This window comes from Vulpes lagopus, chromosome 1, assembly GCF_018345385.1.
Source record: "Vulpes lagopus strain Blue_001 chromosome 1, ASM1834538v1, whole genome shotgun sequence".
NCBI classification, from domain to species: Eukaryota; Metazoa; Chordata; class Mammalia; order Carnivora; family Canidae; genus Vulpes; species Vulpes lagopus.
In genome coordinates this window covers 70510071-70646448 of record NC_054824.1, presented here as the reverse complement: position 1 = coordinate 70646448, position 136378 = coordinate 70510071, and the positions used below count along the sequence as shown (strand labels likewise).

Sequence of the window (136378 nt, the reverse complement as noted above, 5' to 3'; positions counted from 1 at the left end):
CTCAGAACTATCTTGATTGGAGTTATTCTCCTGGTCTGGCCCAAAATCACCTTGAGAGAGGTGTTCCTGAGCAGTGAGAGGAACTGGTAGAGTTGGGTAGGGGATGGGAATGGTGGTAGGGAACTGAACTGATGTCTCCCAGGATCTCACATATTTGTTTCTTTCCCCTTTACTGGATCCTAAGTTTAATTCAAGCTCTGCAAAACCCCACTAGCTGGTCTCTAGCACTAAATGAGACGGCTTGCTGCACCCATAATGTGTGGGAGGACAACATTAGGTAATCACAGTTTTTAAGAAAAAGTGTACTTCTAGTCTCACACATGTAAAGGTTTTTATGAGCTTAGATTTATAGATTTATTTATTTGTTTATTTATTTATTTATTTTTGAGCTTAGTTCTTCTTCTGAGATCTCTCATCAGATCTGTTCTGACAGATTTCAGAAGGGTGAAGTGTTAGGCTATATCCAGGAGGAAGGGGAGCAAATGAGGCCTGCAGAAAAAATAGTGGAGGTAAACTGCAGAATGCAGGCCGTGCTGAAGCAGGAGTGAAAGGGTGAGTGCTTCTAGGTAAGACCAGAAAGGCAGAACTAGACCAAGGAGAGCAGTTAGCCATGATAAGAATTTGAATTTTTATCCAAGACTTTAATCACAGCTCACATTTTAATTGAGTACTGACTATGCCAAGCAGTATGCACAACTCATTTTGTCTTTTTTTTTTTTTAAGAGTTTATTTATTTATGAGAGACACAGAGAGACGCAGAGACACAGGCAGAGGGAGAAGCAGGCTCCATGCAGAGCCTGATGTGGGACTTGATCCCAGGTCTCCAGGATCACGTCCTGGGCTGAAGGCAGCGCTAAACCGCTGAGCCACCAGGGCTGCCCTCATTTTGTCTTCATTATAGTCCTGTGAAGTAGATCTAATCTCCAACAGATGAATGAGGCACAGGCAGGCTAAGGAACTCCCCAAAGTTGCAACACAGCTGGTCAGTGCTGGGGTGGGATTCAAATCCAGCAATCTGGCTACAGGAAATACTACCCTGGAATTCCAGTACAACAGGCTGGTAGGGTCCTCACATCCTTTGAAAAAATTGCAGTGAGAAGGATCATGTTGAGTTGGTGGGGTGTCGAGAAGGGATGGAGAGTGATTGATTGTTTAGAAAGCAGTTCCTACAAATGAGGATGGTGGTTTGGAATGGAGAGGCAGCAATGGAGGTGAAAAGTAGGTAAGTTTGAAAACTGTAGGAGATAGAACACATGGGACTATTCTCCACACACCACAGGAAGAGCAGTTGTGAATAGCTCCGTATTCCTTGGAGTCCAGAGTTTTCCAGCCCTGTAAGTTTGACAGTTTGTTAACTAAAGGAATGCCAGCTGGTTGACTGGCAAGAGTGAAGGAAACCCCGCAAGGCTGCCCCTGGGGGGTTGGGGTGGGGGGTGCTGGATTTCCAGGCATTTGTTGAGCTTCCCAGAGGGTCTTTGGCGCCACCTGGTGAGCATGGTGCCCAAGACCTCGTGGATATTTCAGGTAGTATTGTGCGTACCCTCTCATCTTTCAGTTCTTACTTCCCTGTACTTCAACTTTTGAAACATCAGCCTCACTTTTATGACCAAGAGGTCTTTATCTCTCTCGGCCTCTGAGGCATCCCATGTGGCTTCGCCTGGCTCTCTCACTATTCAGGCAGCCTCTCTTAGTTTGCTTCTCAAAAGTCTCTTCCTCCACCTTCCATGAGATGTTGTCATCCTTCATGTTCCCTTCCTTGGTCCTCTTCTTATTTGCACATTTCTAATCAATTCTACCCATTCTTCTGGAGGCAATTCCCACCCATACAATCTGTCTCTGTCCAGACCTTGCTCCAAAGTTCCAAGTCTGTTTTCAACTGCCAAATAGCAATGTCCCAGGAGCACCTGGCACTCAGCACATGTCCAACAACGATCCCATCCTTTCCCACATAGATGCCTCTGTGAGTTACCTGTTTATGGAACAAGCAATCATACAAAACTCACTAATGTCCTGGACACTTCTAGGGGCCCTTGCCGTCAAGTCCTTCCAAGAACTCTAGGACTTAGATACCCAGCACACTTTTATAGATGAGGACACAGAACTATCCAGAAACAGTTCTACAGTAAACAAGTGGCACAGCCAGGATTATTAATGTACCACCATTCCCTTAGTCACTGGAGCCAGAGCCTGGTGATCAGTCCAGATTTCTACCCCTCACTCTCCCCTTCTCTGTTCACCCATCAAGGCGTGTGGAGCCTTCCTCCATCACTTCTCTCCTATCAGTATGTGCCCCTCAGGCTGGACTATCACAACTCCCTGCTCACCAGTCTTCTGTCCAGTCTCATTTCCACTATCCATCCCCCACGCTAGCTGCCAGAGAGATCTCTTAGGACAGAAATCTGATCATGTTGCTTATTATTACTCTTCAGGTTTAAACTCCTTTGCCAGGTCTCTAACCTGTGTTGCTTCTACACAGTGATATTTCTCATTTGCCCTTCCTTGAACTCTGCACTCAACTCAGAGCAAAAGATAAGCCTTCCCAGATTCTCCCATGCTGCTTAGAATATCCTCTTTCCCCATCAGCAAATCCTGCATAATCTCCAAGAACCACTTGTTACCTCCACTATAAAGACCTTTCTGACTGAACTTCCATCCCCCATGACACATACACACACTTTCAAGGACCTCATTGAGCTTCTAACTATGCCCTAAGCCCTCCCCACCCAACCAATACCCTTTCCAGACTCCAGCGGGGGAATGTCTAACACTGATTTAAATTGGCCTCTCTGTTATGGCTGTTCTGCTCAGCAGCCTTGGAGGAATGTCCCTATGAACAATTAGACAACTTCAATCTTTCAGTTCACGCTTAAGTACTTCCTCCTCAATTTTGCCCCTTCTACTTATATGTCTCTTATAGGTCCTTTGTTAGGCAGGAATTGTATCTTGTTCTTTATAAACTTAACCTTAACCAGTGCCTAGGGAAACAATTTACATGTAAAAATAAGTGATGGTTAAATTACCTCTTGGCATTTGCATCCATCCCAGGCACCTCAGCACACATCCCACGGGGCTAGCAGGCGTGTGGGTGCTGAGGTATGGACTAGTGTAGTATCAAGTCACTGGCTCCAGTGACTAATTATGCAGGATTTGCTGATGGGGAAAGAGGATATTCTAAGCAGCATGGGAGAATGTAGGGTCACCACCCACCCCTGTTTTGTCCAGGGCTGACTAGCTTTAGTTATAAATATGGGGAAATCTCAGGCGAATTGGGACAAATGGTCACCTCATGAATAGGAGACATCATCACTTTGGCCATGCAGGCAGATAGTAAGAGGTAACATACTCTAGGCATTTTTTTATTTTCCAGGCCCTATGCTTATTTTATTGTATAACTCATCTGATTCTCACAAAATTGAATTCTTTCTCATTAAATTTTATTATGCCCTCTTCATAGAAGAGAAAGCAGAGGCTCACAGAGGTATATTAACTGGGCCTGAATCTTTGATTCCAAAGTCTGTGTCTTTGTGCTGTACCATGTGGTCTTGGGGTTCTATCAATCACCTTCTCCCTTCATGCCCCGCCCTATGTGCAGGAGCCCTTCCTCCCTGGGGTACGAGGCAGGCCTGTCACTTGCAGTGAGGCCTCTCATCAACCTAAGGCAGCCAGGATAAGAATAGCTCCTTGTACAAGTGAGAGGAACTAGCAAACATTTATACGTAATATTCCTCATGTGCATCTACCAAACAAGGACATTGCTAACACTTTGTCAGCTAAGCTAATGTTTGATTTGAGGTTGGAATAGAAAAGGCATTTATTCTCCAGGGATATGAATTTTTGCCAGGTGTTGGTGTGAAAGAGTTAACTAAAGTACTCTTCGACCGGTTCCACTGTCAGACCTCAGAGTCAGCTGCTGTTAGGATTTCTGAGACCATGAGAATGCAACAGAGCCCAATCAATGACTACTTTCTCCTTCTCTGCCCCTGCGGTGTGTGTGTTGGAACTGGCTTTCTCCGTGGAGGCAGGTTGTAGAGACACCTCTGAAAGTTCCTTCAGAAATGGTTATTACCTATTGTAAAAATGTCAATGTTACCCAGGGCAATTTATACGTTTAATGCAATCCCTATCAAAATACCATGGACTTTCTTCAGAGAGTTAGAACAAATTATTTTAAGATTTGTGTGGAATCAGAAGAGACCCCGAACAGCCAGGGGAATTTTAAAAAAGAAAACCATAGCTGGGGGCATCACAATGCCAGATTTTAGGTTGTATTACAAAGCTGTGGTCATCAAGACAGTGTGGTACTGGCACAAAAACAGACACATAGATCAATGGAACAGAATAGAGAACCCAGAAGTGGACCCTGAAATGTACGGCCATCTAATATTCGATAAAGGAGGAAAGACTATCCATTGGAAGAAAGACAGTCTCTTCAATAAATGGTGCTGGGAAAATTGGACATCCACATGCAGAAGAATGAAACTGGACCACTCTCTTTCACCATACACAAAGATAAACTCAAAATGGATGAGAGATCTAAATGTGAGACAAGATTCCATCAAAATCCTAGAGGAGAACACAGGCAACACCCTTTTTGAACTTGGCCACAGTAACTTCTTGCAAGATACATCCACGAAGGCAAAAGAAACAAAAGCAAAAATGAACTATTGGGACTTCATCAAGATAAGAAGCTTTTGCACAGCAAAGGATACAGTCAACAAAACTAAAAGACAACCTACAGAATGGGAGAAGATATTTGCAAATGACATATCAGATAAAGGGCTAGTTTCCAAAATCTATAAAGAACTTATTAAACTCAACACCAAAGAAACAAACAATCCAATCATGAAATGGGCAAAAGACATGAAGAGAAATCTCACAGAGGAAGACATGGACATGGCCAACATGCACATGAGAAAATGCTCTGCATCACTTGCCATCAGGGAAATACAAATCAAAACCACAATGAGATACCACCTCACACCAGTGAGAATGGGGAAAATTAACAAGGCAGGAAACAACAAATGTTGGAGAGGATGCGGAGAAAAGGGAACCCTCTTACACTGTTGGTGGGAATGTGAACTGGTGCAGCCACTCTGGAAAACTGTGTGGAGGTTCCTCAAAGAGTTAAAAATAGACCTGCCCTACGACCCAGCAATTGCACTGTTGGGGATTTACCCCAAAGATTCAGATGCAATGAAACGTCGGGACACCTGCACCCCGATGTTTCTATCAGCAATGGCCACAATAGCCAAACTGTGGAAGGAGCCTCGGTGTCCATCGAAAGATGAATGGATAAAGAAGATGTGGTTTATGTATACAATGGAATATTACTCAGCAATTAAAAACGACAAATACCCACCATTTGCTTCAACGTGGATGGAACTGGAGGGTATTATGCTGAGTGAAATAAGTCAATCGGAGAAGGACAAACAGTGTATGTTCTCATTCATTTGGGGAATATGAATAATAGTGAAAGGGAATATAAAGGAAGGGAAAAGAAATGTTGGGAAATATCAGGAAGGGAGACAGAACATAAAGACTCCTAACTCGGGGAAACGAACTAGGGGTGGTGGAAGGGGAGGAGGGCGGGTGTTGGAGGGGAATGGGTGACGGGCACTGAGGTGGACACTTGACGGGATGAGCACTGGGTGTTTTTCTGTATGTTGGTAAATTAAACACCAATAAAAGTTAATTAAAAAAAAAAAAAAAAAAAAAAAGAAATGGTTATTACCTATCCTCCTGCCTCATCTCTGCATCTCACCCAGAGTTGCTGCAAAAGGGAGACGGTTTTCTCTCAAAAAAGATGAAAACAAAAACAACCAGTTTTTAAGGTTTTTTAAGTTTTCACGTGTGCTTTTTTTAACTCTAACTCCAGGGCAACAAAAGCTGAAAAGTTACGGTGATGGGGGCGAAGAAGTCTCCATTCCTATCAGGAACCTCCTGCTCTTTAATGGGACACAGAATGTCACATCCAGTGGTGACAGAAAAGTGTTGTTGTTGCTTGTTTTATCTCTCTCTGCTTATTATTAGGGATTTGTGGGCTTTCATATATTCAACATGTTTAAGTTGATTATAGTCATTTTTTGATGCTCAAATTCCCCCAAATCTGGCAATGGGGAACCTCTTCAAGCTGGCTGCTCTTCTCTTTTGACATGCCCCTAATTAATCTTAGAACACTTCATTGTTTGCTGAAACAAGTTTGCTTTGTATTTTCCCTAACCCAGACCTGCAATCAGTCACTTCTCTAAAAAACTCCATTTTCTTTTATTAGGTATTTAGAAACCATAATCTGTGCACTTGGATGCTCCTTGCTACTGAGGTATCCTGTATCACTTTCAGGTTCTCTCAGCCACTGGAACTAGGAGATACACATATTTATACATCATTAATTAAAATTGACTCCTTTTTTTTTTTTAAAGAGCACGAGCAGGGGGAGGGGCAAAGGGAGAGGAAGAAGTAGACTCCCCTGGTGAGCAGCGAGCCCACTGTGGGGCTCCCATCCCAGGACCCTGGAATCATGACCTGAGCTGAAAGGCAGACACTTAACTGACTGAGCCACCCAGGTGCCCCTAAATTCATTTCTAATTAAAATTTAATATTAGTGTTTTAATTCAGCTACTTTTTTCCCTTTAAAAGTAAAAAGACATTAAAAGTCTCAGTTCCAAAAAAAAAAAAAAAAAAAGTCTCAGTTCCTGGGCAGCCTGGGTGGCTCAGCAGTTTAGTGCCACATTCGGCCCAGGGCGTGATCCTGGAGCCCCGGGATCAAGTCCCACATCGGGCTCCCTGCATGGAGCCTGCTTCTCCCTCTGCCTGTGTCTCTGCCTCTCTCTCTTATTCTCTCATGAATAAATAAATAAAATCTTAAAAAAAAAGTCTCAGTTCCTAAAAAAAAAAATCTTGGTTCCTAATTACATTACACTAGTAATTACTGATTGGTTAATATACATAATATAATTTCAAAATAATAATACAATATTAATTTTTTTAAAGATTTTATTTATTTATTCATGAGAGACACACAGAGAGAGGCAGAGACACAGGCAGAAGGAGAAGCAGGCTCCATGCAGGGAACCTGATGTGGGCCTCGATCCAGATCCCAGGATCATGACCTGAGCCAAAGGCAGATGCTGAACCACTGAGCCACCCAGGCATCCCAATGCAATATTATTATTAACAGTGAAACTACTCAATGACATTCAAGGTTTTTGGTAGTTCTTTTTGTCCTTAGCATATATTCCACTAAGAATATACAGTACTGTCTTCTAATATTAGTTAAACTCTCTTCTTGGTGTAGTTTACTTGTTTCTGTTAGTTTTAAATTTTAGGGTTTTTTAAATGTTTATAAAAATTGTAAAGCAGGGAAGCCCAGATGGCTCAGTGGTTTAGCACCGCCTTCAGCCCTGGTCGTGATTCTGGAGACCTGGGATAGAGTCCCACATCGGGGTCCCTGCATGGGGCCTGCTTCTCCCACTGCCTGTGTCTCTGCCTCTCTCTCTGTGTGTGTCTCTCATGAATAAATAAATAAAATCTTAAAAAAAAAAATTGTAAAGCAGGGCAGCTGGGGTGGCTCAGCGGTTTAGCGCCACCTTTGGCCCAGGGCGTGATCCTAGAGTCCCAGGATCAAGTCCCACATTGGGCTCCCTGCATGGAGCCTGCTTCTCCCTCTGCCTGTGTCTCTGTCTGTCTGTCTGTCTCTCTCTCACACACTCTCTCTGTCTCTCATGAATAAATAAATAAAATATTTTTAAAAATTGTAAAGCCTTTATATGTTTCAAAAGTCAATATTCATTTTTATCCCTGTTTTCTCAAACCCATTCCTTCAATTCTTATTCTCCCAACTTCATTTTTACCAATTTCTGGTTTTATCCTTCTAGTATGGCTTTTTGAAAATATATATCTCCCTTCTTTCTTACCCCAAAGGTAGCACATACTATATATAATTCTTTTGTATGTTGCATACATCCTAGAGATTCCTCCACAGGAGCAAAGAGATCTTCCTTGTTCTGCCAACATCTTCAGAGCAATGGTATGGAAGTACTTCCACTGTGTGGAAATACCATAGCTTTTTCAACTATTCCACTCTTACTAGATATTGTTACCAATCTTTCACTTACAAAAAATGACATATCAGTCTTAAAAGGCAGATAAAGTCTACATGTTTGACATTTCCTTATACGTATTAAAGTATATTTTTATTTTTTAAGGATTTATTTATTTGAGAGAGAGAAAGGTGCACACATGAGAGAGGGGAGGGGCGGAAGGAGAGGGGGAGAGAGAGAGAGAGAGAGAGAGAGAGAGAATCCTCAAGCAGACTCCCCACTGAATTTGGAGACTGATTTGGGGCCTGATCCCATGACTCTGAGATCATGACCAGAGCCAAACCCAAGAGTCAGCTGCCTGACTCAGACACCCGGGTGCCCCTAAAGTATAATTTAGAAGAAAAATATTACTTGTGTCTATTTATTTTTAATTCAGTTTTTAGCATTCTTTGGAATACTTGAATTTCATGGAACAGTTTAAGAAACACCGGGTATATTTCACAGTGAGCATACAGACTAATGGATCGGACAAATGTCAGGTCTTCAGAATAGTGCTTGGCACACTAACAGTGCCTAATAAATGAAGGATGAAAAAAAAAATAAATGAATGAGGGACGATCATGATAATAAAAGCAATAGCGTTAATAACAGCAGCCACATTTTAATTACAGGATAGCTTCCATTAGCTCGTGAGTAGTGATGGTTCAGTAGAAGGAATTTGGGCTCCTGCATCACACAGACCTTCCAGGCCACTTTTTAGATGTCTGACCTTGGGGCAAGTTGTATAATTTCAACCCCAGTTTCCTTCCTCCCCTGTAAAAAATGGGTATAATTATTCTAACTTTGCAAGTTGATTGTAAGAAATACATGTAAGTAATACATGGCGGCGGAATACTGCCTGTAAAAAATGGGTGTAATTATTCTAACTTTGCAAGTTGATTGTAAGAAATACATGTAAGTAATACATGGCGGTGGAATACTGCCTGTAAAAAATGGGTATAATTATTCTAACTTTGCAAGTTGATTGTAAGAAATACATGTAAGTAATACATGGTGGCGGAATACTGCTTTTCTTTTCTTTTTTCTTTCTCTGTACTGAAGTCTGTGATATAGGGCGATGGCAAATGTCACCTCCAAGACCTCTCCTCTTCTGGCATTGAATTTCCCAAAGCCTGGAGCACACTGGACATGACGCCAGGCGTCTCAGACATTATACTAGGGAGATAGAGAGAGGAATGCCTTTGAGAGGCAGGGAGGCAAGGCAGAGAGGGTAGATACTCCTAAACTGTGGAAGGCACAGTGGCCGGTGGGTCCCGCGAGAGCCCCGTTACCCTGCGGCACCCAAAGCAGATAGGGAGGACTCTAGGGAAAAGAAAGGGTGTCCATCTGGTGCATTTGTGCAGTCATGCTCCAAAGCACTTGGGCTCACTCCTCACCAAAACTTCCCCTGCCCCCTGCCTGATGCAGAACGGCAAGCTGCCACTCCAAAAGGACTATCTATGCAAGCTAAGGCCCAGGCATCCTAGAGAGCGCCAGTCTGAACAGATGTAGGAAGACAGGGAGCTTGTCTAATGCCGCAGCGCTGTGTCAGTGCCTTTGAAAAACCATGAAAGAGGGGGCGCCTGGCTGGCTTAGTGGTTGAGCGTCTGCCCTTTGGCTCAGGCCGTGATCCCAGGGTCCCAGCCAGTCCTGCATCGTGCTCCCCGCGGGGAGCCTGCTTCTCCCTCTGCCTGTGTCTCTGCCTCTCTCTCTGCATCTCTCATGAATAAATAAACAGAATCTTAAAAAAAAAAAAAAAAAAAGCTGCAGAACAGTGGGAATAGGCCAAATCTGCAAAAAATAAAATGGAATTCAGTAGAATTCTACAAATGTGTTAATGCCCAGTATGTTCCAGATAAGAGGTTAGGTGTTGGAAAGATGAAACACAGCCTTGCCTTGTGATAAAAGAGCAGCAAAGGAAGACGCACACACGCACACACACAGCTAACTCTGACATATGGCAGAATGTCATAGATCCTAGTGAGAAAATGGGCAAAATATTGTGGCCTGGGATTAGGAAGGTTTCACAGAGGTGGCATTGAATTTGGACTCCGGGGAGGACAGGTAAAATGTTTGGTTGGCAGAGGCAGGCAGGTCCAAGCAGAGAACAGTATGCGCAAAAGCAGGAGGTATAAACATATCTTGAGAGTTTGGTGTGACTTAGCAGTGGCTGTTTTCAGGGGAGCTACTAGGAATAATGTTAAAAAGTAGATTGGGGACAATTTGAGAAGGATCTTCTTCACCCCATAAGAATTTAAAGCTGGAGGAAGAGAAAAAGAAAATAGCCTAAAAGCTTCCAGAAAGAAAAAACAACAGATCACATACAAGTTTCAGGACTCCAAATATCTTTTGGCTTCTCAGTAATAATACTGGAAGCTAAAAGACTTATAGGGAAGCAATTTAGCGCCACCTTCAGCCTGGGGTGTGATCCTGGAGACCCGGAATCGAGTCCCACGTCAGGCTCCCTGCATGGAGCCTGCTTCTCCTGCTGCCTGTGTCTCGGCCCACCCCCCTCCCTCTGTGTCTCTCATGAATAAATAAATAAAATCTTTAAAAAAATAAATTCTGATAGAAATGATTTTAAATCTTGAATTGTATGCCCAACTTGTCTCATTCAAGTGTCAGAGTAGAATAAATCAATTTTCTGACACATAAAACATAAAAATGTGCCTTTTATGCACTCTTTCTCAGAGAGCTAAAAGAGGATGTACCTCTGCAAAATAAAGCATTAGACCACAAAAGGGTAATTACTGGATTTAGGAAACAGAAGCTGCCGCACACAGGACAGGTAAATCCTGCCAAGGATGGTGAAGGGTGATCCCAGGATGACAGCCATGTCACTGAAGGCAGCTGGTTAAGAATGGAGCAGACGGAAGGTGGTGGGACAGTTTTATCTGGCAATAAAATGGGCTGATTGTGTTGTAAGGAAATTTGTCATTCATTAATAATAAGTACAAACAAAGCCAAGCAAAGAGAAAACAGGATAATTATTCACTCCAGGGAAGACAAAAGCTGTTTAGGGAAGGAAGAGCCTGGCTTACTCTGTGGTTTGGCTGCAAATAACTTTTACATGGTCACAGTAATATAAACACTGAACACTGACCTAGCCAGAGCGACCATCTAACTAATTGTACTAAGGGATGACAGCACCAGAAGAGGACATGTGTGTGGTATGAGGATGAAAATCCTCATCTTCCACAGTGTGAGGCAAAGAGAGAAAGCCTAAGGCTGAAAAATCAAGATGTAGCAACACAAACACATTATTTAGAGACAGAAGGTAATACCAACAGAATCGATCGAAAACAGTTGAAAGTTGGGGTGTCTGGGTGGCTCAGTCGGTTAAGCCTCTGCTTTTGGCTCAGGTCATGATCCCAGGGCCTTGGGTTCGAGCCCCATGTCAGGCTCCCCTCTGCTTCTCCCTTTGCTCCTCCCCACCCCACTCATTCTCTCTCTCTCTCTCTCTCTCTCTCTCTCTCTCTCTCTCGTAAGTAAATAAATTTTTTTTTTTGAAAAAAAAACAGTTGAAAGTTATCACTTCTTGGCAGGGAGGATATGGTAGGAGCAGGGGCTGGAGACTAGATGTTTTGGGGAAATCTTGTAGAAATATTTGACTCTTTAAGCTGTGTGTGTGATGATGGCCCAGACACCTCAGTGCAGCCACACTCCCAGGGAGCAGGTGGCCAGTGGCCCTCCCCAGGGACTGTCCAGCAGACCTGGAGGAACAAAAGTGGCTCTAAGTCCAGCACAGGCACATCGAAGCAAGCTAAAGCACTTCATGTGAAGCACAGATGCAGAATAAGTGTCAGATAGCAAGCAGTAGCCGGTCCACGTTTAGTGAGTGGGCAGCATTTCCTTCTCCCACTGGTGCCGACATGGCAGAAATTGGTGTAATTCAGTCTAAAATGGAATACAGCGAACATATCAGTTAACAAGTGAGGGTCCCAGAAAAATTAAAGGTAGCACCACCAAATGCTGCCCTGGAATAAGGAGTTCTGGAGGCTGCTGTCATTATGCAGGTTCCAGAGAAGACTGTGGGAGCAGGAAATAATGAAGACATTCCACTTCCAAGCCCAGCAGATCTTGATCTTCATCCATCAGCTCCCAGGGGAACCTGGGTGGCTCAGCAATTGAGTGTCTGCCTTTGGCTCAGGTCATGATCCCGGGGTACTGGGAATGAGTCCCACATCGGGTTTCCCGCAGGGAGGGTGCTTCTCCCTCTGCCTGTGTCTCTGCCTCTTTCTGTGTGTCTCTCATGTATAAATAAATAAAACCTTTTAATAAAAGAAGGAATTTGCAGGAAATAAACTATAAGTATGACATAACTTTGTTAAAAATTACAATTTTCCGTCTTATCTGAGGAAAATGAAGGCACTCATACGAAAAGATATGTGCACCCCAATATTCATTGCAGCACTGTTGATAGTAGCAAAGATATGGAAATGACCTGAGTGTTCATCAATGGATGAATGGAACGATAAACTGTGGTACATATACAAGGAAATTATGTAGCTGTAAAAAAAGAAGATCAAAATCCTGCCCTTTGCAACAACACGGATGGGTCTCTAGGGCATTATGTGATGTGAAATAAGTCAGAGAAGGACAAATACCATAGGATTTCATTTATGTGTGGGATCTAAAAAATACCTCATAAATACGAGGAACAGACTGGTGGTTGTCAGAGGCAGTAGTGGGGGGGGTGAGTGAGGGAGAAATGAGTAAAAGGAATCAAAGGTAAAAAGGGGGAAAAAAAGGAAAGAATAGTAAGGAGATGACTAATGCATTTAGTTAGGAAGAACAAAACTGCAGGCATGTGAAAAAGAAACAAAGTCCTGGGTAAAGTAACATTATTTTCTCTCCTCCTGGGTGTTTATTCTGCCCTTATGCGGTGCTTCTTTCTTACTGAAACACTCATTCCTCAGATCTCTGCTTGTCAGTCTTCGGAAATAACATTTCTGTCCTGGCGTCACCTCCTAAAGTAGGACTTCAGCCCTCTCCTTCAGTCACTCTATCAGACCCTTTATTCCGTTTAATTTTATTTGTAGAACTCATCACAATTTCCAGGCCTCATATTTCTCATTAAATATCCTTTTCGCTGGTGGTCTGTATGTTTCCTTCACTGAGTATAAGCTTTTGGAGGTAAGAGACTGTGTCTGGCTTTTTCACTCCTGCCGTCAATCCTACACCTAAAGCAACAAGAGTCACTTAGCATCTGATCGGATGGATTGATGCATAAATGAATCAAAGATGCAGTAATTCACTTGACTACAATGGACCTGTTTTATTAAACACAAATTAGAGCTATGAGTATTTTCTCAAGCTTCCTTTGGAACACTGCGTAGACATTCCTAATATTAGGAATTATCCAAAATGAATAACTGCATTCAGCTCTAGTCTTCTGAAAATTCTGAGGATGTCCATGTCTTCTCTGCACCTCCTGGTCCATGCAGTGGGTCATTTATCCACATTAAACCTAGAATATGTTAGAATATTAAGGGCATGGGCTTTGGAGTCAAACAGACTTGGATTCTAGTCCCTGCTTTGACACTTAGAGTTGTGTTGCTTTGGACAAGTTACTGAATTTGTTCAGGCCTCAATTTCCTCTTATTTAAAAATGGAATAATATTAGAATCTACCAGATGGGATTATTGGGGATTAGAAGATACAATGTATGTGCACAGTATGCTACACAGCTGAACAGGGAATTGTGGGGGAGAAAGAAAGAGAGAGAGAGGATCAGCAGAAGGGATCTGGAGGCAGCCCACCCAGAAGACTCATTCAGAGAGAATGGGAGGAACTTGCAATGTTGGAGGCGGGGGGTGGGTTATACAACAAGGAGGAGATTTAATGTTCTCAGTATATGAGAGACATGATACATCATCTGTAGAGAGAACCCTGCAAAGAGGGAGAGTTTGAAAATACAGAATAAGAGTTATCTATTGAATGTCTATTCTGAGAGATGCAGAAAAGGATCAGATCAGGAATATAGAAGGACCACCAGCATTTTCCACAGAGCTAGAACAAACAATTCCAAAATCTGTATGGAACCAAAAAGGATCCCAAATAGCCAAAGCAATTCTGAAAAATAAAAACAAAACTGGAGACATCATGATTCTGAATTTCAAGATATATCACAAAGCCATAGTCATCAAGACAGTATAAATCAATGGAACAAAACACAGACACATAAATCAATGGAACAGGATAAATAACCCAGAAATAGACCCACAACTCTATGGTCAACTAATCTTTGACAAAGCAGGAAAGAACAGCCAATGGAAGAAAGACAGTCTCTTCAACAAATGCTGTTGGGAAAAGTAGACAGCAACACTGAGAAGAAGCAAACTGGACCACATTCTCACACCATACACAAAAATAAATTCAAAATGGTTGAAAGACCTAAATATGTAACAGGAAACCATCAAAATCTTACAGGAAAACACAGGCAGCAACAACCTCTTTGACCTCGGCCATAGCAACTTATTAGACATGTCTCTGGATGCAAGGGAAACAAACTCAAAAATGAACAATTGGAACTTCATCAAGATAAAAAGCTTCTGCACAGCAAAAAATCAACAAAACTAAAAGGCAGCTCACTGAATATGAGAAGATATTTGCAAATGACATATCCGATAAAGGATGACTGTCCAAAATATATTAAGGATTTACCAAACTCAACACCCCAAAAATAAATAATCCAGTTAAGAAATGGGCAGAAGACATGAAGAGACACTTTTCCAAAGAAGGCATCCAGATGTCTAACAGGCACATGAAAAGATGCTCAACATCACACATCAGGGAAATAAAAATCAAAACTATGATGAGATACCGCCTCACACGTGTCAGAATGGCTAAAATTATCAACATGAAGAACAACAGATGTTGGCAAGGATGTGGAGAAAGGGGAACCCTCTTACACTGTTGGTAGGAATACAAACTGGTGAAGTCACTCTGGAAAACAGTGCGGTGGTTCCTCAAAAAATTAAAATAGAACTACCTTAGGATCCAGCAATTGTACTACCAGGTATTTACCCAAAAGATACAAAAATACAAATTCAAGGGGTGTATGCACCCTGATATTTATAGCAGCATTATCAACAATAGCCAAACTATGGAGAGAGCTCAAATGTCCATCAACTGATGAATGGATAAAGAAGATGTGGTACACACACACACACACACACACACACACACACACACCACTGGAATATTACTCGGCCAACAAAAATCTTGCCATTTGCAACAACATGGATGGAGCTAGAGACTATTATGCTAAGTGAAATAAGTCAGTCAGAGAAAGACAAATACCATATGATCGCACTCTAATGTGGAGTTTAAGAAAGAAAACAGATGAATATGTTCATCTGGAAAGGTGGAAAGAAAAAAAGGACAGAGGGAAATAAGCCATATGTGACTTTTTTTTTTTAAGATTTTATTTATTTATTTGTTTGTTTGCCTGAATGAGTGAGTGAGTGAGAGCATGAGCAAGGGAGGAGCAGAGAGAGAAGCAGACTCCCTGCTGAGAAGGAAGCCTGAAGTGGGATTCATCTCAGGATCCTGAGATCATGACCTGAGCTTAATCAACTGAGCCACCTAGGCACCCCCATAAGTGACTCTTTTTTAAAAAAAGATTTTATTTATTTATTCATGAGAGACACACAGAGAGAGGCAGAGACATAGGCAGAGGGAGGAGTCCCTGCAGGGAGCCTGATGCAGGACTTAATCCCAGAACCCCGGGATTGTGACCTGAGCCAAAGCATACCCAAGTGACTCTTAATGACAAAAAACAAACTGAGGGTTGATGGAGGGAGATGGGTAGCAGATGGGCTAGATGGATAATGGGTTTATTTAGGGAGCGCACTTGTTGTGAGGAGCACAGGGTGTTGCATGTAAGTGATGAATCACCGAATTCTACTCCGAAAACCAGTATCACACTATATGTTAACTAACAAAAATTATTTTTTTAAGATTTTATTTATTTATTCATGAGAGACATAGAGAGAGGCAGAGACATAGGCAGAGGGAGAAGCAGGCTTCCTGTGGGGAGCCTGATGCAGGATTCGATCCCAGGACCCCAGGATCATGACCTGGGCCAAAGGCAGATCTCAACCACTGAGCCACCCAGGTTCTCCCTAACTACCAAAATTTAAGTAAAATTTTGAAAAGAAAAAAAATGTGGGAGGACAATTTTTAAAGTGAGACTGTTTACTCTGAAACTAGAAGAAAAATGTGCTTATGAGGGCAGATACTAAATTTAAAAGATTTGGAATTGTCCCCTGAAGTTCCAATGACTTCTGTGTAATACATGCAAAGCAAAAAAGTAGACTTCTGGTCAAAATAAAACACTTTTAATGACCTTATTAAACATTCGAACAGTGATCAGAGAAACATCTTTTCCAAGGATGATCAAATTAACTTTTAAGCAAAAGATCAGAGAGATCAAGGCATGTTGGGGTCAAACATATCTTGAGGTGTCTTCTGAGAACCAACACATTCTTCTTTCTTTTGAGAAATGATCCAACAACCCCTCTCCTCAGAGGGGTTTGTACCTTAGATTTTCTGCCTCTGGCCATGGTACATTGGACTCAGATGGACACCTGCCCCAAGTTTGGGCATTCATTTGTTTTTCCAATAATTTAAAATTGTCCCTGGGAGATAGTGCTGTTGGGTGGGTAGAGCTGAGGTGCTGTGGCTACGGGCGGACATGTTAGATGAAAAGGATAGTCCACAGAGACAGAATAGATATGGCTAATGCGACTAACAGGCAGAGGGACAACACAGGCCATATGGCCCAGAGAGAGAAAGAGAGCAAGAAAGGATATGGGCTATGGGTCAGAGTCTATGGGCTTTTCAGTTCTGAGTTCTGTTGCCTATAAGGCTTGGCTAAAATCCACCCTTGGGTTCAGGGCACCGCTCCTGGGTCTTTATTGTAAATATCCTCTGCTTATATCTGTGATCATTTTAGGAGGGTTTCTGTTACAGGCAAACAAAGCCTTCACTAGGACCACTCTCCCCCCTTCCAACAGGGTCTTCTTCTGGCCGTTGATTCCTTTCAACTTACTCTCTCTTGGGAAATCTACAGTGTCTTCATGATCTCTTAGTTTCTTTCCTCTCTATGACCAAACCTCACAATGCCAAACCCAATTTGCCCCTACTTACTTGTATCTTCCCCAACTCCTATGCCCTAAAAGACCCAGGTTCCCAGAAAGCCTTCCTGGACCACCTCTGAACTCAGGGATCCATTCTTAGCATCAGGCTATGTCAGTGGGTCCCAGTTATCAGATCACAGTCTAAGTTCAGGATGGCTGCATCAGCAACATCTGGGCTTGTTTAAAATTGCAGACTGCTACCACTCTCCTCACCCTCCAAGATTCTAATTCAGTAGATCTGGGTGAAGCCTGTACTTTTAAAAAGGCTCCCAAGTGATTCTCCTGTACATTCCAGTTTGAAAACCACTAAGAAAGATCAGAACTCTGTCTAAACCAGCTCTTCTACTGGTATGACTGACCCCAGGTTAAGGAAGTAATCATCATATCCAAGCCTTGGACCTCTCTTTGTCATGTGTGGGACTCTAGGGGATGTAGAAAAAGGAGATGACATTGTAGATCATGGCTGTATACCAAAGTTCTCTTCATTACAGAGTAAATCCGGACAAGAGTAGAATTCCCATGAACATTTCCTCTCCTGAAAACTCCTTTAGGGGGAAATCTGAATTCAGAAGGTAAATTTCATGAAGTCCTTGTGAGAGGACCCATTCATAACTAACACACCATAGAGACTCAAACAGAATAAGACATAGCTGAACTGGCCTGAGGATAGCTGCCTATCCCCGTATGAAATGTCCTGCTCAAGAGTCATCAACTGGAATACCCTCTTCCAGCATCCCTCACACCCTGGAAGAACTTGCAAAGATCTGGTAGAAATGATACAGTACAAACACCATTTAAAAATTTATTGCCACTAACCAGAGCTTTGGGTAGAACAAGAAAGAGGTGTGTGTGTGTGTGAGTGTGTGAGTGTGTGTGTGTATGTGTTGGGGGTGGGAAGGGGAGCTAGCTGCTGCCCCACCAGTCCTGCAGTGAGTACCAGGTCTAAGAGAGGAGACCTATAGCACAGAGTTTGATCCCATCCAAAGTCAGCACAATAGAGATGTACTTAGTAGACTGAGGCACTGAGTACGCAAAGGCTGTCAGAAACTTGCAAGGAATCCATAGAGCATCTCCCACAATCCTTTCTCGGAAGGCTCATTACCTAAAGTGGTAAAAAGCATATAATCAAGCTCACAATCCTGGGATCCTATCTCTGATTGCCCACCTCCCCAAAACCTCACCCCCTCATCACTTCTACTCTTCTATTCCCTGCCTGCTACTTGTCTATTCACCCTTCCCATTGGCCCCATTGCTCCCCAGAGAATGATCCTGCACCCCATCCTGTTCAGAGACACCCACTCTCCTGCCCCCAGACTCCTGGGGGCCTCTGTACCTGGGGCCGCTGGACAAGCACGTGCCTCTGATGATGAAGATGGTGCCCACAAGGAAGCTCACCAGGCCGAGAGCCAGGCCAAGTGCACAGATCAGAGTCTCGATGGTGTCTGGCACTGGGATAGGCACCTGGGGCTCTTGGAGGAGAAAGGAAAGGTCAGGGGGTTCAGAGAAGGGATTCCAGAGCAAAGGAAACATGGGTCTGTGGAAAGTGACCTGGGGAGGGGCTCCATACCCCAGTGCCTGAGAAGCGGCTCATCCAGACCCCAGTGCTCCACCTTGCAGTCATACATGTCTTCTGCAGAGGGCACGAAGGTCAAGTAGCAGAACTTGCGGAACAGATGGTCAGGCTGGGAATAGAAGCTGGTCTGGGCTACCCCCTCGCTGATTATTTGACCATTGCGCAGCCAGGTGATATTGATCACAGGAGGGAAGATGTTGTCCACAATGCAGATGAGGACGTTGGGCTGGCCCAGCTCCACTCGAAACTTGGGGAGTACAGCCACCCTCGGAGGCACTAGAAAAATGAGGCCTTGAATTCCAAAGGCTCATCCCTGTACCTGGGCTTCATTAAGACTTGGATTAAGTAATGTTTCCTCCTATTTAGCCATTTACAGGCAGGGAATGCTCTGGGATGTAACAGCTGAGGTGGGAGGGGTGCAGAGGGAGAAGAGGCTGAGAGGGGGGCACGTGGAACCCCTGTATCTGACAGGTCCCTGAGAGGGCATCCAGGTGGAAGGGTCAGTCCTCAAGAAGGAAGAGGGTGCTGAAGGGGTCTGGGAAGATCTAGAGCCTCCTGGAAAAGAAAGGGGCTGATTACAACAGTCACAGAGGCTGAGAGATGTGCTGGAGCAGATGGAGGCCTGTGAGGTGGGAAGAAGCTTCTCTGGGCCTCCCTTGCCTAACACAGGGTAGCAGAGGGAACAAGGAGAGGAAAGGTGGGTACCGTTGATGGCTCTGGTGCGGTTGGAGCGTTCCACCAAGACATCCAGGTGGGCTCTGATCACCGCGATGCTGGCCAGCCCATTCTGTGGGTCAAAGTGGGCCAAGTTGCCAAACTCAGGCAAACGCCACACAGCCTCCCTCTTCTTCAGCTCCACGGAGAACAGCTGTTCCCCATCAAATTCATGGGCAAACTGACCCGAGGAACCATAGGACTGGTAGAAGGCTGGTCCATAGGAGCCCATGTGATCAGCTGTATTGAGTGAGTTCAGGGTCAGAGACAGAAAAGAAAATGTATCAATCTCATCTAAAGCAGGTGACACTTTAAATTTCTGAGCCTACATCCCATCCTGGGTTCTCTATGAGGGCAAAGTTGAGCTGTTGAGCTGGTCTTTGGACAGTGAAAGTGTTGCTGGGGGGATAGAAAGGAGAGGACAGAGGGACACGGGCATGTGCCCAACACACTGGCAGGAACAGAGAGACACGAGTGCAGTCCAGCATACCAGGTTGGGAAGAAGAGAGGCTGCCTCAAATCATGCTTGGGATTCAAAGTCAAATGGTAGCCATGATCATCAGCTCTAGTTGTGCTATGAGGTCCTGTGTGTGAGATGAGTGGTATGAGGAAGTGGGATGAGGGAAAATGATTAAGGATGGGAGCATAAGTAGAGCCTTGGGCACAGAGATGCAGTATATGTGGGCAGGAGGGGAGAATAGGTGATGGCTGGCAGAAGTAAGAATTAAGATTTGTGACAGAGATCAAACAGACAGGAAAAAGCAGCCTGGGGTATTGCAGAGAGCACTGGAAAAGGAGTCCAAAGTTCAAGTTAGGTTTATGCCCCAGGTCTTCCACCTCAAGAGATTATGATCAAAGGTGTCTCTTTCCATAACTGAGGCTTAGTTCTCTGGAAATTTGGGTTAGATTTTAATCAGTAAGGGATCCCTAGAAATCTATGCAGTTATACATTTAACAGTCATCGAGGGACTACTATGTGCCCAGCATGATGCCAGGCCCCAGGGAAATACAGATGAACCAGCTGTGGATCCCTCACTCAAGGAGCTCAGGTCTAGAGCAGGATAAACAGTTGACTATCCACATGGTGATAAATATTGCAGTAAAACTGGACCTGAATGGGCACACTCCAAGTCAGGAAGTGACAGAAAAGTCACTGTGCTTGGCGGAAGGAGAATGGAGGTTTGGGTCTCAGAAAGAAGGAGCTGGGGAGGCACCTGAACCTGCAACTGGCATGGCTGCACTGAGCTGCACCTGTATGTTTAGGTCTGCGATGAACATGATAGAGGTGAGAGAGATTGGGGATCTCTCGGTAAAGGAAGTTGCCCATAAGCCAGAGAAGGAGAACAATCTATGTTCTTTCTATACTGTCTCTCGTAGAACCTAAATTTCCTTTCCTCAGCCGATCCCCCTCAGTACTCACCCTCGATGGCCCCAGTTTCATGGGGGCTCAGGAGGCTCATCAAGGTGTAGAGTCCCAGGACCAGCCCCCTACTGAGGACCATTGCCCTGGTGCTTTAACCAAGTAAGTCTCTCAGAGTGGGGCTGCTGCAGAAGGTAAAGAAAAGAGGAAGGAAACACTCTAGGATGGGGAAGACCCCTGCTGTATTCAACCAATCAGAGACACTCCTTGAGTTAAAGTGGCTGTTGTTGGGTGAAGAAGTAAGGAGCCTAGGTGGAAGGTGGAAGAATGCACTGGGCCCTCATCGCACCACGGAGGCCTGGTCCACAGAAGAGTCAAAAGGAAGCTTCTGTTTGGGAGATGGCAGAGCTTTAATCAACCATTACTACAAACTCTAAGAAGAGACCCATCAAAGGAAGAGAAAAGGCCATCAGAGAACTACACAGCTGAGCTCAAACAAAGCCTCTATCTTGCTCTGTGATCTGTGGTGTAGAGAATCCCAGTCTCCCTCTAAGTTTCTGCAGACACATTTGGAGGCAAAAAAATAATAATATAAACTGTACTCAGGAACTTTGAAAAGGAGATGTTGGATACACAGTAGGATTAAAATCCTTTAAACCTTTAAATCGTTTTGGAAAATATTACTTTATTTCATGGTGTGAAAAAAAAAGTGTAATTGTCAGAGATGTTTAGAGTAAGGAGAACTGTAAGAAGCCTCAATGGACTGTTCTAGGGGGCGCAGAGGGTGCTGGATAACCTCCATTTGTCCCTCCAGGTCTCCTGGGCACCCTCCTTCATGCTGCCAGCATGAAGCCCCAGCCCCCCTCCCTCCCCCAGCAACAGCAACTCCTTTCCCTCCTCAGCCAATGGGAGGCGGGAGGCAGGATTTGTTCTAATATGAAAACTATATATAAAGCTAACCATCTCTCCAGATAAGGAAAAGTCTAACCAAATACCTGAAGGCAGTTTCTGAAAGATCAGGAAATAAATGATTTTCCGCTTGGAAGGGAACTAAGATATCATCTGAGTCTATGGTTCCAAACCCAGCTACAGAGGAGAATCACCTGGAGAATTGGTTAAAAATGTAGATTCCTGGGGCGCCTGGGTGGCTCAGATGGTTAAGTATCTAACTCTTGATTTGGGCTCAGGTCATGATCTCAGGGTCGTGAGATGGGGCCCCGAGTCGCACTATAGAGCCTGCTCAGGATTCTCTTTCTCTCTTTCCTTCTGCCCCTCCCCCTTCTCTCTTTCTCTCTCTCTTTCTCAAAAAGTAAAATAAGTTTTAAAAGATACGGATTCCTGGGTTCCAACCTGACCTGAGTTAAAGTAGCCTTTTCAAGGGTAGGGCTGAGAGACCTGCGTTAGTAACACGCTCCCTAGGTGAGGACCACCACACTGGAAAAGAACCATGCCTCCTGCTTTGCAGGCTAGAGAGAACCTCCAGAAGGATCTGAAGAAGATCTTGCAGCTTTCGACCACACACCACATGCCATTTCTACTCACATTCCATTGGCAGGAATTAAACAATGACCCTGCCCCTGGGCAGGGCTGGGAAAAATGTATTTTAGCGGTGCGTTCAGGAAGATGTAGTGGTTGGGGAGCGCACGGCAGGCACTATCTTTGCCCCATCCCTGCTCTATTTATTGTGATTATTAACATATTTGAACCTGTTTCTAATATTGTATTTATTTCAATCTTTCCATTTGTTGTTGTTGGGTTTTTTTTTTCCTTAGGCTTCATCATCTAAAAAAAAAAAAAAAAGTGTTATTTTTACCTTAACTATCTTCCCTCTAGCCAGATAAGAACTTTACCATGCTTTCGAATTATTCATATAGTGCCTCTCTACTTCACCAAGGAGTTTGATCAACTTTACTTCTCATCCTTTTTGGCACCCCCTGACATTTTTTTTCTCTTTTATTGGAATACTTCTTCCAAAAATGTTTTAAGTATGAGCAAATCTTCTGAAGCTTTGTATGCTTGAGAATATTACTGTTACAGCACCACTTTTGAACGTTTAGCTATGCATTAAATTCTAAGTTGAGGGACTCCTGGGTGACTTAGTTGGTTAAGTGTCCGACTCTTGGTTTTCAGCTCAGGTCACGATACCCCTTGTATCTTTTACTCTAGAAGAGTTCTTCAATGTAGTCTTCCCATTACTCTGTTGTTTTTCTATCTCTCCCACTATTTATTCCCAGTAGTGGGGTTTTTGACTTTCATATTTTTTTCATGCCTAGAACTTCTATAGAGCTTTTTCTGTATTCCCTTTTTTCATATTATAATAGTTTTTCTTTTTTAAAAAAGACTTTTTATTTATTTACTCATGAGAGACACACAAAGAGAGGCAGAGACATAGACAGAGGGAGAAGCAGCCTCCCCCCAGAAGCCTTTTTCAGGACTCAATCCCAGAACCCCGGGATCATAATCTGAGCCAAAGCCAGATGCTGAACCACTGAGCCACCCAGGCATCTCAGTTTTTCTTATTTTTTAATGTGTTTTTCATGCTCCTTTTAAGTGGCTATCCTTTATTTTCTAATACTTCTTTAAGGACACATATGGGCTCTCTGTTGCTTTTCTTTTGACATGTGAAACTTTCCAAAAGGGAGGGAGTTATTATTTTGGCCTTCAGGTGCCCATCTATGTCAGTATCATGGTAAAGAGAGGGAAGGACCAGAGCTCTAGGACAGCACAAAACCAGTTGCCACCCTTTTGGTGTCACCTTACTGGTGGCAGTTCAAGTCAGGGCCTCAGGATAAGGAGCCCTGGGAGGGGCTAGTCCTCTCTCCTTGTCCGCCAGCCTTGAGGATGGTCCGAAGGAGTGCTGCAGAGTGAATGACTATGGCATCAGGTGCACCTATTGTCCTGCACCCTCCCCACTCTAGCAGGGATTTCAACCTAGACTTTATCCCCTCCCCACTCTAGCAGGGATTTCAACCTAGACTTTATCCCCAACCCTCTATCACCAGGCATGATCCAGCAATCAGGATCTTGGGCCACTGTTTTTTTGTTTTTTTTTTTGTTTTTTTTTTTTTTTTTGCATTATGAGACAGGCAAAAATTGTTCAAAGGCAACACTGGGAGAAAGCAAGAACAGATTGCCTCTAATGAATCTTCTCACAGCAAGCAAGCTCCCCCAAAACAATTAACAGTGTCACTAGGGATTCCCCAGTTTCCCTCCACTGCTTCTCCAGGGTTGGTTTTTAGAGCTGGGAACTAAGAACATATGCTAATTTATCTCAACAAAAAGCAGATCTCTCCATTATTTTCCTATAATATTTATGTATGAACTATATTCCCCCCTATATAGAAATGCCAAGCAGTTGAGGTTCATTGACTCTGTTATAGAATCCCCCCTCTCCTCCGGATGCTAGCCCAGTATTAAATAAATGCTTTTCAAATAAACAAATAGATGCTAACAAATAAAAATCAATGAAGTGGGAACACCTAGGTGGCAAAGTTGGGTAAGCCTCCCAACTCCTGGTTTCCCCTCAGCTCTGATCTCAGGATCGTGAGATAGAGCCTCCCATTGGGCTCTGTGCTCACCAAGGGCTTTGCTTTGAGACTCTCTCCCTCTCTCTCTGCCTCCCCACGCCTCCCACTGCTCATGCATGTGCACACATGCTTTCACACTCTCTCTCAAATAAAAAAATATTTTTAAAAAAATCAATGAAGTGAATACCAGTGGTTCTAGAGAGAGACATTCCAGCACTGGAAACAAGTACTGAAAATAAATACATGCTCAACAGATTGCTGAGTAAAGTGCTCTTTGAATATGACATAAATTCAGTTCCTCTAAATTGTCTAAAACACTGACTTTGAGATAAACAGTTGTATCCATCATGTTGAGCATAATATGCTCTGGAGCATAACATTAAGTTGAGGTAGATGTTAGGAGATATTATTCACTAAACACATATTTATGGAACACCCACTATGTCCTGGGGACACAGAGAAGAACTAGACACTGCCCCTTAATCATAGGACTCTGCTGTCCAATACGGTCACCACCTGCCATATGTGGCCATTGATCACTTGTAATGTAGCCAGTCCTGAGATATACTATAAATAGAAAACCACTATATTTTGAAGACTTTGTAAAAAATATATGCATTATATGTATTTAAAATTATATATCTGAATATATATAATCTCATTAATAGTTTTTATATTGATTGTTGGTTAATTTGCAATATTTTGGATATGCTGAGTAGTTGATATATTATTAATTTCACTGTTTCTTATTACCTTTTTAAAGTGACTAGAAAACTTGACATTGAATGTGTAACTCTCATTGTATTCCTACTGGACAGTGCTGCTCTGGTTACTCTTGCTTGGCTACCAATTAACTATTCAATGCTTTTCTTAGATTCTTCAATTTAGCTGTAAGCTTTTCAGGGGTGGGAGGTGGGGGGATCCTTTCCTGTGATCACCTAGAGATTCCACCAGAGGGCGATCTTATCTTCCACCGTTTCAATTCTGGATCTTCAATCTATTTTATGTATATGTATTGAACTACTTTTAGTTTATTATGCTTCAGGCACTGTACTAGGCTCTAGAACCACAATTATGGTTCCTGCCATCCCAGATCTTACAATTTATCAAGAAGGCTATAAACAACTAATTATCATGCAAAAAGAAAGAAGAATCAAATCCATTATATTAATGTGCCATATCAATGTTCATATGGTCTTCAACTTTTGGGGATGACCCTTTCTTAGTAATTAATTAAATAGTTCCAACCCAGATAATTTCAGGAATTCAAGTGGTCTAGTTCTCTCTTCAGAATTCCCTGGACAGGGCAGCCCAGGTGGCTCAGCGGTTTAGCGCTGCCTTCAGCCCAGGGCCTGATCCTGGAGACCTGGGATCAAGTCCCATGTTGGGCTCCCTACATGGAGCCTGCTTCTCCCTCTGCCTGTGTCTCTGCCTCTTTCTCTCTCTCTCTGTCTCTCATAAATAAATTTAAAAAAATTTTTTAAAAAGAATTCCCTGGAGAGAGAAGTGATACAAGTGCATGTTTCCACATGCCAGATGCTTAATGTCTCTTTCTCCAACCTCCTGCTCCTAGCACACTGTTTCAGTCATTCTCAGGCTGCTTTCTATCCTAGCAAGTGGCTTTCTGACCATATTTTCAGGCTTTGAACTTCTGTCGTGTTGCTGGAAGCTGCTTGCTTCCCTTAGAACTTTCCCCTCCCATTTCCTGACTCTCTAAATCCCAGACCTCTTATCTCCTGGGAACAAACTGGAAATTTTAAGCTAAAATCACTCTTTGTTCTCGCTTTGGCAGCACATATACTAAAATTACTCTTCCTGTATATCTGTAAATAGCTTGATATATAAAAATCAAAACTCATATGTGAAAAACAGTAACTTTTTAAATATATATATACACATATATATGTATATATATATATGTGTGTGTGTATATATGAATGACTGATCTCATTATACTCTGGAGCAACAAATCCAAATGATGGTAGGAAAACCCCCAAACTGGACTTTTAAAGGTATAGATGCAGCTCTTCCTATTTAAATGAGATTGTTTTTGAAAAGATTCATCTCTCCCCTGGGAAAGGCTAAGTCTTTCAGGGTTTTTCCTCTTTCCCCTTCTCCTTCCCTCTTATTTGAATGATATCCTGGGACAGAAGGTAAATTTATATAACATTATGACTATGGGAAGCTGTGTCTTTTTTCTCTTCTCTGATGGTTCTCTACTTCCAGCAGCATCTTAATCATTGGCCTCTGCCCTCTCTCCTTCAATTACCAAAGTTTCTGTGGCTGGTCGAATTGGAGATCAGTTCTCCTTGGCAAAGGCAACAGGGCTCAGCCACTTCCCCCACTGTTGGCCCCAGTGCAAGCCTGGCTCTTGCTGCATATCCCTTACATCTTGATGCACCTGCTACCCGATCCTGGGCTTGCATAACTGGGACTGCTGGCCCTTGAATCCAGGCCAGGTCTACCCGCTCCATGATTACCTTGAAAATCAATTTACTGAAAATCAACTCTCTAAAAATCAAGTCATGGGTGAGGGTGGGGCCGGCTGGCTCAGTTGGTAGAGCTTCTAACTCTTGATCTCCGAGTTGTAAGTTTGAGCCCCATGTTGGGTGTAGAGATTACTTAAAAATAAAATCTTTAAAAAACTTTTTAAATTAAAAATAAAAATCAACTCACCAAATGGCCAACTAAGCTGAAATTAATTCACCAAATCACAATCTTCCTACTTTACCGATTTACCAAAAACTTGATTCTTTAACTTTATGAAGTTTTTGTCACTTTATACATTGAGTTGAATGGTTTTATGCATTCAATTTTTTAAATTTTAGTTTATTAGCTTTCCTTTTTGATTCATATTAGCTTTTAAAGTAATGTTCAGTTTGCCAAATGTTACAAATACAGGAAGATGATAATGGCTGTAGAGTTTTTTAATTGCCCCAAGTGTCCTCGTGAAAACAGATCAATTGGGATAGCAAAGTAAAGTACCCAGAGACAATGTCTTTAACAAACTAGGGACAAGGCAGTCCCTGGAACTCTAGAATATGAATGGGTAGGTCCAAACAACCACACAGGATCCTATAGGTTCTAGCTCCGTGTGGAGGTAGCAAAAGGATGAAAAAGGAGAGTTTTGATGTTTATAAGATCTCAGAAACACAGAACCAGCCAATGAATATTCACCTCCAAAAGAAAATAGTCCCAGCCTAAAATGCACACTCAGTAAGAAACTCTAAAAACCAAGCCAAGCCTGAAATTCCAAAGCCAAAAATTTCAGAAACTTCTTTTTCTGTTACTAATGTCTGACTTTTAAGACTAGGACTTTGCTGTGTCTATCAATATTCTGTTTGGAATTCTCTTTATCTCTATGATAAAAATCCAAATGTTCCCCAATACAATGAGTATCTCTGAATGAATAAAATCACATCCAAAGATGTGTGAAAAAGAAAGTAGTAAGACCTTTAGTAAATAATATTTTTATAATAAAATATTATCCCTATATGTTTCACAGAGACATGTGACTTCCACCTGCCTCTACTAATTTAGAGTATTTCTCTCATAATGAAAAAGCACATTAATATGTTTTCCTAAATCAAAGGTCAATTTTCTCCTTGAGATCAGTTATATCTCTAGAACACGAAAGCAGCTTCCAGCACTATGTATTTAAAATAGTAATCTTTTGGGATCCCTGGGTGGCGCAGCGGTTTAGCGCCTGCCTTTGGCCCAGGGCGCGATCCTGGAGACCTGGGATCGAATCCCACATCGGGCTCCCGGTGCATGGAGCCTGCTTCTCCTCTGCCTGTATCTCTGCCTCTCTCTCTCTCTCTCTCTCTCTCTCTCTCTCTCTCTCTCTGTGACTATCATAAAAAAAAAAAATAAAAAAAATTAAAAAAAAATAGTAATCTTTTAAAGTTTTAGCTCCTACCTTTAAATCTTTGATTCATTTTTTAAAATATTTTATTTATTTATTTATTTGAGAGAAGAGAGTGTGAGCACGATGGGGGAAGGGGCGGAGAGAGAGGGAGAAGCAGACGCCCTGCAGGGTCTCGATCCCAGGACCCTGGGATCATGACCTGAGCTGAAGGAAGATGCCTAACCAAATGAGCCATCCAGGCATGCCTCTTTGATCATTTTGACATAATTTTGTACGTGATAAGGGTCCAACATCATTCTTTTGCATGTGGATATACAGTTTTCCCAGCACCTTTTGTTGAAGTCTGTACTTTCTACCATTGAATGATCTTGCTGCTCTTGTTGAAAATCATTGACTATACAGGCAGGAGTTTATTGGGGGGGGGGGTCTCTTTTTTAATTCCATTGGTCTATGTGTCTGTCTTTTATTTTTATTTTTATTTATTTATGATAGTCACAGAGAGAGAGAGAGGCAGAGACACAGGCAGAGGGAGAAGCAGGCTCCATGCACCGGGAGCCCGACGTGGGATTCGATCCTAGGTCTCCAGGATCGCGCCCTGGGCCAAAGGCAGGCGCCAAACCGCTGCGCCACCCAGGGTTCCCTATGTGTCTGTCTTTATGCCAGTTCCACACTGTTTCGATTCCTGTAACTTTGTGGTAAGTTTGTGGTAAATGAGGAAGTATGACACCTCCAACTCTTCTCCTCTTTTTCAAGATTGTTTTTGGCATTTTGGGGCCCCTTTTGAATTTTAGATGGATAATTGTATTTCTGCAAAAATATCATTAGGATTTTGATAAGGATTGTACTGAGTCTGTAGATTGCTCTGGATAATATTGACATTTTTAAAAAGATTATATTTATTTATTCATGAGAGACACACACACACAGAGAGAGAGAGAGAGAGAGGCAGAGACACAGGCAGAGGGAGAAGCAGGCTCCATGCAGGGAGCCCAATATGGGACTCAATCCTGGGTCTCCAGGATCAGGCCCTGGGCCAAAGGCGGCGCCAAACCGCTGAGCCACCCAGGCTGCCCTAATATTGACATTTTAATAACATTAAGTCTTCCAGTCCATGAACATGGAATGTCTTTCCATTTATTTACATCTTCGTTATCTTCTTTCAGCAATGGTTTTTACCTTTCCCCCTCCTCATAGGATAGAACAATCATACATAGGATTACTTCATTCCTACATCTTCTCAATTGTTTTTTCCTCATATTTGCCCTTTTCCTTTCCTACTTGGCAAGATTTGGCTTTACTCAAGGATCTTTTTGTGATCTTTGTCCAGTTTCATTCTAGTGATAACTACCTTGCTATGATGAATGCCTACATGGACAGTTGTTCATTTGCCTTCTCTTTCTGTACTCATTCAATGTAGATGACATATTCCTTCCTGTAAACCTAGACTACCTCACCAATTTGCTGATCTTTCTCGTATCCTCACACAACATGTACTTCATCATCCTTTTGGATGGCATTTGTTCAAACATTATACTTCTGTCTCAGCTCTTTGGAAAAAGGGGAAGAAGACATAATCTTCCTGTGAATGTGGGAAGGTGCATTGAAATGCATTTTATAGTTCTTGCTCTGAAGTCACAAAGATTGAACTTCATTCTGGAGGCTGGCACTTCAAGATGGCTGCAAAAGTCTCATCAGTGTTTTTTAGTCGTCAGTGCATATAGTATTCACCTCCTTGTTTAGGTTAATTCTTAAGAATTTTAGTCTTTTTGATGCTATTATAAATAGAATTGGTTTCTTTTTTGGATTTTTCATCATTAGTGTATATAAACACAATTGATTTTTTATTGAAGTATAGTTGACATACAGTATTATATTCATTTCAGTTGTACAACATAGTGATTCAACATTTATATACATTATTAAATGATCAGCATTAAGTCTGTCACCACACACAGTTATTACAATATTGACTATATTCCCTATGCTGTAGTTTGCCTCCCCATGACTTTTAACTAGAAGTTTGTACCTCTTAGTTCTCTTCCATTTATTTCACCCATCCCCTCACCCCCTTCTCTTCTGGCAACCACCAGTTTGTTCTCTGTATTTATGAATCTGTTTCTATTTTGCTCATTCGTTTTGTTTTTAGACTCCACATATAAATGAAATCATATGCTATTTGTCTTTCTCTGTCTAAATTATTTCCCTTAGCATAATACCCTCTAGGTCCATCCACATAGCTCCAAATGGTAAGACTTCATTCTTTTTTATAGCTGAGTAATATTCCATTTTATGTATATGCCACATTTTCTTTATCTATTCATCTATTAATGAACTTAGGTTGCTTCCATATCTTGGCCATTGTAAATAATGTTGCAATAAACATAGGGATGCATATATCCTTTCAAATTAGTGTTTTCATTTTCTGGGGTGAATACCCAGAAGTGGAATTGCTAGATCACACAGCATTTGTTTTTATTTTTCTGGGAAACCTCCTTACTATTTTCCATAGTGGATGCACCAATTCACATTCCCACCAACAGTGCACAGGGTTCCCTTTTCTTCACAGCTTCACCAACACCTGTTTTTCTTATTTTTTTGAGACTAGCTATTCTGACAGGTGTGAGGTGATATCTCATTGTGGTTTTGATTTGCATTAGAAACACAACTGTGGATTTGTGTGGATTCTGTACCTTATTACTTTGCTGAATTTCTTTTTTAATTATTTTTTGTGTGTGGAACCTTTAAGGTGTGGTACTTATTAGATCATGCATCTTTGAACAGAGATAATTTTACTCTTTCCAATTAGGATGGCTTCCCTCCACTCCCAGTTTGTTTAATTGCTCTGGCTAGAATTTCTAGTGCTATTTTGAATAGTGGCTAAAGCAAGCATCCTTATCTTGTTCCGGAAATTAGAGGAAAAACTTTCTTTCACCATTGATTATGCTGTTATCTGTCAGATTTTCATGTATGGCCTTTATTATGTTGGGGTTGTTTTCCTTCTACTCTTAGTTTTTTTGAGTGTCTCACCATAAAAGAGTGTCAAAATTTTATCAAATGCTTTTTTGCATCAGTTGAAGTGGATCATTTCAGTCCACTTAAGTGTCACATATGACATTATATTAGTCATAATGTTAGTGTCATATATGACATTAATTAGTCATATTAATTTTCATATGTTGAACCATGGTTGCATACCAAGAATAAATCCTATTTAGTATGTATTCTTTTAATATGCTGCTGGATTCAGTTTTCTCATATTTCGATGGGGACTTTTGTATCGATATTTATAAAGGATATTAGTCTGTAGTTTTCTTTTCTGGCAGTGTCTTTGTCTGCCTCTGGTATCAGGACAAAAATAGCATCATAGAATAAGTTAGAATGTGTTCTCTCCTTTTCAGTTCTTTGAATTTGAGAATTGGTATTAGTTCCTTAACATTTAGTAGAATTCACCAGTAAAGCCATCAGCTCCAGGGCTTTTCCTTGTCCACAGGTTTTTTATTACTGATTTAACCTTACTACAGTTCTACTCAGACTTTCTATTTCTTATTGATTCAATCTAGGTAAGTTTTGTGTTTCTAGGTGTTTGTCGATTCCATCCAGGTTATCCAATTAGTTGGTTATCCAATTGTTCCTGTTACCATCTTTTAATCCTTTTTGCTTCTGTGGATGCAGTAGAAATGTCCCCGGTTCATTTCTAACTAGCAATTTGAATCTTCTTTCTTTTTTTTCAGTCAATCTATATAATGGTTTCTCAATCATGTCACTCTCTTTGAAGAAGCAACTTTTGGGTTTATTTCCAGTATATTTTTCTCTTCTCTATCTCTGCTTTAATCTTTATTATTTCCTTCCATCTGCCAGTTTGGGGTTGCTTGTTCTTCTTTTGCTAGTTCCTAAAATTGTGAAGTAGGTGATTGGTTTGAGGTCTCTCTTCCTTTTTAATGTGTTTACAGAGATTAATTTGTCCCTTAGCACACACTTTACTGCCAGTATGCAGCATTGTGTGTTGTGCCTTAGCTTTTGTTCATCTAAGTATATTCTAATTTCCCTTGTGATTTCTTCTTTGATCTATTGTTTATTTCCACAAATTTGTGAATGTTTCAGTTTGCCTTCTGTTGTCTCTAAATGTTATTTTAAATTAATGCATCAATTTTTAAGAATATTCTGCTGGTATTTAGGTTAAATGCACTATCTGGAGGTTGTGGTAATTTTCATTGATCAGTCAAGGTACATTCCACACCTTTTGAGGCCAAGTCTATCTATGGCAATGCTTGAAAGGTGAAAAGACATGTTAACTTTCAAGCTAAGATTTTCTTACACCAGGGCTTATGAAAGCTTTGTGAAGTTTATTCCTACATTTCCAGCACGCAACACTACAAACCTGAGGTATATTTAAGATGTAATACTGGCAAGAGAAGAGAGAGAACCTAACTGTGGAAAAGAGAAAGAAATGAGGGAAGGCTTCCTGGAGGAGTGACATATGAGCCAAGACTGTCCAATAGCAGGAAAGGAGTCAGAGAGAACAGCACACTCTCCATTTCCCCAATGTTTTCTGTCTCCGCAATGCCTCCACCTGAGGCCTTCCCCACTAGTGAGTTTCTGCCCCTCCCTGGACCCCACAAGAAATATCACCTCCACGGAAGCCTTCATGTTCCCCTCCTCCTCCAGCTGCCAGCAGAATTGATTGCTTTCTCCACCCTCTCTAAAGATCACTGAATCACCCCTTAGCATTGAGTCACGTTTTATATACTTATGTATATCTATGCGTGTTTACTTTTTTTCTTTTCCCTGTGAAGGGCCTATTGTTTAATGTTCAGAAATCATTTGGTTGAATCCTCTCCTCTCATAGGTGAGAACACAGAAAGGTTCTGTGCCTAACTCACTATTACAAAAGATAGTTTTTAAAAATCCAGCCCTGAGGTGAACTGTTTTGAGGAGAATAGCTAGAACCATGCATATTAAATATATTGTCAAAGGTTCAAAATAAGGGCACCTGGATGACTCAACCGGTTGAGGTCTGCTTTTGGCTCAGATTAGGATCTAACCACCCCCTTCAAGAGCTCCCACCTCAGAGGGGTCTCTGCTTCTCCCTCTTCCTCTGGCCCTCTGCTCTGTTTTCTCTGTCTCTCAAATGAATAAACTCTTCTTTTTTTTTTTAAAGTTCAAAATAGCCAAGTCAAAACCAATGAATCACTATTTTGTAAAAACTTATTGTACACATACCAAAAATAGTCTGCAAACCGGGAGCTGTCAAACCAGAGCACAGAATGAGACTCAGGGGTATACTGTTATAAAATAGCTTATGCCGTGAGAAAGCGGTGACTGTTTTTCACAGATTGGCTACAATATAATTTTCAGTGGTTTCTTCATATCAACCATGGGAAACAGTCAAATGTTGCTTATTTCCAAGAGCAAGCAAGAAATGATCTTGGCCAAGATAGCCTTGCAAATGCAAAATAGGCTAAATTAAGCTTTGTTTGCATGATCAAACTGGCTAGTTTGCTTATAATTTTCAAAGCTGGTCTCCTTCGGTTTTGATTGTAACAGACCCAATCTCTCAGTCAATGCAAGACACCCAGCCAAAGTTCCACGAATACAAAGCAGCGCTATCTGGGCGGCACTAGGACCCCAGGGGCGCCCCGCCGGCGGGTGGTGGCGCCCGTTCGACGTTCGCCGAGAGCCGGGAGCCAGGGGCGGGCGAGGCGGTAGGAGAGGCCGACGGAGGCGGCCGTCCCGATCCGCCCCCGGGGCCGCGAGGAGGTGCTCAGGTGTGCGGGGAATGGGGTCCGGCAACCCCGGCTCGGTCGCCGCTCCCCGCGGCGCACGTTCCCGTTGCGGCGACGCTGAGGGCCGCGGCCGTCTCCCGGGGCGCGGCGCGCGGTGGACAGGCACGTCGTAACCGCGAGAGGAGAGCGCGCGCTCCCGCGGGGACAGCGCAGAACACGCGGGGCACTGAGCTGGGGCGGGGGGGCCTAGGACCTGTCGGAGCGAGTCCCCGGGCGGACGCGAACGGAGGGGCGGGGCGAGGGCGGGGCGAGGGCGGGGCTCGTCGGCGCGGCCGCGTGGGGCGGGGCTTCGGCGGGGCTTGAGGGGCGGGGCGAGCGAGGGCAAGACCGGAAGGGGCGGGACCGAGGGGCCGCGCGGTCTGGGCTGGCCTCTGGAGGCTGGCAGGTGCTGACGGGCCCATGGCGACAGCGTTGTGGGAAGAAACGCCGGTGGGGAAGGCGGATCTGAGATATTCGAGGGACCCCAGGTTACCCTAAAGCATCTGGAGCCGACGAGAAGGCGCTGGTTTCCGAGGGGGGAATCCTGGGAGACGAGAGCAAAGGAGTGAATCGCAGGAACCCGGACAGCTGTGTTGTTTAACCCAGAACAGCCTGCCAAGGAAACCAGAAGGTGAAGGGCAGGTACTAGGAGAAGCGCCCCGAGAAGTGTTCCAGAAGCTGAGGTTGAGAGGGTGACCTAAGCCAACGGTGGCAATGACTTAACAAGATGAAGGAAAGGCAGGTTGAACTGTGTGTTTGGAAATCAGGGAGACGGGGAGGCTGGCTGGCTGCAGGATGGGGAGCAGGAGAGTACCAAGGGGGGCTGAGAAGTAAGGGCGGTGAGGAGGAGTGTGAAGCCTAAGCCCCTGGGGGCTGGGATGGCATTTTACCTTGATTTCCCTTCGCTGGTCCAGAGTAGTGTTTGAGCTAAATGGCATTTTCTTGAAGGTGATTAGCTTCCGGATAGCAGAGTGCTGGATGCCAGCCTGAGGAGTGTGGATTTATCTTCTAGGCCAATGAGTCCCAAGTCCTGCTCACCGGAATCTCCTAGAAACCTTGCCTGAAGCACAGATTCCCCAAATCACTGCCCAGAGATTCAGATTCAGTGGGTGGCGATTGCTGGAAATCTGTTTTCTTTTTTTTTTTTTTTTTTTGAAATCTGTTTTCTTAATGAGTTCCCAACTGATTCCCATGTAGCCAGGTAACACCTGGCAGATCCTGAAGATTTCTTTTTTTCAGTTTTATTGAGGTGTAATTGACAAATAGGAATTATAAATATATTAATTATATATGTTTAAGGTGTTCAACTTGATGTTTTGATATATGTCTACATCGTGAAATGATTACACAATCGAGCTAATTAACATACCCATCATCTCAGACAGTAGCCAGTGTCTGTCTCTGTGTGTGTGTGTGTGTGTGTGTGTGTGTTGACAACACTCGAGGTCTACCCTGAACACATTTCAAGTATGCAGTACAGTATTGTTAACCATATCACCACGCTCTACGGTAAGATCTCCAGAACTAAATCATCTCGGATAATTGAAAATTTCTACCTTTTGACCAATTGCTCCCCATTTCCACCTCCCTCTAACCCCGAGTTACCACCATTCTGCTCTCTGCTTCTAGGAGTTTAACTATCTTAGATTCCACATGTGAGTAAGATCATGCAGTATTTGGCTTTCTGTGTCTGCCTTCTTTTACTTAGCATAATGTTAGCTATATAGCTAACATATGTATTATGTATAATAACATAATATTTTAATATACAATATATATTCATATGTATATACAATGGATGTATACTTAGAAGTGGGATTGCTGGATCATATGGTAGTTCTATTTTTAATTTTTTGAGAACTCTCCACAGTGTTTTCCATAATGGTTGTACCAATTTACATTCCCTCTACCAGTGTACAAGGATTGCCTCTTCTCCACATCCTTAGCAACACTTACCTTTTGTATTTTGATAATAGCCATTCTAACACATGTGAGATGCTGTCTCGCTTCGTATGTCGAGCTTTTCCCATTTTTCTTCTAAATTTTATGGTTTCAAGTCTTACATTTAAGTCTTTAATCCATTTTGAGTTGATTTTTGTATATGGTACGAGACAAGGGTCTAGTTTCATTCTTCTGCATACAGATATCCAATTTTCCGAAAAATATTGAAGAGACTCTCCCTTCCCCATTGGGTATTTTTGAAACTCTTGTTGAAGACTAATTCACCATCAATGCACTGATTTATTTCTGGGCCCTCTATTCTGTTCCATTCACCTAATATGTCTGTTTTTATACCAGTAGCATACTGTTTTGATAACTGTGGTGCATTTTGAAGTTAGGTGGGGCCTCTCTCCCATGGGGCTAAGAGGTCCCTATTCTCCTTAGCCAGGGATGGAGGCCAAGATCAGCCTTTGAGGATCATTGTCAGGGCTGCCACAAGCTGGCAGCCTTGTTTTCCTGCCTCAGACATCTGTAGTTGCTGGGAGCCCCTGCTTGATCTATATCAAGCATGCTAGCCCCACAGCCAGACAAGGGTCTGAACTGGCAGCATGGAGCCTCTGGCTCTCCTTACATAGTGCCAGGCTCTCATGAGCTGATCCTGGCCTGTGTTGCCCCAAAAGTAACTTGGCCCCTGCCTAATCTATAGGCAACACCTAACACACCTAAACAGGTAGTCATCTACCTCAAAGATGCCTGTGAAGGAGTGGGGCCTCTCACCTCCTGCTTTCCTACTAAACAACTTCTTTGGTCCCAGGGGATTCACTGGGAGAGGAGAGGGTTCCAAAAGTGGGGGACTTCTGTTGTAAAAGAGGCTTCTGAGGCCACCTCGCTCAGGGAGGGTCACCATTTTTCCCTGTGTGGATTAGCTTGGGTATTACCAGACCACTCCATCCACCCACTCAGAGTTGTGTCTCCTGCAGAGAGTCCCATACAGCATTGTGAGGCACGGGATGGTGAGGAAGAGTCATGAGTGGGTGCTGGAGAAGGAGCACCACAGACATCAGGACAAAGAATCAGACCTGACACTCACTACATCAGCCCCAAGTGCAAGTCCCGTTTGTAAGCAGTTTATTGTATCCAATTGGACAGTTTGGGCTCCCCACACTTGCCATGTGAAGTTTTCTGTGTTGAAGTACTTTCATCAGCTGACAAAATAACGTTTTAGAAAAGTTTTAAAGTTCTAACAGTTTTTCTTCACTAATAAAAATTCTGAAAGCGGGATGCCTGGGTGGCTCAGTGGTTGAGCATCTGCCTTCCGCTGGGGTCGTGATCCCGGGGTCCTGGGATTGAGTTCCACATCAGGCTCCCTGCATGGAGCCTGTTTATTCCTCTGCCTGTGTCTCTGCCTCTCTTTCTGTGTCTCTCATGAATAAATACATAATTTTTTTTAAATTCTGAAAGCATCTTTTTTTTTTGTCCTAAAATCCATAATCCACTTTCTGTGGGGAAAAAAAAAAATAGGAAGATTGTTTTGGCTATTTGGATGTTCTGTGCCTCATGTAATTAAGATTATTTTTTTTATTATCTGTAAAGAATACCATTGGGATTTTTATTTGAATTGCACTGAATCTGTAAATCACCTTGGGTGGTCTGGACATTTTAACAGTATTCTCCCAATCCATGAACATTGAAGTCTTTTCATTTATCTGCATCTGCTTTGGTTTCCTTCATCAATGTTTTACAATTTTCAGTGGCCAAGTTTTTCATCTCTTTGATTAAGTTTATTACTAAGTATTTTAGTCTTTTTGTTGCTATGTGATTAAGATTGTTTCCTTAATTTTCTTTTCAGATAATTCATTGTTAGTGTACAGAAACATCACTGATTTTCATATGTTGATTTTGTTTCCTACAACTTTACTGGATTCATTTATTAGTTCTAATAGTTTTGTTGTTGTTGAGTCTTTTGAATTTTCTAAATATATGATCATGTCATCTGAAAACAGAGATAAATTTATATCTTCCTTTCTGTTTTGAATGCCTTTCATTTCTTTTTCTTGTCTAATTGCCCTGGCTAGGATTTCCAGTACTATGTTGAGTAGAAGTGGAGAGAGTGGGTATCCTTGCCTTATATCAGATCTTAGAAGAAAAGCTTTCAAGTTTTCATCATTGATTATGATGTTAGCTGTGGGGGCTTTTAATATATGGTCTTTATTGTGTTGAGGTAAGTTCCTCTACATCTATTGTGCTTATAGTGTTTATCCCAAATGGATGTTGTCAAATGCTTTTTCTGTGTCTGTTCATCTGTCATGAGATGATTATGTTTATCTTTCATTCTGTTAATATGGTGTATCACATTGATTTGCCATTATTGAACCATCTTTAATCCCACAGATAAATCCCACTTGGTCATGGTGTATAATCCTTTTAATGTGCTGTTGAATTGGTTTGCTAATATTCTATTGAGTATTTTAACATCTGTGTTCATCAGGGATATTGGTCTGTGGTTTTCTTTTCTCATGTTGTCTTTGTCTAGCTTTGGTATTAGGGTGGTGGTGGGCTCATAAATGGTTTGAAAGTGTTCCTTCCTTTTTTTGGAAGAGTTTTAGGATGATTGATACTAATTTTCTTTGAACGTTTGATAGAATTCACCCATGAAGCCATCTGGTCCTGGGCTTTTCTTCTTTGGGAGGTTTTTAATTACTCCTTCAATTTTCTTATTTGTTATTGGTCTGTTCAGGCTTTCCATTTCTTCTCAATTCCTCTTGTTATATGTTTCTTTTTTTTTTCCAATTGTTATATGTTTCTAAGAGCTTCTCCATTTCTTCCAGGTTATCTAATTTGTTAGCATATCATTGTTCATAAAGTTCCCTATGGTTGGGACACCTGGGTGGCTCAGCAGTTGAGCATCTATGCCTTTGGCTCAGGTCGTGAACCCATGGTTGCGGGATCAAGTCCCACATCGGGCTCCCCACATGGAGCCTGCTTCTCCCTCTGCCTCTGTCTCTGCCTCTCTCTCTGTCTCTCATAATTAATTAATTAATTAATTAATTGGTTAATAAAATTCCCTATGGTCTTGTTTATTTCCGTGGCATCCATTTAATGTCTGCTCTTTTGTTTCTGATTTATTTCAGTCTTCTCTCTTTTTTGTCTTATTAAGGGTTTATCAATTTTTTTATTCTATCCTCTATTTTATTTATTTTTGCTGTATTATTTCTTTCTATCTTCTAACTTGCAGTTTGGTTTGTTCTTTTTCTAGTTCCTTAAGGTGTAAAGTTTGATTGTTTATTTGAGACCTTCTTTTTTTTTTTGCTAAAAACTTCCCTCTTAGTATTACTTTTGCTGCATCCCATAAGTTTTAGTGTGTTGTGTTCTCTTTTTTCTTTTTCTTTTTTTTTTTTTTTTTCCACTGAAAGTTTTATGCCTTTTGGATAGAAATGGGAATTTATTTGCCAGGAAGGATGATCCCATCACACTTCTACTGCAACCAGCACATGGCATCTCTTTGCTGATTCTGTGTTTGGCCCCAATGCAGCCTGTCCTGTGCTTCTTGTCTGCAGTGCTGAAACCTGGCCTACACAGAAGTCCAGGCCATAGATACCAATGCATGGGTCATATTTAATCCCCAGATCAGTGTGCTCCTGGATCCCCAAACCAAAGTTTCCAGTATCAGAGAGGTTATTTTTCCTTAACTCATACTCTAGCACATTTAGACCTTTCTCCAAGATTTCTTCTGCCTTGGACCTAAGGACTGTGCAGTGGACAGCAATCTTTTCATTTCTCCCAATACCAGGGAATCGCACTATGTATCTAGATTTGGAGAACACAGAGTTGACCTGTGAGCTACTCCAGCACCTTGGCTGCCTGGGTCAGTCTCTCTCCACTCTCCCCCACACAGATGTTGAGTCAGAACTTGTAGATGTGAAGTTCCCACATGGGGTTCTCCTTTCTACCTTAATCCTGTGCCATGGTGGAGAACAGCATATATTGTGTTTTCATTTGCCTTTTCTGAAGATACTTTTAAAAATCCCTTTTGACCACTGGTTGTTGAAGAGTGTGGTCTTTAGTTTCCATGTATTTGCGAATTTTCCCATTTTCTCATTGCTTTTGGGTTTGTTTCATTCCATCATGATTGCAAAAGATACTTGGTATGATTTTGATCTTCTTTTTTTTTTTAATTTTTATTTATTTATGATAGTCACAGAGAGAGAGAGAGAGGCAGAGACACAGGCAGAGGGAGAAGCAGGCTCCATGCACCGGGAGCCTGATGTGGGATTCGATCCCGGGTCTCCAGGATCGCGCCCTGGGCCAAAGGCAAGCGCCAACCACTGCGCCACCCAGGGATCCCCTGATTTTGATCTTCTTAACTTTGTTAAAACTTGTTTTTTGACCCAACATGTGTTTAATCCTGGAGAATGTTCTGTGTATGCTTGAGAAGAATATGTATTCTTATGCTGTTGGATAGAAAGTACTATGTGTGTCTTTTAAGTCCATTTATTCTATAGTGTTTAACTCCACTGTTTTTTGATTTTCTGTCTGGAAATTCCACTTGAAAGTGTGTTGAAGTCTCCTACTATTATTGTATTGCCATCAAGTTCTCCTTTCAGACCTGCCAATATTTGCTCTTTATACTTAGGTGCCCTGATGTTGGATGCATTTATATTCACAATTGTTATATCTTCCTATTGAATTGACCCATTTATCTTAATGTAATGACCTTCTTTGTTTCTAAAGACAGGTGTTTTTTTTTTATTATTATTTATTTATGATAGTCACAGAGAGAGAGAGAGAGGCAGAGACACAGGCAGAGGGAGAAGCAGGCTCCATGCACTGGGAGCCTGATGTGGGATTCGATCCCGGGTCTCCAGGATCGCGCCCTGGGCCAAAGGCAGGCGCCAAACCGCTGCGCCACCCAGGGATCCCTAAAGACAGGTTTTAATTAAGGTCTATTTTGTGTGATATAATCATAGCTACCCTTACTTTCTTTTGGTTACTATTTGCTTGAGTATCTTTTTTTTTCATTCCTTCATTTCAGCTTCTGTGTATCTTTAAACCTAAAGGAAGTTTCTTGTAAACTGCATGTAGTCGGATCTTGGGTTTTTTTAATCCACTTAGTCACTCTTTGTCTTTTGATTGGGGGGTTAAACCATTTACATTTACAGTAATTATTGATTGAGAAGGATTAAGTGTTACCATTTTGTTCATTGCTTTCTGTTTGTCCCAATTTTAGTATATGTGCTGCTGAAACAAGCACACTTTGTTTGTCTTATAGTTCTTTGTCCCTCTTTTTCTCTACCTTCCTTTGTGTTTATCTTTTTTTGTATTGATAGGCTTTAGTTATTTCCTTTTTCTTTTGTGTAGCTTCTATACGTATTTTCTTTGTAGTTATAATGGGGCTTATATAAAATATTTTCTAGTTATAACACTCTGTTTTAAGCTGATAACAACTTAATATCACTGCATACAAGAACTCTACACTTTTACCTCTCCTGCCCCCACATTATATGTTATTGATATCACAGTTTATATGTATTTATATTGTGTATCCATTAATATGATTTTAATTATAGTTATTTTAATGCTTTTGTGTTTTAACTTTTACACCAGAATTAAAAATGATTTTCTTGGGCAGCCCTGGTGGCACAGCAGTTTAGCACCACCTGCAACCCAGGATGTGATCCTGGAGACCCGGGATCAAGTCCCACGTCAGGCTTCCTGCATGGAGCCTGCTTCTCCCTCTGCCTGTGTCTCTGCCTCTCTCTCTCTCTCTCTCTCTCTCTGTGTCTCTCATGAATAAATAAATAAAATCTTAAAAAAATATATTTTCTCATCACTGTTACAGTGATATAGCATTCCATATTTGTCTATATTTTCACCTTTACCAATATGTTTCATACTTTCTTAAGTTATCATTTTTCTATAGCATTCTTTCATTTCACTTCCCTCTAACATTTTTTATAAGGCAAGTCTTAGTGGTGATGGACTTCCTCAGCATTTGTTTGTCTGAGAAAGTCTTTATCTTCCCTTCTTTTTCGAAGGACAGTTATGCTGGATAAAGCATTCTTAGTTGGCAGGGTTTTTTTCTTTCAGCACTTTAAATATATCATCATCCCACTCTTTTTGGCCTGCCATGTTTCTGCTGAAAAATCTACTGGTAGTTTTATTGGTGTTTCTCAGTATGTGAAAGTTGCCTTTTTCCTGCTGCTTTCAAAATTCTCTTTGTCTTTGACTTTGATAATTTAATGTGCCTCAGTGTGCGTTTCTTTGGGTTCATCTTCTTTAATATTCTTTAGGCATCTTGGATCTGGATGCCTATTTCCTTCCCCAGTTTTAGGAAGTTTCCAATATTATTTCTTTGAATAAGCATTCTGCCCCTTTGTCTATCTTCCTCCTCTAAGACTCCCATAATGTGTATATTGGGCCATTTGATGATGTCTCGAATCCCTTAAGCTATCTTTATTCATTCTTTTTTCTTTTGGCTTCTCTGGATGATTTCCAGTGACTTGTTTTCTTTTTTCTTTTTTTTTTTTTTCTCTGACTTGTTTTCAGTTTCACTGATCCTTTCTTCTACTTGCTCTAGTCTGCTGTTGAACACCTCTGTTGAATTTTTCAGTTCAGTTATTGGGTTTTCAACTCTATGATTTCTGTTTGATACTTTTAAATTTTTCTCTTTGTTGAAATTTTCACTTTCTTCATGCTTTGCTCTCCTAACCTCAGTGAGCATCTTAATGACCATTATTCTGAATTCTCTGTGGAGTGAATCACATATCTCCATTTCATTAGGATTGATTTCAAGATATTTATATTGTTCATTTGTTTGGAATATATTTCCTTGTTTCTTCATTTTCTTTGACTCTGTTGATGCCTGTGCTTTAGAAAAAATAGCCACCTCTCCTAGTCTTCATAGACTGGCTTCATACAAGAGATGACCCTTGCCAGTCATCCCAACCAAAGATTAGGAGGGTCTTTCAAATCTTTTTTTTAAAAGATTTTATTTATTTATTCATGAGAGACACAGAGAGAGAGAGAGGCAGGACACAGGCAGAGGGAGAAACAGGCTCCACACAGGGAGCCCAACATGGGACTTGATCCTGGGTCTCCAGGATCACGCCCTAGGCTGAAGGTGGCACTAAACTGCTGAGCCACCGGGACTTCCCGGGTCTTTCAAATCTTAATGTGTGTTTCCGAACCACTGTCTGTGTTCTTAGCAGCCACCAGGAATCTAGAGTGTGACAAGTCCTATTAGTGCTCCAAGACAGGTGAGGTAGAAGCCAATTCCCTGAGTAGTAGCTAGAAAAGTTGGGTGCTGCATGAGTGATCCAAGGAACACTCTTTCCTCAGGGATATTCTGGGAGTTAGAATTTATCACTCATTCTGCACTAGGCCAAGAAGAAGAGCTGTGACAAATGTCTGTATTCTTGTTCAGACCACATACTTTTAAACCATTGCTTTGCTCTCTGTAGCCCCCAGTGGCCTAGTGAATGTCAAGCCCTGTCAGCTCTCAGAGACTGGTGAGTTGGAAGAGAGTCTTTCCAGTAGCATCTGGAAAAGTTGCAAGGCTAGATATATATTCCAACTCCTTCCAGGAAGAAGTTGGAGGCTTGATTTTACTTCTGGAACAAGCCAGGGGGAAGAGCTGCAGAAAGAGCCCACATCCTCATTCAAGCTTTCAGGAGACTAGTGATTACCTGCTTTATCAGCTCCCAGAAACAAGTAAGTTAGAGGCTAGACCTTTGGGCATTAGTGAGAAAAGTCAGGATGCTAGATGTGCAGTCTAATTCCTTCCAGGGAGATGTTGGATGCTGCGCTTTATCACTCAACTGAACCAGGGAAGAAGGAGTCATAGGAGGAGCCCATAAACCTATTCAAAACCACCATTTGTTCTCTGTAGTCCCGAGGAGACTAGACCACCTGTATCTACTAGCCTAATTACATCATTTATATTTTAAACAGCTAGAAATCAACTCTATAATGAAAATGTCTAAGAAACAATAATCTCATGTGCCATTAGCTTTTCTCTTTAAAATTTTTTTTTAAGATTTTATTTATTGATTTCATGAGAGACACAGAGAGAGGCAGAGATATAGGCAGAGGGAGAAACAGGCTCCCTGCAGGGAACCTAATGCAGGACTCTATCCTAGAACCCCAGGATTATAACCTGAGCCAAAGGCAGATGCTCAACCACTGAGCCACCCAGGTGCCCTCTCTTTACAATTCTTAGTCAAGCCTAAAGTGAACATCTCCCCTTTGAAGAATGGACCTCTATAGCACCTGAGCCTTCTTGTCTACCATGTGACAAATTTCTATCCAGGCTACATTCAACCCCACTGGTTCCTGAATGGACAGCAGGAAAACAGCTAGAGTTATGTCCACCAACCTGATCCTAATAAAGACTGGATCTTCCAGATCCTGGTGATACTGTCAATGACCCTTCACCAGAGAGATGGCTACACTTGCCAAGTAGAGCACCCCAGCCTGGATGGTCCTGTCACTGTGGAGTGGAGTGAGTTACTCCCTGAGGTAGGCCCTAAATTCTGAAAAACGGAATATTCTAGTTCCGTGATCTACTCATTTTGTCACATGTCTATACGTGGGGGTCATACCTATCTCCATCTTTTTCCTAGAGAAGTCCCTGAGAATAGTTTAGAGCTGGGGCAGCAGAGACTTGCCCACCCTGTCCTAGGAAATACTAATGATTCATAGATCTCTGCCCATGTCAGAAAACCTAGGAAATTCAAACACCTTCCTGAATTATCCTCACATGTGAGAACTGTTAAATGCCTTCAGCCTTTTAGCTTATGTGAGTTATTTTGAGAGGCAGCTACCAGAATCAGCATGTGTGTGTCCTTTTGGAAGTCACAGCCTAATTTTCAGAACTTGGGGTTCCTTTCTAAATTTCCTCCTTCAGTTTTATATCTCTCACAGACCTCATATTGGTATTCTATATTAAGCCCCAGAATCTCAGTACGTGAGGGGTGGTGCAGCAGGTAGAGGTGAAAATGACCCCTGGTCTGTGTTTCCCTGAGATACACTGATTCTGCTCAGAGAAATACTGGCTACTCTCAGGCTTTGTGCTGGGGCTCATCTTCCTTGTAGTGAGCATCTGAGTGCATACTAGGAGCAAGAGAGGTTAGAAAACCTGAGAGATGGCTGAGGTTTGCTTTCCCCTGACTTACTCATCCATCTTCAATGATAAAGAACTGATACAGAAAAACAATACCAGAGAATCCTGGAGTTCACTGAAATCAGATTGTTGGGAAGCAAAAATGGCTTGTAGGAAGAGAGAAATCCCTGGCTGGAATTTTATCCCAACCAGATGTATGGAGTCTCCAAATACTCCGGTCATGTCTGAGTTCATTTAGTAATGAATTAGTCTTCAGCCAGCCCCTGCCTTACTTCCCATGGCAATGGAGATGAGATGGGAAAGTTTATCTAATTGTCTAAGATTCTGTTAATAGGTGAATACATTCCCTTTTCTCCTTTCATTATTCTGTGATGAAGATCTTGAAAACCAGGTAATACTCCTGCTTCTTTTTCTTGGGAGTGGGTTGCAGAAAGTCCTTTCATTGCATCCTGACTCTGAGACGCCTACTGGGAAGAAGCATACAAGTGTGGAAATGAGCATTACTTTGCTCCATTGATGAAGGAAGCCCAGAGAAACTCTTATTTTTCATCAGGCTAAGACTCAATCTCTCACGAAATTTCTCTTTCCTGAGATTTAGAGTAAGAAATGTCAACAACCTGAGATAACTTTTCCTTTTACCTCCGCTAGGGTTCCTGATCTGACCCAAAGACCTGCATGTGACCTGGAACAAGCATTTTTCTCTTTCCTCAGTCCCAGAGGCTGGTTCCGGAAAAGACCTCAGCCTCCCAAGAGCCTGTTACTGCCAAGTAATTGCTCTGATACTAGTTTCTATAGTTGTTCTCTTTGATTCCATGCACACTTTCTCTCGGGGCTTCTATCCAAGTTCCTTTAGGGTAGTTCCATGAGTAATAAAAAGCCAATGTTAAAGCATATTCTCTTAAGAATATGCACCAAGTCATCTCTACCACTGCCTTTGTGTGAGGATTTTGGTAAACAATAGGAGTTCATGAAGAAGTTCATTGTTGTGTATACACAGGCAAGAAAGAAAATGTGAAAAGGGGATATTCTAACTGTTGGGAAGGGTGGCAAATTGGACATGGACCTCCTCTGAATTCACACTCTATCTTTGGACTGCCCCATATTTGTATTTGATACTTTCATTCCTGGAGGCCTGGGACCATTCTTAGTTATTCAAGGATGAGCAGATGGTGAATACAGCACTAACTCAACATACATGAAGACTGTTTTACCATTACCATTAAGAAATCAAATTAAGGGGTGCCTGGGTGGCTGAGTTGGTTGAGCATCTGACTCTTGATTTCCTCTCAGGTCATGCTCTGAGGGTCCCGGAATGGAGCCCCGTATCAGGTTCTACACTCAGCAGGGGGCAGGGAAGTTTGGCTTCTCTGCTTCTCTCTATCTCTCTCTCCTGCCCCTTCCCCCTCTAAAATAAATAAATAAATCTTTTTAAAAAATCAAATTAAGATCAGAATTTAAAATTGGAAATATAATGTAATAAACCTAAACCCTTTTCTTTGATACCATGATAGTCTTTGACCAAACAAGGCTTAGCCTTTTTTTTTTTTTTAATATTTTATTTATTTATTCATGAGAGACAGGCAGAGACATAGGCAGAGGGAGAAGCAGTCTCCCTGCAGGAAGCCTGATGTGGGACTCGATTCCAGGATCCCAGGATCACAACCTGAGCCAAAGGCAGATGCTCAACCACTGAGCCACCCAGGCGCTCGCAGGCTTAGCCTTTTTAATGCAACAATTTATAGAAGATGTGTCATCAGACCACCAGGCTTCCTGTCGTAGTAATTCACTTAGTGTTAAAATGCTCAAAGAAATAGATGCGGTTCTCTTTTTTCAACATACGTCTGCTTTTACAATCCAAAATGATTACAGGTTTTCTGTTTCATATGAAATTTTCCTGAAAGCCGAGCCAGATTCTAAGTAGTTCTTTTTGCATAAAGCATGGAGTATGACCTCCTGAGGCATATACTGGGGACTCAGAAGATCTCTGACACACCCAGGTGATGCCTCCTCTCTCCCTGCCTCCTCACAAGCAGCTCTTGCCTCTTGTTTGCCCCTGGGCCCCCCTGCTCCATCAGTTCCCACTGCTTGCTCCTCTCACGCTGCTCCCCTCCCATCATGCCCTGCGTGGGACCAGCTTCCCCCATTTCCAAGAGAGGTTGAGGCTGAAGATGCAAAAGTGGGTGTTACTGACACAGGAGTTAGCATAGCTGGGGTCTGCAGAAAGGTTGGGGTGATTAAGTGGGAGCCCAGGAAGAAAAGCCCTGAGCATGGCAGACCAACCATAACTCCCATAACTCATTATGTATGTGCATTGTTTTGTTTAATTCTAATTACTCAGGGATAAGGACATGGTTTTTTCTTTACTTATCTGTTCCAGGTGCATCTGTAGTGGCCACTGTGAGCCAGACAGTGAGGAGAAAATGAGGCAGAGCAGGGCAGGGAGGAGCTCTGAATCCAGGAATCATTTCCCTATCTGGTGAAGGGAGAAGAGGTGGAAGTGAAACCGCTCAACAGGGCTCACCCAACCAGAAAACATCAGAAGGGACATCTCAGTGTCTGGGAAACAAGCTAGAACCAACATAGCTGAGAAAGCCCCAACCTATGCAGGGTTCAGGGGTAAGAGGAAGAAAATAAAAATGGAGACATGATAATCACCTTCCTTTCAATGGAGTTGATAGGAAATACATCTTTGAAATTGATCAAATTAAAACTATTTTTAATTTGTAAGTAACTTGTGAATGGATAATTTTCTTCATGATTTCATGTTGATTTTTTGTATCAATAGAATAATCCACTTGATTGTTATTAAATAATGTTATATTTTACCCTTTTGTTCTTTTGATAATTTTGGAGGAATCTGATAATAATTTGATGTTTCCAGACATATAATCAGAATGCAAAAAATATTATTTCACTTCTAAATATTATTCCTTTTTATTTCTTTTTTTCTGTTTTAAATTTTTTTTTAAAGATTTTATTTATTTATTTCTGAGAATACACAGAGAGGAGAGAGAGAAGCAGAGACACAGGCAGAGGGAGAAGCAGGCGCCATGCAAGGAGCCTGACATGGGACTTGATCCCGGGTGTCCAGGATCAGGCCCTGGGCCAAAGGCGGCACTAAACCACTTGAGCCACCTGGGCTGCCCTTTTTTTCTGTTTTATTTCTTCTTGAAATTTTTATCTTTATACGAGATGTCTCTAATATTTTACTACTTAGTATAAAATTAATTCTTTGCTTTATAAATTTTTTTTTTTTTTTTTAATTTTTTTTATTTATTTATGATAGTCACAGAGAGAGAGAGAGAGAGAGAGGAAGAGACACAGGTAGAGGGAGAAGCAGGCTCCATGCACCGGGAGCCTGACGTGGGATTCGATCCCGGGTCTCCAGGATCGCGCCCTGGGCCAAAGGCAGGCGCCAAACCGCTGCGCCACCCAGGGATCCCGCTTTATAAATTTTTTAAAAATAAATGTCTTTTTTATAAATTTGTGTAGAACTGTAGTAAAAGCCCCTGATACTTCTTAACAAAATGATAGAACTTAATTGTTAAAATTAATTGTATGTTGTATTTATTCAACTGTTTTTGTTTTGAATTAAACTTGCAATATAATAATGAATATTTCTTGATTCCTCACAATATATTGTGAGAACTATATTTGATGTTTAAAAATTCCACCCCCTCCAAAAAAATATTAAAATGCAAAGAAAGTATGGACCCCAAAGGTTAAAGGTAGGGAGTCTGATCCCCCTAGATTTTCAACACCCTGCTTAGAACTTGCTCTGTCCCAGAACATGTCCATGCAAGGGGGGTGGCATTCTCCATGGAAAGGGAATGACATTCCTTAGGATCTGCTCCTAGGGAGGAAAATATATAAACAATCAAGACTTTTGGCTCACCCAGTTGTTCAAAATGAGGATCCCTTTCATTATACTGTTTTCGGTGAATCTTAACACCCTAAAGAATCATGTGCTTTATACCAAATTTCTGTCTGGTGACAATTCCTACTAATTGGTTCCTTTCTCAGAATGTAGCCACACCCAGGGGATATGGGAGGCTGTCCAGACTCATTGTCTCTAATATTTTAATATTATAGTATATAGTATATAAATTAATATATTAATATATTTTAGGAGTGGGGCTCATTGAGTGAGAGCCTTTCCCAGGCTCCAAGATAGTGGTCCTGAGGATCACTGGGGTCCCAGGAATGGCAGCTCTCATGATGTCCTTAGTGATGCTGAGCTCCCCTTTGATTCAGAGCAGAGACACGGCAGGTAAGTGCGGAGCTGCTGCTCTTAGAGGATCCAGTTCAGGGGAATGAGCTTAGGGGGCTTTCCACGTGGGAAAAGAGAAAGTCTGAGAAAGACTTTGGGGCCCTGACATCGTGCAAGGGCTACTATTCTCACCAGAAAGAGAAGATCAGGGTGTGCCTGTGATGGGGACAATGGTACCAGGCGGTCTGAAGTGATTTTGGAGGGACAAGGTTCTCACAAAGGGGTCATCAAAATGACATTTCAACACCCATCAGAAATCAGAAAGGGGAAATTATGGTTAGCCTGCATTGTCCAAGAACTGAAGATAACTCTGTAGAATCAGTGCTCCAGGTAGGGGCCCCTTGCACAGAACCAGGCAGGAACCCTCACTGGAACCAGTGAGGAACCAGTGATGGCCAGAGCAGCAGAAGGGAGTGATAAAGACAAGCTATGGTTAAAGCCCATAGGTTACATACTGAAGCTAACCATCCCCCCACCTTCCCATGTCTGGAACTTCCACATCCAGCACAGTAGGATAGGGCCAGAGAGGAAGCAAGAAACAGGAAGTGGCATTCTCCTTAAGCTGCCCCTTATGCATAATTTAACATTATAACTTCTAGTTTTCTGTATCAAATCCTCATAGCACCTCTTAATTTCTAGTTTCAATTCACCACCAAGACCATACATAATAGAATGGTGAGCAGTTTATGTTAAAATTCTCCATCTGAAACATATTTATCCATAGCCCCATACTTTGCTCCAGGCCCAGGAGCCCTGTGGGAGACACGACCTTAATTGACAATTGGAATTCAGACATCCGTAAACTGGCTAACATCCTGGGATCTGCAAAGATGGTTACAGATGCCCCTGAAAAAATATGGGGGGGGGGGGGGATAAAGTAAAGCCTGGCAGGATGGGGCAGGTGTATCAGAAGACTAGTGGGTAGAGTACAATACAATGTGGTATAAAAGAAGACAGTAAGTCAGTAAAGGCTTATCATCACTATGGGAAACTCCTGCAAAACAGTGTGTCTACTGGAAGATGGATCTTTTCTGCTGCCTGGAAGAGGAGAGGAGCCCTTGGGTCAGAGTCCAGAAGTGGCCAGGGTTCTGGGTGAAATAAAAGGGGAGTGTACAAAGGAGGCTAGCAACAGGATGGAGAAGATGATATGAATCGTTTAGAGTAAATCAACCCCACAGTACACCATCTTTATGCCTTATACCCCATGCTATAGGTTAGGGAAGTACCCTAACTTGGGGTACTTGGGGAGCAGAGCAAACATTATCTAGACCTGGCAGGCTCAGATACTGCAGTAACTACATCTACATTACAGGTCCAGGATATGTGCTCCTAGGGAATTGAAGATAGAGAAAAGGCCCTGGAGTCACAAAGAAGGCACCAGAGATGTCTAGCACACATGGTATTTATTGGTCCTTGGGATTACTCAGAAAGGATACTCTGTAGAGAGGAGTCACAGAAGAAACCAGGGCCTATAGACCATCCAGTGTGGGGACCAAATTGTGACCATACATCAAATTTCAACATTTATTAAGTACCTCCTATGTATCAGGCCCTTTGCAGGTGCTAAGTACTAGTAGGATCACAGACAGGAAGGAATTGGAGAGGTCTTTGGGGACATCAATCATTGGTGTTGAGGAGCACAGAGATTCAAAGGCACTGGAGCTTTAAAATAGATCTGATGCTGGGGATTCCCCTCTGTCCTCTTCTGTCACATATGGGTTGTCACCTGCAGTAGGATAAAAACAGTGGGGTTGGGACTCTTGGGTTAGCATTACACGCTCTAACCCTTTACACCTGCCTCTTTTTTTCTTTCACTGGGTCCTCAGGAGCTGGTCTTCCCAGCAGATGTTGCTACTCCCAGAGAAGAATCAGTAAGAAGTCCAAGGGCACCCTAAGGAGATGTCATTTTGCTCTCCTGCTCTCCACAGTGCTCTGAAACTCCTGAGACAGTGAGGCCCAGCAGCTAGATGATGAGAGTCAACGGAGGTAGGAATTAGGCACAGTATATAAAGCTGCTCTTTAAAGGGGCACCAATAACTCTTCAGTACTGGCCCGGTGGATATTTACCTTAGTTGCCAGATTATAAACATATAACATCATTAATTACTAACTCCTTCCTGAAATTTCTGCTCCCTTGGTTAGGTGATGAACTATTCTTCTAACACTCCTGCCTCTCTGCTTCTTTGAAGTTTCTTTGAACACTTTTCTTTCTTGCATTTTTTTAAGTAGACTCTGTGCTGGGCATGGAGCCAGTGTAGGCTTGAACTCATAACCCTGAGATCAAGATCTGAGCTGAGATCAAGAGTCAGACACTCAACCAACTGAGCCATCCAGGAACCCTCTTGCATTTTATATAATAAAAATAAGATAGGAGGTACTGATGCACAAATCGTGTGATGTCTAGCTTTCACTCATGTTGCATGTCCAGTGTGTCAGCAAGATAGCTCTGCTAATTATAGTTACTCAGGGAGCAAGGCTGACAGATCTTTGACACCTGTTCCCATAATTTCCCAAGCAGAGTGAAGGACCCTACTGAATCATACAATGGCTCTTAATGATCCCTCTTGGAAATAATGAATCACTTCTCACATTTCATTATCCAAAGCAAATCACATGGATAATTTCAAAAGAGTTGGAATCTTTGGAGGTAGAAAGTATTCCATAAGTAGACATTAAATAAATGATATATTACTCACTTATGCTAGACACATGTATTGAGAACCTACTATGTGTAAGGAAGTATGCTAGGTCTTGTGGGTAAAAGGAGCTTCTAGCTCCTAAAAGGTTTACAAATTATCCCTAAAGAGGGCCTCTGGGGTGTTAGCAATGTTCTTTTCCTTGACCTACGTACTAGTTACATGGGTGTTCACTTGATAATCATTGGCTGTACATTAATGTTTTGTGTATTTCTTACATATGTCTGCTAGTTCACAGTAAAATGGTTTAAAAGGAGAGGCAAAGAAGGATATTGGTAATTTGAGGCAAAAACTAGAAACCAATGAATCAAGTAGAAATAATGAGCTTTAATAATGGTTGGAATAAAGAATATTTAGATGAAAGTAGTGGGACTCCTGCAACTGAAGAATAATTAATAAACAAGAGCTCAGACTGAGAAATGCTCTCAAGGGCAGTATACGAAAGATTAAACAATTAAAGATTAAACAAAAGAAAAATGATAAGATATAAAGGATCAAAACTGACATCCTGACATCTTGATAATTAGATACCTAGAAAGTGGGGAAAATAGTAAAAGGAGATGAAATGTCTGAAACAAAGAATAGATTGCTAGGCTTTAAAGAAAGATGGAATGACTGACATAGTGCATTGATCAATTTTTAAAAAACATCTCTCTTTAAAAAGCACACATGTCTAGATGCATTATAAGAAAATTGTAAGAATGTCAAAGACAAAAAGAAAATTCTCAACACTTGCAGAGAGAGCAGTTCCACCTATAAAAGAACAAGAGCAGATCCATCTAGAAAAAAACAATCAAACTGGCATCATTCCTATCAACAGCAGCACTTAATGCCAATGGGATGTTACTTGCATAGAATTGAAGAAAAAGAACTTTCAATCCCAAAATGTATACCACAACAAATGGTCATTTTAATACAACATGAATAGTCTCAAACATTTCAACCTTAGATGCTTTACTATTCAAAAAACCACTTCTAAAAAATTTTTTGAAAAGCACCCCCCAAAAAAACAGAGGCACATCTAAGAGAGATGTGGAATAAAAGAAAGATCAAATAATTTTTTAAGTTTATTATTAAACTTAATAGAGGCTGAAGCAGAGGCTGAATTTAAAAAATATTAAAAAGCAGAGGCTGAATTTTTTTAAATAAGAAAAATGTATTTAAAACAAACCAAAGGGGATCCCTGGGTGGCTCAGCGGTTTGGCGCCTGCCTTTGGCCCAGGGCGCGATCCTGGAGACCCGGGATCGAATCCCACGTCGGGCTCCCGGTGCATGGAGCCTGCTTCTCCCTCTGCCTGTGTCTCTGCCTCTCTCTCTCTCTCTCTATCATAAATAAATTAAAAAAAAAAAAATAAAACAAACCAAAACTCCGGCAGCCCCGGTGGCTCAGCGGTTTAGCGCCACCTTCAGCCCAGGGCCTGACCTTGGAGATGCGGGATCAAGTCCCACGTTGGGTTCCCTGCATGGAGCCTGCTTCTCCCTCTGCCTCTCTCTCTCTCCCTCTCTCTCTCTCATGAATAAATAAAATCTTTTTAAAAAATAGCTTTAAAAAAATAGCTTTAAAACAAACCAAAACTAAAAATGTAGTTAGTATTAACATAATGGAGGTGCTAGGTAGTGATAATATGAGAAATTAAAGTATTACAAAGTTCTTGTCTCTTTTTGCAGGGCAGGATAAATAGAGGGATCTATCAGTGTTTTTTAATCAAAGTAATTAAGAGCATTAAGCTATTTTATGAGTATAATTAGAAAATACAACTGTTAAAAAAAACAAAAAAAAAAAAAAAAAAAAAAAAAGAAAGAAAATACAACTGTTAAAGTAACAGAATTTGGCCTAGCCTTTAGGAACTGAGAGATGAGAAAAATGAACAAGAATAAAGTATATTAAATAAAGCATTTTAATATGATAGTACATTTTTAATCTAATAATACTTGCAATAAATCAAATGAGCTAAACAATTAATTAAAAAGAAGTGACTCTCAGGTTATATCTTCAACACAGTCTAATAAAATCAGATAGCATAAATGAATATCAAAAGGTTGAAAACCAAATAATGGAAAAAGAGATTTGAGGCAGGTAAGCAAAGATAACTGACATAACAAATTTCACATCTGCCAAAAAAAAAAAAAATTAAAGGCAAGTGAAAAAACTAGAGCAAGAAACTATAATGAACACGAACATATATCCCCCTGAAAATAAAACCTTAAAATACAAGAGCAACAAATGACAGAAATATGCAGAGAAGAACTCTAACAATTGAAAATCTTAAAATTAAACTGCAGATTTTAACATATCCTCAAAAACTAAGAGCAGGAGCAGCCCTGGTGGCCCAGTGGTTTAGTGCCGCCTTCAGGGGTGTGATCCTGGAGACCCGGGATCGAGTTCCACGTCGGGCTCCCTGCATGGAGCCTGCTTCTCCCTCTGCCTGTGTCTCTGCCTCTCTCTGTGTGTCTTTCATGAATAAATAAATAAAATCTTAAAAAAAAAAAAGAGAGTCATAAGCATCAAAGACACCAGCTTGGGAAGCAAAGAACACCTTCCCAACAGCCCCTGTCCTAATGTGGCAGCTAGGACATTTCAAATACAAGTCATTCTTCTCTTATACATGTCATTTTAGAACACAGAGAGGAACAAAAACCTTCCAAATCATCTTATGAGGCTGGTGCATCTTTATTTTCAGAGCCAGCTAAGGATATAGATTAATGTCAGTCATGTCACTGAATCCAACAACGTATTACAAGCATGATTCATTTCAATCTAATAAGATTACTACGAGGATAGTGTGAGAGCCTGACCGTTAGCTTATTTTATTGTAATGTAAGTGCCTGACATTAAGCTTTTGATTGCTGAGGTATTCATTTCAAAGATATCTATCAAAAGATACATATTGCCTGATATACAACTAGATAAAGAGTCAGGCTGCACCCTGCCCTGACGCAGTTCCCCTTTTAGAAAGCCTTGGGTGACCTAGATAACAGACCCTTTGAGTGACCCTGCTTTTCCCTTCCTATGCTTTTAATTCCAGCTCTTATGTTTTAAATTCACCAATAAAGAGTGACCTCATGAATTCCGAGGCACCTCTTCCTCAACCCCAATAATGGCAGATCCCGAGGTCTCTCCTGCCCCTCACAACTTCACTGTGTAGCTCTGGGCTTGCCCTGTACCCCCCAGGCCTGTGGGTAATAAATTAATAAATCTTGTTTATTTCAAAGTTCCCTGATGGTTGTTGCTAAGGAATGAACTGCAGTCATAAGAACCACAAGGGCCAGTTGGGCCCTAACATTGGCTCCTGTCTGAGAAGTGTCTGTGGGAGCTCACCACAAATAATAGGGAGCCAGGTGAGTACCCCCAGGCATTCCTAGCTGATTGCATCACCATCATTAGGCTGGGACCACAAAATACCTAGGAATGCAGTGAAGTTTCAAGGTAAGAAAATCAATAATATGACCCTAGAAATCAGTAAACCAAAAAAGAACATTCATATTAATTTCAACTGAATTCAATAATTACATAAACAATTTGATCAATTTTACCACATGGTAAAGATTATAAACCAAAAACCTATAGCAAATATATTTATGGAGAAATTAAATGCATTCCCTTTGCAAAAGGTAGGATATCTTTTATAATTATAAATGTTTAATATTGGAGGTTCTAGACATCACTATGTTGTCATAGTTTCTTCTGTTGAAGAAAACCAAGATTATGAAGATTGTCAGGGAGAGATAAAATGGCTGCATATTAGATAAGACTGAGCCTCTGGAGCCCCAATACCTGAGTTCAAATCCAGACTCTGCCTTTCAAGTTGTGTGGCCTTGGACAGATTCCTTCACTCTTCTTCATGTCTGCTTCCCCCTCTGTATCATGGGGAAAGAATGGTACCAACTTCCAAAAATAAGTAAGTGAATACCTAATTTTAGTTTTTTCCAAATGAATGGCGGAAAAATGAAACGGCAGAGCCAGGCAGTAGGTTTGAGAGTGCTTTAATGGGGAGCGCTCCCGGGGGGAGGTTCCGTGACTTGGAGAGGTGGCCTGAGTCAGGGAAGTCGCTCTGGGGTTGGGGAGTGTGGGGGTTTTTAATCCTTATTGGTTCCGGGTCTGGATCCGGATGGGTCCCTTGCCAAATTAGGCAAGGGAACACCGTGTCCCTAGGTGATTGACTGGGGGTGGGATAGTACAGACAATGGGGGGTGGGTCCCTGGCTGGAAAGTCCTGGATGGAAAGTTTCAGTTTCTCATCTAGGCTTCGATTTACTGGAGATGATGTGGTGGTCATGACCGCTTTGGCGGGAAGATGAGCCATTTTGACCCAATTTGAGATGTCCGCCATTTTGGGTGCCCCTGTCTCTCAGCCAGTCCAACACCTAAGAAATGTATAGAATGGTGCCTGGTAAATAGTAAGCACCTCAACTGATGTTCATTATAATTGTATTGTTTTCCTCTAGTTCGGTGATTTTGAAATGCAAAGTGCTCAAGAACCCATGTGGAAGTTCTTCTCTTTCTCATCTACCACCCGTACCATGCTGTCTCTTCCTTTGCACTGTGTCCTTAGTACTAGCTCTGGGATGACTCCCGGGGGCCTCTGGCAATGCTTTCAGGCCTCCTGGTCTTCAGGACAATGGCGCCAGTGATGATACCTGCCATGCCTGCTACCAGGCCCAGGGCACAGACCACAGTCTCCCTCGTCTTAGGCACCTGGATCAGCTCCTGGGCCTCTGGGGCACAAAGGAAAGAGTTAGAAGGTGGAGAGGGCAGGAGGTGGCTTCAGATGTAGGGGTATGAAGGGTTAGAAACCATGAGATCACCAGTGAGGTTTGGATAAAGTGACAATAAAACACACGAGATTAAGGAAAGCAGATGCTGCAGAGAGATGGATCCTGGAAATGAAGATGGTTGTCAGGAGAGCGTGGGCAAAGGGCGGGAGTTCCATACCCCAATGCCGAAGGAGTGGCTGGTCCAGGCCCCAGTGCTCCACCTTGCAGTGATAGACGTCTTCAGGGCAGCCCGGATGGCTCAGCAATTTGGCGCTGCCTTTGGCCCAGGGTGTGATCCTGGAGACCCGGGATCAAGTCCCACGTCTGGCTCCCTGCATGGAGCCTGCTTCTCCCTCTGCCTGTGTCTGTGCCTCTCACACTCTCATGAATAAAATTAAAAAAACAAAACAACAACAACAAAAAAAACCTTGACATAGCCGTCTTCAGCCGTGGGAAGGAAGGTCAGGTAGTGGAACTTGTGGAATCTAAATTCGGTGCTGGGCAGGAAGATGGTCTCAGCTACACCTTCAGTGACCATCTGCCCATTGTGCAGCCATGTGACATTGAGCACAGGTGGGAAGAACTTGTCCACGTGGCAAATGAGGGTGTTGGGCTGTCCTAGCTCCACAGGCTCCTTGGGAAACATGGTCACCTCAGGTGGCTCTGAGAAGGGGCAGGACCTGGTAAGTCTGCTGCCTTTGGCTAAATCTCAAAGGTCCCCACCATCCTAGCCCCTGTATTCTCCAGGTTAGGGGCCACCTCTTTCATGCCCACCACCCCCACCCATGCCTCCCACATCAAACTCATAGCTTCTTATGCTCCCGACTGGCCTCCTCCAGCCCAACCTTGTTCTTGAGTGAGAAGAAAATTCCTCCTTTAATGACTTAAGCACCCAGCTTTGTGGACTGAATATTGCTCATTCATGAGGAGAGTTTCCTGAGCCTCCCATTCTCTATTCATTAGAGGGGCTCTCCCATCTCTGCAACTGGGTGGTAGAGAACTGAGCAAGAGGAAGCAGTACCATTTGTGACCCTAGTGTGGTTGGACTGTTGGATCAGGGTGTTCAAGTTCTTCTTTGCCATGATGATGTTAGCAATACCCCTCCAAGCATCAAAGTCGAAGGCGTGAATAAACCCTGGCAGACACCAGACAGTCTCCTTCTTATCCAGGTCCACATAGAACTGTTCATCCTCATCAAACTCAAACACATACTCCCCAGAAGGTCTGTGTGTCTGGGCAAACCAGACATACCTTGACACATGGCCCTCTGCATGGAGAAGAAGCAGCAAGATTGGAGAACAGGTGATTATGCAGGAACGTCAACAGAACAGGAATAACATGGACGAATAACACAGAAACTGAGAAAAGCAAAATAAAAGAAAAGAAATGGGAAGAAACAATGAGAGAAATGACTTATTGAAAATTCAGGTTGTTTCCCTTGTTCCTGAAAACTTAGGCATCCATCACTCCAGTACAATAATAATCACACTGAACCCAATAATAAGGTAATATTTATGGAGGACTTACTACATGTTTAATTTATTCTTTGCATCTTCACACCTCCATGTAAAGCATTCTTTTGCATATTAGGCAGCTCCAGAGGTTAAGTAACCAGCCCAAGGTAGCACAACTCCTGGTAGAAGCAAGGATTGAATCATCCTCCCCACCCACATGCACAATATCTCAGAATCCTTGTGGGACCAAACATATAAAATGAGTGATAAAGCCACATAGTGGGTTGGGAGAGAGGGAAGAGTGGAATAAAAATCTTTCAGAGTGGAAGTTTTTTTTTAATTGTGAAAGAAATGAAAAGATGTCCCCAGTCTTGGTGCCATTTATAGACTTCCAGTTACTTTTTTAGCCTTAGAATAAAAATGGTGGATTATGTAATTTTGCCCACAACACCTTCATTTAAAGCATATTAAATTTTAAAGTATTATCCTTCACACAACATTCACAATTTTTTGTTACTTTGTGTTTTTAAAGGTAGTTACCACTGGAAATAAATGTTGCGTTCAAAATGCCTATGGGATAGAATCTTAGTTTTACTGACGTGTAAGAAGGAGCAAAAGATTGACAACAGAAAAAAACCTATTAGTATTACAGTAAAACAATAAAAATGAGGGAGTTTGGGGCTGAGAAAAGGAAAGGAAGTAACTCTACTGAATCAGATTCGCCCTGCAGCTCTAACACATGCAGAACCTACCCTCTCCTTGGATATTCTACTAACAGGATTCATTGTCTCACACAAATGCTTGGGGACTTCCACTGAATACAGTGGCTAGAAAATCACTCGCCTACAGAAAAGATGAGAGAAAAAGAAAAAAGAAAAAAACCTGAGTATAGACTTGGCTATACCTATGTAGCTTGTTCACCTCATGGTATCTCATTTTTATGGTTTTTGCGAATTCTTAAAACTAAAGGCCTGTGCATTGTGAAGCAAATTATATGCTTACAGATGTTCATTTTCATTCAATCAAAAAACCCTTTATTGTGAACTTTCATTCTCCTGGCACTCGCGATATAACTCAGAAGACATGGTCCTTGTCCTCAAGCTACTTAAAATCCAAAGAACAAGAGGACAAAGAAAAGACAATTAGTATACATGTGATTTTATCGCTACCGCGTTATCATAAGGTGTACACAGATGCTATCTGGGACCAAAAGGAGAGAATTAAAATGAGATTGAAGTAAGGCTTCCTAGAGATGTTCTTTATATGACGTTAGCAGTGCAGAAAAAGAAGGAGGTGGCATCTCTAGCAGGGGACGTAGGAGCAGATAGCCATGGGACTTTCTGGAGGACTGAGAATCCTTGGATTTGACTAGAGCTGAGAGGATGTGGAGGAGCCACGCTGGGACCTGCTTTGTGTGCTAATTGCAGGTGTTTGAATTTGAACAGTGGCTCCGGGGAAAATCATTAAAGGATCTCAATCAAGAGGATAGCTAACATGATCAGATTTGTACTTGAAGGTGGCAGCTGTTAGGGAAGATGGATTGGAAGAGGCTTTTTGCAAAGAGACCAGTAGGATGCTTCAGTAGGCCAGTGGCAAGTGATGAGGGTGTGGATAGGGCAGTAACCTGGGGTAAGGAGAAGAGAGGATGGGCTTGAGTAGCAGTGAAGAGATGAGAAGCCACAGACATCAGTTAGTGCCATGGTAGAAGTAGGGATATGAAGGAACCCAGAATACCCAGGCAATGTGGAGAATTGTGGCATCAGTGATGGAAAAAGTAATGAAGGACAATGAAGTGAGAGAAGATAAAATGTTCTTTTGGGGACATAAATAGTTTGAATTTCTGGGGGATAAAGCAGAGTCAGTTTGAGAGCAGTTGAAATAACGGATGGATGCCAGGCTAGACTGGGCTAGTGACATAGACTAGGAGTCCTCATAGTAAGTGAAATAATAAACTTGGATTGGGTCCCCCAAGAAGTATATAAAGTCATCATAGCAGGGTCAGAGTGTGTGGTCCTGCACTCCAGCAAACGTTGACATTTTTTTTAAAAAAGGATGCTAGGGGCACCTGACTGACTCAGTCAGAAGAGCACAGGACTCTTGATCTCGGAATTGTGAGTTCGAGCCCCACATTGGGTGTCTTTTTTTTTAAGACATTGAAAGAGGGAGGACTAACAAGTAGGAAGAAAACAAGAAGGAAGTATGTTCCTCAAAGACAAATAACAAGAGTAAAATTCCAAGAAGGAGGAAGTGGTCATGTTGCAAATATTACTAGTGACACAGGTAAGGTATACAGAGAGAAGTGACCATTGGTTGTGGATGTAAGGATGCCACTAGTGTCCACACTGAGAGCAGGATTAGAGATGTGAGGAGACAGAAGGGATAAGGCAGAGGGCTGAGGACCAAATGAAGCATGAGAAAGTAAAAAACAGGCATTGCAGACTCCAATTGCAAGAAGTTTACCTCTGAAACCTAAGAGCGACAGAGACAGACACTCTCCAGAGAATACAGAGCCATGACTCTTCGCACATTGGCACTGTGACGTGAGGTTCCTGAGACATCTCTCCAGGTTTCAGTCTTTTCATTTCAAGAATGAGAATAACAAATAGCCTCCTGAAAAGACCATTGTAAAGTGAAATGAGATTGGGCACTCGGTCAGTGTCCAATACATGGTGGTTCTTACTATCATCAGAAAAACAAAAAGCAAAAGACCTCACACAAGAGAAAAAAGAAGAAAGAAGAGAGACAGGAGAGAAAAACAGTACCTGCGGGCTACAAATATCCTTCTAGTCCCCACCAGAACACTCACCCTAATGGCCCCAGTTCCATGGGGGCTCAGCAGGGCAGCCAGGGCGATGGCTTGCAAGATCATAACCTGGATCTGGCTCCTTATGTCTTCCAGGTGCATCTGCAGGCCACTGCGAGCCGGGCAGCGAGGAGAGAAAGAGGCAGAGCAGTGCAGAGAGGAGCTCTGAGTCCAGGGCTCATTTCCCCATCCCGTGGAGGGAGAAGGTGTGGATGTGAAACAGCTCAATGGGGCTCAGCCAACCAGACACTGTTAGAAGGAAGGGGCATCTCTGATTGGGAAAGAAAATTATAGAACCGCTGGAAGAGGAGGTGGGAGAGCTGTCAGGACTGACATGGCCCAGAAACTTGTGTGGGATTTGGGAATAAGAGGAAGAAAAACTACAACAGAGACATTGTAACCATCTTTCTCCTCTCCTGGCTGACTCTGTTGGTGGAGCATGTGACTCTTAATCTCAGAGTCATGAGTTCAAACCCCACGTTGGGCATGGAGCCTACATAAAATTTAAAAAATTAAATCATCTTCCTCTTAATGAGATTGTTTTGAAATAGGCATTGTAGTTGATCTTGTATTTTTTTGAGTAGTAACTTCTCTGAATGGATAACTTTCTTGATTCTTTTTTTTTTAAGATTAATTTGAGAGAGAGAGAGAGAGAGAATGTGGGTGCACACATAATAGGAGGGGGGAGGCAGATGGAGACAATCACAGCAGACTCATCAGCTGAACATGGAGCCCAATTTAGGGGCTCAAACTCACACTCCTGAGATCATGACCTAAGCTGAAATCAAGAGTTGGACCCTTAATCCACTTGAGCCACCTAGGTGCCCCTTCATGTTTATTCTTAGTATTATGTTGGAATTCATTTGTTATCAAATGATACTATATTTACCATTTTATACCTTTGGTAATTTTACAGGAATTCTTTGATGTTCCCAGGCAAATAAACAGATGGCAAAAAACACTTCATCATTTCATTTCTAATTATTACTCTTTTATTTCTTCTTATACAGAACTTGGTGATATAAGTCTCTTTTATTTACATCTTCCTGTTGTTTGTTGCTTGGTTGTTTTTTCAGTAGGCTCCATTCCCAATGTGGGAATGGGCTCAAATTCACAAGCTTGAGATCAAGAGTCACATGCTCTACCGACTGAGCCAGCGAGGCACTGAATCTTTTTTTTTTTTTTTTTAATTAAAGGTTGCATTTTGTTGGGTTTTTAAAAGATTTTATTTATTCATTTGACAGAGAGCACAAGCAGGGGGAGAAGCAGAGGGAGAGGAAGAAGCAGGCTCCCCACTGAGCAGGGAGCCTGTTTCGGGGCTCTATCCAAGGACCTTGGGATCAAGACCTGAGCCGAAGGCAGACATTTAGCCTACTGAGCCACCCAGGCACCCTCCTTAATCATTTTACGTTAATTCTGATGGTAGATCTTTCTCTGATATGCTGTTTTATTACAGAGGTTTTGAAACTACACTAAAGGGGTGTGGAACTGCAGAAAGTTCCACTGGTATTTATTGCTAAAATTATAGAATTTATATTGTTGGTTAACTAATACATTCCTTGGAAAAAGAATTTCTTGTGTTCCAAAGTAATCCTGCATTATAATAATTAACATTTCTTGATTCTTTACTCTGTACAGGCTTTCTTTTAAGAGAGTCACAAATTCTGAGTATCATCCCAATTAGATTTCCCAATAAACCAATGACATAATAATCTTCATTCTACAGAGAGCAAATAAGTCACAATGGATTTTTTTTTTTAAAAGTCTGGTAGTAGCAGAAAGGGGCTTCCTAAACCTGTGCCTGACCACTTTGCAATAATGCATACCTGTACCTCATAGAAAACCTAAATTAAATAATTTTATATGCTTTTTTAAAAAGATTTTATTTATTCACGAGAGGCACACAGAGAAAGGCAGAGACACAGGCAGAGGGAGAAGCAGGCTCCATGCAGGGAGCCCGATGTGGGACTCGATGCCGGGTCTCCAGGATCATACCGAGCCGAAGGCAGACGCTCAACCGCTGAGCCACCCAGGTGTCCCTAATTTTATGTGCTTTTATTCAATTCATAACACTTTATTTAAGTACTTAATATATTTGTTCAAAATTATATTCGTTTATTATTGTCTTTCTTAGGTTGTATGTTCTGGGGGAGTAAACTTACCTAATTTCAGGAACTCTCTGTATAGTTTGTTAGGACTATTTGGTGTTTAAAAGTTAGCAAAAATATGTACAGATGTTGAATTAAAAAAAAAAGGATGGTTCTTGATAACTTCATTGATCTACTCAAAACTCTCAGACCTGAACATTTCTAAAGCATTCTATGTGGATGCTTCCATTTCACCTTCACAGAATTACTGATGTGCAGGTGCTTACCATCTGTTTCAAAAATGAAGAAACTGTGGCCCAGAAAGGACACGTAATTTGTGTTATGTTGTACACCTACTTCCATGCCTTATCTGGTATTAAAACCCTGAGACTTCAGTCCATATCCTTTCTACTCTGAGGTCTACAGAATCCCTGAGAGGAAAAGTGACACACCACACATATTGCATGACTGCTTTTACAAGTACCAGGACTAATTCTGAGTTCTGGAACAGACAGTCCAATCTCCTTAAATCATTAACACACTGCTTAGGACTTGCTCTGTCCCAAAATATGTCTGTGCAAGGGGGATGGCAGTCACTGTGGAGGGGGAATGGCATTCCTTGAGATCTGTTCCTACGGAGGAAAATATATAAGACAATCAAGGCTTATGACTCGCCGGGTTGCTCAAAATGAGGATCCCTTTCCTTGTACCATCTTCAGTGAATCTTAACACCTTAAAGAATCATGTGCTTTACAACAAACTTCTCTGGTGACAATTTGGTTCCTTCTTTAAAAATTTGACCACACCCAGGGGATATAGAAGGCTGTCCAGGCTTACTGTCTCTGATACATTAGGAGCGGCGTCCATGGAGTGAGAGCCTTTCCCAGGCTCCAGGATGGTGATCACTGGGGTCCCAGGGATGGCAGCTCTCATGATGTCCTTGGTGATGCTGAGCTCCCCTTTCAGAGAGCAAAGACACGCTTCAGATTCAGAGCAAAGACACGCCAGGTAAGTGCAGAGCTGCTGCTCTTAAAGGATCCAATTCAGGGGAATGAACTTAGGGGGTTTTCCATGTGGGAAAAGAGAAAGTCTGAGAAAGAATTTGGGGCCCTGACATCGTGCAAGGACTACTATTCTCACCAGAAAGAAAAGAAGATCAGGGTGTGCCTGTGATGGGGACAATGGTACCAGGCGCTCTGAAGTGATTTTGGAGGGACAAGGTTCTCACAAAGGGGTCATCAAAATGACATTTCAACACCCATCAAAAATCAGAAAGGGGAAATTATGGTTAGCCTGCATTGTCCAAGAACTGAAGATAACTCTGTAGAATCAGTGCTCCAGGTAGGGGCCCCTTGCATAGAACCAGGCAGGAACCCTCACTGGAACCAGTGAGGAACCAGTGATGGCCAGAGCAGCAAAGGAGGGTGATGAGGACCAGCTTTGATTAAGAGAACAGGACACCAGTTGCAGCTGACTGTCCCTCACATCAGGAATTGGATCAGGGCACATCAGGACAGGGCCAGAAGAGAGGTGAAAAACAGGAGATGGCCTCTTCTATTCCAATTTACCACTGAGAAGACCATTTGTGATAGAACAGTGAATTCATTTATGTTAAAATTTCCCAGACTTTCCTTATTCCCACGTAGAAAGCTAGCCCCGCTTCCTCCTGAGAATCAGGTATTCTTGGGCTCTGTCCTCAATTTCCAGGAATAATAGCATTTGAAACTCCCAAATTCATCTGTTCAAACTCCAACCCAGTGTACCCATTTCTCAAGTGGTAAAGGGAAAATTTTGGACATTTATGACTCAGATGGGCAGAGAGTTGGGCAGGGCAGCTCAGCTGTGTGCTTGTGCCTGCCATGAGAAAAGAAATGGAGAAGCGAGAGTTCTAGGTGGCCAGAGGAACTGTGGAAGTAGCTGGTGAGAAGGGACAGTGTCCCACAGGAGGTGAGAAGAAAGGCAACACTGTTCTGGGGAGCAGAGGCAGTGGTGAATGCTGATATGAGTACCTTGGAAATCAGGGCTGGGATCTCCTTTGGAGTGCATAATGAGAAGTGTGGTGGGTGGTGGGAGGGATGTGGTGAGATGGAGAAGCCTGTGGGTTCAGATTTAAGAGGAATGAATGGAGCCTCATTGCCTTGTGAGAGAGACTGCTGTAGGGAGGGAGCAGATGAACCAGGAGCTCTCTGCAGTTTTGATGCTGAGGAACTCATTCCACTGAGAGAAATGTGGAGTTCAGGAAATTGGACCCATGGGTTGGGCACATTCCTCCACTTCCCTCCTATGCCTCCAACTCCTCATGATTTCTTCAACTTCCAATAGAGCTGCATTAAAAAGAGACAATAGGGAGAAGCTGGCTTAATAGGGCCTGGTGATACCGAAATTGTTGAGAAAATACTAGCGACTATTGGGTTATGAAGAAAATTGTGGAGAAAGGAAGCATCCAACTCATGGATGAAACAGATCTATAGCTCTAACAACTGCTTGAAACATCCTTTGTTCATGACATTTACCATCCTGGCATTTAAGCCCTAAGACTCTATCCTATCACACACCTGGGCAGCGGAAGACACCTATGGATTTAATTTTTTGTTTACTCCATTTCTTCTGTCTCCCTTTCCCAGGTGAAAGAAGAAATGGAAAGAAACTATTAAGTTAATAAACTCAGTATTAAGTTAATAAAAGCTTCTTTTGAAGCATTAATATTGTGCCTCAAAAGGCAGTCCATTTGAGCCATTCAGAATAAACCAGGGCTCTATCCTTTGTGTTTCTCTGTCTCCGCATAATCTAACTCCCTGAGCTCAACTCTGAAATGGTGAGATGAGCCTTGTGTTGACATACTCTTCAAACATCCTTCACTTCTGCCACTGTGCAGCATTGCCCTCATTTCTGTGGTCTGGGGAGTTGTGTGATAAATTCATTCTGGATTTTCCATTTATGACACACTTTAAATCACATAGAGAAGCTTTAATTTAAAGACTCCTTCAACAGACAATTTGGACTCCTCATTAGATTCCAGGCAGCTAGCAATTTATAATCAATTCTTTGCTGGCCAGCACTACCCTGATAACAAAATCAAACAAAGACAACCTTAGAAAAGAAAACTGCAGGCTAATGTCCATAAGGAATATATATTCAAGATTCTCAAAAGAGTACAAGCAAACCAAATTCAACAGCATATTAAAGGAATTATACACCATGACTAAGTGGGATTTATCCCTGGGATGCAAAAATAGTTGAACATAAGCAAATCAATCAATGCAATATACCACATTAACAAGATGAAAGGGAAAAACAATACATCATTGTCTCAATAGACACAGAAAAAGCATTTGACATCCATTCATGATTAAACTCTCAGCAAAATAAGTATAGAGGGAACTTAGCCTCAACACAATAAAGGTCATATATGAAAAGCCCACAGCCCATCTTATCAATGGGGGAAAACAGAGAGCTTTCCAAGATCTGGTTCAAGCCAAGGATGCCCACTCTTGGCTCTTCTTTTCAGCATAATTATGGAAGTCCTAGCCAGAGCAATTAGGCAAGAAAAAGACATAAAATATATCCAAATCAGAAAATGAGAAGTAGAATGATCCCTGTTTGTAGATAACATGCTTGTATAGACAAAAAACCCTGAAGACTCGACAAAAAAACTATTAGAACTTATCAACAAATCCAGTAAAGTTGCAGGATATGAAATCAAAATAAAAACATCAGTCACCTTTCTGATGAGCTATCCAAATAGAAGCTAAGAAAACAATCACACTCACAATAGCAACAAAAGTATAAAATACTCAGGAATAAACTTAACCAAAGACGTGAAAGATTTGTACACTGGAAGTTATAAAACACTGGTAAAAGAAATCAAAGAAGACACAGATAAATGAAAAGACATCCATGTTCATGGACTAGAGGAATGTTCATACTACCCAAAGTTATCTAGAGGTTCCATGCCGTCCTTTTCAAAGTCCCAATGGTATTCTTTATGGAAATAGAGCAAGACAACTCTAAAATTCATATGGAATCACAAAAGACCCTGGATGATCAAAACAATCCTAAGCAAGAAGAACAAAGCATCACATTTCCTGATTTCAAAATATATTACAATGCTACAGTGATCAAAACAGTATGACACTGGCATAAATGCAGGCATATGGAGAACAAGTGGAATATAATAGAAAGCCCAAAAATAAATCCACACATCTACAGTCAACTGATACTCAACAAGAGTACCAAGAACAGGGGCACTGGGGTGGCTCAGTTGGTGAAGCGTCTGCCTTTGGCTCAGGGTCATGATCCCAGGGTCCTGGGATCAAGCCCTGCATTGGGCTCCCTGCTCCGTGGAGAGTCTGCTTCTCCCTCTGCTCATGTTCTGTCTCTCAGATAAACAAATAAAATCTTTTTTTAAAGAGTCCCAAGAACATACAATAGGGAAAATATAGTCTTCAATAAATGATATTGAGAAAATTGGATATCCACATGCAAAATAATAGAATAGGACTCTTATCTCATACCATATGTAAAAATCAACTCAAAATTGATTAAAAACTTAAATGTAAAATCCAAAATTATAAAACCCCTGGAAGAAAACATAGAGGAAAACCCTCTTAACACTGGTCTGAGTGATGATTTTTATGGAAACGACATCAAAAGCACAGACAACAAGCAAAAACAGACAAATTGCATTAAGCTAAAAAGTTTTGCACAGGAAAAGAAACAATTAATATAGTGAAAGAGCAACCTATGGAATGGGAGAAAATATTTGCAAATCATGTGTCTGATAAGAGGTTAATATTCAAAATATAGGAGCTCATGTAACTCAATAGAAAAACAAACAAAAAACCGATTTTAAAAAAAAAACAGCAAAGGAGCTGAATAGACATTTCTCCAAAGAAGACATACGGTTGGCCAACATGTATATGAAAAAGTGCTCAACTTTACTAATTATCAGGGAAATACAAGTTAAAGCCACAATGAGACATCATCTCACACCTGTTAGAATGGTTAATACCAAAAGACAGAAGATTAATGATGCTAGGATGTGAAGAAAAGAGAACCCAATACACCGCTGGTGGGGATGTAAGCAGGCACAGCTACTATGGAAAACAGTATGGAGGTTCCTCAAAAAATTAAAAATAGAAAAAAAATAAAAAATAAAAAATAAATTAAAAATAGAACTACCATATAATCCAGCAATCTCACTTCTGGGTATATATCCAAGAGAAATGAAATCTGGATTTTGAAGAGATATCTGTACTTCCATGCTCATTTCAGTATTATTCTCATAGCCAATATATGGGCACAACTTAAATGTCCAAGGATAAATGAATGAATAAAGAAAATATCATGTATATATACACCATGCAATACTCTTCAGCCATTTGCAACAACATGGATGAACCTGTAAGACATTATGCTCAGTGAAATTAGCCAGCTGTAGAAAAACAAATACTGCATGGTCTTTTTTTTTAATTTTTTATTTTTATTTATTTATGATAGTCACACAAACACACAGAGAGAGAGAAAGAGAGAGAGGCAGAGACATAGACAGAGGGAGAAGCAGGCTCCATGCACCGGGAGCCCGACGTGGGATTCGATCCTGGGTCTCCAGGATCGCGCCCGCGCCCTGGGCCAAAGGCAGGCGCTAAACCGCTGCGTCACCCAGGGATCCCTGCATGGTCTTAAGTAAGATATGTGAAATTCATAGAAATGGTTACTGGGGGCTGGGGGAGGTGAAGATGGGGAGATATTTTTCAAGGAGTACTATATTTCAGTTATGCAAAATGAAAAAGTTCTTGAGAACTGTGTACAGCAATGCGACTATAGTTGACAATATTGTATACTTGAAATTTAAGAGGGTAAATCTTAGCAGTTCACAACATAAAAAAAGAGAGAGAAAGGCAATTGGTAACTGTATGAGATGATGAATATGTCGATTGCCTTGTGAATATTTCACAATGTACACATATATCAGACCATCAGTTTTTACACCTTAAATATATATATGATTTTTTATTATCAAATACATGTCAATAAAGCTGGAAACATATTTTGTTTGGGTTTTTTAAGATTTTATTTATTTATTCATGAGAGACAGAGAGAGAGGCAGAGACACAGGCAGAGGGAGAAGCAGGCTCCATGCAGGGAGCCCGAGGTGGGACTCGATCCCGAGTCTCTGGGATCATGCCCTGGGCCAAAGGCGGCACTAAGCCGCTGAGCCACCAGGGCTGCCCATGGAAACATATTTTAAAAAACAAAATCAACTCTCTGCTCATTCTCTGACTCATAAGTATTTACTAAGGCTTAGATTAGGTGCTGTTATACAAGTATGATTAAAAGATTAACTTACTTTAAAATGTTCAAGTGTAAAGAGTAGGACAGGAGACAAGGAAAAAATCACACTGCCTGAGTTATCACATTGTGATAAGATTCTAAAACACACAGAGAATGTATCCCCCATTCTAATGGGTTTCCTACATAGTTTTGTTCCTATACATGCTTTCAAAATATGTATTTCTTGCATGCTTATATTTTTAACATTCCTACACAATGTTATAAAGTATATTGTTTTCTTTTTTTTTTTTTGTCCCTCAGTATAAAGCTTTTAAGATCTGACAAAGGAGAGAAGAGTACAATCATTTTGATTTCTTCTAATGGTGAGATGATATTCCATGGTGCTTGGGCACCTGGGTGGCCGAGTCCTTTGAGTGGCCAGACTCTCGATTTCAGCTCAGGTCATGATCTCAGGGACGTGAGATCCAGCCTGGCGCCAGCTCCATGCTTAGCAGAGTCTGTCTGGGATTCTCTCTCCCTCCCCCTGTGTCCTCCCCCTGTTCATGCTTTCTCTCTAAATAAATAAATAATACCTTTAAAAAAAATTCCATGGTGCACATCGACAACAGCTTAGGTTTGCTGTCCCAGGGATGATCACACCAACTGATTTCTGCCAACTCCTCCAAATAATGCCACAGCCAGCAGCAGCCCCTACCTGTCCTGTTTCGGACCCAGGTGAACATTCAATGTCTAACAAGTTACGGGGTGCTGGGTCTATGGCACACATCTCCAATGTAACCAAGTGTCTTCTGGGTGCTATTCTGACCTTGGAGGCGGGCCGGGGTGAGGGCGGTGCTTTCTCCATCCCCCCCCCCAGGCACCAGTACAAACTAAGAGTGTTTTGAGTCTAATAGATCTGGCTCATTTCTTTCTGAATTTGCAATTCTCTTTCCACTGGTGAGCTGCAGTCTGCCTTGCAGGTTTCTACTCCTATAAGTTCCCATTCCTACTCCTTACCCACTTCTCTATCAGTCTTTTTATTTTGCTTGTTTCTTAGGAGTTGCTTATATATTTTAGATACTAATCCCATGTCAATTCTAGACATTGCTTGTGTATATCTAGTCCTTGTCTATTAACTCCTTAGTGGGGCCCTTTGTATAATAGAAGCATTGGATTTTAATGTAATTTATTTCATTATCTTTTTGCCTTGTGATTTATGTTTGCTTAAGAAATGCTTCCACGGGGTCAGCCCTGGTGGCGCAGCGGTTGGCGCAGCGGTTGGCCACCGGTTGGCGCAGCTTGCAGCCTAGGGCGTGATCCTGGAGACCCTGGATCGAGTCCCACATCGGGCTCCCTGCATGGAGCCTGCTTCTCCCTCTGTCTGTGTCTCTGCCTCTCTCTCTGTGTCTATGAATAAATAAATAAAATCTTAAAAAAAGAAAGAAAGAAAGAAAGAAAGAAAGAAAGAAAGAAAGAAAGAAAGAAAGAAAGAAAGAAATGCTTCCACGGGACGCCTGGGTGGCTCAGTGGTTGAGCGTTTGCCTTGGGCTCGGGTTGTGATCCTGGCGTCCTGGGATCGAGTCCTGCATTGGGTTCCTCACGGGGAGCCTGCTTCTCCCTCTGCCTGTGTCTCTGCCTCTCTCTCTCTCTGTGTTTGTGTGTGTGTGTGTGTATGTGTGTGTGTGTCTCTCATGAATAAATAAATAAAATATTTTTTTAAAAAAAGGAAGAAGAAAAGGCTTCCTCAGCCCCATATTCATTATTATATTCTCCTCTATATTCTTATGTTAACCTCATAGTTTACTCCCCACTGAGCTTTACTGTCTACCAGAGGCGGAGCACCTGCTACGAGCTCCACGAGCTCCACGAGCTCCACGGGACGCCCCGCTTCCTAGAGCAATCATCTACACACACAGCTCTTCGCGCAATTGGACGGCGCGGCGGGGGTGTTCGCGGCCGTGTCCGAGCTGGGCCGAGTAACTGCCAGGAACTGGAACGTCCAGAGGGAGTTCCTGGCACTGAGAGCGCCGTGGCCGCAGCGTGCAAGCACATCTTCGACCTGGACCAGGGTTTCACGCTGCAGCGCAGAGGTGACAGGGCGGGTGTGAAGGAGACACTCTGGGAGGAGAGGGCGCGGCTTGGGCAGCAGAGGAGAGGAGCGCCCCAGCACCCCCCTCCCCGCGCCCCAGAGGAAGCCAGGAAACACTTAGGTTAAAATGAAGAACAAATCAAGCTACTCCATTTCTTCTCTTTTTTTAAGGAGAGGATCAGACTGCTAGGTCAAAGGAAATCTATAGGCTGAATATATTCGGATTCCAAGATAGTATCTCTCAGGATTACACATCCTTTTGACCTAGATGAGAACATGTAAATTCAGGGAGCTCCCATAGCTGGTTCAAGATTTCTGCTCAAAGAATATTAGTTACTGTCACTTACATTTCTGGCAAAAATGTTATAGAGCACGGCCTCTGGCCCTCTAATGTTCTTCTTTGCTCTTTCTTTACTGGTCATTTACAAGGTCATTCTTAGAACGTTGGAATGTTTCATTCCATTTTTCCTACTGTGTTGCCCATCTTCTCCCGCTAAGTAGCTTCATAGGTGATAGGACTCATCTTTAACATCTGAGAAGTCAATGTGACAAGAAAACAGCTAAATGCACTGCTCTGGCCATCTCAGCTGTCATAACAAGATTCTCTTTCCCTCCTAGTCCAGCCTAAAGTGAACGTCTCCCCCTCCAAGAAGGGACGCCTGCAGCATCACAACCTGCTTGTCTGCCACGTGTCAGATTTCTATACAGGCCACATTCAAGTCCGCTGGTTCTTGAATGGACAGGAGGAAACAGCAGGGGTTTATCCACCGATTTGATCCATAATGGAGACTGGACCTTCCAGATCCTGGTGATGTTGGAAATGACCCCTCAGCAGGGAGACATCTACACCTGCCAAGTAGAGCACCCCAGCCCGGACGGTCCCGTCACTGTGGAATGGAGTGAGTTACTCCCTGCTGCCCCTCCAGACTCCAGGCTCTGAGGTCTGCTCATTTTGTCTTGTGTCACTACACTATACTACAACTATACTACCCCGTGTTGTTCCTCATCCACCCAACTGTGGTCTTGGCTGGGAACAGTGAAGGTCTGGCAATTCTCCCGTACATTTATCCTGCTCTGGGGGAGTCTAAAGAATCTCTCTTTGTCAAATAACTACAACTCAGAAAGGCAGTCACCTTCATGACTGGCCCCCAGACATGACAACACCTCTCCCTTTGGTCTCTTAAGTTTGGACTTAATAGGCTGATCTAAAACTCGCATTTGCCTCCTGTAGAAGTCATCACTCTGAGGCCCAGAACTTTAGAATGCCTTCTGCCTCTACCCCTTTTCCATAGTGCCTCCAAGCTTGGCCTTATCCCCTTTCTTTTCTCTCTCTGGTAGATTCGATCAGGCTCCAGGTGTCAAACAGGGCCTTGAGGTTGTGGCAGGTGGAGGTGAGACTCACCCTGACTTCTGTTCCCCAGGGGTACATCTGATTCTGCCTGGAGCAAGATGCTGGCTGGAGTCGGAGGCTTTGTGCTAGGGCTCATTGCCCTCTTGGTGAGCTTCATTCTCCGTTTTAGAAGCCAGCGAGGTAAGAAACTTCTGGAAAGGGGTTGATACTGTCTTTCCACTGTCTCACTACTCTTCAGTGATGAAGTTGTGACAGAAAGGCAAAACAAGAGACCAAAAGAGGCCACTGAAATCAGATGCTGATAAGCCAAAGGCAGCCCTGGAGGAAAGAAGATGCCAAGCCAAGGTCTGATCCAATAAGATACCTGAGGCTGCCAGTTACCCTATCCTGCAGGGTGTTCTTTTCAGCCTGGGGTAGACTCACACCTAAAGTGTGACATGGGGACTGTGGTGGAAATTTTTGGATAATTTCCTAAGGTGCTGTTGCTCCTTACTCTCTAGATGACCAAATTCATCTTCCCTCAGGATGACAGGGACCTCAGCCAACAGATGGTATTTCTGCTCCCTTCTTCCTTCTTGGGATATAATTCACGTCATTGCAACATAAGACTGGGAGCATTCAATGAGTATGCTGTGTTCAGGATAGATCATAGAAAGTGCCCTGAGAATGAGGAGAAACTCTCAAACATTACACCTTTCTTGCAAGTTGAGCCAAATTGCCCCCAACTCTTGATGCCATTTTCCTCTTTAGGTGGGTGTGGCCACAGAGCATGACTTTGCTCCATTGCTGAAGGAAACTTCAGAAACTCTCTTCCATTGCTCAGTAGGCCAACATTCAGCCTACCTCTGTAATTTTTTTCTCTCCTGGGACTCTAGAGGGAAAGAAAATGTAGCCTTTGAGCTTGGGATGTTTTAAATTCTTCTTCTGAGGCACCTGAGTGGCTCAGTTGGTTAAGCATCTGCCTTCGGCTCAGGTCATGATCTCAGGGTCCTGGGATGGAGCCCCGTGTCCCTGGGATCAAGCCCTGGGTAGAGCTCCCTGCTCAGTGGGGAGTCTGCTTCTCCCTCTGCTCCTTCCTCCACCCCCCAGTCTCCACCCCCCACTGGTGCTTGCTTTCATACTCTTTCTCTCTCTCTCTCTCCCTCAAATAAATAAATAAATTCTTTAAAAATAAATGGAAATAAATAAATTCTTTTTTTTTAAGATTTTCTTTATTTATTCATGAGAGAGACACAGAGAGAGAGAGAGGCACAGACACAGGCAGAGGGAGAAGCAGGCTCCATGCAGGGAGCCCGATGTGGGACTCGATCCTGGGTCTCCAGGATCACACACCCTGGGCCGAAGGCAGGCGCCAAACCGCTGAGCCACCTGGGCTGCCTGGAAATAAATAAATTCTTATTCTTCTTCGCAGGGTTCCTGAACTGATCTCAAACATCACGTGTAGCCTTGAAACAAGCAGTTCTGCTATTCCTGTTATCCAGTAAAGTCCCACCTCCAGAAAGGAGATTATGGCTAAATTGTGCCCCCTGATGTCAGTTTCCGAGTCTCAGCATTTTCATTCAATTTACTTCTTTCTCAAGTTCTTCCAATCTATAGAGTGACCTTCCCTGAGGAACATAAACTATCTAAATCCAATATTATTCTCTTTTTTTTTTTGAGAGGAGGGAGATAAATATGGTCATGTGACCATGTTTATGGTTGAAGGGTTCGATGATCACTGGACAAGTCATTGTTGTTTCACGCAGGCATGGAGAAATAACCTTCTTGATGGGTTATTGATTGACCCATTCTCCTTATTGAATAGAAGGCCAACTGATAATGAATCTCTGAAAATTTGCTCTACTTCATTGTAGATGATTAAATTCATGCTGCATTCTTACCAGCGAGGGGTGGAACCATTACTCCTAGAAATCCCAGATGGAACAGACACTGAGCCTGGATTTTGCCGTTGACATTTATATAGGACTAATAAAGCATGTCAATCATTAATAATATGCTTTCCAAGTGTAGAAGTCAACATAAGATCAGAATTGTAAATAATAGGTTTATTAGATCACCCAAAACACCTTCCCTTCTGAGTCATTCAGTAGGAAGTACATCTCTAGTTCCAAAAAGGTCAAAGATATGTGTATACCAGATTTTTCAGACATAGGCCAGCTTTTAGAATACAGTTCATTATACTTCTTATAGATCTCTTTAATTAATATTTTAGACTAAGACAGAAATCATATTTTTTTCAGACATTTCATGTATGGTGTGCCACCTAAGACCATTACTATTACTATATAATAGTGATCAGGAAAACTAATTCTTGTAATATTTATAGATTAGCATCATTTTTCAAAATGACAGTGCCTTAGCCAAGCTTAAAGAGTTTTTCTGGGCAGCTCAGGTGGCTCAGCGGTTTAGCGCCGCCTTCAGCCCAGGGCGTGGTCTTGGAGACCCAGGATCGAGTCCCACTTCAGGCTCCCTGCATGGAGCCTGCTTCTCCCTCTGCCTGTGTCTCTGTCTCTCTCTCTCTCTCTGTGTCTCTCATGATAAATAAATAAAATCTTAAAAAAAAAAAAAAACAATGCTTATGGGACACCTGGGTGGCTCAGCAGTTAAGTGTCTGCCTTTGACTCAAGGCATGATCCTGGGGTCCCAGGATCAAGTCCCTCATAGGGCTCCCTGCATGGAGGCTGCTTCTCCCTCTGCCTCTGTGTCTCTCATGAATAAATAAATAAAATCTTAAAAAAAAGAGTTTTTCTTTCTTAACTGACCTTCTACATAAAATCAATTTGATTAAATATTACAAACTATGACTATAAGTTAGTTTTTGGTGATTTTAAATACAAGATAGCCACCTTGTGATCAAATATGGGGCTGTGTCAGGGGTCTCCATGACCACCCAGATTAGGTTATTCGCTAGGAGGAATCATATAGTTATACTCATGGCTTAGATTTATTACAGCAAAGGTTTACAAAGCAGAGTCAGTCAAGGGAAAAGGTACATGTGGCAAAGCCCAGAAAAACCAGGTGCAAGCTTCCAAAAGCCCTCTCCCTTTGGAGCCAGAGGGCACACTTAATTCCTCCAGCCATGAGTTGTGACTACACAAATATTGTCTGCCAGGAAAGCTCAGCACGCAGCACTCGGGATTTTTACTGGGGCCTGGTCATGTAAGCACCATCTGCCTAGCACATACAAAAATTCCAGACTCACAGAAGGAAAGCAGGTGTTCAGCATAAACCATATTTTTATACAGTTTAGGTACAATTTAGGCACATTCTTATTAGATCTGAGAATCCAAGTTCCCAGATGCCAGGCAGAGGCCACCTTTGTACTCAGGCCAAAAAAATATTAGATGGACCTGCTATGTTACATCTTTCCTGCACAGGAGCAAGCCATCCGTTTTGCTGACAATTTTTAAAATAACATGAGTACCCATTTTTAAAAAAGAGTTTATGTATTTATTCACGAGAGACACACACACAGAGGCAGAGACATAGGCAGAGGGAAAAGCAGGTTCCCTGCGGGGACTCCAGTGCAAGACCCGATTCCATGACCTCGAGATCACGACCTGAGCTGAAGGCAGATGCTCAACCACTGAGCCACCCAGGTGTCCCCATGAGTATTCATTTTTATCAAAGAAAGACATACATTGATACAGAATACACCCTTGAAGACTAGTTTTCTGGAAACATGGGTTGTTGCGGAAGACATAGAGTTAAATTCATATAATATTTTTCATTATTGTTATTATGTGAAATTATTATTATAGTTTATGAATCCTATTAGCATTTAAGCGGGTTTTTAAGAAGTAATCCCTACGCCCAACAGGTGACTCGAACTCACAACCCCGAGACCAAGAGCTGCTCGCTCCAATGTCAGAACCACCCTGGTTTCCTTGGATTTAACAGTTTTTGAATAGCTGAAGTACAAGCAAAGGATGCAGATGAAGGTAATCTGTTCTTTGAAGCTTTTACCTTTTGTTCAATGATATGAGAAATTACACGTGCTTCCTAGCCTGTGATATTTCTAGTAGAGGACATGGGTAGCCCACCTCTCAGTGCCGCAAATGAGAAAGTTAAGTTGTAGTTCATATGTCTACTGTCAATTGCTTTGGAAAAATGAGAAAGGCAATCCACTTAGTGCTCAAAGAATTTCACATGCAAGAAGTTTGACTATGAATGAGCCTGTCATTGCCTGCACTGCCTAAAATAAGAGACATTTCACTACTTCAGATTTTGATAAGAACAAACAAGTCTTGTCAACAGAGGACTGATAAACCAGCATTTCTAAAGCCTAATAGTTAATTTAATATTATCTTGAGTCATAATTAAAAGCGACTTAGTTTTAAAACATTTGCCTATTATCTTAGAGTCCTAAACATTTCACCCTCTTTATTTTTTAAAAAGATTTTATTTATTCATGAGAGACACAGAGAGAGAGAGAGAGAGAGAGGCAGAGACACAGGCAGAGGGAGAAGCAGGCTCCGCGCTGGGAGCCCAATACGGGACTCGATCCCCAGACTCCGAGATCACGCCCTGAGCCGAAGGCAGATATTCAACCTCTGAGCCACCCAGGTGTCCCTGCTTATTTTTGTTAAGATTTTATTGATTTATTTGACAGAGACAGAGCACAAGGAGGGCGAGAGGAAAAGGGAGAGGAAGAAGCAAGCTCCCCATGTAGAGCCTGATGTGGGGTTCAATCCCAGGACCCCAGGATCATGACCTGAGCCGAAGGCAGCTGCTTAGCCAACTGAGCCACCAGACTCCCCTCACCCTCTGCTTATAGAGCAGAACTAATACATTAGTTTAGGGTTTGACAAGGAGGAGGGGGGTCTCTCTGATTTTCTGTTTGCCAAGAATTCCTCCTCACATGACGTCATCAGAGGACAGTCAAAAAGCCTGAGTTACTTAGAATCCTAACTATTGAGTCAGGTTCTGAAGCTTGCCCTCTTGAGGGTAGAGGATTGTCATTTGGAAATATAATAGGAAAATTTCTTTTTCATAACAGGTAAATTACTTAGTGGTTCTGTCCTTCTTTTTAAAAAACCTACATTGACGCTTTATTTGAAACAGTTCTTCTGAGTTTAAGGGTTCTCTCCTTAAAAAATAAATAAATAAATAAATAAATAAATAAATAAATAAATAGGCTCCACACCCAAAGTGGAGCTTGAACTCAAACCCTGAGACCAAGGGTCCCATGCTCTCTCTACCTGCTGAGACAGCCAGGAACCACTGACTGCACTGGCCAGGCACCAAGGGTTCTTTCTTGGATCAAATGAGTGAGAACTCAAAGCAAGGAGGGGAAAAAAAGAAAAAAGATACTTGTCAGTTTGAAAGTCCCAGTTTATCTTTCTACAATTAAATTAGGAGGGAAAAAAATGAACGCCCTGGTAGCAGGAAGAAGCAAGAGTCTTCCAGGGTCTGGCATTTGATGAGCTAGATATTCAGTTACTATGCATTTCCACACGCATGCCTGACTCCAGGTTACTCTTCTGTCCTCTAACTACATTGCTGGCAGGACTGTTGTTGCCACAGTAGCTGGCTGTGCCCCAGACAAATGGGGTGTGGGTCTGTTCCCACAGATCTTTATCCCAGTCTTCATAGCAAGGAGGGCACTGCCATGTGCTCTCAGCCAGTCTCTTGTCCTAGGTTCCTGATTTGGTTGACAACATCCTGCTCAGTACAGCCTTTATCACCACAGCCTGAGGGTGTGATGACTGACCTCAGCCCCAGGAACCTGGTGGTGAGCATTGAAGGACAAACAGCCAATTTGCCTCATCAGGATGATTCCTTCTGCACTTGATGATAAGGAAACCAGCAGGTCCCGATCTGATGGGTTAGAAACCCATCACAGGGCCATTGGAATAGGTTTTCAGGCTCCAGGGACTCGGTGTAAGCTTCTTCCGTGTTGTACATGAAGGAGCTGAGCCCAAGTGCTCGGTCAACAGCCTTCTCGCCGCAACCGCGCCCCAGCTCCGCTCACTTCCGACTCCTGACGGTAGGGGGTTGTCCTTTCCTTCTTTATTCAACAACTGTAGGAATTAAAACTGTAGGGTATTTTTAATCCTCGTGAGAAATGCTCCCGTTTTTTGTTGTTGTTGTTGTTGTTGTTTGTTTGTTTGTTTGTTTGTTTGTTTTTTAGGAAGAAGCATTGCAAGGATCTGAATTTTAAATGTGCTTTAAAGCTCAAAAATATCAGGTGGGATCCCGTCATCACCTAGTGGCCAACAGTGGAATCCACACTTGGAACAAGATGTGAGGGAATTTGTCAATTTGGGAAAGCGCCAGCGTTTTTAACAAAAAAGTTAGAGAAAAAGGCATACAAAAGCCAAAATAAATATGGCCAAATGTAGAGGCTTTGGCAGCGCCAGTGCTTCAGTGGTCTGGCTCTGCCTTTAACAGCAGCCACGAAAATATGCTAATCATTGCTCTGTCACTAAACAAACCCTAGTTATATTTTTACAGGACTGAATATAAAGAAAACATCCCAAGAGAAGGAAACCCTTCAACATCAACTTTGGAAAGAAGAAGGACTACATAACTAGAGACAGCTAGTATCTGTAAAGTGAATGTGATCATCAGAAAACATCTAGACCCAGTGCTTGTCCAACAGAACTTCCTGCTATGGTAGAAAATGTCCTGTGTCTGAGCTGTCCCATCAAGTAGCCACTGGCCACAGGTACTTTTGGGCATTGAAAATGCTAATGGCTAGTGCAACTAAGGAGTTGAATTTTTCATTTAATTTTAAATTGTTTACATTTAAATTGTCCTAGCCACACGTGACTAATAGCTACTGGAGAGGCAGAGTAGAGTCTACAATCTTTCTCTAAAAACATGTAGGCCCTCTCTTAGTAGCTTTTGGTGGAGGCAGAACCATCTGCAGGTGAAAACTGCTAGAGAATTGAAAAGTGAAAAAAAAATTAGAGAAGCAAGGGAAGATGGAAATAAACTGTCTTGTCTGGTCACAGCTCATTAGATTTGGGGATATGAGAGTCCCCAAAACATAACAAGCCCACTAGCAAGTTAATAAAATTACAAAGGAGGGTAAGGAAGCACCAGCAATCCAATTCTACCACATACAGATGCCTCAACCATAGAAATGATCTTGGCAAGCTTTCAACTCACTCAGTTTCAAAGTGCTGGGAACCAAGCCAAAGGAAATCACAAAGACAAAGAGCTCATAAACTTGACGAACACATTTCTCCTGGTACAGAAAGGGAGCGCTTCAGCACACCTCCTTTGATTCCCCTGTGAGTTTAAAAAGTTTTGCCCTGAAGATCAAGCCAGACCCCCTCCGAGGACAGCACTAAAAAGGCCCAAGGTCTGTCCCTCCGGACCTGTTACAATATTAGATCTGTCTGGAGACACTCTAGACTCTGTAGAACACTTTGGACCAAGGAAAATATCCCAGAATTCTAGGAACCTTGGGATACAGGATCAACAGCAACTTTTAATTAGGAAAATCTAATCTAATAAGAGGGCTATTTTTAATATTGGGACATGTGGAGGACAAGTATCTAAGGTGACAGCAGTTGAGATAACATTGAAGGAGTGACGCCTGGGTGGCTCAGCAGTTGGGTGCCTGCCTTCGGCTCAGGGCGTGATCCTTGAGTCCTGGGATTGAGTCCCACATCGGGCTCCCCCCAGGGAGCCTGCTTCTCCCTCTGCCTGTGTCTCTGCCTCTCTCTGTGTGTGTGTGTGTCTCATGAATAAATAAATAAAATATTTTTTAAAAAGAGAGGTAACATTGAAGGAGTTTAGTTTACAGAAAACCCAAAAAGTTTCAGTGGTGATTTCACCTGTCCCTGGGTATGTTATTTGACTTGACTAATGCAATTCTGGAAATTGGGAAAGCTACCACTTCGAACCTCTGGAGTTCCACTTCCCCACACAAAATAATAATAATAATAATAATAATAAGAAGAAGAAGAAGAAGAAGAAGAAGAAGAAGAAAAGTATCAAGTCTCTAGGAGAATATGTAAAATAACAATTATGATAAAATAGTTGGAGAACCTAGAGATATCCATCCCACCAATAGAACTCATTGACAGTCAAAAGGTAGTTAACTGTGAATCATAGCAATATTAGGAAGATTAGCTAATCTTTTTTTTTTTTTTTAATTTTTATTTATTTATGATAGTCACACAGAGAGAGAGAGAGAGAGGCAGAGACACAGGCAGAGGGAGAAGCAGGCTCCATGCACCAGGAGCCCGATGTGGGATTCGATCCCGGGCCTCCAGGATCGCGCCCTGGGCCAAAGGCAGGCGCCAAACCGCTGCGCCACCCAGGGATCCCGATTAGCTAATCTTTAAGTAGTACTTAATAAATGCCAGGGGCTGTTCTAAGTACAAATATTTAACTCATCTAGTTGTAAAAATAAATAAATAAATAAAATGTGGCTAGCACTGTAGCTGCTATCATCTCCTCAGTAAAAGATCTTGCTAAATCTATCCTTGACTAGCATACATGCATCCATCTGGCTGGTGCATTCTTTTGAATACCAATAAATTAGGTTCACCATCAGTTTGCTTTCATTTGGCTGCCGCAACAAGCCACATTGACTATATTACCACAGTGACTTCTTCAACCCTGAGGCATAATCCAATAAAACAGAATTTAAACAGATGACCTGATAGGTGATGGGTATTAATGAGGGCACTCATTGTGATGAGCACTGGCTGTTGTATGTAAGAGATGAATCGCTGAATTCTACTCCAGAAACCAATATTGTACTGTGTGTTAGCTGAGTAAAATTTAGATTAAAAAAAAAAAGAAAGAGGGACACCTGGGTGGCTCGGCAGTTGAGCATCTGCCTTCAGCTCAGGGCATGATTCTGGTGTGGGGATTGAGTCCCGCATTGGGCTCCCTGTGAGGAGCCTGCTTCTCCCTCTGCCTATGTCTCTGCCTCTATCTCTGTGTCTCTCATGGATAAATAAATAAAATCTTTTTTTTAATTTAATTTAATTTAAAAACAAAAAAAGAAAGAGGGGTGCCTGGGTGGCTCAGTAGGTTAAACCTTTGGCTCAGGTCAGTTAGTATCCCAGAGTTCTGGGATCAAGCCCTGCATTGGGCTCCCTGCTCAGTGGGGAGCCTGCTTCTCCCTCTCTCTCTCTGACCCTCCCCCCCAACTCCTGCACTCATGCTCTCGCTTTCTCTCTCTCTCTCTCTCTCTCTCTCTCTCCCTCCCTCCCTCCCTTTTTAAAAAAGATTTTATTTATTTATTCATGAGGGACAGAGAGAGCGGCAGAGACACAGGCAGAGGGAGAAGCTGGCTCCCCGTGAGAAGCCTGATGAGGGACTCAATCCCAGGATCCCAGGATCACAATCTGAGCCAAAAGCAGATGCTCAACCACTGAACCACCCAGGTGCCCCCCTCTCTCTCCTTATCTCAAATACATAAATAAAGTCTTTAAAAAAAAAAAAAAGAAAGAAAATAAACAGATAACCTAAATCCAATTCAGGTATTAAAATTGTTCATTACACTAATGACAAACTAACCAGGAATCACTTGAAAACAATTGTACCCATGAGGAACTTTTTTCGGGGGGAAGGGAGCATAGCCTCTACCTTGATTGTTGTGGTGATTACACAATGAATGTTTGTCAAAACTCCTAGAACAATTCAGCTAAGAAGGATAAATTTTACTGGGTATAAATCATATCTCAGTAATACTGATTTTTAAAAAGTACTGCACCCAAAAACTCTGTCTTCCCTTATTGATTTTATGATTAAAATTTCAGTAAACTTTTGGGAAGAAAAATTCTTCCTGAGATCAGGCAAAAGCCTTTGCCCTTGAAACTCTCTACCCAAGAACACCCAGTGTTCCAACATCCAAGAAAGGAGAAAAGGAATCAATTGGTATGTTTTAATTCTCCATATCCCACATCCAAATTAAACTTGGGGCTCTTCGCCAATTAGTAAAAATGGATCCAAATTTATTTTTTTTTTTTGGATCCAAATTTAGACAGTCCTTAAACAGCAAGATGCCTTTGCGCTGTGCTAATGCAGTAGCCACTAGTGACGTATGGCTATTTAGATTAATTAAATAAAATAAAAAATAAAATTCCTTAGGGGTGCTAATCACATTTCAAATGCTCAATAGCTATCTAGGGCCAGTGGCCACCATACTGGATCGCACAGAAGTAGAATATTTCCATCATCCCAGAAAGTTATATTAGATAATACGGCTTTAGAGGCTAAATAGGTCTTCAGATCACTGGAGTCTAGTGATTTAAGACATACATAACAAGGGATGCCTGGATGGCTCAGCCGTTGGCCATCTGCCTTCGGCTCAGGGTGTGATCCTGGAGTTCTGGGATCGAGTCCCACATTGGGCTCCCTGCATGGAGCCTGCTTCTTCCTCTGCCTGTGTCTCTGCCTCTCTGTGTCTCTAATGAATAAATAAATAAAATATTTAGAAGAAAAAGACCTACATAACTATATGGCATATGTCTCTGAGAATTCAACTGGATGGCCTTGCTAACAAATTAAAATCATCTTTAAAGGATGCATATTGTAGCTATTCTACTGATGCTCCAATAAAGCCAATGACCTCAGAGACAGGCAAATCAATAGAGGCAACCCATGGTGGAGTCATGAAGGAAAGTGTGTTGCTCTGGGTGCCTCCAAAACAGCCTCCAGAAACTTAAAGAAATCCCTAGTAGGAAGTTTGCCAGCAAAACAAAATAAGCAGCCTATTTGTTTTTAATCTCCTGTTTCATGCTTTGCCTAGAACTGTTGGCATTTAGGCCACCATTGATGGGTAGATTACATTGGATTGTCCCTCCCCTCATTAAGGCAAAAAGTATGCTTTTAAACTAATGATTTTTATGGAAATTAAGAGACTGCCTTATTGATAAAAGCCGCTGCACAATCCCCCATTTCTGGATCTTACTCAAAAAATTGTTTAGAGACATGGCACAGCAGAAAACACTACTCTTTCCCCAATATCCATAATCCCTGATTCCTTAATAGAATTTTCCATTTTACGAGGGCACATGGACTTCCAGAATCAGTACTAGTTTCCCATTCTCCTCTCCAGTTATGTACAGTCACACATAAATTCTGTTCACTAAAGGAGTAGTGGAAAGGGAGGTGAGAAGGGGGATGGGGTGACTGGGTGACGGGTACTGAGGGGGGCACTTGGCGGGATGAGCACTGGGTGTTCATCCCATGAACACTGGGTGGCAAATCGAACTCCAATAAAAAATACACAGAAAAAATTCTGTTCAATGACCCTTATGCAAAACAGCTGTGTGCAACTTCTAGAAAATGACCTTAGAAAAAGGGAGATGGGTTCTTCTTTCCTCTTCCCCCTTTCTGCTGATTGGAATATAGACATGAAAGCTGGAACTCAAGCAGTCAGTCATACTGGACCTGAGCAGGAAGAGCCATGCTGAAGCTGGCGGAACAAGACAGAAGGAATCTGAATCCCTGACACTGGGAGAGACCATAGCAGCCCTGGGGTTCTACGTGAGAAAGAAACGTCTATCTTGGTTAAGCCACTATTGCTCTCCCAGTTCAACCTAATCTTAAGCAACATATACAGCATCTCTGGTTCACAGCCAAAACATAACAAAAGTAGACTCACAGAAATATGAAGTGGAGCTCTCAGTGTGCGCACCACCCTCAAGCAGCAGATAGAGTAAAATGACAGAATGGTTTCCTCCAGGCCTGGCACAGCACTTCACTAACAGCTCGCTCACAAGCTGTTTATCTTCTTGGTAATCACACCTTACGTGGTGCCTTGTCCAACATCACACATCTCCATGTGCTTGTTAGTAAGGAGCAAGTGAGGTTCTGTGCACCCCAGAAATGGGACGAGGAAGGATGCCAGACGCCGCTGTGTGTGGCACTGGGCGCGTGGTGAGTGTAGGGCCATCTCTGATGATTTCAGGAAGGACCTGGTATAGACTTATTTGTGGAAATCGATCAATATCACACCTCAGTGGCAGTTACACATTGCAGTTTCCCGTGTTGCATCTACATGTGCCATATACAAGATTTAGTATCTTCAAAATAATTTGCAGTACCACAAAATTGCTCTTTAAAGACACAACAGTGCAGTATTGGGCATGTTTACAGTTAAATGGTGTCAGATATTTCTAACACATCTTTTCTTAGTTGATGAATGTCACGTTTGACAGTGACAGAAACAGAACAGCAGCTATAATAACAACAGCAACAAAAAAGTGCTTACAGTTTAGCCAAAGAAAATATGTAAGAATTCACCCCATGGTGCCCTGCTTTGCTGACTTAATGGCTAACTCAGTCTAAAATTACCACCATTGTTCAGCTTTACAAGTCCTGCCCAGGGACGGAAATTGGATACTGACTTCCCACATACTGACCCAACTGGTGTGTGGCAGACGCTGTGCTTTGGCTGACCCACACCATACTCATCCTGACCCCACTTTCCCCTTCCCAGATTTCCTTGCAATTAAGGATGGCAGTGCGACCCCAAAGCAGAGGTCTGCTAAAGAAACAGATATGGCTGTCTCTGTGACTCACTTCTTCCATCTTGACTGTTGACGTGATAGTGAGTTGTAGCAGCCACTTTGGGGACATGAGGTGACAAGTACATGCAAGGAAGGGTAACATTGTGAGATGGTGGAGGACAAAGATACAGCCTGGGGTCCAATAGCATCAACGAGTGGTCAAACCAACACCACCAGCTGTCTTCCTCAGATTTCTTGCTATATGAGAAAAATTAATGTCTATTTGTTTTTAGTCACTGTTTTTTTTAATTGAAGTTCAATTTGCCAACATATAACATGACACCCAGTGCTCATCCCGCCAAGTGCCCCTCTCAGTGCCCGTCACCCAGTCACCCCATCCCCCCGTCCACCTCCCCTTCCACTACCCCTTGTTGGTTTCCCAGAGTTAGGACTCTCTCATGTTTTGTCACCTTCTCTAATTTTTCCCATTTTCCCTCCTTTCCCCTATAATCCGTTTCACTATTTTTTATATTCCCCAAATGAATGAGACCATATAATGTTTGTCCTCCTCCAATTGACTTACTTCACTCAGCATCATACCCTCCAGTTCCATCCACGTTGAAGCACATGGTGGGTATTTGTCCTTCCTGAGGGCTAATATCTCATTGTATACATAGACCAAATCTTCTCTATCCATTCATCTATTGATGGACACTGAGGCTCCTTCCACAGTTTGGCTATTGTGGACATTGCTGCTATGAACATTGGGGTGAAAGTGTCCCGGTGTTTCACTGCATCTATAGCTTTGTGGTAAATACCCAGTAGTGCAATTATTGGCCACTGTTATTTGGGGTTCCGTGCCTACTCTTGCAGGCATTTCTACTGGATACAGGAGCCCCTTTCAGTCCTAGGGCTGCTTTCTTACTCTATCCTTTAGCTTATTTCCTGCAAGTCTCTGAGCAGAGATTCACAACCCAGGTTGCACTTTGAATTCACCTGGGGAACTTTTACAAAAGTACCTTTGCCCAGGCCCCATGCCAGGTGAATTGAATCCACATCTCTGAGGGTGGGAACAAGGGATGAGTAATGGTTTTTCCCCCTCAGGACTCTTTTATACTCTTAAAAATTATTGAGAATCCCAAAAGGCTTTCCTTGTGTGTATTGTGTTATTGATATTTATAGTATTCAAAATGAAAACTGAAAAAAGTAATAGTTATTAATTATTTTAAAAGGAAATAAAAAGCCACTTTTATATGTTTAAAATTTTCCATAATAAAAAACGTAAATAAAAATAACTTAGGGAACAAGGGGGGTTCCCCCCCTTCCATAATAAAAAACGTAAATAAAAATAACTTAGGGAACAAGGGGGGTTCCCCCCCTTTTTTTATAATTTTTTTTTTACTTTTATTTATGATAGTCACAGAGAGAGAGAGAGAGAGGCAGAGACACAGGCAGAGGGAGAAGCAGGCTCCATGCCCTGGGAGCCCGACGTGGGATTCGATCTGGGGTCTCCAGGATCGTGCCCTGGGCCAAAGGCAGGCGCCAAACCGCTGCGCCACCCAGGGATCCCTCCCCCCCCCTTTTTTTAAATGTAGGCTCCATGCCCAGTGTGGAGCCTAACACAGAGCTTGAATTCATGACCCTGAGATCAAGACCTGAGCTCAACTGGGTGATATACTATATGTTGGCAAATTGAATTTAAATAAAAAAAATTTTAAAAAGAAAAGACCTGAGCCAAGAGTTAATGCCTAACCGACTGAGCTGCCCAGATGTCCCAAGAAATATGGTGGTGGTTTTGTTTTTTTTTTTTTTAGATTTTATTTATTTATTTATTTATTTGAGAAACAGAGTAAGAGAGAGCACAAATAAGGTGAGGGCAGAAGGAGAAGCAGACCCCTGCTGAACAGGGAGCCCGATGTGGGACTCAATCCTGGAAGTCCAGGATCATGACCTGAGCTGAAAGCAGACATTTAACATAGTGAGCCACCCAGGCACCCAAGAAATATGTTTTTAAAGACTTTGTAGAGGGATCCCTGAGTGGCGCAGCGGTTTAGCGCCTGCCTTTGGCCCAGGGTGGGATCCTGGAGACCCGGGATCGAATCCCACGTCGGGCTCCCGGTGCATGGAACCTGCTTCTCCCTCTGCCTGTGTCTCTGACTCTCCCTCTTTCTCTGTGTGACTATCATTTAAAAAAAAAAAAAAGACTTCATCGAGTTTGATCTACTCCATTTGGATTATGATTTAAACAAACACACACATACACACAACTTAGGACATCTGAACACTGAGTGGATATTTGATAATAAGAATGATTATTAATTTTTAGATGTGACATTAGAATTGTGATCATATTTGTAAGAGTCTTTATCTCAGTGCTACCTACTGAAAAGTTCACAGAGGGAATCATGGGATATCTGGGACGACTTCAAAATAATCCAATGAGGAGAAAGGAGTCAGTGAGGTAGAGACAAAACAAGACTGGCCATGAGTTGAAAGTTTTTATCAACTCACAGCTGATGGATAGCAGAAGATTCATTTTACCATTCTCTATATGTTAGTATGTTTGAAATTTTCCATTAAAAATGTTCTAAAAATAGACAATAGGCATCATATAGAAACCAGGTAATGCAAATGAGAAAAAGCAAGGTCCTTTGACATTAAACAAAATATCCTGATTAAGATAAAATTCAGCAAACAGGAAGAGGGTTTTTTATTAATAAAGCATAAAATATTCAATAAAGATACAGTCAGGACCTACTTATCCATTTGGCAGAGCAAAGTAGACACACAAAAGTCCACAGTACTTTTGGGGATTCATGAAAATGTTTACAGTTACATTTCTTTTAAAATAGAAAATGAACTTTTAGATTGAAGAAAATATCTAAATATATAATATGAATATATTTATCATGTCCAACACAGTCATAAATACAGTTCTGAATTTTGTTTTTGAAGAAAGGGTACAGAAAGGCAAATGTGGTAGGGCCTATAGAAGTCTTAATGTGGCCCTGGCTATCATGGTTATAGATGTTTATGTGCTGAAGAGCAAAGCAACAAGATACAAACAACAGAGATGCTGGACTCTAGGATTAGACAGCTCATGACATTGTGGTTACAACTGCTGAACATGACTTTGGGTTGGCCCTTTGAGGTGAGGGTGAGTCAGGAAGTACCAGTGTGGTCATGAACAGGGTGGTTGGATCATGTTGGTCAAATGTACAGAAGGGGGTCTGTGTAGAGGGAAAGGTAGCAAGCACCTCTTGGGGTGTCTTCTCAGTAACCCTGCCTTATGTGGGAAGAGTGCCCCCAACACCTCCCTTTCACCATCCTAGTGCCTCATATAAGTTATCTGTTGTCACTATGGGCCATCAGCCAGAAAATGTTGGTTCTCGGAGGGACAGCTGATCAGAAAGCCAGGCCAATCAGACTGGGACTCCAGGAACCTGAACCATGGAGCCCAGAGACACAGAGGTGGAGAGTGGATTGCTCGGGCTGTGTTTGTGTCCACACTCAGGGACAAAGTCTATGAACCTCTGAGGTCTCAGAACCACCCTTGCTCTCCCCTACAAAGAGGAAACACTTCTTTCAAATACTGAGTACCCCAATATTTTTATAATAAATTTCCTTTGGGGCTTAAGCTGTTATGAATCAGATTTTACGTTTGTAACAAAAAGAAACTGGCTCAGTTGGTAGAACATGTGACTCTTGACCTCAAGGTCATGAGTTCAAGCCCCATGTTGGGTGTGACGCCAACTTGAAATTTAAAAAAAGGAAAGAAACTTTGGAAGTATGGGATCTTAACAGCAGTAAGATCAGAAGTTTGAAGGGTGCAAGCAGTGTGCCCCAGACACCAGTGTGTCTGCAGTAAGAAAGCCAGAAGATTTAACCAAGGCAATATGGCCAGTTGCCCCCCCTTGTCTTTCCAGTGCAGAGGTTGTCACCATGACCCACATAGTTGGTCAGAGACTCTATGGAGTCCTAGCCCTGTAGAGATGCAGTGGCAAGACCTGGAACATGACCTTTCCACCAGTTGCCATAGTAGCCAATGTGGCTTTTATCTGTTATATTTTAGAAAACTCCATACCTATTTCATGGGATTCAAAAGGCCTTCTACTTGGAAGTAAGATGTTACTAATAGAGGGGTGTATGGGTGGCCCAGTCCATTGGGCATTTGCCTTCAGCTCTGGTTGTGATCCCAGAGCTTCACAGGGCTCCCTGCTCAGTGGGAAGTCTGCTTTTCCCTCTCCCTCTGCGCCCTCCAACACTCATGCTCGCTCACTCTCTCTCAAAAAAATACATAAAATCTTTTTTTTTAAAATGTTACTAATAGAAAAGAAGCCAGAGCAAAATAGACACGTGGATTTTCATGCACCTGCTACCTGAGGGAAGGCACAGTGATGGGCTGACTCTCACTGAGCCATATTCTGCCATCGTGGATACTGGAGGGCAACCCTAAGGGGGGGTGCCCCTAGATGTCGCTGGTCTTCATTCAAAGACCAGTGGGACAGGTCTTCCCTACTGAGATAGCAGTCAGCTGGCACTGCCAGTTCCCATGAAACTACCCTGAGGATGAGAAAAAAGTAAAATGAAAGAAAGCCAATTGCAAGCACCCAGGGGTGATTTCTGCTCACCTGAACAGGTTTGAGCTAGGAAATGTTACCGCGGCCTATGACCTGCACCACTGGCCAGGGAAAAAACTAGGATATGGCCCTAACAGTCCCTGCTGACACCAAACTTGCAGGAATAGGGGCTTCATAACCACAAAACTGGGTCACCACCTTCTTTCTGAGGCAACTACAGCCTTCCTTACCTTGGCCCACTCGGTTCCCTATCCGTCTCTATCTACACCACTCTGATCCATTCAGAAACTACACATCCCAGCATGCAACACAGCCAAGGAGGGGAAGGCCTTCTGGGATAGGTAGTGCTCCCAGGTACAGTGATCTAAGTGGTCCAAATTTTACAAGTTGTTTTTTGACCATAAGTTACCAGGTCAAAAATGTTGGCGCAGGGCTAAGATGCAGCTCCAAGAGTGTGAAGGGCTAGAGCACCCATCCCCAGGCGTTCTCGCTAAATCTCACTCCCTCCTGTGGTTGGTTGGCTGGGGGACTGTGTCTGAGCCCTTCACAGCCTTATCCAGCCTGGGTGGGGCCTTAATACACAAACCTGTCATATCACTTATCTCTCCAAACATCAGTAGTGGCTCCCTCCTCACTACGTTCAAGTTAAACTTGTTTGAGAGGCAGTTAGGAGTTTCAGAACCAGCCCTTCCTGCAAGAGTTGTGTTCTGACCCACTCAGACCCAAAGTAGCTCTCCAAAGCCTCTCTTTTTATGCCCTCCCCACCCTATCCAGAAGCCTCCAATGCCCACAATCCACTGGAGCCACTGCCAGCACCCACATGTTTAGATACCAGGGCAACTACCGCTACCCACACCCAGCCCCATCCCAAAATTCCCACCTCTGGAGCCCTGCCCTTCAAATCCTCCCATCTTTCCTTAGAGCCAGGCCCCTGCTTGCCCCGGAGGAGGCAGAAATCCGGCTGCAAGGAGAGAGCTGTGGTTCTGGCATCCTCAGCGGCAACTTGGCACAGAATCGCTTGTAAAATTGTTGTCTGGGACTGGTTGGCATTCTAGCTAAATAGGCTTTTGTGGATTGGCCTGGGACCCAACTGCCGTGTATAAATGTTATTTGAGTGAATGTATGGCATTGTTTCCATGGAGAAAAGCCCTCTGAGCTCAGAGCATCTGACCACAAGTGACCTTTGGGAACACTCCCCTTTGTGCTTTGGGGGCAACCTCTGTGGGTTTGGCTCCAGTTTGAGAGCCCCAGAAGCCTCAGCGCTGGGCCAGCTAGGCTGGGAGTGAGTGTGGCCGAGGATCTATGTAGGTCTGCCCTTCCGTCCAGCGGAGGCCCAGAAGGAAGGGGAGAGGTCTGCCCGGAGCATCAGGACTTGGAGATTGAGACCGAGGACGTAAGGGATCCAGAGACCCATCCACCGCCTCACCCCGGAAAGACGGGATCGGGGGCTTCCCCTCCAAGCGGACTCCTCTTGGGTTTGGGGAGTGGGGTGGGGAGGGTTCAGTGGGTGACGGAGGAAGGGACAGCGAGTTACGAACGTCTTACTCCGTCTTGCTCCGCTTGCGCTTTAGGAGGCCGAAGTCTTGGCACCGGCACCAGGGGGCAGCAGAGGCGGGGAGATGCGCTGGCGGGGGAGAGGGAGGGGTTGTTTTTTGTTTTTATCTGAAGACGGTTTTCCTGCCCACCGTGGATTTCAGGCTGCACTTCCAGACCATAAAAGAGCTTCTTTGGGGGAAGCCTGGGTGGCTCAGTGGTTGAGCGTCTGCCTTCGGTTCAGGGCGTGATCCCGGGATGCGGAATCGAGTCCCACCTCGGGCTCCCTGCAGGAAGCCTGCTTCTCCCTCTGCCTGTCTCTGCTGCTCTCTCTTAGAATAAATAAAATCTTTAAAAAAAAAAAAAAAAAAGTTTCCTCCTGTCGACACTGAGCCAGATCCACCCCTCCAAGGGTTCAGAGATTGGGGTTCTGTCCTTGGGGGCGGGGACGATCAAGGCTGTGACGCCTGGGATCCGCCGGGAGGGGCGGGGCGCGGCCTCCAGGGACTCGGGTCCCACGGGCCCTGCCCCGGCCCCGGCCCCGCAGGTGCGCGACGCTCACCCCGGCACACGCGCAGCCCGGCTTCCAGCGAAGAAGGGGCCTCCGGATTGGGAGGAGGCCCTGAAATAAGTTTTATTCTACTGCCAGGACGGGCGGGAGCCAGGAAGTGCTGCTGTGGGGATGGGAAGCCCCAGGAGAGGTGGGAGGCCAGCTAGGGGTGCCCTGAACAGAAGGGCCCTGCCCAGACCCGGAGGGCACAGAGCTACTGAGTAAGCCCTGAAAGGGGCCGCTGGGAAAGGAGTAAGTGGGGGCCGTGCCGCTCTCGGTGGGACGAGCACTGGGCGCCTTGACGCAGAGTAGCCGATAATGCAGGTGCAGGTGGCCTTGGACCATACAGCAGCCAGGACCATGGCATACTTGAAGGGGAAGGAGGAGGTGACCAGAAGCACAGGGGCAGGAAACGTTGTCCTGGACATGAGCCTCAGTCCTCTCATTTGCAGAGCTTAGACCAGACCAGGGAAGGCCCCCCTTTCAACCCTGAGGTCCCTAAAGATGGCCAGTGGGGGTGCTGGGATGTCGTGTTTGACCCGGACACGAGGAAGACAGGCACACCCTCACCCAGGAACAGCCCAGCATCTGCGTCACACGGAAGCCTGGGCTCCTGCCTGATGGGCTCGTGAGTCTGGACTTGTCAGCCAGGTTTTATGAATTTTTTCTGGGCCCCAGCACCACAAAAGGACAGGCCCTCTGGGCAAACGGTTTAAGCCTTCCATTTCTGGTAAAGGCTCAGCTGGCAAAGAGGGGGTACTGGGCAGGGTTGGGGTTGGGGTTGAAATAACAACACAAGCACCACACACACATGCGCCCTAGAGGAGACGATCACATTATTTAGCCATCAGTCAGAAAGGAAACTGGTCGGAGGGCTGGACAAGGTCCCGGGAGTCCCTTCCATCCAGATGCCACACATTAACCCTTCCATTATGGGATCAGGGAAGGTGAGAGGGTGCTCAGGGGTGGGACCAGAGTGGCCAGGGTGGTAGTGGATTGCTCAGGGGCTCAGAGACATGGTGACTGGCTAGCTGATAAGGACGAGTTTTGGTATTTTGACAGTGCTGAAAACAGCCCTGCTCTCACCCCTCACCCTTCCACTCCCCCCGCCCGGGGGCGGGGGGGGGGGGGAAGGGGTGGGAAGTGGTGGAGGCCTGCTCACCAGGTAACAGTCAGTTCCTGCAAGTCCCAGACCAAGTGAGATACAGCCTGTGTGTGGGTCGGGAAGCCAAACACCCTGGTGGAGCCGAGAAAGCCCCTGGGCAGAGAGAGTCAGACCCTGAGGCAAAGGAGACCATATATTCCAACATTCACAGTGGGTGCTACAGGCAGGCTGGGGGGGGAGGGGTTGGCCTGGAAGCCCTGAGCAAGGAGTAGGGTGAGCCCTGTCTCCAAAGTCTGCTGGTTCCTGTTGGCATTTCTCTCTTTATCTTTTTTGTTTTGTTTTCCGCTCTTTAAATAATTAATTAATTACTTTTAAATACAAAATACACAGTGTCCTTTCTCTTCTCTTCTGCTTGTTTAGGGGCGATTGGGAGGTGAGTTTTAAATAAGGGTCCCGGCTGCCTAACAGGTCACAGGCTCCCGGTGGGAGGGCCAAGAGCCCCAGGTGCCACCCCTCCCCTGGGGTGCCCAGCACGCTTCACCCTCCCCTAGTGTGCCCCAGACTGGGGGCTCTCGGTGCCCTGGCCCAAAGCCCTCTAGATGGTGAGAAGCCCTCTTGGGAGGTGGCACAGAGCTGATGCTGTGAGATTCCGGGTGGGCCTGCTTTCGGCGGACAGAGTCAGGCAGAGAAGGTCCTAGCCCATGAAGCACACAGGCCCCAACAGCACCCCTCCCCGCCTTGGGGGGGCCCCCAGGTCTGAGAAGGAGGCGTCCAGCACCGGTAGCTGCTCCAGCACAGGAGTCCGCACCTCCAGCACCGTCCGGCCTTGCTGTGTCTTGAGAGGAAGATGGAAGAGAGGGAGCAGTGAGCTTGGTGGAGGCACACACAGAGCCCACAGATCCCCCAGCCTCAGGCCCAGGTTCCCCTCTCCTCTGAGGCCCTGAGGTGCTATCCCCCCTACTCCTCAGCCCATCCTTGTCATGTGGTCAGACTTGCTAGATTTTCTTCCTCAAATTTCTTCCAGAGAGTCAGGATTAGGAAAGCTAGGAAGATTGGATTTGTGTGCACATGTGTGTGCATGCACACATGTGTGCTCATGAGCCAGTCTATACAGCTTTGGGTTCATCTTGGAGATCATCTACCTGTGGTAGTTGTGCGAGTCTGTGCGAACCCACGTGTCTGTGGTGTCACTGTGTGATGATATCTGACATGATTCCACATGTGTATGTCCATGTGTGACCCTGTCCAGGCAACTCTGGGGATGTCTGTATAGGTTGGGAGTGTCTGTGCGCTCCTGTGCCTTCAGGGGGCAGGAGGTGGTTTGTACACCTGCGTGCTTGTCGGGCAACCTGTGTAAATGTGTGCACAAGCCTGTATGACTCACTCTGCATGCTGCTGGTGGGTGCACCAAAGGTGAATCCCACCTTCCATCTTTCCCACCCTCCTCGCCCCTGTCTGAGCTCCCTCGAATACATCTGACACCAAGAAGCTGGACTCCTCCTGGTCTTCCAGGTGCCTCTGCCCAATGGGTCTTCTGCAGCCTGACTCTGGGATGCACCCCATCCAGCTCTTCCTGCCTCCCACCTGACAGCCGTCTCTGAATTCCTTGACATAGGGGCTGGTCTCCAAGCTCAGCTCATCCTCATTGGCCCCCCGGAGCTTCAGGGGACCCTCTCGGGCCACCCCCAAGCATGGGTAGGAGACATCCTGGTGGGCTGAGACGCTGAGCAGCCGCAGGAAGGTAAGCTGGACCACACCAATCGGGGAGCCCTCTGAGTCCACGTAAGAGAACTGGGGGGAGAGAGGACAGCGATGAGGGGCAGACAGAGCAGGGCTTGCAAAGCATCTACAGACACAAGGTCCCCAGCCCAGGGTTCTGGGTGGGGACTCACTGGGCAGAAAGGGTTGGGGGAGAAATGGGCCAGAGTGGGAGACAGGGAGGACTTACTGAGGGCAAACAAAAGGCAAACTCTGTCTTGGGTTGTCAAGGGAAGAGTGGCAGAGGGCTGTTAAGAGGATAAAAGCCAGGGAAAGAAGGGGCAAAGGCTCTGTAGGGGTCAGGGCACCTGTCACATAAACCCAGAAGCCACTGGGCTGCACAGAGGAGCAGGGGAGGAAAGTCAGGGGTCAGCTCTCACTTGCGTGACATCATCCCTGGGAGTCACACACGTTTCCCCTCCTGCTGTAAAGTTGCAGAAAACCCGGAAGGCATCCCGAGCACAGCCCTGGTTGGGGTCAACCCAGTACTCTCCTGTCAGGGAAGGGAGAAGGAAGGGTCAGGGCCCCCATAGGCGGGACTCAAGACACTCCTTGCCCCCTTTCCCACTCCCCGCCCTGCTGTTCCAAACCCCACTTCTCCCCACCATGCCCTTGGTCTCCCGGCCCCACTCTCCCCGAGTCCCTACAGTACCTCCCCCACCTATACTTCATTCCATCATCACCCTACACTCTGCCCATCTGAGGGACCCCTTCCCGCAGCAGTACCCCCAGGCTCCCACAGGGGAGGCAGGAGCACTGACACCCTCACATCAGTACAATAGGTGGTTGTAGATGCACACATGTGCCCGTTAGTATAAATGCAAGCACAAGTGTACACATGCACGTGTGTGCATGTGTGCCACTTCCTGTAGGCAGCGGGCTGATCATGAGCTGGTGCACACTGGGAGGACCAGATCAGCCGTTAAATATTGAAATATTTCTGACCTAGTTGGTAAAGAACTGCTGTCCCAAGCCCCGAGCTCCGAGCCCCCACCCCACACCTTCCCCCAAGAGCCCCTACATCCATTCGGCTTTTCATTCCGTTGTCTCCTGAGCCTGGCACTGACCATCAGGCAGCTCTGGGTGGCAGAGCTTCAGGTCCTGGCAGGTGCGGGCAGGGCTGTCCTGGGTCCCTGTCGGCCGCCTCATCTGCTCAATCTCCTCCCGAAGGGAGTCGAGGGAACCAAAAATCTCCTCCAGCCCCCCAGCACTGCCTGGAGCCCCCCCAGCCGGTATGGCCTCGTCCTCCTGCATCAGGCGGCTTCCATCCACCGAGCGCCGAGTCTTCTTGGGCATCTGGATGGGCAGGGGCTGGATCACTTCGCCTGGGGGGCCCTGGGTGGAGGGATGGGTGGAGAGTGTGAGAGACAAGAATGATATGAGGGGGAAACGACAGAGAGGCACAGTCAGAGAAGCAGGCCCTGACTTGTAACTCACCGGGTGTCCTGGAGGACCCTGGACGCCCTTCTCGCCCTTGGGTCCAGCTGGGCCCTGCCAGAGGAGTAAATGAGGTCATGGCGGAGTCAAGGGGTCAAGCAAGCAATCAAGGTCACAGAAGGGTCAAATCAATCTCTGGGCTGGGAATGAGGAGTTTCCCTGGGAGAGAGCACGTTTGCCCTGGAAAGTGTCAAGTCTGGCTGGGGGAAGGGAGCAGAGCTCAGAGTTGGCTGGGGTATCACTCACTGTGGCTCCTTTGGCTCCTTTGGGGCCAGCAGGTCCCTATGAAATGAGGAATAAGAAAGAGGTAGTCACCACAGGGGACGGTTGGGATATGGAGGAATGGAGAGGCAAAGTCATGAGTCCACAAGACCCTGGCTTTCCTACAGGATGGGCAGGCATGAGGGGACTCGGAGACATATGGGAGGCCCTGGAAGGGTGGGGGAGGAAACACTGCAGGTGTAAGGACATATGGAGGACACTGGGGCCTATTCTTGTTTGCTGGCTGTTGCCATGGAAGCCATTGGGGGATTATGGAGGGGGGAGCATTGGGGTTTAGGGGATTTAATGAGGAACAGATGGGGTACTCACAGGGAGGCCAGGAGGCCCTCCAGGACCGATAGGGCCAGATGCTCCTGGGATACCCTAGGAAGAAGAGAGGCATGGTTCAAGTGGGTCTTCCTCCACACCCTCCGTCCCCCTACGCTGAGTCTCCATTGCCACCCCACCCACCCCCAACATGAATCCCCACACTCATCCTCCCAGACCTTCCAGGACCATGTCCTCACCGTCTCTCCCTTCTGTCCAGCAGAGCCCTGAGGGCCAGGAAGTCCCCGATCACCCTTCTCTCCCTGCTCCCCAGGGGGACCAATCAGTCCGATGAGACCTGGGTGACCCTGGAGGAGGGACAGGTGGTCAGGGGGTGGCAGAGAGGAGACACAGGGATGCAGAAGAAGGAACCTACAAGGGTCAGAGCCCAGAAGACAAGAGAGACTCGGGCCCAGGGTCTGAGTAAGGACCCTCCAAAGACTCAGTGCTGGAGGTCTGAAGCACAGTGCTGGGCACTCAGGGTGTGGATGAGGGGAGATGCCCAGCCATAAGTCTGTCACTCACCTTCTCGCCCTTGGCTCCAACATCACCCCGGAGGCCAGGAAGCCCTGGGGGTCCCTGTGGGGAGACAGGAAGTCACTCTCTCCATGGGAAGGTGGGACCAAGTTCTCCTCACTGCCATTTCCCACTTGGTCCAAGGCCTCCGCTGCATGCCCACTGCCAAGCGACGGGGCACCACCGTCCTCACCCCCACCCTCCCCACTCAATCTACAATCACTCACCACAGGGCCTGGAGGTCCAGCCTGGCCTGTGGCCCCAGGACGGCCTTGCTGACCCTGCAGAGCCAAAGGGACCACAGAGGTCAGGAGAACTGTCCTCACATGGGTACCCTCCAAAGGCCCCTGACCCCTCCTACCCCAGCTAAGCCTCTCCACTCCATGACTTACCACTGAGCCTGGGAGTCCCCTGAGACCATCAGGACCAGTTTTCCCCGCTGGGCCTGCTGGACCCACAGGGCCTGTCTTCCCTGGGGCACCCACAGCACCAGGATCCCCCTGAAACACATGCATGGAATGAGTCTTAAAAAGCAGAGGAAAGGGATATGATTGGGGGTAAGGAGTTCAAGGCAGATGGGATGAGGCAGAAAGGAGAGGCTAGTCCCCAGGAGCCCCTGGAGCAGGAATAAGTATAGGGAACCCCCATCAGGGCAAGAGGCTCAACATGGAGGAGCTCGACATGCCATAGATGTCTGGAGAGAGGAATCTGAGAAACCAGAAGTGCCAGGGGATAGAGGGAACACTCCAGCATTCAGGATGGCCTCTCCCTCACCTTGGCTCCCTTCTCTCCTTGCCGCCCCTCGGGACCAGGCATGCCAGCAGGACCCTGCAGATGAAGACAAGAAGGAAAAGTTGATAGGTAGGGAGTTGCCAGGCTCAACTGCTTTCCCCTCCTGTCCTTCTGGCCTCCAGTGACTGTGCGCATGTGAGCATGCACGCACACATAGACTTCCTTGTGCGCACACACACACACTTGTGCATGCAGAGTCACAGAAGCTGATTCACAGACGAGCTGGTATAGCTGTACCACTTGTTAAAATACTGAGGAGTTCTGTGTATTCTACGAAGAGCCACTTGCCCCCACACCATCTAGTGCCCTTCTACCGAAGCAACTGGAGAGTTAATCCTGGGCCTAGCCGGGGGCGGGGGTGGGGTGGGGAAGCCTGCTGGGAAAGCTAGCCCCTTCCTCCAGTGTCCACTCTGATCAGTTGATGATTCCTACCACCCCTGGCAAGAAGATACATAGCAAAACCCAGGAATGGACGAACTCACTTATATAGGGCACACTCACAAATACAAATGTTCACACATATATGCACCCCATCCCAGGCACCTCCCTGCCCATCCCATTTGCCACTGCCCTCTATCCACCCTGCCCAGGGACTGCACTTCAAGGTCCTGGATGTCCACCTCACTTACCCGCTTTCCAAGTGGTCCAGGGGGTCCATTCTCCCCAGTGGGACCAGGAGATCCCTATGGAGGGAGGAATAAGGATGCGTGAGCATTTAGCTTCCGGTCCATGGAACTTTCAGGAGCAGGGCATCAAAAGGGGGTAATGGGCCTGAAGGCTTGGGCTCAGTGGTGAAGGGAGGGGGCACTAGTCACTCACAGGCTGTCCGGGCTCGCCATCTTCTCCTCGGTCACCCTTCGCACCATCCTGGCCCTGCAAGGACGAAGCAAGGTCAAGGGTTGCCACAACCTGGCTGGCATCACCCCCAAAAGTGCCAATCTTTCCAACTCTCTGCCTGCCCTGCCATACCCCCAGCTTCCCACACTCAAGCCCATCAGCCACACAAAGTCCTGTCCAGGTACCTACTCTCTATCCCCCATTTCCTCCCTAGGGAAGACTCACCCGAGGGCCACCTTCTCCAGGAGGGCCAGGATCACCAGGAAAACCAACAGGACCCTAATGCAGAACAAGGTCAAGGTCATAAGCCCCTAAGCCTACCCAGAACTAACACAGACCCCCACGTCACACCTTTCCTTCTCTGCCCATAGTGCCCTCCTGCATGCCCTGCGAAGATGGTCTCCTGTACTTGCTTTTCCTCACTTCCTGCACTTCATGCTTTCCGATGCTTTCAGGCAATCATAAGGCATCTCTCACTTTCTCTCTCTGGATTTCAGATCCCCTATGTCCCTTCCAGAAGACCTCATTCCCAGAGCCTCCCACCCAAGTATCCCCCACTCTTGGGCTCCCCCTACTCCAAGATCCTCTCACTCAAACACACCCATATTCCCAGGTCTCTCATTCACAAGCCCCCCCTTCCAGCCCTACCCCCCCCCAAACTCACAGGGTTCCCTTTGGGGCCATCATCACCGGTGGGGCCTTTGGGCCCTGGTGGTCCTGCCTCTCCTGGTTGCCCAGACTCTCCTTTCTCCCCACGCTCCCCACGTGGACCCTGAAGGATGAGTAGAGGGTACAGATGGTCCCAAAGGGCTCTTGAAGGTCAAGGATGCAGCCCCTGCTTCCAAGACACCTTCAGCCTCCCCTCTACCCCCTCAGTGACAGCGGGGTGCATACATCAAGTCAAGCCCATAGGGAGTCCTCTGGTCCCTCTTCCCTTCAAAGAAAGAGCGTGGGGCTCACTCAGACCCAGAGGTCCAGCCTCATAGAGTGTCGGGGGCACAGGCTCCTAGGCTGTAGAGGGGCTCCAGCTCCAAGAGATCACAGCAACCAGGGGCTGGGTTTGATTAGGGTAATGGGGATTAGGGAGCAGGGTCTCAGAGTTTTCACTCACCTTGACACCTGGCTCACCCTGGACCCCTGGAGATCCTGACTCTCCTGGCTCCCCCTGCAAGGAGACTGGGGTCAAACAATTCCTTCCACCGCCCCAAAAAATCCTGATATTTCAGTCTCTCACATATCATTCTCTCTTGCCAAAACTGGCAGAAACCCAACACTCATACCACCCCGAAGACAAGTCCATTCACTCATTTCCTTCCCTGTTACCTTCTCTCCAGGGGGACCCAGGTTCCCAACACCTCCTGGGGGACCTTGTGGGCCCTGGAAGAGGAACAGAAATAGGAGTCATTGCTTAAAGGAGGAGGTGCCATTCCAGGGGCAGAGCCTGAATGAACACCCGAGTCATAGCAGTGAGACAGTGGGAGGCCTTCCAGGGCAGGTGGCTTCTCGTGGCAGCTGAGATTAGACTAGAGTTTATAGTCTGGGGAAAGGGAGGCAGGATGGCCATGGTGATCTGCAGGGAGAGAGGCTGAGAGGACTCACATCAGCTCCATTGGGTCCAGCTGGGCCTCTAGGTCCTGGGGGGCCGGGTGGTCCCTGGGGAAACAGATACAGCAAAGATGGGGAAGCGAAGAGAAAGAAAGAGCATTAGGCACATAAGAATGTCAGAGGGTTGGGGGAGGCAGACATCTTGAGAGGGTGGCAAGAGATGGGGACAGCCACGCCAGAGAGCAGCCGGCAGGGAGCAGGGGATGCTGGAGGTGCTGGATAGGGGTGACTAGTAGGTGGGGTTGGGGCCAGGGGGTCGCACTCACCATAGGGCCCACATCTCCGGTTTCTCCCTTCTCACCAGAGGGGCCTGGCAAACCCTGTGCGGGGGGGGGGGGGGGACAAGGTACAGACCCAGATGACCAAGCCACCAGAGCACAGCTCCAAGTAGACAGACCCTACAGTGCCCTTCCCTTCCATCCCACATGCCCCCCAGTCCTCAGCAGGAGGGGCCAGTAGGGGGCAGCAGACCCATGCTGACCTCACCTCTCAGCCCCTGCCTCTAGCCCCCAACTCACTTGCAGGCCAATGGGTCCCGGGGGCCCATTGAATCCTCTTGTTCCTTCATCGCCTTTGGCCCCGAAGTGTCCCTGGGGTCCCCGAGCTCCGGGCTCCCCATCTGCTCCCTGAGGTGGAGGGAGGGCAGGGGCAAGGACACAGAGATGGTCCTGGGTCAGGAGATCTCTATTCCCAAACCCCACATCGAGCTGTGCACTAGGCCCAGAGCCCCGTCCCCACACTCAGCCCCAGGGGCAAAGGGGAACTGGGGGCAGATTGGAGGCTGCCCACACCCCTGAGGGTGGGGATGAGGCATCAGTTACTCACCGCTGCTCCAGGCTGCCCCACAGGACCCAGGGGCCCAGGGGGTCCAGGAGGGCCCTGGGGAGAAAAGGAGAGTCAGAGAGACCAGGACAGGGAGAGAGACCAGGTGGAAATGAGGTTAAAGGCGAGAGGTCAGAAGTCAAAAGTCATGGTCACTTACATGTTCACCCTTATTCCCTTTAGTGCCCTTCTGTCCGGGATCTCCCACCTCACCCTGCAGGGACAAGGCAGGTGAGATATTAGCAAAAGGACCTGGGTAGGCAGGGAAAATAAGGCAGGGGTGGGGGGTAGGAGGCGTGCACAGATCAATGATCTCATCTGGAAAGACTGGCCCAGGGTCTGTAAGTCCCCACACCTTGTCTCCATCCTCTCCTGCCACGCCCGGGGGTCCAGCAGGGCCAGGGAGCCCCACGGGACCCTGTACCCCATCTCGGCCAGTTGGACCAATGGGGCCTTTCTCACCCTGTAGAAAATGAAGAAAGAAGTCATGACCCGGAGATAACCCTCACCCTCCATGGCCCAGCAGCTCACAGCTCACAGACCCCTCCCCAGTGTCTCCCCCCACCAACCCGGGGATCCCGCACTCACCGGGACACCTTTCTCTCCTGCGGCTCCAGGGGGACCCTGTGGGCCTGGTCGCCCTGGGGGGCCAATGGGTCCCCCAGATCCTGCTGCACCTCGCTCCCCAGGGGAGCCCTGAGACAGGAAATGGAGTCAGACCCCCAAGGAGGACATCACAGCCCACCCACATCAGAGGAGCCCTGACCATGGTTCCCAGGAGAATAGCCCAAAATTGAACACACTATGGCTGATCCTAGATACCCTCTGCCCAGTCCCACAGCCTGCCTAGATCCAGATGCCACTCTTCATCCTTCCTTACCCACTCTTTCCTGGTTCCTCCCTCCTGCCCCCCAAAGCCCCCAGACTCACTGCAGGGCCAGGGGGACCAGCCGGACCTTCGTTTCCCTTCAAACCGAGTCCACCCTATGAACCAGAGATTTAAGCAACAGATATGAGATGGGAAGGTGGGATATTTTAAGAATGAGGGTCCAAGGGACACACAGGGAAGGATGAGGGGAGGGAGGGGAGACAGGCTCAGGGAAACAGGAGTGGGGGTGATGCCCAGTGATTTGTTTCTCCTGCTGGGAGACGGGGACCACACTCACAGCAGTGCCGGGGAGGCCTCTCTCTCCCGGGAAGCCCCTCAGACCAGCAGGTCCATCCTTCCCTGGGGCCCCTGGGGGACCAGGATCACCCTAAAATGAAACAAAATGTGATGAGCCACATAGCCATGCTCTCAAATTGGACAGAGAGATCTCTGGCCTTTGTCAAATCCCCAATTATCAGTTCCCTTCAGCAACGCTCCCCCACCCCCAACCCTAGTCCTCACAAGTTCCCCTCTGCCTGACCCTTTACTCACCTTTGTCCCTTCTTTTCCAGCTGTTCCAGTCAGTCCCTGCTCTCCAGGGGGTCCTGGGGGCCCTGGGTGACCTCGCTCCCCCATGGGCCCCGTCTCTCCTGCTGCTCCCTGGGGATGAGACGGAAAGACTCCAAGCTCATCCTCTGCCCCTCGGCCCAAAGAGGCCACTCTTGCCACCCTAAGATAAGCCCCCTGGAGCCCTTATCCTTGCCCCAAGGCTATTGAGGAATTCCTGGGGCTCTCCTAGGCCGCTGTGCTGGGGCCTAATTCCCCAGTTTGCAATAACTGCACCACCCAGGGTCCCCACTGCGGAACTGCCCCTCTGGGACACAATGAGATGAGAACTGGCCCAGGAACCAGGCTGAAGTTGAGATCCCTGCTCCAAATGCCCACTCAGGGCGTCTGGGGCAGGTAGAGCAGGGGCTAGGCCATGTGATCAGGAAAAGGGAAAAGAGGAGCAGATGACCTCCACGGTCTGGGGTCCACTCTCCCCCGAGGGCAGACATACCTGAGGTCCCACCACCCCTGGAGGGCCAGGGGGGCCAGTCTTCCCTTGGAAACCCTGAGAGAGGAAGGAGAGAGAGCAGTCAAAGCACATCAAGCATGGACACTGGGATAGACCCCAGGTTCCTGGAGGAAAGGCAGAGTCACCACCGAGTCCTTGGTCATGGGTCTGAGCAGCACCAGCTTCTGACTCTGCCAGAACAACCTCCCTGGTGGGCCTTCTAGACGGCTCTGGACTGTGAAGGTCCGAGGGGGCCAGGTCATTACTTACCACTTCTCCTCTCTGGCCTGGGTGTCCCGGCAGCCCATCCTTCCCAGGGGGACCCTGGAAGGGGTTTAGATGTCAAGCAAACTCTGGGCTGGGAAGGAGGATGGAGAAGGATTCATAGAACCAGAGGCCGTCAGAGGTCAGAAGTCATCTTACCGGAGGTCCTTTGGGGCCAGGAAATCCATTGGGGCCTTGGGGTCCAGGGAGACCCTAGAGACAGAGCCGGGTTGAATCAGGAGAATAAGCAGGGGGTGCAGCTTCCCCCACCCTACCCCAGGGGTGAGAGATGAGGGCTTCACTCAGGCCCCTCAGGAAGCACTAGGGAGCAGGAGACTCAAGCTGCACTCACCCTTTCTCCAGGGGGTCCATGGGGGCCGTCACCACCTGATGTTCCCTGTTGGGGGAAGAGAGTCAGGGGGAAAGAGGCACTGCTTTCTAGCATCTGGAGGTCAGAGGAGACCACAGGGAGCTGGATTGAGCGGCAGATGGCAGAAGGAGCCCTGCCAAGACCACTAACCTTAGCTCCAGACTTCCCAGTGGCACCTCGGGGTCCCCGCTGACCCCGTGGACCCTAAAGAGAGGGGAGGGGAGTTGTCAGAAAAACCCAAATGCACCTCTTTGGCTCTTGATTTCCATGTCTGCCCTCCACACTCACCGTAGGGCCCCGCTCTCCCCGAGGCCCTGATTTCCCCGACAGGCCCTGGTGGGAAAGAAGCAGAAACAACACCTCACCCGGGGCCAATTCCACCAACAGAGCAGGCCTGCACTCCACACCCTCTCCCTTCCCCAGGCTTACCCGGGCTCCCTTCTCTCCACTGGCGCCAGGAAAACCAGGAAATCCCAGGGACCCCTGATGAGGTGGAGAAGGAAAGATTTGAGAAGTCCTGAAAAGGGGGAAGCAGGGTGGGAGGTCTGGGCTCTACCAGTAACTAGACAGCCTTGGACAACCCTCAGTCCACCCCTGCTGCTCTCTGGCTCTCTATTCTCCCATCTGTAGAATGGGGCTAGGCTAAATTCGCTCTAGGGCCCCCCACTGCTGTCAGTCTCTTCTTCCTGGAATCAGGAGTCAGAGGAGGGAAGAAGAGGAGGAGACACACATGGGGCATCATATCACCTTGGGACCCTGGCGTCCAGGGTAGCCGGGCAGACCAGGAACACCTAACTTGCCCTGTAGAGAGACAGGGAGCAATTAGGGGCAAGAGGAGTCACAGACAATCTATCCATGAAGATCCCAAGTCCCAGAGACAGGAACCAGCTCCTACCCATCAAGGCTCCCCAGCAAACCTCCAGCCCCCTGGCCCCTCATCTCGTACTCCACGGGTTGCCTGGCTTTTGTAATCTCTCCTTCCTGAGAGTGGATTTTCCCCCACTAATGCTGGGCATCTCACCTCCTCTGTGTCTTTAAATCCGTGGCTCCATGAAGTTCCTGGGGATTGTGATCTAGCCCTTGCCTACCTGTGGACCTCAGCTTCCCTTCTCCAGCACACACTCCTACTCCACCAAGACCAGTCCCCTGGCAGGCCCGCACACACCATGCTCAGGATGGCCTCTGGCCATGTCCGCATACCACCCCAAGTCCCTCTGGCACGCACCCCCTTCCTCCTGATTCTTCAGGGCCTGCCTTGCCCAGCCAGCTGCGGAGCAGAGGTTAGGTGGAGGGATTCTGCAGCCTGACTACTGGGGGTCAAACCCAGGCTATGCCCTTCATGGGCTGGGTTACTGAGAAGCATCTTCACTTGCTGGGACTTCAATGAAAGCTGTCTGCAACAGGAGGCTGTAGGGTGGCTGCCCCACAGGACTCATAGGACAAGCAGGTGCAGTGTTGGCACTCAGTGAGGGCTTACTGACAGCTCTGCAGGTCTGTTCTTACCTCCTCTGACTCCCCCTTCTTGGAATTCCTGCTGCTCTGAGTCTGGACTCATTTCCATTCTGCCTCATACCTACATTCCTTATGCCAGCTTCATGCCTTGTCCCCACCTCCGTATCACGTAAATTCTCACGACAGACTATTCCATGACTTCTTCTATAGCCCCACCTCCACTCCAACTGTCAGTGGAAGGCGATGCCTTCTACAGAGAGGAGCATAATTAATATATAATGGTCTTCAAATGCCTCATTGACTCCAGCTATTGGCATCCCACGCCCATCCTGATCCAGTGCCTAGGCCCTCATCCCCTCCACGTTCCCGTCACCTTTTCACCCATGAGCCCTGGTGGGCCAGGGTCTCCAGTGGGTCCAGTTCGCCCCTTCGGCCCCTCAGGTCCATCTTCGCCCCTGGAACCAGGAACTCCAACCTCTCCCTGGGTAAGAAGGTTGAAGAGGTGTCAGGGACTGGTGGCACTGGCTGGGCCCCAAGAGGAGAGGTGGGCCCTGGTGAGGCTGAGTAGGGTCCCATAAGCTACTGCAGGACAGGAAGCCCCACAGAAACAGGAAGAGTGTTGTGACTATTGGGCTGGTGAGATGAAGACTGCAGGGTCAGGCTCTAAGAGGAGAAGAGCAGGGGAGATAGGGAGTCTGGGGTTTTGGGAACTAGGCTGGTAATTGGGGGCTCCAATATGGAGGAACATCAGAACTTAGCATTGGGGGCCATGTGTGGGTTTCTACTCACCCTGTCACCTTTCACACCCATGTCCCCTTTGAACCCGGGAAAGCCATCCTCGCCCTGAGAAAGACAGGGATGAGAAGTCACCAGAAATGATAGGGGGCAGTCAGGAGATAAAATGGAGCATTTCAGAAAACATGGGTGGAAGGGTAGATTTCAAAGCTGGAGAGCAGTGCAGGGCAGGCTGGATGGAAGGAAGTGGGGGGAAGAGCTGGGCAGAAAAGATTATGGGGCAGGATGGAGGTGCTGGGTAGCTGGGGGCACATCACTCACCTTTTCACCCTTATGACCCTTTAGACCACGAATTCCATCCACACCCTAGAGTTACAAGGGAGATAGAGAGAGAGAGATTGAGGACAGAGGTTAGGTTGGAAGGATCAAGCTCCTGAGATCCCAGCTGGCTGCCCCGACACAGTCCTTTATCTCCCAGCCTACTTGTCCATTACCTTAACACCTCGAGGTCCTGGGTATCCTAGAGGACCCTGAGGTCCAGATGGACCCTGGAAGAAGAAAGAAAGGTATCTAAAAAGGGGTGGAGCCCTCAAGGGGTGGAAGAAACAGTAGAGACAACCTTGGAGTCTGGATACCTAGAATACTTCAGAGCCACATGAATGATAAAACAAGGAAATTCCAAGGACTTTAAGGCCCTAGAGTCTGGGTGGAAACTCCCTCAGGGGTGAAAGCAGGTATGGAAGATCTCACCTGGTTTCCTTTGGTTCCAGGGGGACCTTCCTTCCCAGGGTGACCCTGGGGATAGGGAAAGGAGAATGTGACCACTGGCCACTGTCACCTTCCCTGCATGCCTCCCTTTACTTCTTTAACCCAACTTCTCCTTGTGACCCTGATGAAGCCAACTGACCACGGGCAGGCACCACCAGTGGACCCCCCCAGTGTGAAGGACACACTGCATAGATGGTCATCAAAGACATCTGGAGGTCATTCACTGGGGTGGAGAGTCAAGTCGAATTTGGATTAAGAGGTGGGTGCCTACTCACCGGAGGTCCATCTGAGCCAGGCATGCCAGGGAGCCCTGGTTTCCCTCGAGGACCCTGCAGGAAGACAAGGAGGCTCAGGGTCACAGGAAGGATCAGATCAGACCATGGCTGAAGTCCTAGCCATACATTTAAGGCTCTTCCTACATCCCTCCAGCACATGCTCTGTCCCTCAAATCACTTAGTCACTTACTTTCTCTCCATGAGGGCCAATGGCACCCTGGGGGCCGGGAAGACCCTACAGGGACAAAGAGAGAGAGAGAGAGAGAGGTTACAGGGGCCTCACAGGGGTGGGCTGCTCTCTCCCATAGCCAACATCCCCGTTCAGGGCATGAGTGGTGGGGCTTGAGACCCTTAATTTCCATCCAAGGTCTGACCCACTGGGGAAGCCCGGATGGGGACAGGTTGCACAGGATGGCTCACCTGGGTTCCAGGAGTGCCCTGTTGTCCAGGAGGTCCTGGCTCTCCCTGGGGTCCCTAAAAACAAGCAACGAGGCAGAGGTCAAAAGAAGATGGGGACAGAACAAACTTAGGGTAGAGACCTGAGTCCCAACAGGGACAGCAGGAGGGCAAGAACCAGAAGCAGGTGGCAGGGGGTGGAGGGGCGGGGGTTGTCAAAATGATCACCAAGGAAACAGGACCTTGGCTAACATTCAGGTGGTGCCTCCGTGCCCATTACTCACCAAGCTCCCTTTGGGACCATGGGGACCATCCATGCCTCGGACTCCCTGAAACAGGAGAGGGGCATGAGCAGGCTGGAAGATGGGGCCTGGGCCCTGGGGCCAGGGCCCTGGGCAGACCTGTGGTTTCTGAGAGACCCAGTCATTCCAGAGGGTGGGACGGGGCAGCCTTACATTGGCCAGACCTCCAGATCATCCCAAAGCTAAGCAAACACAGCCAGCCCAGATCTACAGGGCGTAGGTCTATGGGTCTGTGGGTTTGTGGGGTTTTGTTTTGTTTTGTTTTTCTTGAAAAAATGTTTTAAGCTATGCTCAGAGCCTTTGGCGCACTGTATCATATGACCCTAGAAGGGCACCTGGGCTTAGATGCTGGAGCAGAGCTAGGTCGGGGCAGGGTGGGGGACCTGGAGGTGAGGGAAGAGAGGCAGGTCAGGGGGTGAGGCCAGGGTCAGGAGTCAAGGATAGTCACATACCGGGGGTCCAGGAATACCAGGTGGGCCTTTGGGGCCCAGGAGACCTCGAGGTCCCTGCAATAAGGTGAGGGGAAGATATGGTATGTGTGGGAAAGAGATAATGGGTCCCTCCTGTGTCCATACCCCTCCCCTGGCAGCCCCCAGAGCCAACCCCAACCCAACCCCCTCTCACCGACTCTCCAGGCAGTCCCCGAGGCCCAATCTCCCCATCATCTCCCTGGAGGAGGAGGACATAGTAAATCAGCTTCACCCTCCACACTTCTCCCATACCAAGCCCCTGTCCTGGCCACAATACTTACCCGCTCTCCATCCTCACCGGGTGGGCCAGGGAGGCCCTGGGCACCAGTATCACCCTGGAAAATGGGGGACTAGGTAAGAGGGACCCCAGAGCCCCCAGTACAGCCAGACACTGACCCTCTTAAATTAACCAACCAGTTTCATCCATTAAGCTCCTGCTGGCATGCTCAGCCTCCTTCCCTCACCTTGAGATCCCTCCTCCACACCACTCCGTAGAAAGTTCACCCCCTCATCACTCACAGTGCATTACCCCCAAGATACTCACCCTGTGTCCCTTCTCTCCAGGTAGCCCTGGGAGTCCATCAAAACCTCGGTCACCCTAGGGAAAGAGGGGCAGGCCTAATGAGGTCCCAGCCCCTTTCCCACCCCATCCACCCCTACTGTGTCCTGCATGGAGAGGTACCACTTCATGGGAAACCTTGGTCACCCCAAAAAAACAAATAAGCTTAGATGGGGCTGGAAGTCACAGGCATCAGAAAGGGACCCATGCCTGGTACCTTCACTCCAGGCTCTCCAGGCATTCCTCGGGCTCCATCAGCACCTGCTCGGCCCTAGGGATGCAAAGCAAGGCTCAGAGCAAACAGAGGCACAGTCCCCCACACTCCGATCCCTGTCTCCTACCGACACCCACCACACCCCACTCACCCTTCGCCCAGCCTTGCCAGGAGGGCCTGTGAGGCCTTGAGGTCCTCTGGGGCCCTGTGGAGGGAGAGTCAGGAGCAGGGTTAAAGAGCATGGACCAAAAGGGAGGCACTGGATGGGGGAATCAGATGGGTGGGACTTGTTACCTGAGGTCCTAGGTCTCCAGATTCTCCCTTCAGGCCAGGGCTCCCAGGTTGTCCCTGGGGCAGAGAAGAGAGGTTGGCTAAGTTGAAGGACACACCCAACAAGGACTTCAAAGCCCTCCCCAAAAGTAGCAAAATAACTTTCAACCTGGTCCCTTTCCAGAACTGTCCATACCCACACACACAAATAAAGAACTCCCTATCCCAATACCCAACTCACTCACCAAGGGTCCAGGGCGGCCTGTGTATCCCATGGGGCCAGGGGGTCCCCGGAGCGCCAGCTACAGGAGCAGGGGACACAGTACAGCTGAGGAAGAGGCAGCAGGAGAACTCCCAACCCCAGTACACCCTCCAAATTCACCCCTCCACTCCTTTTTTTTTTTTTTTATGATAGTCATACAGAGAGAAAGAGAGAGGCAGAGACACAGGAAGAGGGAGAAGCAGGCTCCATGCACCGGGAGCCTGATGTGGGATTCGATCCCGGGTCTCCAGGATCGCGCCCTGGGCCAAAGGCAGGCGCCAAACCGCTGCGCCACCCAGGGATCCCTCACCCCTCCACTCCTAATCCTCACTTTACGGTCTTGGATTCTCACCAACCTCCCTCTCAGCTCCAAATCAACCCAGACCTTACCCTGCCCCACATTTACTCCAACCTACCCTTCCAACCCCTCCTAAAGTCTTCACTTGCTCTCCATATCCCTCCCTTCACCAAGATCCCTTCTAGCCTTACTCACCCGTGCCTGCTGCAGAATTGCCTGGGCCTGAGCCTCCTGGGCTGCCACCACAGGACCCTTGTCACCCCCACCACTGCCAAACCGGAACTGAGGGGTAGAGAGAAAGAAAGGTCCAGATTCTCTTCCAGGAAACCCATGTGACCCTCCCAGCCCAAGGCTTCATCCAACACTTCTGCCCCATCTCCCAGGTTCAGGGACACCTCCCACCCCATACCCTCCTCGAGTGTCTCGATGGAAGGTTTTAGAGAATCATGCAGCAGTTTTCAGAAACTCTACTCCTGTCTTCCTCCCCCACTCTCTGGCTTCTTCCTCTAGAAAAACTCTCTTTTGGTTCTAGAGTCCCTGAAACATAGGATTTTCTGCCCAGTTCTAGATGATCCATGTTTTGTTCTAGGTCATCTAATGAGGCCTAGTCCATCCAACTCAAAGATCAATTTCTTTGTGTTGATGTTCTTTAGAGATTCCTCCTTAGTTTCCTGGTCTCCTGGTTTTTGGTGATAGAACACAGTTCTCCTCCTGTTCCCATTCCAAACCCCAGAAGACAACTCACTGGGAGCATAAGAGATGTGCCAGGAGGGCCAGGTGCCCCATCTGATCCAGGGAGTCCTGCCCGGCCAGGGGGGCCCTGGAATAGGGAGAAAATGAACATAGGTGAGAGTTAGGGAATGTTAGGGTCCTGGCATCATTATAAGAGCCTCTTACAGAATAAATGTAGACTTATTTACATCTTTCCTAACCTCCCCCACCCCATACAGAAAATGAGGGTGAGACACCAGATTGCTCCCCTCTGTAACCAGAGCCCGTCCCCCTTTCTGGGTATTAGGGAGCACCCTTGTTCATTAATCAGCTAGCTAATGAGGAACTGCTGAGCTTGGTGCCCTGTTGGGTACTAGAGGCTCCACTGAAGTCCTACACAAACACAGAGACACACAGACACAGAGGCTACTCTCTTACCCTCTCGCCAGGGTCTCCAACTGGGCCTGGGTTGCCCTGGATGCCAGGGGGACCAATCAACCCCTGAGGAACAAAAAACAAGTGAGTCAGCTGAGGGCATTCAGATAGAAGAGGGATATGTGGCTGCGGGGTGGTCTCAACAAAAGAGATTTGAGGATCTGGGAAGCTTTGGAAGGATTCTCCAGAGTTCTGAGAAGGAGGCCTGGGTATATGTGGGGGAAGGCATAGGTGAGTGTGTAAGAAGGGTCTCTGAGAAAAGGCTAATGGGTCACAGCTACACTTACCGCAGGGCCTTCTGGGCCAGGAGGCCCCTCGACTAGCATTCCCTGTAGAGTCAAAGGTTAAAAGTCAGAGACTACAGGGCTAGCACCCCCACCTCCTTTTCCTCTTCCCCCTGCCTTTAGTGACTAACAGTGACTTACAGGCTCCAGCACTGCGGGTTCTCCCTTCTCTCCCTTCAGCCCTCGGGGTCCACGGGCAGCCTGAAGGAGACACACATGTAACCCCCAGTGGGGCCTGTGAGCAGCCAGGACACCAGGGCTGCCCCCAACCCAACTCCCACCTTCCTTCACTCTCAGATCCTCTGGAGACCTCTCCAACCCTACGTATAAAATCCCCCAGCCCTCCCCTAAGACTCCCTCTTCACAGACCATTCAGGCCTTCCAAGGAGACCACAGGGCTCTCCACCTCCCAATTCGCAGTCCCATCTTAGCAAATAAACTTCCTCATATCCTTGTGGACCTCTTTCAGGAAGGTCTTCACACCCTTCCTGGAATTCCAAACCCTTCAACCTTCCCAAACTCTCTTCTGGAGAACTTTACCCTATTCCCCAAACTCCCTCTGAGTACAGGAATCCTTAGAACTTTAAGAAACTATCAACTTCCTCCATCTTACTGCAAGCCACCAAATAAGCATTTCTCTAAGACTGTGGATTGATTTTTATTGGGGTTTAAAGGGAGGGCATGAATCCATATAAGAATCTGATATAATCCATGAAGTCTTTTCCAGGAAAGAAAAAGTATATGCCCTTATGCACAGAATTTTTCTTAGAATTTCAAGGGGCTCACAAGTTAAAATCTCTCCAGAAGTTAAACATCCATACTGTAAGTGGAATTGGAGGGAAGTCCCCACTGATATCCCAAACTCAGATCTCATAACTAGTTTTTGGAAAAATATAGCTCTTGGGCTGTTGCTTAAGCCCCAGAACAGACTCCCTAGTTCCCCTCCCAGCAAGGACACTACACTCTTCCTCTGGCCCTCATTTATATTCCAAACCCAACCAGTTCTTTCTTTTTCATACTTCTCAGATGCCCACCCCCAACACTAAGGCCAGAACCAAAATAAGGATGGGAAGAATGGAAATTACTCTCCACCAGTCTCCATCTCTCCCAACAAAGATCTTCAGAATGTCCCTTCCACCTCCATCCTGACCCAACAGCAATGATGAATTTCCAAACTCCCCCATATCCCAGATCAACCCCAAATTTCCAGAAGGCAGCAAAAGGGAAAGGCAGCAGAGAGTCAGGGTGGCAATATTAGAGAAGGGAAGTGTAGGATGAGGTAGCACGGTAGAGGAGGCAGCTCTAATTGCAAGGCAAGCAAAAGATGAATGGAGTAGGCAGGAAATATTCCAACTGAAATGGAGTGGTTGAAGACATGGAAAACAATTAAGGGAGACATTTCAAAGGGACAAACACTTGGAAGCAAAAATGAGGTCAGGGCCAAGAAAAATTAAACATGGTCAAGAGGGCTAGAAAATGAACTAGACAAACAGGAAGTGGCTGGACAGACAGGAAGCAGCCAAGAAAAGAGGATCCAGGAAGTGGACCTTCAACAACAACATGGCTACCATGACCAAGAGAAAGAAGAAGCTCACAAAACAGACAAAAAGTGACTCCTGGAGAAGGGATTATGACAACGAAAGGCAATTCTTCCAGAAAACACAAACATTAAGGCTAGTACACAGAGGAAATAGCCACGATAAATATCTAGGCCCGTAATGGAAACTTCATGATTTGGATGCCCTGAAACACACAGGAAGTGGCTTATTAGCAAAGGAAATTGTTACAAGACAGCATGAAAAACTAGAGCCAAAACATAAATAAGTCCCTTTCAGTACAAACTGTCACAGTCACCAAGATGGATGCCATGGCCAAGAAAGACAGGAAAGGACAGACAGGGAGTGGCCTATCAGTTAGAAGACGTGACATAGGCAGTTAGAATATTTGACAGCAACATGGATAAGAAACTGTTTTTATTAAGAAGAAATGATGAGGACAGATTGACAATGGACAAAAAGTAGGGGCTTACTGACCAAAAGCTTTATGAAATACAGTTTGGTTAAGATAGAAAGTGGCCAAGAAAGACAGGAAGTGGCCATAGAATTAAAAAAGAAAAAAAAAATCCCAATTGCCCTGGGCGGAGGGATCCACAAAGTGATACAGGGCAAGATATTTGGCGAGGGAAAGCAGGAGGTTATCCTTTTAAGCAACAGATACATCTTACATGAACAGAAAATGGCAAGTCATCAATGGGAAGTAGCTTGCAGCCAACAGACATTAATCAGAAACAACAGGAAGCAATTCTTACAGCTCCCACTGGAGATCAAGAATGGAAGAGGAGCTCCTTTCACTTACGGCTCCCAAGGGGGCTGTCTCCGCAGACAAGGCAGGGCCAAGCTCCGTCTCCTCACGATAATCATCCCCATAGCCATAGGTGTAATCGTAGGGCCCTGCTGGGGGGTCTGTGCCACCCTCCCCATATTCCTCTGTCAGGAACCTGTCGGCTGTGGAGGGGACCTGGAGATCTGTCTGCTCCTTCCCGGGGATGGGGAGGGAGAGGGGTAGATGGGGGCATTAGGGCTGAGAGGAGGTTTTCCCTGGACCCCAACGGTGTGGCAATTTCTGGCCCAAAGAATTCTGGGGGTAACTGGGACCAGAGATTTTCTCCCAAGAAGATCAAGGGAAGCGGTTGTATAGAAAGGGGAGGGCCATCAAAGGCCTGAAATGAGGAGGGATGCCCCCAAAATTGGGCCTGGAAGGAAAAAATGATGAATTACAAGTAGGAAGAAGGGTGGCCGGAGGGCTGGACACAGAGTAGACAGACAGTCTGCGGAGACAAGGGAATCCAGAGAATAATCAAAGAAATGGAGGAAAAAAACAGAGAAGAAAAAAAAGTGATAACAGCACTGGACAGCAGATAACTCCTGGGAAGAAAAATATGATAAAAACACCAACATGGGGAGGAGGTTGTCCGAGAATCAAAGAATAATGGCAGGAGACATGGACACTGAAGAAAAATGGCTGTACTTAGAAAGACAAGCAGACCAATAGGTCTGGAGTGACTAGAAGGCCACAAATGGAGATGACAAAGAGCCCTCCGGCCAGAGGAAGGGCTGATTCACCAAGATATCATGGGGCAAGGGGGGTGGGTGACAGATGCCCACTGCCCCCAGCTGGGGTGAAGGTGGGGGATGGAGTTACCTCCTCAGGGGATGGCAAGGGACTTGATTCCAGGATTCCTTCCTCTTCACCTGGGGTGGGGTCCTAACCCCAAGGAGAGTGGGAGAAGAATAACATGGGGTGGAAAGGAAAGAGAGAGGTTAGCGGGAGGGGAGGCAAAGCAGCATCTTGTCCCCCACCGTGCACAGTATCTGTCTGTACTGGGGGGTGGGGGCAATCTCAGATCTTGCAGCCCCTTTGGAGGGGGGACAGTTTGGGGAGAGTAAATCTCCAGGTCATAGAAGTTTGGGGACACAGATCTGGATGACCCAGCTCTACCTGCCGGTAACTGCTTCCTCTGGACCTGCGAGGGGCCTGGGCGGTGGGGGGAAGATGCCTGCCAAGCTGGGCATCGGAAGGGGGTAGGCAGGTCCCGTGCTGGGCCAGAACCTCCAATTCTAGAGGACCTCTGGCCTGGTGAGGGGGGTGCCTGCCAGGCTGCTGATCTCTTGGCAGGTGGGGTAGACTTTCTGGGAGGGGCCCGACACCCCTTGGGGGAGGGGGAGCCCTGTGGTTGGGGCTTGATGGCCTCTGCAGCAGAGAGACATGGGAAGGGGCAGTGAGGAAACTCCCATAATCTAAATAAATGATGTCTCTCCCTACATGTTAAGAGGGAAGGAAGGTGTCTTAGGAGATCTTTACAAGGGGTGATGGGAGGAAGGGAAGAAATTAAGGGGTCCCTCATGTTTACCTGATAATCAGGGGTCGTCTCTGTAGTCATCACATCGTAATAGGGGGTCTCGTAGTTATAGTAGAAAGACTCAGTGGACTAGGATTTGGGAAAGGGCAATGGGAATAGTAGGAAGAGGTAGGAGTGTAAGGGTGAGGAGAGGGAGACAAGGGGATGGTGTGGGAGTTTGGAAATAGGGTAGGAGTTGGGGATGAAAGGAGAGGTTAGGGGTCAGGAGAGAGAAGAGGAGAGGTAGAAAGGAGGGGGTGGGTCCCACATGTGGGACAGAGCAGACATGATTAAGAGATTGACCTTCCAAACTTCAGACCACTGATCCCAGATCATATCTGTCACCCTAACCATCTGGAACCCGAGCCTCCTCCTTCCCCCTCTCCCCAGCCCTTTACCCTGTACCTTCCCATGAATTCCATAGAATTCCACAGAATTCCACAGGCCCAGCACTTTTTCAAGATTTTCCCTATCTCCTGCTCCTCCCCATTTCTCCTCCTAAGTCTTACCATTTCAACTTTTCTCCCTTGTTCTGTCTCTCCCATCCTCTGTCCCTGCATTTTATTCCACACACACAATGCCCCCCAATCTCTTAATTCAAAAAAAGGGATGGGAAACCCAAGGACACAGTTACAGAAAAGACTGGCAGAGGAAAGAAGACATGAGGAGGGACACAGCTCCCAGCCATGGATTCTTTCATAATGACTCTTTTTATTTTTTATTGAAAATAAAAAGGTTGATGAATGAGGACTGGGAGAAGGAGTGGTGATTGGACGAGGGAGGCATGGTTGGAGAGTGGCTCTAATGGAGGGGAGGACAGGAGCCCAAAATAGGATGAGGAGCTCTGAGACATTGGGGGAATTCCCTGGGGAGGTGTCTGGGTGCCTTCCCTCCCTGGAGTGTGCTGTAGTCTGGGGATCACCCAGCTCCCTCACCTGTCGCTGAGGTTCCTGGTTTTGTGGCCTATGAAGTCTTGATGGCTGCTGCTTTGGAGATCTCTGGGCTCTGTGTTTCTGAGGTTTCTCCCTCCAAGCCCCCTCACACTCCAGCTCCTTCTGTTCACAGGATTCATAGGCAGCTTGTACCCCTGGGACAATGACAAGCTCCTGGATGTCACCCTGCAAAGACATGAGGAAGGAACATCAATGGAGGGAGGCAGAGGGGGGTTCAGAAATAAACAGAGGGTTAAGTCTGGAACAAGGGCTACCAGCCCGTCCTAGGTAAAACAACATAATGGGAGAAGATCATTATCAGCCCTCCCATGTACATAGCCCTTTTCAGTTTTCAAAGGACCTTCTCATCCATGATCCCACTGGACCTTCACCACAACTGGGAAAATCAGTAGGGCAAGGATATTTATGCCTATTGTTTGATATATTCCACTCAGGAAAGCTCAAAGAGACAACGACTGGCACAAGGTCGCTTGCAATGATGGACTCAGACTAGAAATTCAAATATTCCAACTCTAAATCCAACATTGTTTGCCTATCCCTGGCCCCTTGTGGTAATGCATGAAACTTTCCACAAGGCTTCTGAAAACAGTGTCCCAGCCTTACTTGCTTGGACCTTCCAATGGCAGAAATGATGAGAATTCTCGGGACCTCTAGAAATGGGGGAGAGGGAAGCCACTTTTGAATTCCAATGGCATTTATCTGTGCCCACATGTGGTGCTTAGCACACCTTGCCTTATATTATAGTTTGGAGTTATCGTCTCATCTTCAAAGAGGACCTGGGAGCTCCTGAGAATGACAGAGATCTTACAGTATTCTTCTGTGTTCCCTTTTGAGACTGGGACAGCAAGTATTCAAATATTGACTAGCGAGGTGGGTGGATGGATGGATGGGGGCTCAGATGCATGACTGACTGAATGGGAGGGTTAGTGGATGGTGAATGAATGAATGAGAGGGTTGGTGGATAGATAAATGGAGGTATGGAGTAGAGAGAACAGATTGATAGGTAGGTAGATGGGTGGAAGTGAATATGTGAATGAATGAATGAATGAATGAATGAATGAATGAATGAATGAATAGATGGGGAGTGCGTGGGTGAATGAGGGGACGGATGAATACACGCATCCTCATATGCATGGGTAGATGGGCTAGGTGGGTGGATGAATGATTGAATAAATGGATGGGTTAAAGGTGAATAGATTGACGAATGAGTGAAGAAGAAAGTGCCTGGGCAGAGGAAAATGGGCAAATGGGTGGATACAAACTTGAATGCTTGATTGGTGGGTAAGTGCATAAATGGGTGGGTGGGTTTTAGATGAGTACATGAATGGGTGGGTGTAGATAGAGAGATTAGTTGAAGGGATAAATGGATAGGTGGACTGATGAAGACAGCTGTCCTGCCGTAGAAGTGGGTGCCTAATTCTCCTACAGAGAAAATTAGCCTTGAGGATAGAAAATGGAAATATAAATTCATGAGAGCTCAAATGAAGGGCCAGGGTATAAGAAGATGGATACCTGGGGCCAGAAGGGGAATAGACACAATATATGGAATAAGAAATCACTCTGTTCTCTGTTCTGGTTACCTCAAACACTTCTTCATCCAGGATACGGGCACCAAAGATAATCACTCCATGGGTGTCCAACAATGGACGAGCACTTCGGGGGAGAGGCCGGGTGACTCGCTTCTTGCAGTCAACTATGAGAGTGACAGACTGGCCCTTCACAGCCACAGCCACACGGTGCCACCTGGTCATGGGGGGGGGGAGTGGTTCAAGTGACTGAGGGGGTGGGCTCAACAGGGCCAGAGAACAGTTAGTTGATGGAGAGGTTGGAGCCAAGGATAACGATAATAGGAATCACAGTAGCTACTATTTATTGAGTGTTTACAATGCACCAGGCAATACTTTTCTCATTTGATTCTCATGATCCTACCATCCCTATTTTATAGCCATAGAAACTGAGGCTTAAAAAAGTTAACTTGCCCAAGGCACAGGCTAGTACCACATGCAAGGATCTAAACTCTTAAGTCCAAACCCTAAACCAACAATGTCTGAACTTTGGGCAGTAGGTAGATGAGGTGTGGCCAAAAGGGTTGGCAGGGTTTCCTAGTGTAGGGACTGGGGGTTCTGGGGCAGTGGCCAGAGGGGAGCTCCCGAAGGGGCAGTGCAGGCAGACCAGAGGAGCAAACTGACTTACTTGCCATCTGCTAGGCTGAGGCCTCGGAAGACTGGCTGAGCTGGGGGTTGAGGCCGTCCAGTCTGGTCCTCATACAGGAAGCGGAAGGGTCGGCCAAGCTCCAGGCCCAGCTGTTGGACACCCTGAGCACTGTAGAGTGTCAGGAGGGGAGCCTGAAGGCCAGGACGGGTCCGGACAGCAGTCAGCAATGAGAAATCTTTGGGAAAACCTCCTGGTACCCGAAAGAGACACAACCAGGTGCAATGAGAGCAAAAAGAGCCATAAAACCCTCCCCTCCTGGTGCCTGATTCTAGACCCCACCCCGTGACCTTGCCCCAGCTCTCTCTATTCCACCATGTCACCCATACCTGGGAAGAGCTGGCGGGTGGGTGCACTGAGCTGGGCAGGTCGGGATACTCGGTAGGCCACATCAGCCGGACAGATGCCTCTGGCCCTCCGGACGCCATCAGGAAGGGAGGGGAACCTCAGGGCCCTGAGCACATCCACAGGGGGTGCACCTGGGAAAGTCCATGAGAGTCAGGAAAAGGGACACATCCTCAGGAGGGCCAAGACATGGGGACATTTGGAGTCTGGAACTCAACCTCCTAGGGCTCAAGCTCTCTGAAGGCAAAGGTCACCTCTCCCTTAACTTGCCTCTGAATGGGCTCTGAGTGGATGGGAATCGAGAATCAGCTGGAAGAGGGTGGCACTAGCTGTGTATTCAGCTCCACATGGCCCTCTGCCTCCCTATCTCTGTCTTTCAACCTATAAATCCTCTCTACTCTCCACCATCCCCCCTTCTCTCTCTCTTCCTGTCTCTGGATCTGTAGATCTTCCTCTCTCCCTGTGTCTTCTGGTTTCGTCCACCTCTCTTACACTCTGTCTGTGCTTTTCTCTTCCCTGTCTTTCTCCCTCTCTCACTCCCTCTCCATATCTCTGGGTCTCTGGCCTCCTTCCCGTATCTCCAGCAGAAACAACATCTGGGCAATCGATCATCCTGGGCATAGGAGGTGCAGAGGGGCCACCAGGCAGAGTGGAGAGGCAGATCTATGGGAATGGGGCTTCAAGCTGCTTCAGTTCCCGCATTTGGGGAGTTGGGGACAACTCTGACCATGCTGAGGAAGGAGATAGCAGAAAGAGCCACCCCAGGAGCCTATACCCCTGGCTCAGGAGATGGGCTGGGGGGGCGGGGGCAGAGGGGAGGACTGAAGCTGCCACGAGGAGCCGGAGCAGGTCCAGGGCCCCAAGCCACACATCTGTGGATCCCATCAGAGTCCTTGCCCAAAACCAGGCAAGCTCCCCACACCTGGAACTTCAACCCTGCCGCCCCCCCCCCCACCAACTCTTGGATCCAAAGATTCAAGACCCAGGGTATCTGCCCTATCCACCTAGAATTCAGCTTCCTTAGGCTCAAACTCCCTGGAAGACAAAGGTCACCTTTCCCTCTCTTGTTCCTCCATACACACACTCCTCACACCATCAGCTCCAGATTGGAAAAATCCCAGAGAAAGTCCAGCAAAATTTTCATAGAAGCACAGGGTGGGCAGGGCAGGGGCCAGAGCGATCAGAAGAGTAGGGCTGGGTGGGGTGGGTGAGGTGCAGCGGAGAGGCAGAGAAAAGGCCCTTTGAGTCCAGGAGCTGGGAAACCACGGCCTTGCCCTCCCCTTCACCACCACCCCGCCTCGCCCTAGCCTGGCCCCTGAGTGTGGCAGCTCCACAAACACCAACACACAAGGGCCGCTTTGAGAGAGGAAGGGTGAGTGAGACAGAGACAGAGACTCACAGAGACCCCAGGCCAAAGAGACCTCAGAGCCTCCGCCCCTTCACCAAATCCCACAGGAGTATGGTTCCATCCTATAGACGATCTACCCACAGGTCTGCCCACCCATCGGCCAACCTCAAGCCACATATGTGCCCCACTGGCTCTGGCCTCAATCTGTCCCACAGGCTCCCCACTGGTAGCCCCATCAGTCTACCTTTGCCCCATTTTTTTACTCTTATGAATTCCACAGTAGCCCATTTCCCTGTAGAGTCCCATCTCTGGCCACTCAGCCCCAAAATAAGAGAATCATCTCAGCCATGCCTAGCCTCCATGCTAGAGGGTTCCTTTCCTCCCTAAGAAAGGCTCCAAGAATCCACAGACATCACGCGCTTCAATTTCCTGTCCCTTAGCCTCATGCTCCTTGCATCTTGGAAGTTCTTCCTCCTGTGATCTAATCTAAATCCTTTATGCTGCTATTCTGACCATTTTCTCTCCAGAAGAGAGAAGAAATGAATAGTGGAGTTATATGCAAATCAGCTGGAGGCAAATCAGCTTCCAGCATTGCCAGGAGTGGGAGGTTAGCTCCTGCCTGCCTAGGACCCAGGCGCTCCCAGCCCCCTCCTGTCCGGCATCAAATCCCTTACCTAGGTCCCAGGACTTCTGGATCCTGAGAAAAAAGAAGGAAAAGATTGGGGTGTGGACACCGGGGTCCCAGGGGAGCCCTGCTGGCCAGAGGGGGAGGGGTGAGGCAGGAATGCAAAGAGTTGGCTCCCGCCTCAGACACCTGATCCCAGCCTGTCCAGCGGCCGTCCTGTTGGCAGCCAGCCCCAGTGCTCCCCAGAGCCAGCCGCGTGGCAGCATCGAGGGCACAGGGAGGGGGAAGGGGATCCTATGGGGGAAGCCAGGGGGACAAATAGTCCAGGCGTCCCTTCTTTCCTTACTTACTGCTCTGCTCTGACCCACAGATGCTCCTCCCCTCTCACCCTAGACATAGATAGAAAGCCCAGAAGACACACACACAATCCTCACCCGTCAACACTGACATCTGCCTCCTCACCCCAGCATCAGCTGGACTTCACCAGCCCTGGCCATCTTCGGCTCTCCCTGGAGTCCCTCAGCATCCAGTCCCACTCTTTAAGGTGAGCCTCCACCTTTCAGCCTTACCTGCTCTGGCCCAGTCACTGCAAGGAGGCAAAGAGATCCCTACCGTGGTTCCAAGGTGACCTGCCCTCCAGCCTGGATCCTTGGCCCCCAAAATCCCCTTCCTGAACTGAGAACCTGGCCCCCAGCATCAGCTGTCCCCTACCCAGGGGTTACTGAGAGCTACCGCCTGACTCTGAGGATCCAGCGCCGGGACTCCTCTTACCTGCCCAGGCAGGGACTACGCTCAGCCCCAGCACCAGCGGTACCAGCAGGAAGAGGCGATGGCAGCGGCTGCACCGCTCCATGGCTTGCGACCCTAACGCCGGGTCCCAGGGACCTAGGGGCGGCCAGAGGCGCTGTACGGCCCAAGGCTGACAGGGGAGAAAAGCAGGCTTTGAGCCTCGGACGCTGGGGTCCCGTAGAGATCAGAGGCTGTCTGGTAGCAACAGCTCTCAGTGGCCCAGCTCCATGGAACCGGGCGCCGTCGGGGCTTCAGCACTGCTCCTTCCTCGGTGGCCGCCGCTCCTGTGTGTCCCCGGCCACCCCTGCGGCCCAGAGCCCCCACCCCGCCCCCGTCCCTGGCCCAGCCCCCGCCTCCAGCCGCCCGCCCACAGGCACCGAGGGGAAACCCCACCCTCGATCTCCACCTGGTTTGGGGTGGGGGGACAGGAGCCCTCGTTCCCTGCCCCTCGGGCTGCTTTCCTTTGCTCCTTGCAGACTGAATGGCCTGTACCCAAGATTACCTTTTTGGGAACCCCAGTATCTCTTCCCGGCCCCTTCCTTTTCTAGGACTCAGACCTCCAGTCGAAGCCCCCACCTCAACTCCCTCCCACCTGGCTGCCCAGAGCCTCTTTTCAGCAGTCCTGGGCGGGACTTAGGACACAGTGGGAGGGGAGAGGCGGGCCTGGGGGGGGTCTCTCTCTCCCCCCCCCCATCAAGTCTCCATAATTACTTCCCTTCGCCCCGCCCAGTGTAATTACAGGGGTGGCCTGGGATGGGGTATTTATAGACAAGGCTATAGATAGCAATGGGGTACCTGCTACCCGACAGCTGCGAGTGGTGGGGAGGGGGGCAGGTGGTTACAGGGGAAGCGGGGGGGGGGGGGGGGGTGCGGCGTGGGGGCGGTGAGAGCCAGACGCTGGACAGCCCGCCCCGCACAGGATAATCAGGTCCACGGAGATGAAGAGGGCGGCGGGACGAGGCCAGGGAGTCCGGGAGCCCAGGTGGCAAGGGACCCCGCGGAGAGACGAGGGGCCGTCGAAGCTAGCTGGAAGAGCGCGGGGAACAGGGTCACTCGGGGACGAGACGCCGGTCCGGGCGGGCAATGCCTGAGGGGGCCTCCGCGCTCCGCACCCAGCGCGCCCCCACCGACGGGCACGGCGCCGGGTCTGCCCGGAGCCCGCGGCGCGGCCGGCGAGGGCTGGAGCTAGCGGAGGCGCCGCCGCCCGCTGGCGCTAGGAGGGCGCGGGCGAACAAGGCGCCTTTGAGAATCAGCCGCCCCCCTCTTCCTCCTCCGGCCGGCCCCGCCCCCAGCCTGGCACACCCTCTCCCCCCTCCCCGACAAAGCGCGCCTTGTGTCCCCCACCCGGTGTCTGCCTCTCGGGCCCCAGGGAACCTCGGAGGCGGCAGCGTCAAGGGAGCGCGGCCGGAGCTCCCGACTGGATACCCTCCCTGCCCCCCACCACGCGGCGGGTGCCCCGATGCAGTGCTGCTCCCCTCAACACAGTCACCTCAGTCCAGAAAACAGCGATTTTAATTTGAAAGCTAGTTTATGTGTGAGTGAAAGAGAAGGGAAAGGAACCCCAGAGAAAAGAGCTGCAGGGCAAAAATCATGCAGCCCCAGCACCTCATCTCTGCAGGCTAACCATCCCCCCTCAGTTCTCAGGCCAGGGTCCTGTGCTCCCCCCCACCCCAGTCTACAGTGTGTGTGCCCAGGTCTGGGGGAAGGCTGTCAAAGGAAGGGCCTGAGGACTGCTCACCAAACCATCCCAGGCCCTCCCTCTACTTAGACAAGAAGAGATGGGGAGGGGGTTGGGAAAGCCAGGGCTTGAAGGGCCCCACGGACAGACCATCTCAGGGCCCAGCCTTTCCCAAACACCACCTCCACCACTGGCATTTCTTAGTCAATCTGGGAAAGTACAGTACTTCTTTGAGTCTAACTGCAAGTCTCTATCCTCAGAGGAAATTAAAAATAGCAGATGGGTTCCTACATCTCCACCCACCCCTCAACCACTACTACCTTTTCATTTTTCAGTCTGACTGCAGCAGGAGGTGAAGTGTGAGACAGACTCTGGACAGGAGACAGTGACAGGGCTCCTCCTTCTACCAGAGTAGCCCCCACCTGCCGGGCTACTGTCAAGGCTGTCAAGGCCTCAAGGAAGGCCTGTCAGAGTGCTACTCCCATGTCCATCAATTTGAGGGGCCTGCCCCCCAACATCCATCTCTGGGCGAGTTCCCATTTTCTCTCTTCACATGGGTAGCTAAGTGAGGCAAGATGAGAAGGAAGCAAGGTCCTGTGAGCAAGGCCAGTGCTTTGTGCTAGGGGAAGGAGAGATCGTTCCAGGCAGGGTGTGAGAACTCACCCCAAATCATGGCAGACCCACACAAGTTCAGAGACTCAAGGCCACTGAAGGGAGAGGTCCAGCCCTCACAAGGATCGGGGGTCCCCTCTGATTTGGGACATCACGCAAATCCCCTGGAAGGTTTATGGATCCCCTTGGAGGTCTCAGTTCTGCCCTGTACTCCTCACCTCACCAAGGTTCTAGGGCATGGCCCCTCCCACCATGCCCCAAGTCTGGAGTCCCCCTCATGTATACTCCTCAGGTGTGAGGAGCACCACATTTAGGTCTGGGCTCAGGCCAGCTGGTGGGGAGCCTCAAGCATCTCCATGAGGAAGGTGTCAATAGGGGTGTCTCCAATGAGCTTGAAGAAAAACAGATGCTCTAGACACTTAAGGCCGATGGACCTGAGGGCAGGAAGACGTAGCAGCAGCTTGGCAAACCTGAGGTAGAGGTGGGAAAAGACAGCTGGAACCACATGGGCTCTGATGGCACCCCACAATTCCTTGCCCCCACAGCTCCTTCTCACCGTCCCTGCTGCTCAGGGTACTTCTGCTTGCAATAGGTCTCCAGTGATGCATACACTTTCTCCCGCAGAACCTCCACCTCACTAGGGTTGGAAAGGCCCTTGGCATCTGGGATGGCAAGGAAAAGAGGAGGAAGAAGCAGCAGGACAAATCAAGTCAGGACAAATGTGGAGATATGGCCCACACGATACCCTCTTTGGGCCCCACCTAAAGCCTCTTTACCAGATGCCTGGCAAGGAAGCAGGGCAAGTTATGGAATGGAGTCAAAAGGGAATGTATCAGTGGATGTGGGTTTTGCTTGGTCAGCTGGGAGGTTTCCGGGTTGAGGGGGGATAGCTGGGTAATTTAGGAGTCTCTGGAGAAGAGGAGGCTCCAAGGTTGCCTTGGTCTTAAAAGACAAGGGTAATCCTCCTCTTACCTGGATTGAACAGAATGATTGCCCTCAGGCAGCCAAGCTCTGTCTTGTCCATCCTCATGTCACGCATTTTGGACACTAGCTCTGTCAGCACCCTGGAGAGGGACCTGCAGGTCACTCAAAGGTCACAGCTCAGCCAGCCTTGGACACGGACCAGCCTATAGCCCCACCCCCTCTACCTACAGGCCAGCCCAGCAGCGGGCCACTGACCGATCAAAGATGGCTCCCACGCCTGCAGAATGGGCTGAGTTGCGGTGCACATGAAGACCTGTGGCAAGGAGGATGCCATCTCGGACATCAATGGATCGGTGGGAGAAGGAAGCAATGAGGAGCTCGTTCCAGCCTGGGTAGGGGGCAGCAAGGGTCAGGAGCCAGGGATCAGACCATGGGAGTCAAAGCATATCAGGGGAAGAGAAGTGGTGAGGTCAATGAACCTGGCCCCCTTGGTATGTAAGTATCCACTGGGGTCACTGAAGGCCAGAAGGTCAAGTAGGGGTCAAATGTCAAGAGCTCAAGGGGATGCAAGGTCACTGACCTGCCCGCAGCAATATGACCTGGTCATCCAGAGGCAAGGAGGAAAAGTGTGGGATCCTCTTCGCCCACTCAACAAGCGTGAATAGCTGTTTGTCAGCTGCCTGACAGATGTTAGTCACAGGGTCATTTGGCTGCAGGGGATGGGGGGGGTGCAAGAGTTACAGAAAGTCTGGAAATACAATGGAACCCCCCCCAGTTTTAAGAGGTTTCTGATATCACCTCCTCATACAGAGTCTCCCTTCAAAACCATCTGAACCAATCCCTGTAAGTCAGGCTTCTCCTCTGGCATTTGTGAAAACAATTATGTATTTAGGACTTGCCTGTGGTTCTGCCACTGGGTTGTTTTGGGATGGGGACAGAAAACTATCACACCCACCTCAGATGTTTGACAAACCTTGTTTGGCAGCACTTCCAGTCCCAAGCAGTGTTGCGGGGGGAGGTGGGGGTAGGGTTGGGAGGGAAAGGGAGTGGAGAGGGAAATAGAACCAACCTAGACTCCCATCCCCCCCACCCCCCATCAGGAAAGAGACTGGATTGACCCCATCACTCACGCTGCTGCCACTACCCCCGGTTCCCCCAGGACCCTCAACGCCCTGGTCACTCTTCTGCTCCACAGCAAGCTCTGCCTCCAGGATCCTGTCCACAGGCATCTCCTCCGGGGCTCCCCCAGCCCCTTCCCCATCCCCGTCCTTGTCCTTCCCCCGCTGACGCTCCTCCTGAACTGCTGCAAGTGGGAAGGGGAAGAGAAGAAAAAGTGGAAAGTCAACAGTCAGCCACGAAGGGTTCTGAAATGTCCTTAGGTCTCATCAGGGTTCTTATGGCCCTTAGGAGATATTTACAGGAACTGGGGGAGTTACTAGCAACAGTGGACTAGGAGCAGTCTGGAAACAGGAGTTATACAAGTGCAGATAAACAAGCCAAGAAGGAGGAGGGGATGGGAGGGTAAAGGAATTAGGGAGAAAGCTAACATTTAAACTGAGGCCCAACTACATTCTAAGAAATGTGAAAAGAAACGTAAAATGTGAAACATTTTAAAGTTCCCTCAAATTATTTTAAGAATCATGTGAGCTCTTACCCCTGTTGCTAAGATGAAGAATTTAGGGCTTGGAGAAGTTAGATAGCTTGCCCAAGTTCACATAATGCCCGGCAAGTCATCCATCTAAATCCAAGTTTGCCTGACTGCCAAAGTGATATTCTTCTGATTCAATGAAGAGACAGTGAAAGGATCACCAGCCTGGGTCTTCAAGGATGGGTTCTGATCCCAGCCCTGCCCCTCTTTTGTTCCATGACCTCAGGAAAACCAGGCTTCAAGCCCATCTTCTCTAAAAGGAGGGATTTGACTAAGATACTCTAAAGTGTCTGAAAATTCCAGCATTAGACTTAAGACAAGACAAAGAAAAGGGAAGGCAGCCCTGAGGTCTTCAATAAAGTCTGCAACTTAAAAGAGTAGAGTTCCAGACTTTGGAGGAAGGAGCACAGATAAACAATCATTTGGGTCAAAGAGGAGGGACTATTCAAGCTAGTGAAGAGGAGACAGAGAAACCCATCACAGGTAAGGAAAAGCTATCCTACCCTAGTACTGGGGGGGGGAGGCACGTCAGTGGTGCAGGCCACAGAAAAGCACCCCCATTAAGAAGGAAATGAGAACAGAGCAGGATACCAGGAAGAAGAGCTGATGAGGAGGGGAGAGAGAAATCAAATATCGCCCTCTGGAGGAGGAGTGAGAACAGTCCAGTCCTATGGAGAGATGTAGACTAAGGTTTCCTGCAGTCTCCCTCCACCTCCTCCCTCCTCTCCCACAGGGTAGCCAAGGAAGCCCGGCTGATGTGGACCCTTACCCTCCCTCTTCATGCCAGTGGCCAGGCACTTCTGATAGCGGCAGTACTGACAGCGGTTTCGCTGGCGCTTGTCCACGGTGCAGTCCTTGTTGTCCCGGCATGAGTAGGTCAGATCCTTACGGATGGTGCGCTTGAAGAAGCCTTTGCAGCCCTCACAGCTGTAAACCCCATAGTGTTTGCCTAAGAGGAGAGGGGAAGAGCAACAAGGCTGCATGTAGATCCCTCACCATTAAGTCTCTCACCAACTTCCCCTCAGCAAACTTCGTTTAAATCCACTGTGTTTGCCAAATAGAGAGATGGGGAACCTGGAAATGAGGGATGATCCAGTCCCTCTCTCCTCACTGTTCAAACCCTATACCAGCCCTCTCTTTCCTCTGACCATCCCCCATCCCACATCTGAGCTTCAGGTCCCTTAACTATCATCAAGCTTCCCCCCACCCACTTGCTCCAATGCAACCCTGTGAGCCTGTGGCAATCCCACAGGTGATGGTAAATGTCAGATGCTCTCTTTCTTCCTTTTTGGTGATCACCTGAGCCTCGTACCTGAGCTTCGGTCCCCGCAGATTGCACACAGCCTTTTGCCAGCCCCAGGACCACCTGGAGGGGGTGGACAGTGCAGGCCCCGGACCCCTAAGACTGGTGGCTTCACATCTTCAGGGGGGCCAGACCCACCCCCAGGGAGCGACACTGTTGAGTTAATCTGGGATGGGGGAAATAGGGAAGTCACAGGGAGACTCAATGGGAAGGAGAATCTCTCAAAGGTCATGGAAATCATCCCCTACCACCTAGGCAGGGCCTGAATTGCACATTACAGAGAACATTATTTACATCGTAGTCTCTGTGAAGGGCCACCCCTGGAGCACAACCCCAAAGAGATTAGACATACAGTTCTCCCTGAGACTGTGTAATACAGGAGCCCTGAAGGGCATGTATCTCAGGACAACAGATGGGTCACAAAGGGCAAAAATAACTGATAGATGAGTGGGACGTCAGCATATCAGGGTTCTTTTATAGGGTTGGGAAGGAAGCATGCACTGAAAGATCAGTCACCTCAGGAAGGGCAAGGGGTCTCACAAGGACCACAGGCCTGCCAGGATTAGAGGACTGGAAGGTCAGTGGGCCATGGGGAAGTTCACACAAGGATCTGGGGTCACAAGGAAAACAAGGAAATGAAAGTGGAGAGGCAGTCAGTGAGCCATGACCTCTCACCTGGGGACTGCTGACAGGCCCGGAGAATCCTGGGGGAGCTGGAGGGGGCAGACCAGGGGACCCCATGGAAGAGCTGATGACTGGGAAGGGGGAGCCCAGTTGGGGGGGTGGCATCGGGGGTGGGGGTGGGGCCCCGGAGCCTCCAAGGGTTGGGGCTGATGAAGGGGGGAGGGGTAACCCAGGGGGAGAAGGGGGAGGAGCCCCCTGGGAAAGGGGATTCGGGGAGGAACTGTCTGGGCTTCGGGAGTCTGAGGGAAGGGTACATAGAGGCACAGAGACACACAGACAGAAAGACAAAAAGAGAAAATGAGTCTTAGATCATCCAACTGGAGACTTTAATTCTCTTTCTAACCCCCACTGCACCCCTCCCACCCCACCCATCCTCGTGTCCAGAAACACCCGGTTGTCAAACAACGGTTTAACTCCTAATTGTGGTGAGAAGAGGGGGTTGACAAAAGACAGGAGAGTTCGGGTGAGAAAGAATTCCAAGCAATATACTTGGTCACCCCCAGCTAGGCAGATCTTATGTGGGTGGGGCAGCACGTGGGGTGGAACGGACAGCCCCTCCATTCCCAGCTTGAAGCCGGATCGTACAATGGAAAGGGGCGGAACAGACCCTTCCTCGGACGCAGGATCTGCCTTCAAACGTCCAGAGTCCCCAAACTCGAGGACTCGTGTCCCACGCACGGGACCTCAGGATTGCAGGGCCTCAAACAGCCAAAGCCAGGAGGGCGGAAGCTCCCCCTCCCCGCCCCGCCCCGGGGGGGGAGGGCGCTAGGGCCCTCCGGAGGGAGGGGACGCGTGTTTACAAACAAGGAGGCGGGAGCGCCAGGGAAGGAGCGCCAGGGGACGGGGGGAGGGGTCGCAGATAACGCGGTCACTGGTTCGCCTGTCCGTCCGCTAGGACACTCACCCCGCCCGCTGTCGCCCATCCCGTCCCGTCCAGCCTCCCCCGGCTCCGGCTCCGGGGTTTGTTGTTCTCCGGCTGCTGCCGCCGCCGCCGCCGCTGCGGGATCCAGCCAGGGCCGTCGCCGCCGCCACCGGGAGGCGACCCCACAATGCATTTCTTTTCGCACCCCCACCGGCCCACACTGCCCTGCGGCATGCCGCTGGGGGAGGAAGGGCGGGCGAGCGGCCCAAGACATGATTCTTGGCTGAGTGCAAGGATACCGAAGAGGTACCAGGGATTCCCAGATATTGACCGGGGGACCAGACGAGCACAAGGAAGCCCCAGAGAAAAAGACTCTAGCCTGAACCGGGTCGAATTAAGCACTTCGCTCGGCTCTGTACCAAAATGACAGCGACGATATGGCAGCCATCTTGGTATAGACGGGAAGTCTCCGCGCTAGTTCCCGCCCCCTCGTCTAGTTGGAAACGGAGGAGGCGGTCTCCTCAGCCCTGTTAGCCGGCCTCGCCCAGCCTCCCCTCAAATAACCTCCAGACTTGCGCATGCGCGCCAGAGTAGGGCGGCTTGGCGGCCTCCAGAGTGCAGCCATATTGGTAAAGGTATTGGGACGGAGGGGCGACGGAACTTCCTGTTCTCGCGGGAGCCAGAGGCTGGACTGCCACGTCCGAGCAAACCGGGAAAGGAGAGGATCCCGAAGCCGGTGAGAATTCCCTTCCTTGCCCTACTGTCCTTTCCAGCCAGGCCTCTTCCACTACCTAGTGGGTCATAGAGACTAGGGCCCAGAGAGTCCGTAAAGTGAAGGATCAAAGCCTACAGCGATGTCCCGGGGGCCCTATATCCGGGAGGAGGTTGGAGATAAAGAAACCAAGTCTTGGGAGCAATGTGGGTGGGCATAGAGCGGAATGGGGGAGCGTCCCATAGAAGTGGACGGAGGGCACGAACGGAGTAAAGCTGACCCCGCATAGGTATAGAGTTGAGGGTCAAGTGGAGTCACTGTCTCTGTCCCCTCTGGTCAGCGTGATGGCCAGAGGCCTGGGGGCCCCCCACTGGGTGGCCGTGGGACTGCTGACGTGGGCGGCCCTGGGGCTGCTAGTGGCCGGACACGGGGGTCATGGCGACCTGCACGAGGACCTGCACGAGGACTTCCATGGCCACAGCCACAGGCGCTCACATGAGGATTTCCACCATGGACACAGTTATGCCCATGGCCATGGCCACACGCACGAGAGCATCTGGCATGGGCATACCCACGGTCACGAACAAGGACATGCACATGAGGATTTGCACCATGGCCATAGCCATGGCCAATCACATGAGAGCCTCTACCACAGAGGACATGGACATGACCATGAGCATAGCCATGGAGGCTATGGGGAGTCTGGGGCTCCAGGCATCAAGCAGGACCTGGACACTGTCACTCTCTGGGCCTATGTGAGTCCCCAAGGGATAGGGGAGAGAGGGGCTGGTTCTGGATTGTTGGGAATCTCCACACCACTTGACCCCTGACTTTCCCCTCACCAGGCACTGGGGGCCACAGTTCTGATCTCTGCAGCTCCATTTTTTGTCCTCTTCCTTATCCCTGTGGAATCAAACTCTCCCCGGCACCGCTCTCTGCTCCAGATCTTGCTGAGTTTTGCTTCGGGTGGGCTCCTAGGAGATGCCTTTCTGCACCTCATCCCTCATGCCCTGGGTAAGTGATCCTTGGCAACTCCTGCAAATCTTAATGTATTTTATTCTTTAGGCAAAAGGCTTCTTTCATCTTTGTCACCCCTGACTGCAATATTCCCCCAAATGCATGCTACTTGGGCAGGCTATTCCCTCATTTGGCCTTTTCTCCCCCTTTCTCTAGAACCTCATTCACACCACCCTCTGGAGCAGCCTGGACATGGACATTCCCACAGTGGTGAGGAAGGGGTGGATGAAGATGTGTTGGAATGTTGCCGAATGGGACCATGTTTCCCTCCCAGAATGGGGCCATGTTTCCCTCCCTATTCTCCTTTTGCACTTGGGGAAGAAGAGTCTGGAGTCCACATCTCCCTTAATGTCTCAATGCCTCTGTTTCCAGGCCAGGGCCCTATTCTGTCTGTGGGACTGTGGGTCCTCAGTGGAATTGTTGCCTTTCTGGTGGTGGAGAAATTTGTGAGACATGTGAAAGGAGGACATGGACACAGTCATGGACATGGACACACTCATGGTCATACACAAGGAAGTCATGGGCATGGAACACAGAGTAAGTCTAGGAAGAACTTTCCTTGAAAAACACCTTGGCTGCAAAAGGGAGGAGACTTCCTTTTTGGGGATATTTTTGGAGATCTCTGTTCTCCACTCTTAAACAACTTCTTCCCTCAGAGTATCCTTCAAAGGAGAAACAGAGCTCAGAGGAAGAAGAAAAGGAAGCAAATGGGTCTCGGAAGAGGAAAGGAGGGAGCACGAGGCTCAAAGATGGGCCACTGAGACCTCAGAATTCTGAAGAAGAAAAAACAGGTTCAGGTGAGAGCCAGGGTTATTGATAAACTTGGGTAAAGTGTATCATGTTTTATTTGGAGTATGCACTGTGGGTAATGGCAGCTGTCTGGAAAACATGAAGGGGCTGGTGTGAAGTGGTCTCTTGGGGGAAAGAGGTAATAATGGCTGATAAGGGCTAGAACTAGGGGTGTTAGATGCCTCTAATTATTTTGTCTTCCTTTCCACTTGTACAAGACCTACGTGTATCAGGGTACCTGAATCTGGCTGCTGACCTGGCACACAACTTCACAGATGGTCTGGCCATTGGTGCTTCATTTAGAGGAGGTCGGGGGCTAGGGATCCTGACCACAATGACTGTCCTGCTACACGAAGTGCCCCATGAAGTGGGGGATTTCGCCATCCTGGTCCAATCTGGGTGCAGCAAAAAGCAGGTTGGTGATGATGTGCATCAGACATGATTACCTCGAACTCTACCTCCTACTCACCCACCCAAAACTTACAATTACCTCTCAGTAGTTCCAAACAAGTTGTACTGTTAAGAACAACAAATTCTCCAGAAATGAGGGCAGAGAAATTCTGTTTCTTTGTCCTTTGGCTGAGTATTTCTTGAACTATGGTCCACACTCCATCTGAATACTTTGAGGGTCTTTCACACTGCTCTCGACCCTGACCTACTCAATCAGAAGGTCTGGAAAGGATCTCCTTGGTATTTTAAGATTTTACGGAAAGGGTCTATTCTAGATCCTTCCCTTTTTGCCTTCCTCTTTAGTTCCCAGAGACATCCACCTTGTCCATATATACCTATACCCTACCAGCCATGCCTAGCCACTGATCATCTTTAGATGTTGTTGAGTGTCTTCTGTTTTTTTCTGCCCACCAGGCGATGCGTCTGCAACTACTGACGGCGATAGGGGCACTGGCAGGCACAGCCTGTGCCCTCCTAACTGAAGGAGGGGCAGTGGGAAGTGAAGTTGCGGGTGGCACAGGTTCTGGTTGGGTTTTGCCATTCACTGCAGGTGGCTTTATCTACGTAGCAACAGTGTCTGTGTTGCCTGAGCTGTTGAGGGAGGCATCACCATTGCAGTCACTTCTGGAGGTGCTGGGGCTGCTGGGAGGAGTTGTCATGATGGTGCTGATTGCCCACCTCGAGTGAGAGGTGGGGTAAACCACCCCCGCCCCAATCCCAAACCTCTAGCCTCTCTGAGCCCTCCAGGTCAGGGGTCTGTGGAGTTTGGGGGCCCTGGCCAGGGACATCTGCCGAAGGAAGTTGTATCCTAGGGAAGTGTTAACTTTGGCATTTGGGCCATCAAGATTTTGCAGCCTTAAAGGAGCTGCAGAAGTGAGAGTGAAAAGTCAGAGCGACCATAGTGTTAGTAATGTGCTGACCATCTTGGGTTTGAGGCTAATTGGGGCCATGAAGACGGCTGGAAAAGAGAGGGGGCTGGAAAAGAGAGGGGGCGTTGACAGCCTACTCGGTGTACCCTATGCAACCTGTTTTAGAGGACCAAGCCAACCACACAGGTTTCTCCAAGGTCCGCCTCCCCCTCTCACCTGTTGGTGGAAGCTTCAGGGAAGATCAGAGCCCTGGAAAGAGGGAGTAGCAGGAGGAGTCGGGGATATACATCAATTGAACATCAATTGTGTGTCCTGATTTGGGAGTGATTGAGGGAGGAGGTGGGTTGCTAATCTCATGGCCTGATTTTTTTTTTTTTCTATTCATATCACTGTTAGAATCGAGGGGTAGGGGTGGTGACCGGAAATAAAGTCCTCGGATCTTCCGCCCCACATGCGGTCTTTGTCTTTTTTGGGAGAAGGGGGCCCCTCATCTCGCGACTGCCCAGGCCCCCAAGTGGTGGTGTCTGGCCACGTCCCCGCGGTGGGAGGTCGGCCTGCGCTGGTGGCCGCAGACGGCCCCGCGCGGGTCGGGCCTAGATTGGCGCGGCTGCGCCCTGGCCACGCCCCCTGGCTGGGATTGGCCGAGTGCTGGGTGTCCGCCCGCCCGCCCGACATGGCGTCTCAGCTCAGGCTCCGCTCCGCGCTGGCCCTGGTCACAGGTTGAGGGGATGTTACCCCCGGGCGGGTTGGGGTGCCGGAGTGTTGTCGGGGTCATGCCCTCGGCGCCTGCAGCTTCTGTGACCTCTGGCCCCTGGTCCAGATTTTCCTAATTTTGCGCCCTGTTGACCTGTGACCCCTGCCCACTCCTCCCTTTCTCCTTCTCCGCGTGTTGTCTCCCACTTCAGGCGCGGGTAGCGGCATCGGCAGGGCGGTCAGTGTACGCCTGGCCAAAGAGGGGGCCACTGTGGCCGCTTGCGACTTGGACCGGGCGGCGGCTTGCGAGACGGTGTGGCTGCTGGGCGGGCAGGGGAGCGAGAAGGTGGCGCCCGGCGGGGCCCACACCGCCTTCCAGGCTGACGTGTCTGAGGCCGGGGCGGTCAGGCGCCTGCTGGAACAAGTACAGGTGAACGCGACACGACCTCGCTCTCTTTAACGAGCTGGCATGGCCTCCGCTGCCCGGGCTTGGGTTTGGGGTTTTGGTGTGTAACCGCCCCCTTCCACAGGCCTGCTTTTCTCGCCCGCCATCTGTCGTCGTCTCCTGTGCAGGCCTCACCAGGGATGAGTTTCTGCTCCGCATGTCTGAGGATGACTGGGACAGAGTCATAGCTGTCAACCTCAAGGTGGCGACCTCTGAATCTGTTACTTCTTGCTCCACCAGCCGGGAGAAGACTGTCACCCCAGCTGATCCCTTCTGTTTTGTTACTCTTTCCTCACCAGGGCATCTTTCTAGTCACTCAGGCTGCAGCCCAAGCCCTGGTGTCCAGTGGTTGCCGTGGGTCCATCATCAACATCAGTAGCATCGTAGGGAAGGTCAGGTTGAGCTGGGATGAGGTCAGTCAGCTAGTTGGGCAAAGAGAGGAGAACCTGTCCTTGGGACTCCTGACTCATCCCAAATCTCTGACTTACCTATAGGTAGGGAACGTGGGACAGACAAACTATGCAGCATCCAAGGCTGGAGTGATTGGCCTGACCCAGACTGCAGCTCGGGAGCTTGGACGGTTGGTCAGACACCCCTGGGGGTACAGAGGGATTTGCTGAGGTATGTGGGAGGTCTGGGGGCCAGGTCAGTGCTCAGTCCTTTCCAGAGTGAGCAGCCAATCTCCTTTCCACAGACACGGGATCCGCTGTAACTCTGTCCTCCCAGGGTTCATTACAACACCCATGACACAGAAAGTGCCACAGAAAGTGCTGGACAAGGTAGGAGGCTGTGGGTAGAGGGCAGAGGACAGAATCATTCAGATACTCATTCTCTCTGGGCTTCAGAGAGAATCTGGGCACAGGGCCAGGCGAATAGTAGATATTCAATAAGTGTACAAGGAATGAAGACAAAAGAAAAAAGAGTCACAAACTTAAACAACAACAACAAAATTCCATAAAAGAAACTTTCAGTCACTTAGGAGTATTTTCTTACAGGTGATTGGAATGATTCCGATGGGACATTTGGGGGATCCTGAGGGTGAGCACTGAACGAGGAGGAGGCCCTAGGGAGGGGGCCCAAATGAAGAAATACCAAAGTTTGTGGTATCTGAGAGGATTTCACTAGGATTGGTGGTTGGAGTGTGTGTGTTGGTGGGGAGGGGTTCTGGTGGGAGGTGATGACTTTGGATCTATGAGAGTGAGTAGGATTCCACCTCCTCCCCACCACCACCATTCCCATAGATGTCGCAGATGCGGTCACATTCTTGGCGTCTGAAGACAGTGGATACATCACAGGTGCCTCAGTGGAAGTCACTGGTATGAGGCCATCGTGGGGAGGGAGAGGGCAGAGAAGTGGAACCCAGATGATAAGAGAAAGCAGATGAAGGGAGTCTGGAGCCACTGAGGGAAGAGCAGAAGTTCCCACAGGCGAGGGACCACAGTGGGTGCCCCCCAGCCCATTTGTCTCCACCTATGCATCTGTCCAAATGTTTCTGCCCCTGCCAGGAGGTCTTTTCATGTAACTGCCTCACGGACCCTGGACTCTGCTCACTCCCCCACCACTCCAACCGGCCTCCTGCTGATGAGGACTCTGAGTTCCCAGGCTACAAAAGGCGCAGCAGTGTATGGCTCTGGAATGCTGAATATGGGAGGCAGGGGTGCTTGTGACCCTAATAAATTCCAAATCCTCTTCCCTGCCACCTCCGGTTCTTCTTGTGTCTAAGCCCTCAGACCCTTTCCCACCTCCCCCTCCTTTGCCTTTCCCAAAGGATTGTTCCCTTTCACTGCCTGGTCTCCCAGGGCAACCCCCGCCGCCGGGTGTGAGAGGAGAGAGTGTGTGTCACTGTGTATGTGTGACATTATGGGTTTTTTTTAGAGGGGGGGGTCTCTGCCCCACCTCCTTCCACTGGTCATGCAGCCTCAGTCCCCTCCCCCCAATTCCCTGGGTCCTTATGGTCCCCAAGGGTGATTTGTTGGTGGCCCCATCCCAGTGTCCAGTATGGCCTTGGGAGGGGGTCTTGGAACAGGTGGCCCTCCCCCACCGGTCTCCCTTCTCTCAGTACCCCCTCCCCTTTCTCTCCACCTTACAATAGCTGCAGCCGGCCTGGGGTCGGGT

At 46.7% G+C, this 136378-nt stretch overlaps 7 protein-coding genes, 1 long non-coding RNA gene, 1 other non-coding gene and 1 pseudogene across 24 annotated transcripts; 5 read left to right on the top strand and 5 right to left on the bottom strand.

Moving 5' to 3' along the window:
* Positions 1-18045: 18045 nt before the first annotated feature.
* On the bottom strand, positions 18046-21033 carry LOC121498441 (HLA class II histocompatibility antigen, DO alpha chain). The gene is made up of 5 exons (XM_041768395.1): positions 20932-21033; positions 19503-19751; positions 18792-19073; positions 18558-18693; positions 18046-18326 (listed from the first exon to the last, which is right to left on the bottom strand). The coding sequence occupies exons 1-5, from the start codon at positions 21011-21013 to the stop codon at positions 18323-18325; spliced, it is 753 nt and encodes a 250-aa protein (XP_041624329.1). The 5' UTR covers positions 21014-21033; the 3' UTR covers positions 18046-18322.
* Positions 21034-32826: 11793 nt separating this feature from the next.
* LOC121486869 (HLA class II histocompatibility antigen, DP beta 1 chain) lies at positions 32827-73119 on the top strand. The gene is given in 9 exon segments (XM_041748249.1): positions 32827-32854; positions 33888-34031; positions 71227-71327; positions 71329-71440; positions 71443-71517; positions 72135-72275; positions 72278-72419; positions 72938-73047; positions 73106-73119. Coding segments are annotated over 9 exon segments (867 nt in total).
* On the top strand, positions 34266-48112 carry LOC121498471. 3 transcript variants are annotated; one of them, XR_005989794.1, is made up of 4 exons: positions 35848-37088; positions 44278-44486; positions 45739-45857; positions 47468-48112. It is a non-coding gene; the product is annotated as an uncharacterized LOC121498471 (long non-coding RNA). The 3 variants fall into 3 exon arrangements; XR_005989793.1 differs by lacking the exons at positions 35848-37088; positions 44278-44486 and adding an exon at positions 34266-34659; XR_005989792.1 differs by lacking the exons at positions 35848-37088; positions 44278-44486 and adding an exon at positions 34268-34670.
* LOC121475392 lies at positions 36372-36500 on the top strand. Its single transcript, XR_005983745.1, has one exon.
* LOC121498462 lies at positions 39289-39935 on the bottom strand (annotated as a pseudogene).
* Positions 56611-61203, bottom strand: LOC121471845 (RLA class II histocompatibility antigen, DP alpha-1 chain). The gene is made up of 5 exons (XM_041722708.1): positions 61065-61203; positions 57832-58075; positions 57243-57473; positions 56989-57039; positions 56611-56771 (listed from the first exon to the last, which is right to left on the bottom strand). Exons 1-5 carry the CDS (start codon positions 61167-61169, stop codon positions 56611-56613), a joined length of 792 nt encoding a protein of 263 aa, XP_041578642.1. The 5' UTR covers positions 61170-61203.
* Positions 73120-92777: 19658 nt separating the features above from the next.
* Positions 92778-122316, bottom strand: COL11A2 (collagen type XI alpha 2 chain). Of its 7 annotated transcripts, none has more exons than XM_041768186.1 (67): positions 122080-122316; positions 121560-121707; positions 118800-118949; positions 118453-118663; positions 117840-118002; positions 116242-116424; positions 115319-115396; positions 114610-114672; positions 113764-113943; positions 111550-111609; positions 111412-111453; positions 111128-111190; positions 110724-110798; positions 110174-110260; positions 109664-109720; positions 109443-109496; positions 109300-109353; positions 109152-109205; positions 108920-108973; positions 108657-108710; positions 108530-108574; positions 108358-108411; positions 107888-107932; positions 107628-107681; positions 107398-107442; positions 107208-107261; positions 106915-106959; positions 106659-106712; positions 106486-106530; positions 106219-106272; positions 105803-105910; positions 104725-104778; positions 104407-104460; positions 104266-104310; positions 104128-104181; positions 103960-104004; positions 103767-103820; positions 103614-103667; positions 103347-103400; positions 102839-102946; positions 102585-102674; positions 102349-102402; positions 102007-102114; positions 101774-101881; positions 101579-101632; positions 101422-101475; positions 101115-101222; positions 100863-100916; positions 100591-100644; positions 100315-100368; positions 100103-100156; positions 99656-99763; positions 99217-99270; positions 98974-99027; positions 98784-98837; positions 98137-98190; positions 97755-97862; positions 97590-97643; positions 97372-97425; positions 97047-97154; positions 96850-96903; positions 96505-96540; positions 96259-96312; positions 95889-96156; positions 95202-95314; positions 94648-94854; positions 92778-93898 (listed from the first exon to the last, which is right to left on the bottom strand). In XM_041768186.1, exons 2-67 carry the CDS (start codon positions 121639-121641, stop codon positions 93758-93760), a joined length of 5202 nt encoding a protein of 1733 aa, XP_041624120.1. In that variant the 5' UTR covers positions 121642-121707; positions 122080-122316; the 3' UTR covers positions 92778-93757. The 7 variants fall into 7 exon arrangements, with proteins under 7 accessions (XP_041624120.1, XP_041624126.1, XP_041624112.1 ...); XM_041768192.1 differs by having other exon boundaries at positions 121984-122091; XM_041768178.1 differs by lacking the exon at positions 122080-122316 and having other exon boundaries at positions 121560-121944.
* Positions 122317-123071: 755 nt separating this feature from the next.
* On the bottom strand, positions 123072-129710 carry RXRB (retinoid X receptor beta). 3 transcript variants are annotated; one of them, XM_041768349.1, is made up of 10 exons: positions 129331-129710; positions 128418-128665; positions 127752-127908; positions 127209-127388; positions 125922-126094; positions 125372-125501; positions 125047-125179; positions 124840-124943; positions 124424-124529; positions 123072-124337 (listed from the first exon to the last, which is right to left on the bottom strand). In XM_041768349.1, exons 1-10 carry the CDS (start codon positions 129560-129562, stop codon positions 124190-124192), a joined length of 1611 nt encoding a protein of 536 aa, XP_041624283.1. In that variant the 5' UTR covers positions 129563-129710; the 3' UTR covers positions 123072-124189. The 3 variants fall into 3 exon arrangements, with proteins under 3 accessions (XP_041624283.1, XP_041624291.1, XP_041624300.1); XM_041768357.1 differs by having other exon boundaries at positions 124840-124931; XM_041768366.1 differs by lacking the exon at positions 128418-128665 and having other exon boundaries at positions 129331-129670.
* Positions 129711-129726: 16 nt separating this feature from the next.
* On the top strand, positions 129727-133575 carry SLC39A7 (solute carrier family 39 member 7). 3 transcript variants are annotated; one of them, XM_041768370.1, is made up of 8 exons: positions 129727-130024; positions 130521-130755; positions 130846-131014; positions 131174-131227; positions 131390-131554; positions 131674-131814; positions 132025-132221; positions 132671-133575. In XM_041768370.1, the coding sequence occupies exons 1-8, from the start codon at positions 129867-129869 to the stop codon at positions 132941-132943; spliced, it is 1392 nt and encodes a 463-aa protein (XP_041624304.1). In that variant the 5' UTR covers positions 129727-129866; the 3' UTR covers positions 132944-133575. The 3 variants fall into 3 exon arrangements, with proteins under 3 accessions (XP_041624304.1, XP_041624303.1, XP_041624305.1); XM_041768369.1 differs by having other exon boundaries at positions 130341-130755; XM_041768371.1 differs by lacking the exons at positions 129727-130024; positions 130521-130755 and adding an exon at positions 130436-130487 and having other exon boundaries at positions 130862-131014.
* A 145-nt stretch (positions 133576-133720) lies between these two features.
* Positions 133721-135962, top strand: HSD17B8 (hydroxysteroid 17-beta dehydrogenase 8). 4 transcript variants are annotated; one of them, XM_041768381.1, is made up of 9 exons: positions 133721-133844; positions 134031-134248; positions 134349-134465; positions 134563-134655; positions 134758-134864; positions 134958-135042; positions 135259-135301; positions 135505-135579; positions 135769-135962. In XM_041768381.1, the coding sequence occupies exons 1-9, from the start codon at positions 133799-133801 to the stop codon at positions 135783-135785; spliced, it is 801 nt and encodes a 266-aa protein (XP_041624315.1). In that variant the 5' UTR covers positions 133721-133798; the 3' UTR covers positions 135786-135962. The 4 variants fall into 4 exon arrangements, with proteins under 4 accessions (XP_041624315.1, XP_041624314.1, XP_041624311.1 ...); XM_041768382.1 differs by having other exon boundaries at positions 133722-133844; positions 134758-134843; XM_041768380.1 differs by lacking the exon at positions 135259-135301 and having other exon boundaries at positions 134758-134843.
* The last annotated feature ends 416 nt before the right edge of the window (positions 135963-136378 follow it).

Bases quoted from the DNA above. Each gene is read 5' to 3' on its own strand.
- COL11A2 (XM_041768186.1), bottom strand. From the start codon at position 121,641: ATGGAGCGGTGCAGCCGCTGCCATCGCCTCTTCCTGCTGGTACCGCTG. The intron at 111,610-113,763 runs GTAAGTGAAAGG...TGTCTCCTTCAG, and splicing joins AGACAGCCCCCTTGGGAGCC to GCTGCCCGTGGACCCCGAGG. The intron at 97,426-97,589 runs GTGAGTGATTGT...GTCTCCCCACAG, and splicing joins CTGGACCTCCAGGCCCTGTG to GGACCCCCAGGGCTTCCTGG.
- HSD17B8 (XM_041768377.1), top strand. From the start codon at position 133,799: ATGGCGTCTCAGCTCAGGCTCCGCTCCGCGCTGGCCCTGGTCACAG. The intron at 134,656-134,757 runs GTCAGGTTGAGC...ACTTACCTATAG, and splicing joins TCAGTAGCATCGTAGGGAAG to GTAGGGAACGTGGGACAGAC. The intron at 135,580-135,768 runs GTATGAGGCCAT...TGCCCCTGCCAG, and splicing joins TGCCTCAGTGGAAGTCACTG to GAGGTCTTTTCATGTAACTG.
- RXRB (XM_041768349.1), bottom strand. From the start codon at position 129,562: ATGTCTTGGGCCGCTCGCCCGCCCTTCCTCCCCCAGCGGCATGCCGCA. The intron at 127,389-127,751 runs GTACGAGGCTCA...CTCTCCTCTTAG, and splicing joins CTGCGGGGACCGAAGCTCAG to GCAAACACTATGGGGTTTAC. The intron at 124,338-124,423 runs GTGAGAAGGAGC...CCTCTACCTCAG, and splicing joins TACCCTGAGCAGCAGGGACG to GTTTGCCAAGCTGCTGCTAC.
- LOC121471845 (XM_041722708.1), bottom strand. From the start codon at position 61,169: ATGCACCTGGAAGACATAAGGAGCCAGATCCAGGTTATGATCTTGCAA. The intron at 58,076-61,064 runs GTTCTGGTGGGG...CTCCATGCAGAG, and splicing joins CTGGGGCCATTAGGGTGAGT to GGCCATGTGTCAAGGTATGT. The intron at 57,474-57,831 runs GTACTGCTTCCT...GCCCCTTCTCAG, and splicing joins CCACACTAGGGTCACAAATG to AGCCACCTGAGGTGACCATG.
- LOC121498441 (XM_041768395.1), bottom strand. From the start codon at position 21,013: ATGGTCCTCAGTAGGGGGCTGGTCCTGGGACTCTACACCTTGATGAGC. The intron at 19,074-19,502 runs GTACCCACCTTT...TCATTTTTCTAG, and splicing joins CCGCACCAGAGCCATCAACG to TGCCTCCGAGGGTGGCTGTA. The intron at 18,694-18,791 runs GTATGGAGCCCC...TTCTCCTCCAAG, and splicing joins GCCGCTTCTCAGGCACTGGG to AGCCCCAGGTGCCTATCCCA.
- SLC39A7 (XM_041768369.1), top strand. From the start codon at position 129,867: ATGCGCGCCAGAGTAGGGCGGCTTGGCGGCCTCCAGAGTGCAGCCATA. The intron at 130,756-130,845 runs GTGAGTCCCCAA...TCCCCTCACCAG, and splicing joins CTGTCACTCTCTGGGCCTAT to GCACTGGGGGCCACAGTTCT. The intron at 131,555-131,673 runs GTAAGTCTAGGA...TTCTTCCCTCAG, and splicing joins TCATGGGCATGGAACACAGA to AGTATCCTTCAAAGGAGAAA.